The following is a 144,179-nucleotide window of genomic DNA, read 5'->3' as shown; positions in this document are numbered from 1 at the left end:
TAACTGCAACATCAGTTCTTTTCTGGGTCTCCAGCCTGATAGCCTTCAGACTTGACTGCAGGTTTTGGACCTGCCAGCCTACATAATCATATGGGCCAATTCCTTAAAATAAATCTCTCTCTATATATATACACATACTATTGGTTCTGTTTCTCTGGAGAACCCTGACTAATATAATATCAGATAAAGTAGATTTCAGAGCAAAGAAAATTTACATGCCCAGAGAAGGATATCATATAATGATAAAAGGGTCAATCCACCAAAAAGAGATAGCAATCCTAAATGTGTATGCACTAAATAACGGACTGCAATATATGTGAAGTAAAAACTTATAGAACTGAAAAGAGAAACATGCAAATTCATAATTTTATCTGGGGACTTCAATATGCCTTGTTCAACAATAGATAGAACAACCAGACAGAAAATCAACAATAATGTACCGTAACTGCATACTACCACGAAACAACAGAATCTAATCATCATTTATAGACTACTTCATCCAACAACAGAATACACAGTCTTTTTAAGTACCCAAAGACCATATCCTGGGCCATGAAACAAACCTCAACTAATTTAAAAGAATTGAAATCATACAGAATACATTTTATGACTACAATAAAATCATATTAGAAATTAGTAACAGAAAGATAACAGGAAAATCTCCAAAGGCTTGGAAACTAAACAACATACTTCTAAATAATCCATGAGTTTTGGACTCTTTATAAAGCATTGGCAGAATTAATAGAAACCAAGAGTGTATGATAAAGGACCCTGGGACTTGTGCCAGGAAGTAGTCATTACACCCACAAACTGGAAAGGAGTATGAACCTGACAGAAAAGGCCGCTCTATCAGGAGATGAGACCTTAAGAATAGAAATATTGTAATGGTCAGTACATGCCTCAGGAAAAAGAGCCAAAGAAATAAATACCCAGAACTCATTTGTTTTCTACCCTCTAATGTCCTATCCCTTGGTAAGCATTTACATCCCTCCACTCTGTGCCTATCCCTAGATTTCCATCCACATAACTAGCCTCCAGACTTCTTTGTCACCAATTTTCCTATCATATTCTTTCCTAGTGCCAGGCTATCAGTAAACTCATTCAGCCATTGGACACAAATCAATAAAGTCTAAACTCAGGACATATCTCCTCCTAACAAAATGAACAAGTAAGTGTACCTCCTAAAACTCTGCTCTGTGGCAGGATTTTGCTTCACTTCAGCCTCTCATGGATACCCCTGAATTGGACTATAATGCAATAGCCATAGACTTCCACCTGATGCCACCATACTTGCAAGCCCATCTATAAACCAGGAGTGTGTTGTTTCCTCCTCTATTAGCTGGTTATAGTGAACTCCCCATAAAGCCATAAGGTGAGCTCAATAACAGGCATTGAAGCAGTGGGAATCAATATCATCAGAGTGTGATCCAGTTGCTCATACACTCTACTTGTGCCTTTTGATCCTGTTTTGGTCTGTTCTCATACTTACTATTCAATTTAACAGAGGAACAGCACAACATATATCCAATATTCTGATTTGGTGGAATAGAACAGTTCATGACAAACATTTTGGGGCACATAATCACTTGCTGTCCTAGATTCAGGAGGTTAGTCTCTACCAAGACCAAATAGCAGGTCAGAAGCTATTTTTCGAATGGAGGATAGTTAGCAGGAAAAAGCATACTTTATTCCAAAACCTTAGGAGCCTGTAATTTTTCTGTGATGTATTCCAACAGCTCTACAATGCATATCTAACTGCACAGATATTTCTGATACCATTTTGTCTAATGGATCATAAGGCTCATGAGGTAAAACAGTTTGCACACTGGCCTGAATCACTGCAGAGCCTTCTTTTGCTCCAGGTCCCACTCAAAAACCTTATGGGCAATCCAGCAAACACAAGAGTGCAACTTGCCTAAATGCAGTGTAACATGCCTCCAAAATCAGTGCAACAAGTTGTCTCTCACTTTTTTTTGTTGTCTCTCACTTTTGAAAATATAACTTAATGTACCTCAGACCACTAATCCTCTACAGACTTCATCAGTATGGATAGTTCCTGAATATTTATATTTTATCTCCCAATGATTATCATGCATGTTTCATACTTAGCCATCTAAAAGGCTTCTACTTCCTGCCCACTACTTCCATTTATTATCTAATGTCAATACATATAATGGACCAGTGCAATGTTTTTCAGAAAATCAAGATGATGAGGGTTCTTCCAGACCTGACAATGCAGGAGACTTGATATAGGCCTGAACAAAAGAGTGAAAGGACTCTGTTTTCCTTGCTATACAAATGTCAGGTGCTTTTGATTTTTCATTCTGACAGAGATGGGGGAAAGCACTTGCTAGGTAGCCACATACTAATTTCCAGTGACTGTGCCAATTTTCCTAAAAAGACTACACAAGAAATCACAGACATGAATGTCATCACCACCTGATTAAGTGTATAATACTTGAATAATTTACCAAAACCCATCTGAATTTTCACTACTACAGACATGAAATAAATGGGCATGCATATGGTAAGAATAGTTGAAGAAAAAGGAGAAACAGAACAAGAACAAGAAAAAGAAGAACAAGAACAACAAGGTGGCAAAACATAGACATTTCAGTAATTTAAAAGTTGAATGATTTCATTTCCAGCAGCTCTGGACTAAAAGAAAAGTTAAAGAATGACCTTTGGGCAACAAGAAAATGATGTCACTTAGAAATCTGTATTTACACAAAAGAATGAAGTGCACCAGAAATTGTTACCAAATGGTTAAGCATATAAGATAAAAGCATGATAACAATAGGAAAAAAAGCTAGGAGGAGAAAAATGTAAGTATTCTATTGTAAGTTTTTTATACTATACATTAAATAGTATAATACACTTTAAGAAAGACTTTAATATATCAAAGATATACATGGTAAATGTTAAAGCAACAGCTATAATAAAAAAACAAAGGGTTATAGCTAATAAGTCAATGAATTATATTAATGGAATCATAAAAATACTCCATTAGTCCTAAAGGAGGAAGAAAAAGAGGGAAAAGCGATTATACAAAAGAACAGACTAAAAGAAAACAAATAGCAAAATAATAGACTCATATTTAGCTATTTCAGCAACCATTAAAAGTAAATGGTCTAGGGACTTCCCTGGTGGCACAGTGGTTGAGAATCTGCCTGCCAAGGCAGGGGACACGGGTTCGAGCCCTGGTCTGGGAAGATCCCACATGCCATGGAGCAACTAAGCCCATGTGCCACAGCTACTGAGCCTGCGCTCTAGAGCCCACGAGCCACAACTACTGAGCCCGCGCACCACAACTACTGAAGCCTGCGCGCCTAGAGCCTGTGCTCTGCAACAAGAGAAGCCATCACAATGAGAAGCCTGTGCACCACGAGTAAGAGTAGCCCCGCTCAAGGCAACTAGAGAAGCCCATGTGCAGCAATGAAGACCCAATGCAGTCAAAAATAAATAAATAAAAAAAAAAATTTTTTTTAAATGTAAATGGTCTAAATATCCACATGCAATGACAGAGATTGCCATATTGGATAAAAAGCAAGACCCAACTATATGTTGCATACTAGAAACACACTTTAAATGTAAAGGTAAATAGGTTAAAAGTAAAAAGGTGGAAAAGATATAACAAGCTAGAGTGGCTATATTAAGATCAGGTGAAGGTAGATTTCAGGGTGAAGAATATAACCAGGGATTTTTAAAGGTCATTTCATAAAGATAAATTGATTCGTTAATCAAGAGTACATAATCCTAAAGGTTTACACACCTAATGTCAGAACTTAAAATACATGAAGCAAAAACTGACAGAACTTTAAGGAGAAATAGACAAATCCCCAATGATAGTCAAAGATTTCAATAACCGACTCTCAATAATTGATAACTAGGCAGAAAATCAACAAAGATAAAATAGACTCAAATAGCACTATTGACCAACTTGACCAGATTTACACTTATGGAACCCTCCACTCAACAACAGCAGAATATATATTCATCTCAAGTGCATACAGAACATCTAACAAGATAAACCATATTCTAGGCTATTAAAAAGTCTCAATAAATTCAAAACTATTTAAGTCATACAAAGTATGTTTTCTGACCACAGTGGAATTTAACTGGAAGTCAGTAACAGAAAAGTCCTTAGAAACTCCCCAAATATTTTGAAATGAAGTAACACACTTCTAAGTAATCCAAGAATCATAGAAGAAATCAAAATTAAAATTAGAAAATGTTTTGAACTGAAAAAAATGAAACTATAATCTATCAGAATTTGCAGGATACAGTTAAAGCAGTACTTGAGGGGAAAGTTATGGTATTAAATACATAGATTAGAAAAGAATAGTCTCAAGTCAATGGCCTCATTTTCCATCTTAAGAAACTAGATAAAGAACACATTAGGGGCTTCTCTGGTTGCACGGTGGTTAAGAATCTGCCTGCCAATGCAGGGGACACAGGTTCAAGCCCTGGTCTGGGAAGATCCCACATGCCATGGAGCAACTAAGTCCATGCCCCACAACTACTGACACTGTACTCTGAGTTCTTCAGAACCATTTTTCTTTTTTTTAGATTCCATATATATGTGTTAACATATAGTATTTGTTTTTCTCTTTCTGACTTACTTTACTCTGTATGACAGACTCTAGGTCCACCCACCTCACTACAAATAACTCAATTTCGTTTCCTTTTATGGCTGAGTAATATTCCATTGTATATATGGGCCACATCTTCTTTATCCATTTGTCTGTCAATGGGTATTTATGTTGCTTCCATGACCTGGCTATTGTAAAGAGTGCTGCAATGAACATTGGGGTGTATGTGTCTTTTTGAATTATGGTTTTCTCAGGGTATATGCCCAGCAGTGAGATTGCTGGATCATATGGTAATTCTATTTTTAGTATTTTAAGGAACCTCCATACTGTTCTCCATAGTGGCTGTATCAATTGACATTCCCACAAACAGTGCAAGAAGGTTCCCTTTTCTCCACACCCTTTCCAACATTTGTTGTTTGAAGATTTTCTGATGATGCCCATTCTAACTGGTGTGAGGTGATACCTCATTGTAGTTTTGATTTGCATTTCTCTAATAATTAGTGATGTTGAGCAGCTTTTCATGTGCTTCTTGGCCATCTGTATGTCTTCCTTGGAGAAATGTCTATTTAGATCTTCTGCCCATTTTTGCATTGCATTGTTTGTTTCTTTATTATTGAGCTGCATGAGCTGTTTATATATTTTTGAGATTAATCCTTTGTCCGTTGATTTGTTTGCAAATATTTTCTCCCATTCTGAGGGTTGTGTTTTCTTCTTGTTTATGGTTTCCTTTGCTGTGCAAAAGTTTTGAAGTTTCATTAGGTCCCATTTGTTTATTTTTGTTTTTATTTCCATTACTCTAGGAGGAGGATCAAAAAAGATCTTGCTGTGCTTTATGTCAAAGAGTGTTCTTCCTATGTTTTCCTCTAAGAGTTTTAGAGTGTCTGGTCTTACGTTTGGGCCTTGAATGCATTTTGAGTTTATTATTGTGTATGGTGTTAGGGAGTGTTCTAATTTCATTCTTTTACATGTAGCTGTCCAGTTTTCCCAGCATCACTTATTGAAGAGACTGTCTTTTCTCCATTGTATATCTTTGCCTCCTTTGTCAAAGATTAGTTGACCATAGGTGTGTGGGTTTACCTCTCGGCTTTCTATCTTGTTCCATGGATCTATGTTTCTGTTTTTGTGCCAGTACCATATTGTCTTGATTACTGTAGCTTTGTAGTATAGTCTGAAGTCAGAGAGTCTGATTCCTCCAGCTCCGACTTTTTCCTTCAAGATTGCTTTGGCTATTCATGGTCTTTTGTGTCTCCATACAAATTTTAAGATGAATTGTTCTAGTTCCATAAAAAATGCCATTGGTAATTTGATAGGGATTGCATTGAATCTGTAGATTGCTTTGGGTAGTATAGTCATTTTCAGAATATTGATTCTTCCAATCCAAGAACATGGTATATCTCTCCATCTGTTGGTATCATCTTTAATTTCTTTCAACAGTGTCATAGTTTTCTGCATACAGGTTTTTTGTCTCTGTAGGTAGGTTTTTCCTAGGTATTTTCTTCTTTTTGTTGCAATGGTAAATGGGAGTGTTTCCATAATTTCTCTTTCAGATTTTTCATCAGTACTGTATAGGAATGCAAGAGATTTTTGTGCATTAATTTTTTATCCTGCAACTTTACCAGATTCATTGATTAGCTCTAGTAGCTTTCTGTTGGCATTTTTAGGATTCTCTATGTATCATATCATGTCATCTGCAAACAGTGACAGTTTTACTTCTTCTTTTCCAATCTGTATTCATTTTATTTCTTTTTCTTCTCTGATTGCCATGGTTAGGACTTCCAAAACTATGTTGAATAATAGTGGTGAGAGTGGACATCCTTGGCTCATTCCTGATCTTAGAGAAAAATGCTTTCAGTTTTTCACCATTGAGAATGATGTTTGCTGTGGGTTTGTCATATATGGCCTTTATCATGTTGAGGTAAGTTCCCTCTATGCCCACTTTCTGGAGAGTTTTTATCATAAATGGGTGTTGAATTTTGTCAAAAGCTTTTTCGGCATCTATTGAGATGATCCTATGGATTTTATTCTTCAATTTGTTAATATGGTGTATCACATTGATTGATTTGCATATATTGAAGATTCCTTGCATCCTTGGGATAAATCCCACAGATTGTGGTGTATGATCCTTTTAATGTGTTCTTGGATTCTGTCTGCTAGTATTTTGTTGAGGATTTTTGCATCTATATTCATCAGTGATATTGGTCTGTAATTTTGTTGTTGTTGTAGTATCTTTGCCTGGTTTTGGTGTTGGGGTGATGGGGGCCTCATAGATTGAGTTTGGGAGTGTTCCTTCCTCTGCAATTTTTTGGAAAAGTTTGAGAAGGATAAATGTTAGCTCTTCTCTAAATGTTTGATAGGATTCACCTGTGAATCCATCTGGTCCTGGACTTTTGCTTGTTAGAAGATTTTTAATCACAGTTCAATTTCATTATCTGTGATTAGTCTGGTGATATTTTCTGTTTCTTCCTGGTTCAGTCTTGGAAGGTTATATCTTTCTAAGAATTTGTCCATTTCTTCCAGGTTGTCCATTTTATTGGCATAGATTTGCTTGTAATAGTCTCTTATGATGCTGTGTATTTTTGCGGTGTCTGTTGTAACTTCTTTTTCATTTCTAATTTTACTGATTTGAGTCCTTTCCCTCTTTTTCTTGATGAGTCTGGCTAATGGTTTATCAATTTTGTTTATCTTGTCAAAGAACCAGCTTTTAGTTTTATTGATCCTTGCTATTGTTTTCTTTGTTTCTATTTCATTTATTTCTGCTCTGATCTTTATGATTTCTTTCCTTCTCCCAGCAGAATTTTTTGTGGATAAAAACAAGCTTACCTGAAATTCATTTAGAAAGGCAAAGGAAATAGAATAATTAGAATAATTTTGAAAATGAAGAATAAAGTTGAAGGAATCATACTACTTGATTTTAAGACTTACTATACAGCCACAGTAATCTAAACAGTGTGGTATTGACAAAGAAATAGACACATAGACCAATGTAACAGAATCGAGAACCCAGAAATAGACACACACAAGTACAGCCAAGTGATTTTTTACAAAGCTGCACAGGAAATTCAATGGAGAAAGGATAGTCTTTTCAACAAATATTATTGGAGCTATAAGACATCTGCATGCAAAAAAAAAGTGAACCTCAATGTAAACACCACACTTTATATAAAAATTAAATCAAAATGGGTCATAGATCTAAATGTAAAACCACAAACTTTTAGAACACATAGGAAAAAATTCTACATGACCTTAGGTTTGGCACCAAAAGTATGATCCAAAAAAAGATTTGCAAAATAGATTTGGACTTCAATAAAATTTCTAAATGTTTGTTTTCCAAATGACACTGTTAAGAAAATGAAAAACAAGCCATTTACTATGAAATAGTGTTTGAAAATCACATATCCAACAAAGAGCTTGTAGCCAGAATAAACACAGAACTCTCAAAACAGTAAGAAAACAAACAACTCAATTAAAATGTAAACAAGAGAGGTCAATCGGGGGAATTGGAAAGATGGTGGAAGAGTAAGATGCAGAGATCACCTTCCTCCCCACAGATACACCAGAAATACATCTACACGTGGAACAACTCCTACAGAACACCTACTGAACGCTGGCAGAAGACCTCAGACCTCCCAAAAGGCAAGAAACTCCCCCACATACCTGCGTAGAGCAAAAGAAAAAAGAATAAACAAAGACAAAAGAATAAGTATGGGACCCGCACAGGTGGGAGGGAACTGTGAAGGAGGAAAGGTTTCCACACACTACTAAGCCCCTTTGCGGGCAGAGACTGTGGGTGGCAGAGTGGGGGAGCTTCGGAGCCGCGGAGGAGAGCACAACAACAGGAATGCGGAGGGCAAAGTGGAGATTCCCGCACAGAGGATCGGTGACGACCGGCACTCACCAGCCCGAGAGGCTTGTATGCTCACTCGCTGGGGAGGGCGGGGCTAGGAGCTGAGGCTTGGGCTTCGGTTGAAGCGCAAGGAGAGGACTGGGATTGGCTGCATGAACACAGCCTGCAGGGGGTTAGTGAACCACTGCTAGCCGGGAGGGAGTCTGGGAAAAGTCTAGAGCTGCCAAAGAGACAAGAGACTTTTTCTTCCCTCTTTGTTTCCTGGTGCGCGAAGAGAGGGGATTAAGAGCACTGCTTAAAGGAGCTCCAGAGACGGGCGCGAGACGTGGCTAAAATCGCGGACCCCAGAGATGGGCATGAGAAGCTAAGGCTGCTGCTGCCGCCAACAGGAAGTCTGTGTGTGAGCACAGGGCACTATCCACACCTCCCCTCCCGGGGAACCTGTGCAGCCCGCCACTGCCAAGGTCCGGGGATCCAGGGACAACTTCCCGGGGAGAACACACAGTGCACCTCAGGTGGTCGCAAAGTCATGCCGGCCTCTGCCGCCACAGGCTCGCCCTGCATCCGCACCCCTCCCTGCCCCCAGTCTCAGTGAGCCAGCGTCCCCGAATCAGCTGCTCCTTTAACCCCGTCCTGTCAGAGCAAAGAACAGACGCCCTCCGACAACCTACATGCAGAGGCAGGGCGAAACCAAAATCTGAGCCCCCGGAGCTGTGCAAACAAAGAAGAGAAAGGGAAATCTCTCCCAGCAGCCTCAGAAGCAGTGGATTAAAGCTCCACAATCAACTTGATGTAACCTGCATCTGTGGAATACCTGAACAGACAACGAATCATCCCAAAATGAGGAGGTGTACTTTGAGAGCAAGATTTATGATGTTTTTCCCATTTTCCTCTTTTTGTGAGTGTGTATGTGTATACTTCTGTGTGAGATTTTGTCTGTATAGCTTTGTTTTCACCATTTGTCCTAGGGTTCTATTCATCCATTTTTTTCTTTTTAAATAATTTTTTTAATAATTATTTTTTATCTTGATTATTTTATCTTACATTATTTTATCTTCTTTCCTTCCTTCCTTCTTCCTTCCATCTTCCTTCCTTCCTTCCTTATTTTTTCTCTCTTTCTTTCTTACTTTCTTTCTTTCTTTCTACTTTTTCTCCCTTTTATTCTGAACCGTGTGGATGAAAGGCTCTTGGTGCTGCAGCCAGGAGTCAGTGCTATGCCTCTGAGGTGGGAGAGCCAACTTCAGGACACTGGACCACAAGAGACTTTCCAGCTCCACATACTATCAAACAGTGAAAAGTTCCCAGGGATCTCCATCTCAACACCAGCACCCAGCTTCACACAACGACCAGCAAGCTACAGTGCTGGATACCCTATGCCAAAGAATTAGCAAGACAGGAACACAACCACACCCATTAGCAGAGATGCTGCCTAAAATCATAATAAGTCCACAGGCACTCGAAAACACACCACCAAACGTGGACCTGCCCACCAGAAAGACAAGATCCAGCCTCATCCACCAGAATACAGGCACTAGTCCCCTCCACCAGGAAGCCTACAAAACCCACTGAACCAAAGTTAGCCACTGCAGACAGACACCAAAAACAACAGGAACTACGAACCTGTAGCCTGCAGAAAGGAGACCCCAAACACAGTAAGATAAGGAAAATGAGAAGACAGAAAAACACACAGCAGATGAAGGAACAAGATAAAAACCCCCCAGACCTAACAAATGAAGAGGAAATAGGCAGTCTACCTGAAAAAGAATTCAGAATAAGGATAGTAAAGATGATTCAAAATCTTGGAAATAGAATGGACAAAATGGAAGAAACATTTAACAAAGACCTAGAAGAACTAAAGATGAAACAAGCAATGATGAACAACACATGAAATTAAAAATACTCTACATGGGATCAATAGCAGAATAACTGAGGCAGAAGAATGCATAAGTGACCTGGAAGATAAAATAGTGAAAATAACTACTGCAGAGCAGAATAAAGAAAAATGAAAAGAACTGAGGATAGTCTCAGAGACCTCTGGGACATCATTAAATGCACCAACATTAGAATTATAGGGGTTCCAGAAGAAGAAGACAAAAAGAAAGGGACTCAGAAAATATTGGAAGAGATTATAGTTGAAAACTTCCCTAATATGGGAAAGGAAATAGTTAATCAAGTCCATGAAGCTCAGAGAGTCCCATACAGGATAAATCCAAGGAGAAATATGCCAAAACACATATTAATCAAACTGTCAAAATTAAATACAAAGACAATATATTAAAAGCAGCAAGGGAAAAACAACAAATAACACAGAAGTGAATCCCCATAAAGTTAACAGCTAATCTTTCAACAGAAACGCTGCAAGCGAGATGGGAGTATCAGGACATATTTAAAGTGGTGAAGGGAAAAACCTGGAACCAAGATTACTCTACCCAGCAAGGATCTCATTCAGATTTCATGGAGAAATTAAAAACTTTACAGACAAGCAAAAGCTGAGAGAGTTCAGCACCACCAAACCAGCTTTACCACAAATGCTAAAGGAACTTCTCTAAGCAAGAAACTTAAGAGAAGGAAAGCCCTAGAGTAACAAACCCAAAACAATCAAGAAAATGGGAATAAGAACATACATATCAATAATTACCTTAAATGTAAATGGATTAAATGCTCCCACCAACAGACACAGACTGGCTGAATGGATACAAAAACAAGACCCATATATATGCTGTCTACAGGAGACCCACTAGAGACCTAGAGAAACATACAGACTGAAAGTGAGGGGATGGAAAAAGATATTCCATGCAAATGGAAACCAAAAGAAAGCTGGAGTAGCAATTCTTATATCAGAGAAAATAGACTTTAAGATAAGGACTATTACAAGAGACAAAGAAGGACACTACATAATGATCAAGGGATCAATCCAAGAAGAAGATATAACAATTGTAAATATTTATGCATCCAACATAGGAGCACCTGAATACATAAGGCAAATACTAACAGCCATAAAAGGAGAACTCGACAGTAACACATTCATAGTAGGGGACTTTAACACCCCACTTTCACCAATGGACAGATCATCAAAAATGAAAATAAATAAGGAAACACAAGCTGTAAATGATACATTAAACAAGATGGACTTAATTGATATTTATAGGACATTCCATCCAAAAACAACAGAAGACACATTTTTCTCAAGTGCTCATGGAATATTCTCCAGGATAGATGATATCTTGGGTGAGAAATAAAGCCTTGGTAAATTTAAGAAAACTGAAATTGTATCAAGTATCTTTTCCAACCACAACGCTATGAGACTACATATCGATTACAGGAAAAGACCTGTAAAAAATACAAACACATGGAGGCTAAACAATACACTACTTAATAACGAAGTGATCACTGAAGAAATCAAAGAGGAAGTAAAAAAAATACCTAGAAACAAATGACAATTGAGACAAGACGACCCAAAACCAATGCGATGCAGCAAAAGCAGTTCTAAGAGGGAAGTTTATAGCAATACAATCCTACCTTAAGAAACAGGAAACATCGCAAATAAACAACCTAACCTTGCCCCTAAAGCAATTAGAAGAAGAAGAACAAAAAACCCCAAAGTTAGCAGTAGGAAAGAAATCATAAAGATCAGATCGGAAATAAATGAAAAAGACATGAGGGAAACAATAACAAAGATCAATAAAACTGAAAGCTGTTTATTTGAGAAGGTAAACAAAATTGATAAACCATCAGACAGACTCAACAAGAAAAAAAGGGAGAAGACTCAAATCAATAGAATTAGAAATGAAAAAGGAGAAGTTAAAACAGATACCACAGAAATAAAAAGCTTCCTAAGAGACTACTACAAGCAACTGTATGCCAATAAAGTGGACTACCTGGAAGAAATGGACAAATTCTTAGAAATGCGCAACCTGCCAAGACTGAATCAGGAAGAAATAGAAAATATGAACAGACCAATCACAAGCACTGAAATTGAAAGTGTGATTAAAAATCTTCCAACAAACAAAAGCCCAGGACCAGATGGCTTCACAGGTGAATTCTATCGAACATTTAGAGAAGAGCTAACACCTACACTTCTCAAACTCTTCCAAAATATAGCATAGGGAGGAACCCACCCAAGCTCATTCTATGAGGCCACCATCACCCTGATACCAAAACCAGACAAGGATGTCACAAAGAAAGAAAACTACAAGCCAATATCACTGATGAACATAGATGCAAAAATCCTCAACAAAATACTAGCAAACAGAATCCAACAGCACATTAAAAGGATCATAGACCATGATCAAGTGGGGTTTATTCCAGGAATGCAAGGATACTTCAATATACGCAAATCAATCAAAGTGATACACCATATTAAAAAATTGAAGGAGAAAAACCATATAATCATCTCAATAGATGCAGAGAAAGCTTTTGACAAAATTCAACACCCATTTATGATAAAAACCCTGCAGAAAGTAGGCATAGAGGGAACTTTCCTCAACATAATAAAGGCGATATATGGCAAGCACACAGCCAACATCGTTCTCAATGGTGAAAAACTGAAAGCATTTCCACTAAGACCAGGAGCAAGACAAGGTTGCCCACACTCACCACTCTTATTCAACATAGTTTTGGAAGTTTGAGCTACAGCAATCAGAGAAGAAAATGAATCCAAATCGGAAAAGAAGTAAAGCTGTCACTGTTTGCTGATGACATGATACTATACATAGAGAATCCTAAATATGCTACCAGAAAACTACTACAGCTAATCAATGAATTTGGTAAAGTAGCAGCATACAAAATTAAAGCACAGAAATCTCTGGCATTCCTATACACTAATGATGAAACATCTGAAAGAGAAATCAAGAACACACTCCCATTTACCGTTGCAACAAAAAGAATAAAATATCTAGGAATAAACCTACCTAAGGAGACAAAAGACCTGTATGCAGAAAATTATAAGACACTGATGAAAGAAATTAAAGGTGATACAAATAGATGGAGAGATATACCATGTTCTTGGAATGGAAGAATCAACAATGTGAAAATGACTCTACTACCCAAAGCCATCTACAGATTCAATGCAATCCCTATCAAACTACCACTGGCATTTTTCACAGAACTAGAACAAAAAATTTCACACTTTGTATGGAAACACAAAAGACCCCAAATAGCCAAAGCAATCTTGCAAATGAAAAATGGAGCTGGAGGAATCAGGCTTCCTGACTTCAGACTAAACTGCAAAGCTACAGTAATTCAAGACAGTATGGCACAAAACCAGAAATGGTACTGGCACAAAAACAGAAATATAGTTCAATGGAACAGGATAGAAAGCCCAGAGATAAACCCACGCACATATGGTCACCTTATCTTTGATAAAGGAGGCAGGAATATACAGTGGAGACAGGACAGCCTCTTTAATAAGTGGTGCTGGGAAAACTGGACAGGTACATGTAAAAGTATGAGATTAGATCACTCCCTAACACCATACACAAAAATAAGCTCAAAATGGATTAAAGACCTAAATGTAAGGCCAGAAACTATCGAACTGTTAGAGGAAAACATAGACAGAACACCCTATGACATGAATCACAGCAAGATCCTTTTTGACCCACCTCCTAGAGAAATGGAAATAAAAACAAAAATAAACAAATGGGACCTAATGAAACTTCAAAGCTTTTGTGCAGCAAAGGAAACCATAAACAAAACCAAAAGACAACCCTCAGAATGCGAGAAAATATTTGCTTATGAAGCAACTGACAAAGGATTAATCTCCAAATTTACAAGCAGCTCATGCAGCTCAATAACAAAGAAACAAACAACCCAATCCAAAAATGGGCAGAAGACCTAAATAGACATTTCTCCAAAGAAGATATACAGACTGCCAACAAACACATGAAAGAATGCTCAACATCATTAATCATTAGAGAAATGCAAATCAAAACTACAATGAGATATCATCTCACATCAGTCAGAATGACCATGCTCAAAAAATCTAGAAACAATAAATGCTGGAGAGGGTGTGGAGAAAAGGGAACACTCTTGCACTTCTGGTGGGAATGTGAATTGGTACAGCCACTATGCAGAACAGTATGGAAGTTCCTTAAGGACACTACAAATAGAACTTCCATATGACCCAGCAATCCCACTACCGGGTATATACCCTGAGAAAACCGTAATTCAAAAAGTCATGTACTAAAATGTTCATTGCAGCTCCATTTACAAGAGCCCGGAGATGGAAACAACCTAAGTGTCCATCATTGGATGAATAGATAAAGAAGATGTGGCACATATATACAATGGAATATTACTCAGCCATAAAATGAAACGAAATTGAGCTATTTGTAATGAGGTGGATGGACCTAGAGTCTGTCATACAGAGTGAAGTAAGTCAGAACAAGAAAGACAAATACTGTATGCTAACACATATATATGGAATTTAAGGGGAAAAATGTCATGAAGAACCTAGGGGTAAGACGGGAATAAAGACACAGACCTACTAGAGAATGGACTTGAGGATATGGGGAGGGGGAAGGGTAAGCTGTGACAAAGCGAGAGAGTGGCAGAGACATATATACACTACCAAACGTAAAATAGATAGCTAGTGGGAAGCAGCCGCATAGCACAGGGAGATCAGCTCGGTGCTTTGTGACCACCTAGATGGGTGGGAGGGAGGGAGACGCAAGAAGGAAGAGATATGGGAACACATGCACATTTATAACTGATTCATTTTGTTATAAAGCAGAAACTAACACACCATTGTAAAGCAATTATACTCCAATAAATAATTTTTAAAAACCCAGCAACATCATCACCATCAACAACAAATAAGAACAAAAAAAAAACCCTGAGAATGGGAGGGTGGCAGATCTAATTTCCAGGACTGTCAAGTTATATTATTTAAAATGTCCACACTTAAACACACAATTTTGAAACTTTCAAAGAAATAGGAAAGTATGGCTCATACACAGGGAAAAAATGAAGTAAATAGTAACTCTCCCTGAGGACACTTAAACTTGTACTTACTAGACAAAGTCTTTAAATCAGCTTTTATAAGTATGTTCAAAGAACTAAAGGAGACTATGTCTAAAAAGTAAAAGAATGATATCCCACCAAATAGAGAATATCAATAAAGATAATTTATTTTTTAAATAGAAATTATAATTTGAGGGACTTCTCCAGTGGCACAGTGGACAAGACTCTGTGCTCCCAATGCAAGGGGCCTGGGTTCAATCCCCATTCAGGGAAGTAGATCCCACATGCATGCCACAACTAAGGAGCCCACCTGCCACAACTAAGACCCAGTACAACTTAATTAATTAATATTTTTTAAAAAGAAATTATAAGTTGAAAAGTACAATAACCAAATTTAAATTTTCACTAGCCAAGAACCAGGCAAAGCAAGATGACTGGCCAGATGAAACGAGAACTGTCCCATATAAGTGATTCGAACTACCACAAAGGTGTAACTCTTTCTCTGAGTTCACCCGTGTCAGTCATGGGTGAACATGTACACTTTTTCTTCCTAATAAACACTTAAATTGTTTCACTAAAAAATAAAATAAAATAAAATTTCACTCTACAGTCTCAAAGGCAGATTTCAGCTGGCAGAAGAAAAATGTGAACTTGAAGATAGGTCTATTGATATAATCCAATCTCAATAAAAACAGGGGAAAAAAGAGTGAACAAAAATGAACGGAGCCTCAAAGAAATGTGGGACACAATCAAGGATACCAACATTTTGCCTTCTTACTAGCAATATTCTTACTCTAATAAAGAAGGGAAAAGGGGCAGAAAGAATATTTGAAAAATTTATGGCTGGAAAGTTGCAAATTTTGAATTAAATAAAAAGTATTACACAATCAAGATGCTCAAAATTCTCATCAGAGTCAAACTGCTGAAAGCAAAAATCTACCAACCAAGATTTTCATGTCCACAAAAATTCTTTTTGAAAAATGAAGAAGAAATTAAGACACTTCAAGACAAAAACGAGAGAATATATTGCTAGAATACCTAAACTACAAGAAATACTAAAGGAAGAAGTTGATCAGACTGAAATGAAAGGACACAACTCAAATCCACAAAAAAATATAAAAACCATGGGTAAAATAACTACATAAGTAAATATAAAAACTATATGTAGTTTTTACATTATATATATATATACATACACTATATAGGGAGTATAATATGAATTCATATATGTACAAAAACATTAAAAGGCAGTATCAATATATATTTAGTGTATACTCTTTTCTTCTCCTACCTGATTTATAAATGACTACTTTGCTCCAACTTCTGTAATGGCTACATAAGTAGCTCCATGGACTTTATACAAATCAAACAACCATAATTAATGAAAATTACTTCATAAAAACAGCCATTTAAAGTCCCTGGAGGGAACGGTGGTGGTGGTGGTGGCGGCGGCAGCAGCGGTGGCTTTGGGGCCGGTGAGCTTGGCTGCTACAGGTCCCACAGCAGCTCCCGTGAGGGACCCAGGCTGTGGGCGGAGGAGAAGGTGTGGGGCGGCGGTGCTTGGCAATAGTGGACATCACCGGAGCAGCCATCTTCCAGCAAGCACTGGTTTAATATTTGCTCATTCAGTGATTGCAGCAGCTTTATGGAACACAACTACTGAGAATAACAAGTATCTGAATTATGAATTTAGATGGCAGAGTAGAAGGACGTGATCTGACTCCCTCTTGTGAGAACATCAGAATCACAACTAGCTGCTGGACAGTTATCGACAGGAAGACACTGGAACTCACCAAAGAAGACACCACACATCCAAAGACAATGGAGATGGTAGGAGGGGAGCAATCACAATAAAATCAAATCCCATAACTGCTGGGTGGCTGATTCACAGACTGGAGAACACTTATACCACAGAAGTCCACCCACTGGAGTGAAGGTTTTGAGCCCCATGTCAGGCTTCCAAACCTGGGAGTCTGGCAATGGGAGGAGGAATTCCTAGAGAATCAGACTTAGAAGGCTGGCAGGATTTGACTGCAGGACGTTGACAGGACTGGGGGAAAGAGACACTCCACACTTGGAGGGCACACAGAAAGCAGTGTGCACATTGGGACCCAGGAGAAGGAGCAGTGACCCCAGGGGAGACTGAACCAGACCTACCTGCTAATGTTAGAGAGTCTCTTGCTGAGGTGGGGGGGGGCTGTGGCTCACGGAGGGCGCAAGGACAATGTCAGCCAAACTTTGGGGAAGTATTCCTCAGTGTGAGCCCTCCCAGAGTCAGTCATTAGCCCCGACAAAGAGCCTAGGTAGGCTGAAGCGTTGGGTTGCCTCAGTCAAACAACCAACAGGGAGGGAACACAGCCCCAACCATCAGCAGTCAAGTGGATTAAAGTTTTACTGACCTCTTCCCACTACAGCAACAGTCAGATCTACCCACCACCAGTCTGTCCCGTCAGGAAACTTACACAAGCCTCTTAGATAGCCTCATCCACCAGAGGGCAGAAGGCAGAGGCAAGAGGAACAACAATCCTGCAGCCTGTGGATCAAAAACCACATTCACAGAAATATAGACAAGATGAAAAGTCAGAGGGCTATGTACCAGATGAAGGAATAAGATAAAATCCCAGAAAAAAAAACTACATGAACTGGAGACAGGCAACCATACAGAAAAAGAATTCAGAATAATGATAGTGAAGATGACCCAGGACCTTGGAAAAAGAATGGAAGCAAAGATCGAGAAGATGCAAGAAATTCTTATCAAACACCTAACAAAATTAAAGAACAAACAAACAGAGATGAACAATACAATAACTGAAATGAAAACTACACTAGAAGGAATCAATAGCAGAATAACTGAGACAGAAGAACGGTTAAGTGACCTGGAAGACAGCATGGTGGAATTCACTAAAGTGGAACAGAATAAAGAAAAAAGAATGAAAAGAAATGAAGACAGACTAAGAGACCGCTGGGACAACATTAAACACAACAGCATTCGCATTATAGGGGTCCCAGAAGGAGAAGAGAAAGAGAAAGGACCCGAGAAAATATTTGAAGAGATTATAGTCGAAAAGTTCCCTAACATGGGAAAGCAAATAGCCACCCAAGTCCAGGAAGCACAGCAGGTAAAATACAGAATAAATCCAAGGAGATACACACCTAGACACATAGTAATCAAATTGGCAAAAATTAAAGACAAAGAAAAATTATTCAAAGCAGCAAGGGAAAAACGACAAATAACATAAAAGGGAACTCCCATATGGTTAACAGCTGATTTCTCAGCAGAAACACTACAAGCCAGAAGGGAGTGGCTTGATATACTTAAAGTGATGAAAGGGAAGAACCTACAACCAAGATTACTCTACCTGGCAAGGATTTCATTCAGATTCGAAGGACAAATCAAAAGCTTTACAGGCAAGCAAAAGCTAAGAGAATTCAGCACCACCAAACCAGGTGTACAACAAATGCTAAAGGAACTTCTCTAACTGGAAAACAGAAGAGAAGAAAAGGACCTATAAAAACAAACCCAAAACAATTAAGAAAATAGTCATAGGAACATACATATCGATAATTTCTTAAACGTGAATGGATTAAATGCTCCAACCAAAAGACATAGGCTTGCTGAATGGATACAAAAACAAGACCCATATATATACTGTCTACAAGAGACCCACTTCAGACCTAAGGATACATACAGATTGAAAGTGAGGGGATGGAAACATACAGACTGAAAGTGAGGGAATGGAAAAAGATTTTCCATGCAAATGGAAATCAAAAGAAAGCTGGAGTAGCAATACTCATATCAGATAAAATAGATTTTAAAATAAAGAATGTTACAAAAGACAAGAAAGGACACTATATAATGATCAAGGAATCAATCCAAGAGAAGATATAACAATTATAAATATATATTACCCCAACAGAGGAGCATCTCGATACATAAGGCAACTACTTACAGCTATAAAAGAGGAAACTGACAAAAAACAATACTAGTGGGACACTTTAACATCTCACTTACACCAATGGACAGGTCATCCAAAATGAAAATAAGTAAGGAAACAAAACCTTTAAATGACACAATAGACCAGATAGATTTAATTGATATTTACAGGACATTCCATCCAGAAACAGCAGATTACACCTTCTTGTCAAGTGTGCACAGAACATTCTCCAGGATATATCATATCTTGGGTCACAAATCAAGCCACAGTAAATTTAAGAAAATTGAAATCATATCAAGCATCTTTTCTGAACACAATGCTATGAGATTAGAAATCAATTACAGGGAAAAATGTAAAAAACACAAACACATGGAGGCTAAAAAATACGTTACTAAAAAACCAAGAGATCACTGAAGAAATCAAATAGGAAACCAAAAAATACCTAGAGAAAAATGACAATGAAAACAAGATGATCCAAATCCTATGGGATGCTGCAAAAGCAGTTCTAACAGGGAAGTATATAGCTATACAAGCCTACCCCAAGAAACAAGAAAAATCTCAAGTATACAATCTAACCTTACACCTAAAGGAACTAGAGAAAGAACAAACAAAATCCAAAGTTAGCACAAGTAAAGACATCATAAAGATCAGAGCAGAAATAAGTGAAATAGAAACAAAGAAAACAATACCAAAGATCAAAAAACTTAAAGATGGTTCTTTGAGAAGATAAACAAAATTGATAAACCATTAGCCAGACTCCTCAAGAAAAAGAGGGAGAAGACTCAAATCAATAAAATTAGAAATGAAAAAGGAGAAGTTACAAAAGACATGGAAGAAATACAAAACATCTTAAGAGATTACTACAAGCAACTCTATGCCAACAAAATGGACAACCTGGAAGAAATTGACAAATTCTTAGAAAGGTATAACCTTCCAAGACTGAACCAGGAATAAATAGAAAATATGAACAGAAAAATCACAAGTAATGAAATTCAAGCTGTGATAAAAATCTTCCAACAAACAAAAGTCCAGGACCAGATGGCTTCACACGTGAATTCTATCAAAAATTTAGAGAAGAGCTAACACCCATCCTTCTCAAACTCTTCCAAAAAATTGCAGAGGAAGGAACACTCCCAAACTCAATCTATGAGGCCCCCATCACCCCAACACCAAAACCAGGCAAAGATACTACAACAACAACAAAATTACAGACCAATATCACTGATGCATATAGATGCAAAAATCCTCAACAAAATACTAGCAAACAGAATCCAACAACACATCAAAAGCATCATACACCGGGCTTCCCTGGTTGTGCAGTGGTTGAGAGTCCGCTTGCCGATGCAGGGGATGCAGGTTCGTGCCCTGGTGCGGGAAGATCCCCCAAGCCGTGGAGCGGCTGGGCCCATGAGCCATGGCCGCTGAGCCTGCGCGTGCAGCGCCTGTACTCCACAATGGGAGAGGCCACAACAGTGAGAGGCCAGCATACCGAAAAAAAAAAAGCATCATACACCATGATCAAGTGGCATTTATCCCAGGGATGCAAGGATTCTTCAATATACGCAAATCAATCCATGTGATACACCATATTAACAAATTGAAGAATAAAATCCATATGATCATCTCAATAGATGCAGAAAAATCTTTTCACAAAATTCAACACCCATTTATGATAAAAATCTCTCCAGAAAATGGGCATAGAGGGAACCTACCTCAACCTAATAAAGGTCATATATGACAAACGCACAGCAAACATCATTCTCAATGGTGAAAAAAGGAAAGTATTTCCTCTAAGATCAGCAACTAGACAAGCATGTCCACTGTCACCACCATTATTCAACATACTTTTGAAAGTCCTAGTCATGGCAATCAGAGAACAAAAAGAAATAAAATGAATACAAATTGGAAAAGAAGAAATAAAACTGTCACTGTTTTCAGATGACATGATACTATACATAGAGAATCCTAAAAATGCCACCAGAAAACTACTATAGCTAAACAATGAATTTGGTAAAGTTGCAGGATACAAAATTAATGCACAGAGATCTCTGGCATTCCTATACACTAATGATGAAACATCTGAAAGAGAAATTAAAGAAACACTCCCATTTACCATTGCAACACAAAGAATACAATACCTAGGAATAAATCTACCTAGGGAGACAAAAGACCTGTATGGGGAAAACTATAAGACACTGATGAAAGAAGTTAAAGATGATACCAACAGATGGAGAGATATACCATGTTCTTGGATTGGAGAATCAATATCAATCAATATTGAAAATGACTATGCTACCCAAAGCAATCTACAGATTCAATGCAATCCCTATCAAATTACCAATGGCAATTTTTACAGACCTAGAACAAAAAATCCTAAAATTTGTATGGAGACAAAAAGAACCCGAATAGCCAAAGCAGTCTTGAGAGAAAAAAAATGAAGCGGGAGGAATCAGACTCCCTGACTTCAGACTATACTACAAAGCTACAGTAATCAAGACAATATGGTACTGGCACAAAAACAGAAATATAGATCAATGGAACAAGATAGAAAACCCAGAGATAAACCCACAGACCTATGGTCAACTAATCTACGAGAAAGGGGGCAAGGATATACAATGGATAAAGACAGTCTCTTCAATAAGTGGTGCTGGGAAAACTGGACAGCTACATGTAAAAGAATTAAATTAGAACATTCCCTAACACCATACACAAAAATAAACTCAAAATGGATTCAAGACCTAAAAGTAGGACTGGACACTATAAAACTCTTAGAGGCAAACATAGGAAGAACATGCTTTGACAAAAATCAGAGCAAGATCTTTTTTAATCCACCTCTTACAGTAATAGATAAAAAACCAAAAATAAACAAATAGGACCTAGTGAAACTTCAAAGATTTTGCACAGCAAAGGAAACCATAAACAAGAAGAAAACACAACCCTCAGCATGGGAGAAAATATTTGCAAATGAATCAACAAACAAAGGATTAATCTCCAAAATATATAAACAGCTCATGCAGCTCAATATGAAAAAAAACAAACAACCCAATCCAAAAATGGGCAGAAGACCTAAATAGACATTTCTCCAAAGAAGACATACAGATGCCCAACAAGCACATGAAAAGCTGCTCAACATCACTAATTATTAGAGAAATGCAAATCAAAACTACAATGAGGTATCACCTCACACCAGTTAGAATGGGTATCATCAGAAAATCTACAAATAACAAATGCTGGAGAGGGTGTGGAGAAAAGGGAACCTTCTTGCACTGCTGGTGAGAATGTATATTGATACAGCCACTATGGAGAACAGTATGGATGTTCCTTAAAAAACTAAAAATAGAATTACCATATGATCCACCAATCTCACTGCTCTGCATATACCCAGAGAAAGCCATAATTCAAAAAGACACATCCACCCCAATGTCCATTGCAGCACTATTTACAATAGCCAGGTCATGAAAGCAACCTAAATGCCCATTGACAGATGAATGGATAAAGAAGTTGTGATACATATATACAATGGAATATTACTCAACCATAAAACAGAACGAAATTGGGTGATTTGTTGCGACGTGGATGGATCTAGAGACTGTCATACAGAGTGAAGTAAGTCAGAAAGAGAGAAACAAATATAGTATATTAACGCATGTATGTGGAGCCTAGAAAAATGGCACAGATGAGCCGGTTTGCAGGGCAGAAGTCGAGACACAGATGTAGAGAACAAATATATGGACACCAAGGGGGGAAAGCCTCAGGGGAATGGGGATGGTGGTGCGATGAATTGGATAATCGCAATTGACATGTATACACTGATGGGTATAAAATTGATGACTAATAAAAACCTGCTGTATAAAAAAATAAATAAAATGAAATTCAAAGAAAGAAAAACTCCCTGGAGCATTGTTTGGCCTAAGATGACCCAGCAACTGAGCCTACCTAGCTCTTTGGTGGGGCTAATGGAGAACCTTGTGATGGCTCACGCCAAGGAATACAACCCAGAACTTCTGCTGCCAGTGTTCTTGTCCCCATGGTGAGCCACAGCCACGCCCTGCCTCAGCAGGAGACCATCCAACACTAGCAGCCATGTGGCTGACAGGGCCATGGGGCTCCGGCCATGTGTCACACCTGTGCCTTTGAAGTGGGAGACACAGGTTCAGTACATTAGTCCACCAGAGACCTCCCAGCTCCATGTAGTATCAAATGGTGAAAGCTCTGCCAGAGATTTCCATCTCAACACTAAAACCCAGCTGCACTCAATGACCAGTAAGCTACAGTGCTGGACACCCTATGCCACACAATTAGCAAGACAGGAACACAACCCCACCCATTAGCAGAGAGGCTGCCTAAAATCATAATAAGGCCACACACACACCAAAACACACCACTGGATGCAGTCCTGCCCACTAGAAAGAGAAGATACAGCCTCATTCAACAGAACACATGCACCAGTCCCCTCCACCAGGAAGCTTCCACAACCCCCTGAAACAACCGTAGCCACTGGGGGCAGACACCAAAAACAACGGGAATTACGAACGTGCAGACTGCAAGAAGGAGACCCCAAACACAGTAAGTTAACCAAAATGAGAAGACAGAAAAACACACAGCAGATGAAGGAGCAAGGTTAAAAACCCACCAGACCAAACAAATAAAGAGGAAATAGGCAGTCTACCTAAAAAAGAATTCATATTAATGATAGTAAAGATGGTCCAAAATCTTGGAAACAGAATGGAGAAAATACAAGAAACGTTTAACAAGGACCTAGAAGAACTAAAGAGGAAACAAGCATTGATGAACAATAAAATAAGTGAAATAAAAAATCTTCTAGAAGTAATCAATAGCAGAAAAATACAGGCAGAAAAACGGATACCTTACCTGGAAGATAAAATACTCTAAATTACTACCACAGATCAGAATAAAGAAAAAAGAATGAAAAGAATTTAGGACAGTCTCAGAGACATCTGGGACAACATTAAATGCACCAACATTAGACTTATAGAGGTCTCAGAAGGAGAAGAGAAAAAGGGACTGATAAAATATTTGAAGAGATTATAGTTGAAAACTTCCCTAATATGGGAAAGAAAATAGTCAATCAAGTCTAGGAATGGCAGAGAGTCCCATACAGGATAAATCCTCGGAGAAATATGCCAAGACACATCTTAATCAAACTATCAAAAGTTAAATACAAAGAAAAAATATTACATGTAGCAAGGGGGAAACAACAAATAACATACAGGGGGATCCCCATAAGGTTAACAGCTAATCTTTCAACAGAAACTCTGCAAGCCAGAAGGGAGTGGCAGGACATATTTAAAGTGATGAAGGAGAAAAACCTACAGCCAAGATTATTCTACCCAGCAAGGACCTCATTCATATTTGACAGAGAAATTAAAACCTTTACAGACAAGCATAAGCTAAGAGAATTCAGCACAACAAAACCAGCTTAACAACAAATGCTAAAGGAACTTCTCTAGGATGGACACACAAGAGAAGGAAAAGACTTACAATAACAAACCCAAAACAATTACGAAATGGTAATAGGAACATACATATGGATAATTACCTTAAATGTAAAAGGATTAAAATTCCAAGCAAATGATATAGACTGGTTGAATGGACGTAAAAAGAGACCCATATATATGCTGTCTAAAAGAGACTCACTTCTGACTTAGGACACATACAGACTGAAAGTGAGGGGATGCAAAAAGATATTCCATGCAAATGGAAATCAAAAGAAAGCTGGAGTAGCAATTCTCATATCAGACAAAATAGACTCTAAAATAAAGACTATTACAAGAACAAAGAAGGACACTACATAATAATCAAGAGATCAATCCAAGAAGAAGATATAACAATTGTAAATATTTATGCACCCAACATAGGAGTACCTCAATACATAAGGCAAATGCTAACAGCCATTAAAGGGGAAATCAACTTAACACAGAGTAGGGGACTTTAAAAACCTACTTTCACCAATGGACAGATCATGCAAAATGAAAATAAATAGGAAACCACAAGCTGTAAATGATACATTAAACAAGATGCACTTAATTGATATTTATAGAACTTTCCATCCAAAAGCAACAGAATACACTTTCTTCTCGAGTGCTCATGGAACATTGTCTAGGAGAGATCATACCGTGGGTCACAAGTCAAGTCTTGGTAAATTTAAGAAAATTGAAATCATATCAAGTATCTTTTCCGAACACAACACTATGAGACCAGATATCAATTACCACAAAAAGAAAAGCTGTGAAAACTACAAAGACATGGAGGCGAAAAAATAAAACACTAAATAACAAAGAGATCACTGAATAACTCCAAATCAAAAAAATACCTAGAAACAAATAATGATGAAAACAGGATGACCCAAATTCTATGGGATGCAGCAAAAGCAGTTCAAAGAGGGAAGTACATAGCAACACAATCCTACCTTAAGAAACAAGAAACATCTCAAATAAACAACCTAACCTTACACCTAAAGCAATTAAGCAAGGAAGAACAAAAAAAAAACCCCAAAGTTAGCAGAAAGAAAGAAATCATAAAGATCAGTTCAGAAATAAATGAAAAAGAAATGAAGGAAACAAGAGCAAAAATCAATAAAGCTAAAAGTTGGTTCTTTGAGAAGATAAAAAATTGACAAACCATTAGGCAGATTCATCAAAAAAAGGGAGAAGACTCAAATCAATAGAATTAGAAATGTAAAAGGAGAGTAACAACTGACACTGCAGATATACAAAGGATTAAGAGTGATGGTACAAGCAACTATATGCCAATAAAATGGAAAACCTGGAAGAAATGGACAAATTCTTAGAAAAGCACAACCTTCTCAGATTGAACCAGGAAGAAATAGAAAATAGAAACAGACCAATCACAAGCACTGAAATTGAGACTGTGATTAAAAATCTTCCAACAAACAAAAGCCCAAGACCAGATGGTTTCACAGGCAAATTCTATCAAACATTTAGAGAAGAGCTAACACCTATCCTTCTCAAACTCTTCCAAAATATAGCAGAAGGAAGAACACCCCCAAACTCATTCTACAAGGCCACTATCACCCTGATACTAAAACCAGACAAGGATGACAAAAAGAAAGAAAAATACAGGCCAATATCACTGAGGAACAAAGATGCAAAAATCCTCAACAAAATACTAGCAAACAGAATCCAACAGCACATTAAAAGCATCACACAACATGATCAAGAGGGGCTTATCCCAGGAATGCAAGAATTCTTCAATATACGCAAATCAATCAATGTGATACACCATTTTAACAAACTGAAAGAGGAAAACCATATGATCGTCTCAATAGATGCAGAAAAAGCTTTTGACAAAATTCAACACCTATTTGTGATAAAAACCCTCCAGACAGTAGGCATAGAGGGAACTTACCTCAACATAATTAAGGCCATATATGACAATCCCACAGCTAAGATCATTCCCAATGGTGAAAAACTGAAACCATTTCCTCTAAGATGAGGAACAACACAAGGTTGCCCACTCTCATCACTATTATTCAACACAGTTTTGGAAGTTTTAGCCACAGCAATCAGAGAAGAAAAAGAAATAAAAGGAATCCAAATTGGAAAAGAAGTAAAACTATCACTGTTTGCAGATGACATGATACTATACATAGAGGATCGTAAAGATGCTACCAGGAAACTACTAGGGCTATTCAATGAATTGGATAAAGCAGCAGAATACAAAATTAACGAACAGAAATCTCCATCACTCCCATACACTATTGATGAAAATTCTAAAAGACAAGTTAAGGAAACACTCCCATTTACCATTGCAACAAAAAGAATAAAATACCTAGGATTAAACCTACCTAAGGAGAAAAAGACCTGTATGCAGAAAACTATAAGACACTGATGAAAGCAATTAAAGATGATACAAACAGATGGAGAGATATACCATGTTCTTGGATTGGAAGAATCAACATTGTGAAAATGACTCTACTACCCAAAGCAACCTACAGATTCCATGCAATCCCTATCCAACTACCAATCGCATTTTTAACAGAATGAGAACAAAAAAATTCACAATTTTAATGGACACACAAAAGACCCCAAATAGCCAAAGCAATCTTGAGAAAGGAAAATCAGCTGGATGAATCAGGCTCCCGGACTTAGACTATACTACAAAGCTACAGTAATCAAGACAGTATGGTACTGGCACATAATCAGAAATATAGATAAATGGAATAGGATAGAAAGCCCAGAGAGAAACCCATGCACATATGGTCACCTTATCTTTGATAAAGGAGGCAAGAACATACAGTGGAGAAAAGACAGCCACTTCAATAAATGGTGCAGGGAAAACTGGACAGCTACATGTACAAGAATGAAGTTAGAACACTCCTTAACACCATACACAAAAATAAACTCAAAATGGTTTAAAGACCTAAATGTAAGGCCAGACACACTCTTAGATGAAAACCTAAACAGAACACTCTATGACATAAATCACAGCAAGGTCTTTTTTGACCCACCTCCTAGAGTAATGGAAATAAAAACAAAAATAAACAAATGGGACCTAATGAAACTTAAAAGCTTTTGCACAACAAAGGAAACCATAAACAAGATGAAAAGACAACCCTCAGAATGGGAGAAAATATTTGCAAATGAAGCAACTGACAAAAGATTAATCTCCAAAATTTATAAGCAGCTCATGCAGCTCAATAACAAAAAAAAAACAACCCAATCCAAAAATGGGCAGAATACCTAAATAGACATTTCTCCAAAGAAGATACACAGATTACCAACAAACACATGAAAGAATGCTCAACATCATTAATCATTAGAGAAATGCAAATCAAAACTAAAATGAGTTATCATCTCACACCAGTCAGAATGGCCATCATCACAAAATCTACAAACAATAAATGCTGGAGAGGGTGTGGAGTAAAAGGAACCCTCTTGCACTGTTGGTGGGCACATAAATTTATACAGCCACTATCGAGAAGAGTATGGAGGTTCCTTCGAAAACTAAAAATAGAACTACCATATGACCCAGCAATCCCACTACTGGGCATATACCTTTGAGAAAACTATAATTCAAAAAGTCATGGGGAGAGGAAACAAGATTGTGGCATAGAAGGATGTGCTCTCACTCCATCTTGCGAGAACACCAGAATCAACAGTAGCTGCTGGACAGTCATCGACAGGAAGACAATGGAACTCACCAGAAAAGATACTCCACATCCAAAACAACTGAGAAGACACAATGAGATGGTAGGAGGGGCGCAATCACAGTAAATCAAATCTCATAACTGCTGGGTGGGTGACTCACAGACTGGGGAACACGTAGACCACAGAAGTCGACCCACTGGAGGGAAGGTTCTGAGCCCCATGTCAGGCTTCCCAACCTGAGGGTCTGGCAACGGGAGGAGGAATTCCTAGAGAAACAGACTTGGAAGCCTAGTGGGAATTGATTGCAGGACTTTGATAGTACTGGGGGAAACAGAGACTCCACACGTGGAGGGCACACACAAAGTAGCGTGTGCATCAGAACGCAGGGGAAGGGACAATGACCGCAGGGGAGACTGAAGCAGATGTAGCTGCTAGTGTTGGAGGGTCTCCTGCAGAGGTGGGGGCTTGCTATAGCTCACTGTGGAGACAAACACACTGGCAGCAAAAATTCTGGGCAGTACTCCTTGGTGTGAGCCCACCCCCAGAGTCTCTCATTGGCCCCACCAAAGACCCCAGGTAGGCTGCAGTGTTGGGTTGCCTCAGGCCAAACAACCAACATGGAGGGAACCCAGCCCCATCCATCAACAGTAAAGCAGATTAGTTTTACTGAGATCTGCCCACCAGAACAACACCCATCAGGATGCTCTACCCACCACCACTCCCACCCATCAGGAAACTTACACAAGCCCCTTAGATAGCCTCACCCACCAGAGGGCAGACAGCAGAAACAAGAAGATCTACAATCCTGCAGCCTGTGGGGAAAAAAACCACATTCACAGAAAGATAGAAAAGATAAAAAGGGAGAGGGCTATGTACCAGAGGAAGGAACAAGATAAAACCCCAGAAAAACAATTAAATGAAGTGGAGATAGGCAACCTTCCAAGAAAAGAATTCAGAAAAGTGATAGTGAACATGATCCAGGACCTCGGAGAAAGAATGGAAGCAAAGATCGAGAAGATGCAAGAAATTCTTATCAAACACCTAACAAAATTAAAGAACAAACAAACAGAGATGAACAATACAATAACTGAAATGAAAACTACACCAGAAGGAAACACTAGCAGAATAACTGAGGAAGAAGAACGGATAAGTGACCTGAAAGACAGAATGGTGGAATTCACTGCTGTGGAAGAGAATAAAGAAAAAAGAAAGAAAAGAAATGAAGACAGCCTAAGAGACCTCTGGGACAACATTAAACGAAACATTTGCATTATAGGCATCCCAGAAGGAGAAGAGAGAAAGGACCTGAGAAAATATTTGAAGAGATTACAGTCTAACATGGGAAAGGAAATAGCCACCCAAGTCCAGGAAGCGCGGAGAGTCCCATACGGGATAAACCCAAGGAGAAGCACAGTAATCAAACTGACAAAAATTAAAGACAAAGAAAAATTATTGAAAGCAGCAAGGGAAAAACAACAAATAACATACAAGGGAACTCCCGTAAGGTTAACAGCTGATTTCTCAGCAGAAACTCTACAAGTCAGAAGGGAGTGGCATGATATAGTTAAAGTGATGAAAGGGAAGAACCTACAACCAAGATTACTCTACCTGGCAAGGATCTCATTCAGATTCGAAGGAGAAATCAAAAGCTTTACAGACAAGCAAAAGCTAAGAAAATTCAGCACCACCAAAGCAGATCTACAACAAATGCTAAAGCAACTTCTCTAAGTGGGAAACACAAGAGAAGAAAAGGACCTACAAAAACAAACCCAAAACAATTAAGAAAATGGTAATAGGAACATACATAACGATAATTACCCTAAACGTGAGTGGATTAAATGCTCCAACCAAAAGACACAGGCTTGCTGAATGGATACAAAAACAAGACCCATATATATGCTGTCTACAAGAGACTTACTTCAGACCAAGGTACACATTCAGACTGAAAGTGAGGGGATGGAAAAAGATACTCCATGCAAATGGAAATCAAAGAAACCTGGAATAGCTATACTCACATCAGATAAAATAGACTTTAAAATAAAGAATGTTACAAGAGACAAGGAAGGACACTACATAATGATCAAAGGATCAATCCAAGAAGAATATAACAATTATAAATATATGCACACCCAACATAGGAGCACCTCAATACATAAGGCAACTGCTAACAGCTATAAAAGAGGAAATTGACAGTAACACAATAATAGTGGGGTACTTTAACACCTCACTTACTCCAATGGACAGATCATCCAAAATGAAAATACATAAGGAAACAGAAGCTTTAAATGACACGATAGACCAGATAGATTTAATTGATATTTCTAGGACATTCCATCCAAAAACAGCAGATTACACTCTCTTCTCAAGTGCACACAGAACATTCTCCAGGATAGATCACGTCTTGGGTCACAAATCAAGCCTCAGTAAATTTAAGATATTGAAATCATATGAAGCACCTTTTCTGATGACAAAGCTATGTGATTAGAAATGAATTAAAGGGGAATTAATGAATTAAAGGGGAAAAATGAAAAAAACACATGAAGGATAAACAATACGTTACTAAATATCCAAATGATCACTGAAGAACTCAAAGAGGAAATCAAAAAACACCTAGAAAAAAATGACAATGAAAACATGATGATCCAAAACCTATGGGATGCAGCAAAAGCAGTTCTAAGAGGGAAGTTTATAGCTATACAAACCTACCTCAAGAAAAATCTCAAGTGCACAATCTAACCTTACACCTATAAGAACTAGAGAAAGAACAACAAACGAAACCCAAAGTTAGCAGAAGGAAAGAAATCATAAAGATCAGAGCAGAAATAAATGAAATAGAAACAAAGAAAACAATAGCAAAGATCAATAAAACTAAAAGCTGGTTCTTTGAGAAGACAAAAAAAAATTGATAAACCATTAGCCAGACACATTAAGAAAAAGAGGGAGAGGACTTAAATCAATAAAATTAGAAATGAAAAAGGTGAAGTTAACAACAGACACCACAGAAATACAAAACATCCTAAGAGACTACTACAAGCAACACTATGCCATTAAAATGGACAACCTGGAAGAAACGGAAAACTTCGTAAAAAGATATAACCTCCCAAGACTGAACCAGGAAGAAATTGAAAATATGAACAGACCAATAACAAGTAATGAGATTGAAACTGTGATTAAACATCTTCCAACAAACAAAAGTCCAGGACCAGATGGCTTCACAGGTGAATTCTATCAAACATTTAGAGAAGAGCTAACACCCATTCTTCTCAAAGTCTTCCAAAAAATTGAAGATGAAGGAACACTCCCAAACTCATTCTATGAGGCCACCATCACCCTGATACCAAAACCAGACAAAGATACTACAACAAAAGAAAATTACAGACCAATATTACTGATGAATATAGATGCAAAAATCCTCAACAAAACACTAGCAAACAGAATCCAACAACACATTAAAAGGATCATACACCATGATCAAGTGGGATTTATCCCAGGGATGCAAGGATTCTTCAATATATGCAAATTAATCAATGTGATACACCATATTAACAAATTGAAGAATATAAAACATATGATCATCTCATTAAGTGTAGAAGAGCTTTTGACAAAATTCAACACCCATTTATGTTAAAACCTCTCCGTAAAGTGGACATAGAGAGAACCTACATCCATATAATAAAGGCCATATATGACAAACCCACAGCAAACATCATTCTCAATGGTGAAAAACTAAAAGCATTTCCTCTAAGATCAGGAACAATGAGACAAGGATGTCCATGCTCACCACTATTATTCAACATAGTGTTGGAAGTCCTGGCCCTGGCAATCAGAGAACAAAAAGAAATAAAAAGATACAAATTGGAAAAGAAGTAAAATTCTCACTGCTTGCAGATGACATGATACTATATGTAGAGAATCCTTAAAATGCCACCAGAAAACTACTAGAGTTAATCAATGAATTTGGTAAAGTTGCAGGATACAAAATTAACGCACAGAAATCTCTTGCATTCCTATACACTAATGATGAAAAATCTGAAAGAGAAATTAAAGAAACACTCCCATTTACCACTGCAACAAAAATAAAACACCTAGGAATAAACCTACCTAGGGAGACAAAAGACCTGTATGCAGAAAACTATAAGACACTGATTAAGGAAGTTAAAGATGATACCAACAGATGGAGAGATATACTATGCTCTTGGATTGGAAGAATCAACATTGTGAAAATGACTATACTACCCATAGCAATCTACAGATTCAATGTAATCCCTATCAAATTACCAATGGCATTTTTTATGGAGCTACAACAAAAAATCTTAAAATTTGTATGGAGACACAAAAGAACCCGAATAGCCAAAGTAGTCTTGAGAGAAAAAATCGGAGCTGGAGGAATCAGACACCCTGACTTCAGACTATACTACAAAGCTACAGTAAACAAGACAATATGGTACCGGCACAAAAACAGAAACATAGATCAATGGAACAAGATAGAAAGCCCAGAGATAAACCCACACACCTATGGTCAACTAATCTATAAGAAAGGAGGCAAGGATATACAATAGAGAAAAGACAGTCTCTTCAATAAGTGGTGCTGGGAAACCTGGAGAGCTACATGTCAAAGAATGAAATTAGAACACTCCTTAACACCATACACAAAAATAAACTCAAAATAGATTTGAGACCTAAATTTAAGACTGGACATTATGAGACTCTTAGAAGAAAACATAGGAAGAACACTCTGACAAAAATCACAGCAAGATCTTTTCTGATCCACCTCCTAGAGTAATGGAAATAAAAACAAAAATAAACCAATGGGACCTAATGAAACTTCAAAGCTTTTGCACAGCAAAGGAAACCATAAACAAGATGAAAAGACAACCTTCAGAATGGGAGAAAATATTTGCAAATGAATCATTGGACAAAGGATTAATCTCCAAAATATGTAAACAATTCATGCCAATCAATATTAAACAAACAAACAACCCAATCCAAAAATGGGTAGAAGACCTAAATAGACATTTCTCCAAAGAAGACATACAGATGGCCAAGAAGCACATGAAAAGCTGCTCAACATCACTAATTATTAGAGAAATGCAAATCAAAACTACAATGAGGTATCCCCTCACACCAGTTAGAATGGGTATCATCAGAAAATCTACAAATAACAAATGCTGGAGAGGGTGTGGAGAAAAGGGAACCCTCTTGCACTGTTTGTGGGAATGTCAATTGATACACCCACTATGGAGAACAGTATGGATGTTCCTTAAAAAATTAAAAATAGAATTACTATACATCCCAGCAATCCCATTACTGGGCATATACCCTGCGAAAACCATAATTCACAAAGACACATACACCCCAATGTTCATTACAGCACTATTTACACTATCCAGGTCATGGAAGCAACCTAAATGCCCATCGACAGACGAATGGATAAAGAAGTTGTGGTACATATATACGATGGAATATTACACAGACATAAAAAGGAACGAAATTGAGTCATTTGTTGAGACGTGGATGGATCTAGAGTCTGTCATACAGAGTGAAGTAAGTCAGAAAGAGAAAAGCAAATATCGTATATTAACGCATGTATGTGGAACCTAGAAAAATGGTACAGATTAACCGGTTTGCATGGCAGAAACTGGGACACAGATGTAGAGAATAAACACATGGACACCAAGGGGGGAAGCCGCGGGGGGATGGGGATGGTGGTGTGATGAATTGGACGACTGGAATTGACATGTATACACTGATGTGTATAAAATTGATGACTAATAAGAACCTGTTGTATTAAAAAATAAATAATATAGAATTCAAAATTAAAAAAAAAAAGGCTTCCCTGGTGGCACAGTGGTTGAGAATCTGCCTGCCAATGCAGGGGACACTGGTTTGATCCCTTGTCTGGGACGATCCCAAATGCCACGGAGCAACTAGGCCCGTGAGCCACAACTACTGAGCCTGCGCGTCTGGAGCTTGTGCTCTGAAACACGAGAGGCCGTGACAGTGAGAGGCCCGCGCACCCGATGAAGAGTGGCCCCCACTTGCCACAACTAGAGAAAGCCCTCACACAGAAAGGAAGACCCAACACAGCCATAAATAAATAAATAAGCTTTCATTTTTAAAAAAATGAAAATAAAAAGTCATGGACCACTATGTTCATTGCAGCTCTATTTACAATACCCCGGACATGGAAGCAACCTAAGTGTCCATCGACAGATGAATGGATAAGGAAGATGTGACACATACATACAATAGAATATTACTCAGCCATAAAAAGAAACGAAATTGAGTTATTTGTAGTGAGATGGATGGACCTAGAGTATGTCATACAGAGTGAAGTAAGTCAGAAAGAGAAAAACAAATACCATATACTAACACACATATATGGAATCTAAAAAAAAAAGGTTATGAAAAACATAGAGGCAGGACAGGAATAAAAACAGACGTAGATAATGGACTTGAGGACACGGGGAGGGGGATGGGTAAGCTGGGACAAAGTGAGAGAGTGGCAATGACTTATATATACTACCAAATGTAAAATAGATAGCTAGTGGGAAGCAGCTGCATAGCACAGGGAGATCAGCTCAGTGCTTTGTGACCACCTAAGGGGTGGAATAGGGAAGGTGCGAGGGAAACACAGGAAGGAGGAGATATGGGGATATATGTATATGTATAGCTGATTCACTTTGTTATAAAGCAGAAACTAACACACAATTGTAAAGCAATTATGCTCCAATAAAGATGTTATTAAGTAAATAAATAAAGTCCCTGGAACTTATCTTAATGGCATACACCAAATTTGAAAAATAACATTTATTCTTGAAAATCTACCAAATCCCCCACAAGAACAATGAGAGTCTGTAACACTTCAACCATAACCTGATCCCTCCCTCATACCCCCAGCTTATCTTGACAGAAGCTCAACTCTAGAGGAATGTGGCCCAAGGACTGCTTCCTCTCCTCATAGCTCCTAATCAAGGGATGATATCTTACTGGAGGGGAAGTCTGTCAGCATTTCTCAATTGCTTCAACTATGAGTTATAGAGGCTAGAAATTCTGAGTGAGTTCCTTCCTCCAGCCAACTCCAAATCATAGGACAAAGGTTCTACCCCAGATACAGCACACCAATAATATGGGACTCAAAATGGCCTCACCTCAGCTTTCTCATTTAGTGCAGACCCAACACCGAGAGAGGCAATATAAGAAGGCCAGAGGCTACCATCCCAGCCAAGTGCTTGGAACAGTGGCTCAGAGCTTTTGCCCAGAGAAAGAAGCAGTCCCTAAAAATTGACTTTATTTGAAGCCTAAGGACATTCTCATAACAATAGATTTTGGTGATAGGGAATTAAGAGGAGGGTGATAGCTCTCTGTGAGCCACAAGTTAAATCATAGGTCACCTACATTACCAGAGAGAACAAAATAGAGAGATAAGAAGAGCCCTCCTTGGGGTCAGAACAAACCTCAAGTCTGACCTCAAAAAAACTACTTCTTCCTAAATATAATTGAATCAGACATCAGCAATTTATTCCGCAGGGCATTGTTGCAAAAAATAGAGCAATCAGCCTGAAATTAGTGAAAACTAATAACTGTAATATCAACAGAGGCACACAACGTAGAAATCAGGGAAAGATATAGTCAAAAAGAATCCTGCTAAAACCTCTGTCATCCCAAGGTGACTGTGCATGACCAAGGCTATATATACCCTCTGAGGAGTGACATAAGAGGCATCACACTGTTGAGGAAGAATATTTCACTAAAATAGTCTAGGCACATCACTAAACAAATAAACAAGCAAAAACAAAACAAAATAAAAATAAGCCCAAATAGAGAGGGGAGGGAATCAATATATAGAGTTGCTACAATATATTGCATAATATGACTGGTCTTCAACAAAAGTATGAGACATGCAAAGAAACAGAAAAGTGTGACCCATATAAGGAGGGAGGGGAAATAAGCAACAGAAGTGATTTGAGAGGACCCTGTTGCCAGAGTTAAAAACTTCAAAGCAATCATTATAAATGTTAAAAGAACTAAAGAAAACCATGCTTAAGGAAATAAAGCATGCTGTGATGACAATGTCTCACAAACGTAGAATATCAATAAATAGACAGAAGTTATTTTTAAAACAATCAAATAGAATTTCAAGAGATTAAAAAGTACAGTAACTGAAATAAAAAATTCACCACAGGGATCAATAATAGGTCTAAACTAACATTTTTTAAAAAGGCCCAGTTAGCTGGAAAACAGATTGATAGAGATTATGAAATTTGAAGAACAGAGAGGAAAAAGAATGAAGAAAAATGAACAGAGAAATATAGACATTAAGCACACCACCATATGCATAATGGGAGTACAAGAAGGAGAGAAGAGAGAGAAAGGAGCAGAAAAAAGTTTTACAGGAAACAGTGACTGAAAACTTCCCAAATTTTATGAGATGCATTCATCTATTAATCAAATAAATTCAACAAATCCAAGTAGGATTAACAAAGAAATTCACACCCAGGCATATCATATTAAAAATATTGAAAGACAAAGACTAAAAGAACACTTTAAAGAAGCAAGAAAAAAATAACTCATCACATACAAGGGAACCCCATTAAGATTAATAGTTGACGTCTCTTCAGAAAAAAATGTAAGCCCGCAGGCATTAGGATGACATATTTAAAGTGCTAAAAGAAAAAACTCTCAACCAAGAACATTGTATCCAGAAAAATTAATTTCAAAAATGAATGCAAAATAAAGGCATTCTCAGATAAACAAAAACTGAGATAACTTACTGCTAACAGACCTTCCTTAAAAAAAAAATACTAAGAGGAAGTTCTTCACGCTGAAAGTATGTGATCCCAGACAGTCATTCAAATTCACACAAAAAAAGAAAGATTATCAGTTATGCAATTATAAAAACAATATAAATTCATATTTCTTCCCCTTTCCCTTCTTAAGCTAATTTTAAAAGAAATTGTATAAAATCATATCTAGATAGATAGATGATAGATAGATAGATAATAAACAGATCATACATGTGTTCATATATACATGTATAGGTATATTTATATTGTAGGCCCATACATGTAAAAACTAAAATACACTTGACAATAAAAGCACAAAAGTGTGGGTAAGAGCAAAGCTGTATTGGCATAAGGAAATAACACCCGAAGGTAACTTAAATCCACAAGAATACATGGTAAATAATGTTAGTGTAGAGGAACAGTCACCAAGATGGAAGAGTTGGCAACCCCAGCCTCCATACCCTCACAAAGATCAACAACTAGACAGCTATCCATGAACAAAAACAGCTCTGAGAGAGCTCTGGAGTCCACTTAAAAAGTTTCAGCAGCACAGTGGAACAAAATAGTTGAGAATAACCACACAAACACGGAAGGAAGAACAGCTTCATTTTGCCTGCATCATCCCATCCCCCAAGCCAGCATTACTCAGTGCCAAGAGAGAACTCCCCAACTAGAAAGATTTTGCCTCATCCTCCCTGGCTAGAAAAGGAGGGTGGGTTGGAGACCAACTTCCCCAGCCTTTTGGGGCACTGCATGAAAGACCTATTTTGGTTCCCCCCTGCCCCCCCATTCAGAGACAAGCAAAGCTTAGACATATAGTGATGGCTAGGAACAAGGAAGAAAATCAGGGGCTACCAATACCAGCCATGCAGTGGGAATAACCAAATTTCCCAGTGACCTGCTCTGCAGAAGACCCAGCAGATTTCACTGCTGAGGAAACCAATGGCCAACACAGCCTCCACAGACCCCATGTAGATTTCACCATGTTTCATGCAAAAAGTATTTGTGTTGACAAATGCCAGCTGCTTGTGTCCCTCCATGCTCCCTTCCTACATGCCCATGCCATAGCCCAGAAACTGCACCAGCAACAATCCCAGGCCTCTTTAGCTGCGTGAGTGCAAAATGCCAGCCTAGCTCATGCAGTTAACCACCACAACAACATGTGCACTCAGGGCTAGTCCCTATAGCTATGCTTTTGCTCACCATTGGCCTGATGCCCATCACTGGCCTCCATTGCCACGGGCACACCCATTGTAAGATTCTGCAGCCATAGAGGTGCATGCCAAAGCCAAGGCCCCTAGAGATGCTATGGGTGCAGATATGACTGTATCCTGTCACTGGCCTCACCTAAGGATAGCCCCTCTAGCTGTGCACCTGCACATCCCCAGCACAACCCACATCACTGGATTCCATTGCCATGCACAAGTCCCTGAGAAGACTGTGCAGGCACTAGTGTGAACACCAACAACCAGAGTCTCCATAGCTGCTCATGGACCCAGATCTGACCCTATCATTGGTCTGGACCACTGAGCTCAACTGGAGCTAGCCTCTCCAACTGTGTACCTGCATGTCACCTGCCTGACCCGTGTCACCAGTCTCCACTGCCATTCACATGCCTGTGGGGAGACTACGCAACCACAGGAAGGCATGTCCAAGCCAAGACTTCCACGGGTACTTATAGGCTCAGATCCAGCCCTGTCTCCTGTCACTGGCCTACATCACTGGGCTCACCAACACCTAGCCCCTCCAGACTTAACACTTGCATGCCCCCAGCCTGACACCCAATACCAGCCTCCACTGCCATGTGCCTGTAGTGAGAACCAGCATCCACAGTATTACGTGCTGACAGCCAGGTCCCCTGTGACTGCCAATGTGCCTACAGTTGGCACTGGCCCTTGCTGATGCCCTAACCCCCTAACCACTATGTGTATTGTTGCAGCTAGTGCCTGCCACTACACAGGTACCTGCACCTGGCCCCTGCAGCTGAGTATGTACACACCACCAATTCCAGCCACTACCACTGCCTGCTCTGTTCCCTAGATGCTGGACCTGAAGGTGCCACTGAGGAACCCAACAGCCTGTGCAGACACTGTGGACCCCACAGCACTTGCCATGTACCACATGGTAGTTGGTGCTGTGGACCCCAGTAGCCTGAGCTGAAGAGATATCACACACACTCCCAGACCTGGTGCCACCACACACTCCTGCACTTGGTGATCTGCACCACTAGAACCAGGGTCACGGCACTTTCCAGCATACCTCCCCCCCAACACACATACAGGTAAAAGTCTTTCCTTACCAAAGTCAGTCCATGAAGTCCATAGAAGCGACTGCTTCTTCAAATGCACAGACACCTACAAAACACTACAGGGACCATGAAAATCAGAGAAATATGACTCCACCAAAGGAAACAATAAACTTCTAGTAACTGACCCCAAAGAAATGGAGATATAGGTATTTCCCAACAAAGAATTCAAAATAATTATTCTAAACATGCTCAGACACCTACAAGAGAACCCAAATGAACAATTTAATGAAATCAGGAAGAACAATACAAGAACAAATTGAGAAGTTCAACAAACAGATACAAATCATAAAAAAAGAACAAAACAAATTTTGTAGCTAAAGTATACAGTGACTAAAGTGAAGAATTCAATAGAGTTTCAACAGCAGACTGGACCAAGCAGAAGAAAGAATCAGTGATCTTGAAGACAAATCATTTGAAATTGTCAGAGGAGCAAAAAAATAAATAAATAAGTAAAAGAAAAGTAATGAAGGAAAGCCTTCAGAACTAATGGGATACCACTAAGAGAAATAATCTACACATCACTGTAGCCCCAGAAGGAAAAGGAAAGTAGGAAAGAAAAGAAAGCTTATTTAAGGAAATAATGTCAGAGAATTTTGCTGACCTGGGGAGAGATTTGGACATCCACATTCATGAAGCTAAGAGTCACCCCAAAATTTCAATCTAAAAGTATTATCTCCAAGACACATTAAAATAAAACTGTCTCAAAGACAAAGAGAGAATTTTAAATCAGCAAAAAACATTTTTTTCTTTCATACAATAGATACAGTGGACTTCTAAGCAGAAACCTTGCAGGGCAGGAGAGAATGGGTTGATATATTCAAAGTGATGGGGGAGGACTTCCCTGGTGGTACAATGGTTAAGAATCCACCTGCCAATGCAGGGGACATGGGTTCGAGCGCTGGTCTAGGAAGATCCCACATGCCACAGAGCAACTAAGCCTGTGCACCACAACTACTGAGCCTGTGCTCTAGAGCCTGAAAGCTGCAACTACTGAGCCCTCATGCTGCAACTACTGAAGTCCATGTGCCTTGAGCCCGTGCTCTGCAACAAGAGAAGCCACCATAATGAGAAGCTTGCACACTGCAATGAAGAGTACCCCCCACTCACTGCAACTAGAGAAAGCCTGCGCACAGCAACAAAGACCCAGTGCAGCCAAAAATTAATTAATTAATTTTTTAAAAAGTGACAGGAAAAACTACCAACCAAGAATACTTTACCCAGAAAAGTTGTTCATCAGAAGTAAAAGCAAGATAGGGACTCCCCTGGTGGTCCAGTGGGTAAGACTCCATGTTCCTAATGCAGGGGGCTTGGGTTTTATCCCTGGTCAGGGAACTAGATCCCACATGAATGTCACAACTAAGAGCTCGCATGCCACAACTAAAGATCTCACATGCTGAAACAAAGATTCCACATGCCACAACTTAGACCCAGCACAGCCTAAATAAATAAATAAATATTTTTTTAAAAAATAAAAAGTAAATGCAAGACAAAGACTTTGCAAAACAAACAAAAGCTGAGGGAGTTTATTCCCATTAGACCTGCCTTAAAAGAAATGCTGAAAGGTGTTCTTCAAGATGAAATGAAAGGACACTAACTAGTAACATGAAAATACACAATGCACTGGTAAAGTTAAATATGTAGTCAGATTCAGAATACTCTACTATTGTAATGTGGTGGAGTGTTAAACACTTAACTCTAATATAAACTTTAAAGAATAAAATTATTTTTTAAAGGCTATAGCTACAATAATTAGTTAAGGGAAACAATATAAAAAAAGATGTAAATTGTGACACAAAAACATAAAATAGGGAGGAGGGAGGTAGAAGATAGACATTTTCTATACAATCAAATTTAAGTGATTATCAGCTTAAAATAGACTGGTATATATCCATAAGATGTTTCAAGTAAGCATCAGGGTAACCACATACACACACACACACACACACACACACACACACACACACGTACAACCCTATGGTAGATACACGTAAGATAAAGAAAAGGGAATCAAAGTATACCATGACACAAACCATCAATTCACAAGGGAGGACAGACAACAAGAGGAAAAGAGAAAACAACAACAAAAAAGCAACCAGAAAATAATTAAAAGATGACAACAGTGCTTATCTAACACTAAATCACTTTAAATGTAAATAGACTAAATTCTCCAATCAAGAGGCAGAGAGTGGATGAATGGATTTAAAAAAATATCCAACTATACTGTGCCTACAAGAGACTCACTTCAGCTTCAAGGATACACACAAGCTCAAAGTTAAGAAATGGAAAAAGATATTCACGCAAATGGAAACTGAAACAGAGCAGTGGTAGCTGTACTTATAAGGACAAAATAGACTTTAAGTCAGAAACTGTAAGAAGAGACAAAGAAGGTCATTATATAATGATAAAGGGGTAAATTCATCAACAGGATATATCAATTGTAAAAATACATGCACCCAACATTAGAGCACCTGAATATGTTAATCAAATACTAACAAATGAGAAGGGAGTAATAAACAACAATACAATAATAGCAAGATACTTCAATACCACACTTTCAGCAATAGATAGATCATCCAGACAGAAAATAAGGAAACACTGTATCTGAACTATACTTTAGACCAAGTAGACCTAACTGATAAATACAGAAAATTCAATCCAACAGTAGAAGAATACACATTCTTCTCAAGCACACATGGAATAGTCTCCAGGATAATATATGTAGGTCACAAAATAAGTTTCAGTGATTTTTTAAATAATTTGTAATTATATCAAGTAGCTTTTCTAAACACAATGGTAAGAAACTAGAAATCAATTACAGGAGGAAACAAAATTTTTACAAATATGTGTGGAAATTGAACGACACACTCCTTATAAGAAAAGGATTAAAGATGAAATCAAAGGAAAATTTTAAAATAGCTTGAAACAAATGAAAATGGAACACAATATACCAAAACTTATGGAATGCAGCAAAAGTTGTGCTAAGAGTGAAATCTATAGTGATAAATGCAGACATTAAGAAAAAGGAAAGATCCTCACGCACCTATGGTCAGCTAATCTATGACAAAGGATGCAAGAATATGCAATGGAGAAAACACAGTCTCTTCAACCAGTGGTGCTGGGAAAACTAGACAGTTACATGTAAAAGAATGAAATTACAGGGCTTCCCTGGTGGCACAGTGGCTGAGAGTCCGCCTGCCGATGCAGGGGACATGGATTCGTGCCCTGGAATGGGAGGATCCCACATGCCGTGGAGTGGCTGGGCCTGTGGGCCATGGCTGCTGAGCCTTTGCGTCCAGAGTCTGTGCTCTGCAATGGGAGAGGCCACAACAGTGAGAGACCTGCATACCGCAAAAAAAAAAAAAAAAAAAAAAAAGAATGAAATTACAACACTACCTAACACCATACACAAAAATAAACTCAAAATGGATTAAAGGTACTTCCCTGGTGGCACAGTGGTTAAGACTCCACACTGCCAATGCAGAGAACCTGGGTTGGATCCACGGTCAGGGAAATAGATCCCACATGCATGCCACAACTAAGAATTTGCATTCCACAACTAAGGGGCATGCATGCCGCAACTAAGGAGCCTGTGAGCCACAACAAAGGAGCCTGCCTGACACAACTAAGAATCAGTGCAACTAAATAAATAAATAATAAATGGATTAAAGACCTAAACATAAGGCAGGACAGTATAAAACTCTTAGAGGAAAACTTAGGCAGAACACTCTTTGACCTAAATCACAGCAAGATCTTTTTAAATTTTTGTGTGTGTGTGTGGTACGTGGGCCTCTCACTGCTGTGGCCTCTCCCACTGTGGAGCACAGGCTCCGGACGCGCAGGCCCAGCGGCCATGGCTCATGGGCCCAGCCGCCCCGTGACATGCGGGATTCCCCTAGACTGGGGCACGAACCCAGGTCCCCTGCATCGGCAGGCGGACTCTCAACCACTGCGCCACCTGGGAAGCCCCAGCAAGATCTTTTTTGAACCACCTCTTAGAGTAATGAAAATAAAAGCAAAAATAAACAAATGGGACTTAGTTAAACTTCAACGCTTTTGCATAGCAAAGGAAACCATAAACAAAACAAGAAGCCAAACCTCCGAATGGGAAAAATATTTGCAAATGATGAGCAATAAGGGGTTAATATCCAAAGTGTATAAAAAGCTCATATAAATCAACATTAAAAAGTCAAACAACTTGATTAAAAAATGGGCAGAAGAACTCAATAGACATTTCTCAAAAGAAGAAATACAGATGGCCAACAGGCACATGAAAAGATGCTCAACATCACTAATTATTAGAGAAATGCAAATCAAAACTACAATAAGGTATCACCTCACACCAGTCTGAATGGCCATCACCAAAAAATCTACAAACAATAAATGCTGGAGAGAGTATGGAGAAAAGGAAACCATCCTACACTGTTGGTGGGAATGTAAATGGGTACAGCCACTATGGAGAACAGTATGGAGGTTCCTTAGAAAAACTATAAATAGAGTTACCATATGATCCACCAATCCCACTCCTGAGCATATATCCAGAGAAATCCATAATTCGAAAATACATATGCACCCCAATGTTCATTGCAACTTTATTTACAGTAGCCAAGACATGGAAGCAACCTAAATGTCCATCAACAGAGGAATGGATAAAGAAGATGTGGTACATATACACAATGGAATATTACTCAGCCATACAAAAGAACAAAATAATGCTATTTGGGGCAACATGGCTGGACCTAGAGATTGCCATACTGAGTGAAGTAAGTCAGACCGAGAAAGACAAATATCACATGATATCACTTATGTGTGGAATCTGAAAAAGGGTACAAATGAACTTATCTACAAAACAGAAATAGAGTTACAGATGTAGAAAACAGACTCATGGTTACCAGGGAGCAAGGGGGGGAAGGGATAAATTGGAAGATTTGGACTGACATATACACACTACTATATATAAAATAGGTAACTAATAAGGACGTACTTATAGCACAAGGAACTCTACTCAATGCTCTGTAATGGCCTATATGGGAAAATAATCTTTAAAAAGAGTGGATATATGTATAAATGACTCACTTTATACACCTGAAACTAACACAAGATTATAAATCAAATATAATCCAATAAAAACTTTGAAAAAAGAGAAAATGGTGCTACAAAATAAAATAAAATAGGCGAAGGACTTGAATAGACATTTCTCCAAAGGAAATATACAAATTACCAACAGGCACAAGAAAAGACACTCAATATAATTAGTCATTAGAGAAATGCAATCAAAAAAACACAATGAGATAGCACTTCATACTCACTAGGCAGGCTGTAATCTAAGAAACAGGAATTAGCAAATGTTGGGGAGGATGTGGAGGGGAAAACAGTTTGTCAGTTCCTCAAATATTTAAAACATAGAATTACCATATGACACAGTAATTCCACTCCTTGTTATTGAATATATACCAAAAGAATTGAAAACATGTATTTAAACAACTACTTGCACATAAATCTTTTTTTAACTTTTTATTTTATATTGGAGTATAGTTGATTAACAATGTTGTGATAGTTTCAGGTGTACAGCAAAGTGGTTCAATTATAAATATACATGTATCTATTCTTTTTCAAATTCTTTTCCCGTTTAGATTGTTACATATAATTGAGGACTATTCCCTGTGCTATACAGTAGGTTCTTGTTGGTTATCCATTTTAAATATACAAGTGTGTACATGTCAATCCCAAACTCCCTAACTATCCCTTCCCACCACCCTTCAACCCTGGTATTCATAAGTTCGTTCTCTAAATCTGTGAGTCTGTTTCTGTTTGGTAAATATGTTTCATTTGTATCATTTCTTTTTAGATTCCCTGTATAAGTGATATCATATGATATTTCTCTTTCTCTGTCTGACTTAATTCACTCAGTATGATAATCTCTTGGTCCGTGCATGTTGCTAAAAATAACATTATTTCATCCTTTTTAACGGCAGAGTAATATTTCCTTTTATATATGTACCAATTCTTCTTCATCCATTCCTCTGTCAATGGACATTTAGGTTGCTTCCATGTCTTGGCTATTATAAACAGTGCTCCAATGAACATTGGGGTGCATGTATCTTTTTGGACCATGTTTTTCTCCAGATATATGCCCAGGAGTGGGAATGCAGTATCATATGGTAGCTCTATTTTCAGATTTTTATGGAACCTCCATACTGTTCTGCATAGTGGCTGTATCAATTTACATTCCCACCAATAGTGTAGGAGGGTTCCTTTCTCTTCACATCCTCTCCAGCATTTACCATTTGTGGATTTTTTGATGATAGCCATTTTGACTACTGTGAGGTTATAGCTCATTGCAGTTTTGCATTTCTCTAATACTTAGCGATGTTGAACACCTTTTCATTTGCCACTTGGCCATCTATATATCTTCTTTAAAGAAGTGTCTATTTAGGACTTCTGCCCATTTTTTGATTGGGTGGTGTGTTTGGATGATATTAAGTCACATGAGCTGTTTGTAAATTTTGGAGACTAATCCCTTGTCAGTCACATCATATGCAAATATTTTCTCCCAATCTGTGGGTTTTCTTTTCATTTTGTTTATGGTTTCCTTTGCTGTGCAAAAGCTTTGGAGTTTAATTATATCCAATTTGTTTATTTTTGTTTTTATTTCCATTACTTTGGGAGGTGGATCAAAAAGATATTGCTGCAATTTATGTCAGACAGTGTTCCACTTAGGTTTTCCTCTAAGAGTTTTATAGTGTTCAGTCTCTCATTTAGGTCTTTAATCCATTTTGAGTTTATTTTTGTGAATGGTGTTAAAGAATGTTCTAATTTCATTTTTTACATGTAGCCTGTCCAGTTTTCCCAGCGTCATTTATTGAAGATATTGTATTTCCCTCATTATTTAGTCTCGCCTCCTTTGTCATAGATTAATTGACCATAGGTGTGTGGGTTTATTACTGGGCATTCTATCCTGTTCCATTGATCTACATTTCTGTCCTTGCTCCTGCAACATACTGTTTTGATGACAGTACCTTTGTAGTGTAGTCTGAAGTCAGGGAGCATGATTCCTCCAGCTCCGTTTTATTTCTCAAGAGTGCTTTGGCTACTTGGAGTCTTTTGTATCTCCACACAAATTTTAAGATTTTTTGTCCTAGTTCTATGAAAAATGCCATTGATAATTTGATAGGGATTGCATTGAATCTGTAGATTGCTTTGGGTAGTATAGTATTTTGACAATATTGATTCATCCAATCCAAGAACGTGGTATATCTTTCCATCTATTTGTGTCTTCTTCAATTTCTTTCATCCGTGTCTTATTGTTTTCAGATTACAGCTCTTTTGTCTCCTTAGATAGGCTTATTTCTGGGTGTTTTATTCTTTTTGATGCAATGGTAAATGGAATTGTTTGTTGGATTTCTCTTTTTGATCTTTTGTTGTTAGTGTATAGAAATGCAACAAGTTTCTGTGTTTTAATTTTGTAACCTGTGACTTTACCAAATTCATTGAAGAACTCTAGTAGTTTTCTGGCGCTGTCTTTAGGATCTTCTATGTACAGTATCATGTCATCTGCAAAGACTGACAGTTAAATTTCTTCTTTTCCAATTTGGATTCTTTTTATTTCTTTTTCTTCTTGATTGCTGTACCTAGGAATTCCAAAACTATGTTGAATAAAATTGGCAAGAGTGGACATCCTTGTCTTGTTCCTGATCTTAGAGGAATTGCTTTCAGTTTTCATCATTGAGTATGATATTAGCTGTAGGTTTGTCATATATGGCCTTTATTATGTTGAAGTATGTTCCCTCTATGCCCACTTGATGGAGAGTTTTTATCATAAATGGGTGCTGAATTTTCTCAAAAGCTTTTTCTGCATCTATTGAGATGATCATATGGTTTTTATTCTTCAATTTGTTCATGTGGTGTATCACAATGTTTGATTTGCAGATATTGAAAAATCCTTGCATCCCTGGGATAAATCCCACTAGATCATGGTCTATGATCCTTTTAATGTATTGTTACATTAATTCTTCTCCTGAGTTCTACGAGTGTCTTTATGATCATTACCTTGAACTCTTTGTTCGGTAGATTGCTTATCTCCACTTCACTTGGTTCTTCTGGGGTTTTATGTTGTTCCTTTGTTTGGAATATATTCCTCCATGGCCTCATTTAGCTTAATTCTCTGTTTTTATTTATATGTATTTGGTAGGTTTGTTATGTTCCTGATCTGGAGAAGTGGCCATATGTAGGAGACGTCCTATGGGGTCCAGCAGTACACACCCCTCTGGTCACCAGAGATATATGTTCTCTCTGTGTGGGCTGCCCTCTATGTGAATTGTGTTGGTCTTTCTGTTTTTGCATGCTGATATGCATGGCTGGTCCCATTCCAGTCCAACTGGTTACCTAATGTGGAGGCTGCTGGTCAGTGGTGGGCAGGACCATGTCCTGGCATGGCTGGCTGTATGACCCAGGGAGTCCTGGTGCTGGTGTTGGCCTGCTGGTAGGCTTAGCTGTGTCACCAGATGGCTGGCTGCAGAGTCCCGGGGTTCCTGGGACTAGCGTTGGCCCACTGGTCTACAGAGCCAGGTCCTGAGGTAGCTGGATGTGGGGCTAAGGATCCCAGAGCTAGTGTTGGCCTGCTGGTGGGTGGGGCTGGTTTCTTATATGGTTGGCTGTGGAGTCTGGGATGTCCCAGAGCTGGTGGCAGCCCGCTGATGGATGGGGTCAGGGCCCAGATAGTGTTGGGGCTGTTGCTGGCCTGCTGGTGGGTGGGCTGGGTCCTGTCACTGCTGGCTGTGGGGAGGCAGTTGTCCCTGGGCTGGTGTCCACCTGCTGCTGAGCAGTATTGGGGTCCATAGGGTCCCAGGTGCTGATACCCACCCACTCGTTGGTAAGGCCAGGTCCTGGAGCTAGTGTCAGCCCATCCATGGGTGGAGCCAGGTCCTGGGTTCTCTGGCTGCAGGGCTCAGGGATCCTGGAGTTGGTGGCAGCCTGCTGGTTGTCAGGGTCATGTTCCAAAGGCTGGCTACTAGTCCCAGGTGTTCCAGGGCTAGTGACAACCCACTGGTGTGTGGTGCTGGTTCATGGGCCCTCTGGTGGGCAGGGCTGGGCCCTGGAGTGGCTGGGGGTTTAGGGGGTCCTATGGCAGCTGGCCTGCTGGTGAGTGGGGCTGTGTCCCTGCCTGGCTAGCTGCTTGGTCTGGGGTATCCCAGGATTGGTTCTGACTATCAAGTGGGCAGGGCTGGCTCTCACCACTGATAAGCTAGAGGGAGGGTTCCAGAATGGTGCTTGCCAACACCAGTGTCCTCATGGTAGGATGAGCTCCCCAAAATGGCTCCTTCCAGCATCTATGCTTCCAGTGTGAGTCCCAGTTGCCTCCTGCCTCTCTGGGAGGCTCTCCAAGATCAACAAGTGGGTCTTACCCAGGCTACTTTCAAATTACTGCTTCTGCCCTGGATCTTGGAGAGTGTGAGATTTTATGTGTGCCCTTTAAGTGTGGAGTCTCTATTTCCCACAACCCTCTAGCTCTCCCAAAAGTAAGCCCCACTGGTTTTCAAAGTCAAATGTTCTGGGGGCTTGTCTTCCTGGTGCAGGACCCCTGGGCTGGGGAGCCTAATGTGGGGTTCAGACCACTCTTTCCTTGGGGAGAACCTCTGCAATTGTAATTATTCTCCCATTTGTGGGTCACCTACCCAGGGCGGGTATAGGTATTGACTCTATTGCATCTCTACCCCTCCCACCTGTCTCCCTGTGGTTCCTTCTTTATATCTTTAGTTGTGGAAGATGTTTTCTTCTAGTCTTCACATTGTTCTCATCGAAAGTTTGTATCTGAACAGTTGTAACTTTGGTGTGCCCATGGGAGGAAGTGAGCTCAGGGTCTTTCTACTCCACCATTTTGGCCACTCATTCCCAGAAAATATGTCTCTTGGTATTTACCCAAATGAGTTTAAAACTTATGTTTATGAAGAAAACATGCACTCAAATATTTATGGCAGCTTTATTCATAATTACCAAAACTTGAAAGCAACCAAGATGTTCTTCAGTAGGTGAATGGATAAAGTCTGGTACATCCATAGACTTGATTGCTATTCATCAATAAAAAGAAATGAGCTCTCAAGCCACAAAAACACAGAAAGAAACCTTAAATGCATATAACTAAGTGAAAGAAGCCAAACTGAAAAGGCTATATACCATATGTTTCCAAGTATATGACATTCTGGAACAGGCAAAACTAGAAGGAGACAGTAAAAAAGATCAGTAGTTGCAAAGAGTTGGCAGGGTGGGGGAAATAGGAGGGATGAATAGGTGGAGCACATGGGATACGGGAGGCAGTGAAACTATTTTGAATGATACTGTTATGGTTAAAATATATAACACAAAGAGTGAACCCTAATATAGTCTAAGGACTTTAGCTAATAATAATGTATCAGCATTGGATCATCAACTCCTTCTTGTGAGAGCACCAGAATCACAACTAAATGCTGAACAATCATCAACAGGAAGACACTGGAACTCACCAAAAAGATACCCCACATCCGAAGACAAAGGAGAAGCCACAGTGAGACGGTAGAAGGGGCATATTCACAATAAAATCAAATCCCATAACTTCTGGGGGGGTGACTCACAGACTGGAGAACACTTATACCACAGAAGGCCACGCACTGGAGTGAAGGTTCTGAGCCCCACATCAGGCTTCCCAACCTAGGGGTCCAGCAATGGGAGGAGGAACTCCTAGAGAATCAGACTTTGAAGGCTGGCAGGATTTGACTGAAGGACTTCGACATGACTGGGGGAAACAGAGACACCACTCTTGGAGGGCACACACAAAGTAGTGTGCACATCAGAACACAGGGGAAGGAGCAGTGATCCCATAGGAGACTGAACCAGACCTACCTGCTAGTTTTGGAGGGCCTCCTGCACAGGTGGGGGGTGGCTGTGGCTCACCGTGAGGACAAGGACAATGGCAGCAGAAGATCTGGGAAATACTCCTTGGCATGAGCCCTCCCAGAGTAGGCCATTAGCTGCAACAAAGAGCCCAGGTTTGCTCCATTCTTGGGTCACCTCGGACCAAACAGCCAACAGGGAGGGAACCCAGCCCCACCCATCAGCAGACAAGTGGATTAAAGTTTTACTGAGCTCGGCCCACCAGAGCAACAGCCAGCTCTACCCACCACCAGTCCCTCCCATCAGGAAACGTGCACAAACCTCTTAGATAGCCTCATGCACAAGAGAGCAGACAGCAGAATCAAGAAGAACTACAATTCTGCAGCCTGTGGAACAAAAACCACATTCACAGAAAGATAGACAAGATGAAAAGGCAGAGGGCTATGTACCAGATGAAGGAACAAGATAAAACCTCAGAAAAACACTTAAATGGGCCATTTCATGGACGACGGGTGTGGGAGAGCATCTGTGGGTGTCAGGCGCGAGGGGACAGGGAAGACCCAGCCGAGGGTGTGTGGATTTGAGCCTACGCATTTCTAACCCGAGATCTCGAAATGCATCGTGATTCCTGTCCGTTGGACTGTAAAGTTTATGTAGGTAATCTTGGAAACAATGGTAACAAGACTGAATTGGAATGAGTTTTTGGCTATTATGGACCACTCCGAAGTGTGTGGGTTGCTAGAAACCCTCCCGGCTTCGCTTTCGTTGAATTTGAAGATCCTCGAGATGCAGCCGATGCTGTCCGAGAGCTAGATGGGAGAACACTATGTGGCTGCCGAGTAAGAGTGGAACTGTCGAATGGTGAAAAGAGAAGTCGAAATCGTGGCCCACCTCCTTCTTGGGGTCGTCGCCCTCGAGATGATTATCGGAGGAGGAGTCCTCCACCTCGCCGCAGATCTCCAAGACGGAGAAGCTTCTCCCGCAGCCGGAGCAGGTCCCTTTCTAGAGAAGGAGAAGAGAGAGATCACTGTCCCGGGAGAGAAATCACAAGCCGTCCCCATCTTTCTCTAGGTCTCGTAGCCGATCTAGGTGAAATGAAAGGAAATAGAAGACCAGTTTGCAAGAGGAGTGGTGTACAGGAAATAACTTCATTTGACAGGAGTATGTACAGAAAATTCAAGTTTTGTTTGAGACTTCATAAGCTTGGTGCATTTTAAAAATATTTTAGCTGTTCACATTTGTTTGTCTCTCGGAACAGTGACACATAAAGATGTAATTCTCTATGGTTTGAAATGGATCATATGAGGCATGTAATATCAAGAACTGTTACTTTACAATGTTCCCTTAAGCAAAATTGAATTTGCTTTGAATTTTTAGTCTTGCAGAGACTGATAATAAACCTCTAACTCCTGCCCAGCTGAAGTGTGATGTTTAATATTACAGAAACAAAACTGGCAAAAATTGAAAAGACTCTGTAGCTGGGATATGGTATGCAGCTGTAGTTAAGCGGTCTTTAAAAGCTGCTGTGAACACAAGCCAGCAGGTAAAAATTAAAGCTGCACCCTTAAACTAGATTAGAGGTTTAAAAATTCCACTAGTCTTCACACTGGACAAGAGGTTGTCCAGTGGGTTTAGAATCTAAGAAGTTTCAAGAAAGTTAGTTTACCTTCTGTGATTGCTGAATATGGATGCATAGCTCTTTGTAATATATTTGGAAATTTGACACTATTCAAGATACCCATGTCCTGCCAGTTTAAGGGTACATTGTAGAGCTGAACTTTGAGTTACTGTGCAAGATTTTTTTTTCATGCTGTCATTTGTAATATGTTTTGTGAGAATCCTTGGGATTAAAGTTTTGGTTACAAAAAAAAAAAAAAAAACACCTAAATGAAGTGAAGAAAGAAACCTTCCAGAAAAAGAATTCACAATAATGGTAGTGAAGAACATCCAGGACCTCGGAAAAAGAATGGAGGAAAAGATCGAGAAGATGCAATGTTTAACAAAGACCTAGAAGAATTAAAGAACAAACAAACAGAGATGAACAATAACTGAAATGAAAATTATACTAGAAGGAATCAATAGCAGAATAACTGAGGCAGAAGAACGGATAAATGACCTGGAAGACAGAATTGTGGAATTAACTGCTGTGGAACAGAATAAAGAAAAAATAATGAAAAGAAATGAAGACAGCCGAAGAGACCTCTGGGAAAACATTAAATGCAACAACATTCAGGGGTCCCAGAGGGAGGAGAGAGAAAGGACCCAAGAAAATATTTGAAGAGATTATAGTTGAAAACTTCCCTAATATGAGAAAGCAAATAGCCACCCAAGTCCAGGAAGCATGGAGAGTCCCATACATGATAAACCCAAGGAGAAACATGCCGAGACACATAGTAATCAAACTGACAAAAATTAAAGACAAAGGAAAATTATTGAAAGCAGCAAGGGAAAAACGATAAATAACATACAAGGGAACACCCATAAGGTTAACAGCTGATTTCTCAGCAGAAATTCTACAAGCCAGAAGGGAGTGGCATGACATATTTAAAGTAATGAAAGGGAAGAACCTACAACAAAGATTATTTTACCCAGCAAGGATCTCATTCATATTCGATGGAGAAATCAAAACCTTTAAAGACAAGCAAAACCTAAGAGAATTCAGCACCATCAAACCAGCTGTACAACAAATGCTAAAGGAACTTCTCTAAGTGGGAAACATAAGAGGGGAAAAGGACCTACAAAAACAAACCCATAAGAATTAAGAAAATGGTAATAGGAACATACATATTGATTATTACCTTAAAGGTAAATGGAATAAATGTTCCAAACCAAAAGACACAGGATCCCTGAATGGATTGCAAAATAAGACCCATATATATGCTGTCTACAAGAGACCCACCTCAGACCTAGGGACACATACAGACTGAAAGTGAGGGGAAGGAAAAAGATATTCCATGCAAATGGAAATCAAAAGAAAGCTGGAGTAGCAATTCTCAAATCAGATAAAACAGACTTTAAAATAAAGAATGTTACAAGAGACATGTAAGGACACTACATAATGATCAAGGGATCAATCCAAGAAGAAGATATAACAGTTATAAATATATATGCACCCAAAACAGGAGCACCTCAATACAAAAGGCAACCGTTAACAGCTATAAAAGAGGGAATCGACAGTAACACAATAATAGTGGGGGACTGTAACACCTCACTTACACCAATGGACAGATCATCCAAACAGATAATTATTAAGGAAACACAAGCTTTAAATGACACAATAGACCAGATAGATTTAATTGATATTTAGAGAACATTCCATCCAAAAACAGCAGATTACACTTTCTTTTCAAGTGCACACAGAACATTCTCCAGGATAGATCACATCTTGGGTCGCAAATCAAGCCTCAGTAAATTTATAAATGCTGAAATTATATCAAGCATCTTTTCTGACAACAATGCTATGAGATTAGAAATCAATTACAGGGGAAAAAACGTCAAAAACACAAACATATGGAGGCTAAACAATACGTTACTAAATAAGCAAAAGTTCACTGAAGAAATCAAAGAGGAAATCAAAAAATACCTAGAGAAAAATGGCAACGAAAACACGATGGGATCCAACTCTATGCCACTAAAACAGACAACCTGGAAGAAATGGACACATTCTTAGAAAGGCATAACCTTCCAAGAATGAACCAGGAAGAAATAGAAAATATGAACAGGCCAATCATAAGCAATGAAATTGAAACTGTGACTAAACATCTTCCAACAAACAAAAGTCCAGGACCAGATGGCTTCACAGGTGAATTCTATCAAATATTTAGAGGAGAGCTAACACCCATCCTTGTCAAACTCTTCCAAAATTTGCAGAGTAAAGAAAACTCCCAAACTCATTCTATGAGGCCACCATCACCCTGATACCAAAACTAGACAAAGATACTACAAAAAAAGAAAATTAAAGACCAATATCACTGATGAATATAGATGCAAAAATCCTTAACAAAATACTAGCAAACAGAATCCAACAACACATTAAAAGGATCATACACCATGATCAGGTGGGATTTTTCCCAGGGATGCAAGGATTTTTCAATATAGGCAAATCAATCCATGTGATACACCACATCAACAAATTGAAGAATAAAAACCATATGATCATCTCAATAGATGCCGAAAAAGCTTTTGACAAAATTCAACACCCATTTATGATAAAAACTCTCCAGGAAGTGGGCATAGAGGGAACCTACCTCAACATAATAAAGGCCACATATGACAAACCCACAGCAAGCATCATTCTCAATGGTGAAAACCTGAAAGCATTTCCTCTAAGATCAGGAACAAGACAAGGATGTCCACTCTCACCAATATTATTCAACATAGTTTTGGAAGTCCTAGCCACAGCAATGAGAGAAGAAAAAGAAATAAAAGGAATGCAAATCAAAAAAGAAGAAGTAAAACTCTCACTGTTTGCAGATGACATGATAGTATACATAGAGAATCCTAAAGGTGCTACCAGAAAACTACTAGAGCTAATCTATAAATTTGGTAAATAGCAGGATACAAAATTGATGCACAGAAATTTCTTGAATTCCTATACACTAATGATAAAACATCTGAAAGAGAAATTAGGGAAACACTCCCATTTACCATTGCAACAGAAAGAATAAAATACCTAGTAATAAACCTACCTAGGGAGACAAAAGACCTGTATGCAGAAAACTATAAGACACTGATGAAAAAAATTAAAGATGATACCAACAGATGGAGAGATATACCATGTTCTTGGATTGGAAGAATCAATATTGTGAAAATGACTATAGTACCCAAAGCAATCTACAGATTCAATGCAATCCCTATCAAATTACCAATGGCAGAAGTAGAACAAAAAAGTCTTAAAATTTGTATGGAAACGCAAAGGACCCCGAATAACCAAAGCAGTCTTGAGGGGAAAAAATGGAGCTGGAGGAATCAAACTCACTGACTTCAGACTATATTACAAAGCTACAGTAATCAAGACAATATGGTACTGGCACAAAAAAAGAAATATAGATCAATGGAAACGGATAGAAAGCCCAAAGATAAACCCACGCACCTATGGTCAACTAATCTATGAGAAAGGAGGCAAGGATATACAATGTTGAAAAGACAGTCTCTTCAATAAATGGTGCTGGGAAAACTGGACAGCTACATGTAAAAGAATTAAATTAGAACATTCCCTAACACCATACACAAAAATAAACTCAAAATGGATTTGAGACCTAAATGTAAGATCGGACTCTATAAAACTCTTAGAGGAAAAACATAGGAAGAACACTCTTTGACATAAATCACAGCAAAATCTTTTTTGATCCACCTCTTAGAGTAATGGAAATCAAAACAAAAATAAACAAATGGGACCTAATGAAGCTTACAAGCTTTTGTACAGCAAAGGAAACCATAAAGAAGACGAAAAGACAATGCTCAGAATGGGAGAAAATATGTGCAAACAAATCAACGGACAAAGGATTAATCTCCAAAATATATAAACAGCACATGCAGCTCAATATTAAAAAAACAAACAACCCAATCCAAAAATGGGCAGAAAACCTAAATAGACTTTTCTCCAAAGAAGACATACAGATGGCCAAATAGCACATGAAAAGCTGCTCAGCATCACTAATTATTAGAGAAATGCAAATCAAAACTACAATGAGATATCACCTCACACCAGTTAGAATGGGCATTATCAGAAAATCTACAAACAACAAATGCTGGAGAGGGTGTGGAGAAAAGGGCAGCCTCTTGGACTGTTGGTGGGTATGTAATTTGATACAGCCAGTATGGAGCACAGTATGGAGGTTCCTGAAAATACTAAAAATAGAACTACCATGCAACCCAGCAATCCCACTACTGAGTATATACCCAGAGAAAACCATAATTCAAAAAGACACATGCACCCCAACGTTCATTGCAGCACTATTTACAATAGCCCAGACATGGAAGCAACCTAAATGCCCATCGACAGATAAATGGATAAAGAAGATGTGGTACATATATACAATGGAATATTACTCAGCCATAAAAAGGAATGAAATTGGGTCATTTGTAGAGACGCGGATGGATCTAGAGACTGTCATACAGAGTGAAGTAAGTCAGAAAGAGAAAAACAAATATCGTATATTAACGCATATATGTCAAACCTAGAAAAATGGTACAGATGAACCGGTTTGCATGGCAGAAATTGAGACACAGATGTAGAGAACAAACGTATGGACACCAAGGGGGGAAAGTGGCAGTGGGGGCAGTGGTGGTGTGTTGAATTGGGAGATTGGGATTGACATATATACACTAATATGTGTAAAATGGATAACTAATAAGAATCTGCTGTATAAAAAAAATAAATACAATTAAATTTAAAAATTGGCTCATCAATTCTAAGAAATATACCACACCAATACAAGATGTGAATAATAGGGGAAACTGGGGGGAGGAGGGCAGGAGTGAGGAGTAAATGTATATGAGAACTCTCTACACTTTCCACTCAATTTTCTGTAAACCTCGAACTGCTCTTTTATAACATCTAATAATTTTTAAATAAATATATAAATAAGTAGCAATATAAGCACATTATATAAAAATCTGGACATAATATATGGGGAAGAATTTAGAACTGGAATTGTTGACTTTGGAGGGAAAGATGGGTGTTGTGAAATGGCAGGATGGAAGCTGGGTTTTTTTATTATGAGGCTTCAATACTATAATAATTACTTAATATAAAATAATACTTTTATAAATAATTGATATTTTAAAGGACAAATGTAAAATCACAGAATAGCCATCACTTATCATTTCCTATTAAATTCCACTGCAATTTATTTAAATAGTCAACTTGGATTAAACACTCTGTGCTAACATCTACACATTTACAATTAATGGTGTTTATTCCCACAATATAGAGTATATAGAATCTCTCAGAAACCATCCAATGCAGCAAAGAAATATGAAAGGGATGGGGGGATTTGGCTGCCACTAACTGGAGTCCTCCTCTAATATTAGTACATCTTCAGTCCTGAATGGTCACGGACTTCAAAAAATAGTTTGGGAAATGCATGGACTCCCAACGAAGCTCACATGCAAGAAAACCACAAACCAATCTCACTTATAAATATTGGTAAAAAATAAATAAAACATTAACAAATAAAGTCCAGTAGTAAACTGAAAGACTGAAAAACACGGGGTCCATTCTAAGAGTGCAAGAATTATTCAATATTAGGAAGTATATACAATCCACTATGTAAATAGGCCAAGTGAGAAAACTCATATGGTCAACTCAATAGATTCCCAAAAGATGAACTTAACAAAATCAAACATGTATTCCTGATTTAGTTATCTATGAATGGATACTTCGTTGACAATTTTTATAATACACGTTTCTAACCAGAAGTCGATGTTATACTGAATAATTAAACGTAAAATTTTCCATTAAAGTTAGGAAAAGTGTGCACAGCCCCAGTATCACCCCTATAATTGTTCCCTAGAGCACTACACAACATAGTTAGACAAGAGAATTAAATGAGGCATAAACCTTGGATAACTAGGAGCAAAACAGTCTCTATATGTTAAAGACATAGCTGTATAACTTGAAAACCTGTGAGAATCTATGGAAAACCCACTAGAAACAATAAAAAGATTTAATGAAGTACTTGTAATGGCTTTCCCACAAGATCCAGTTCAAAAAGATAAGAGAGGGACTTCCCTGGAGGCGCAATAGTTAAGAATCCACCTGCCAATGCAGGGGACACGGGTTTGAGCCCTGGTCTGGGAAGATCCCACATGCCGTGGAGCAAGTAAGCCCATGTGCCACAACTAATGAGCCTGCACACCAGAGACTATGAGCCACAACTACTGAAGCCTGCATGCCACAGCTACTGAAGCCCAAGTGCCTAGAGCCCATGCTCTGCAACAAGAGGAGCCACCAAAATGAGAAGCCCATGAACCACAACGAAGAGTAGCCCCTGCTCGCTGCAACTAGAAAAAGCCCATGCACAGCAACAAAGACCCAATGCAGCCAAGATAATAAATAAATAAATAAATTTTATAAATAAAATGAAATACCAGCTGTCAAGACAAGAACACTCTTTTTTAAAAAAATAAGGTAAGAGAAAATATCCCCTTCACAATAGGAGCCAAGAATAAACCTGAGAGAATATAAAGAAAACTTTAAAATTCTACTAAGCAATAAAAAGACTTGAATAAATAGAAAGCCATACCTTATTCTGCAATAGGAAGACTCACTATTATAAAGACAACCTTTTTCTCTAAATTAACCTATAAGTTCAATAAATCCCTGTCAAAATATCAATAGGTTATTTTGAAATATTTCCTTGATGAAATGATGTTTAGGTTTACCTGTAAGAATAAATATGTGAGAATAGGAAGAAATTTTCTCAAAAAAGATAACAGAGAGGCCTTGCCCCACAGATATGAAAATATATTATGAAGTTACATTAATGAAAATGGAATGGCAGTGGAGCAAGCATAGACATTCAGATCAAAGGAACAGAACAGAAAGCACATATGAAAACTTCGTATATGTTAAAGGTGACATTTCAAATCAATGGGTCAAAAATTATTATTCAAGAGATGGTACTAAGACAGCTGACTTACCATTTGAAAGGAAAACTCTACTCCAAAACAACTTCAAGACAGATCAAAGATTTAACTATAAAGCTGAAACCACAAAAGTACTAACAGAAAGCACATATAAATCATTTTTATGTATAATCTTGGAGTGGAGAAGGTTTCTGTAAAGAATAGAATGAAATACAGAGGCCATTAAAAAATGATTGATAAACTAGACCATATAAGTTTAAACAAAATTTCTCCGTGCATATACCACAGGCAAAGTCAAAATACAACAAATGGGTGTTGGGAACATTTCTACAAATACACACATAATATTTATTTCAATATTACTTCTTATAATAAAAAAATTTAGGAGAAAATAATAGCTATTAAGAGGGGCCTGGTTAGGCTTAGCTCAAGATGGTGGAGTAGAATTGTGTGAGCTCACCTGCTTCTTACAAAAACAACAAAAATCACAACTAGCTGCTGAACAAACATAGACAAAAAAACGCTGGAACCTACCATAAAAGATACCCTACATCCAAAGACAAAGAAGAAGCCACAACAAGATGGTAGGAGGGGCACAATCACAATAAAATCAAATTCCATGCCCGCCAGGTGAGTGACCCACAAACTGGAAAACAACTATACCACATAAGTTATCCCATAGTAATGAAAGTTCTGAGCCCTGCAACAGGCTTCCCAGCCTGGGGGTGTGGCAATGGGAAGAGGAGTCCCCAGAAAATCAGGCTTTCAAGGCCAGCAGGGTTTGATCACAGGACTTCCACAGGACTGGGAGAAACAGAAACTCCACTCTTGGAGGGTGCACACAAAGTCTCATGCACATGAGGACCCAGGGGAAAAAAGCAGTGACCCCATAAGAGACTGAGCCAGAGCTACCTGCTAGTACTGGAGGGTATCCTGAAGAGGCAGTGGGCAGCTGTGGCTCACTGCGGGGACAAAGACACTGGCAGCAGCAGTTCTGGGAAGTACTCGTTGGCATGAGCCCTCCCACAGGCTGCCATTAGCCCAGCCAAACTACTTGTAGGCTCCAGTGCTGGGTCGCCTCAGGCCAAACAACCAACAGGCAGGAACACAGCCCCAGCCATCAGCAGACAAGTGGCTTAAAGTCTCTCTGAGCACAGTCCTGCCCACCAGAGGGACAAGACCCAGCTCCAGCTACCACTAGGCAGGAATAAGCCCCTCCCATCAGGAAACCTGCACAAATCTCTTAGACATCCTCATCCATCAGAGGGCAGACAGCAGAAGCAAGAAGAACTACAATCCTGCAGCCTGCAGAATGGAAACTGAAATCACAGAAAGTTAGTCAAAATGAGACATCAGAGGAAATATGTCCCAGATGAAGGAACAAGATGAAACCCCAGAAGAACAACGAAGTGAAGTGGAGATAGCCAACCTACCAGAAAAAGAATTCAGAATAATGATAATGAAGTTGATGCAGGATCTTGGAAAAAAGAATGGAGGCAAGGATCGAGAAGATTCAACAAATGTTTAAAAAAGACCTAGAAGAACTAGAGAACATACAAACAGAAATTAAAAATAGAATAACTGAAATTAAAAATACACTGGAAGGAATCAATAGCAGAATAACTAAGGCAGAAGAACAGATAAGTGACCTAGAAGACAGAATGGTGGAAATCACTGTGGCAGAACAGAATAAAGAAAAAAGAATGAAAAGAATTGAGGACAGTCTCAGAGACCTCTGGGACAACATTAAACACACCACCATTCACATTATAGGGTTCCAGAAGGAGAAGAGAAAAAGAAAGGGACTGAGAAAATATTTGAAGATTATAGTTGAAATCTTCCCTAATATGGGAAAGGAAATAGTCAATCAAGTCCAGGAAGCACAGAGAGTCCTATACAGAATAAATCCAAGGAGAAACACATCGAGACACATATTAATCAAACTATCAAAGATTAAATACAAAGAAAAAACATTAAAAGCAGCAAGGGAAAAGCAACAAATAACATATAAGGGAATCCATATAAGGTTAACAGCTGATCTTTCAGCAGAAACTCTGTAAGCCAGAAGGGAGTAGCAGGACATATTTAAAGTGATGAAAGGGGAAAACCTACAGCCAAGATTACCCAGCAAGGATCTCATTCAGACTCGAAGGAGAAATTTAAAACTTTACAGACAAGCAAAAGTTAAGAGAATTCAGCACCACTAACCCAGCTTAAAAACAAATGCTAAAGGAACTTCTCTAGGCAGGAAACACAAGAGAAGGAAAAGACCTACAAAAACAAACCTGAAACAATTAAGAAAATGGTAATAGGAACATAAATATTGATAATGTCCTTAAATGTAAATGGATTAAATGCTACAACCAAAACACATAGACTGACTGAATGGATACAAAAATAAGACCCATATATATGCTGTCTACAAGAGACCCACTTCAGACCTAGGGACACATACAGACTGAAAGTGAGGAGATGGAAAAAGATATTCCATGCAAATGGAAATCAAAAGAAAGCTGGAGTAGCAATTCTCATATTAGACAAAATAGACTTTCAAATAAAAACTTTCACAAGAGACAAAGAAGGACATTACATAATGATCAAGGAGGGATCAATCCAAGAAGAAGATATAACTATTGTAAATATGTATGCACCCAACATAGGAGCACATCAATATATAAGGCAAATACTAATAGCCATAAAGGGAGAAATCAACAGTAACACCATTATAGTGGGGGACTTTAACACCTCACTTTCATAAATGGACAGATCATCCAGACAGAAAATCAATAAGGAAACACAGGCTTCAAATGACACATTAGAGCAGATGGACTTAATTGAGATTTATATAGCATTCCATCCAAAAGCAGCAGAATACACATTCTTCTCAAGTGCACATGGAACATTCTCCAGGATTGAACACATGCTGGGCCACAAAGCAAGCCTTGGTAGATTTAAGAAAATTGAAATCATATCAAGGATCTTTTCTGAGATTAGAAATAAAATACAAGAAAAAAATGAAAAAACAAGAACACGTGTAGGCTAAACAGTATGCCACTAAACAACCAAAGCTTCACTGAAGAAATCAAAGAGAAAATCAAAAAATACCTAGAGACAAATGAAAACAAAAGCACAGTGATCCAAAACCTATCAGATGCAGCAAAAGCAGCTTTAACAGGGAAGTTTATAGCAATACAATATTACCTCAGGGAACAAGAAAAATCTCAAATTAACAATCTAACCTTATGCCTATAAGCAACTAGAGAAAGAAGAACAAACAAAACCTAAAGTTAGTAGAAAGAAAGAAATCATAAACATCAGAGCAGAAATAAATGAAATAGAGACAAAGAAAACAATAGCAAAGATCAATGAAACTGAAAGCTGGTTCTTTGAAAAGATAAACAAAATTGATAAACCTTTAGCCAGACTCATCAAGTAAAAAACAGGAGAGGACTCAAATCAATAAAATTAGAAATTAGAAAGAAGATGTTACAACAGACACCACAGAAATACAAAGGATCATAAGTGACTATTACAAGCAACTGTATGCCAATAAAATGGACAACCTAGAAGAAATGGACAAATTCTTAGAAAGATACAGTCTCCCAAGATTGAACCAGGAAGAAATAGAAAATATGAATAGACCGATCTCAAGTTCTGAAAGTGAAACTATGATTTTAAAACTCCCAAAAAACAAGTCCAGGACCAGATGGCTTCCCAGGTGAATTCTATCAAACCTTGAAAGAAGAGTTAATACTTATCCTTCTGAAAGTATTACAAAAAATTGCAAAGGAAGGAAAACTCCCAAACTCATTCTATGAGGTCGCCATCACCCAGATACCAAAAACAGACAAAGATACCACAAAAAAAGAAAACTACAGGCTAATATCACTGATGAACATAGACGCAAAAATCCTCAACAAAATATTAGCAATCTGAATCCAACAATACACTAAAAGGGTCAGACAACATGATCAAGTGGGATTTATTCCAGGGATGCAAGGATTTTTCAATATCTGCAAATCAGTCAGTATGATACACCACATCAACAAATTGGAGAATAAAAACCATATGATCACCTCAATAGATGCAGAAAAAGCTTTGACAAAATTCACCACCCATTTATGATAAAACCTCTCCAGAAAGTGGACATGGAACAATTTTCAACATAATAAAGGCAATATATGACAAACCTACAGCTAACATCACACTCAGGGGTGAAAAACTGAAAGCATTCCCTCTAAGATCAGGAACAAGACAAAGATGCCCACTCTCACCACTTTTATTCAACATAGTTTTGGAAGTCCTAGTCATGGGAATCAGAGAAGAAGAAGAAAAAATAAGAGGACTCCAAATTGGAAAAGCAGAAGTTAAACTGTAACTGTTTGCAGATGACATGATACTACTATACATAGAAAATCCTAAAGATGCTACCAGAAAACTACTAGAGCTCATCAATAAATTCAGTAAAGCTGCAGGTTACAAAATTAATACACAGAAATCTGTGGCATTTCTGTACACTAACAACAAAAGATCAGAAAGAGAAATCAAACAATTCCATTTACCATTACATCAAAAAGAATATAATACCTAGGAATAAACCTAAGGAGGCAAAATACCTGTACTCCAAAAACTATAAAACACTCATGAAAGAAATCAAAGATGACACAAACAGATAGAAAGATATACCATGTTCTTGGACTGGAAGAATCAATATTTTTAAAATGACTATACTACCCAAGGCAATCTACAGATTCAATGCAATCCCCAGCAAATTACCAATGGCATTTTTCACAGAACTAGAACAAAAAATCTTTTGTATGGAGACACAAAAGAACCCAAATAGCCAAAGCAATCTTGAGAAAGAAAAACAGAGCTGGAGGAATCAGGCTCCCTGATGTCAGGCATTACTACAGAGCTACAGTCATCAAAACAGTATGGTACTGGCACAAAAACATAAATATAGATCAATGGAACAAGACAGAAAGCCCAGAAATAAACCCATGCACCTACAGTCAATTATTCTATGACAAAGGAGACAAGACTATACAATGGAGGAAAGACAGTCTCTTCAGTAAATGGTGTTGGGAAAACTGGACAGCTACATGTAAAAAAATGAAATTAGAACATTCTTTAACATCATACACCAAAATAAATTCAAAGTGGATTAAAGACCTAAATGTAAGACTGGAGACTCTAAAACTCTTAGAGGAAAACATAGGCAGAACACTCTTTGACATAAATCACAACAATATCATTTTTGATCCATATCCCAGAGCAATGGAAATAAAAAGAAAAATAAACAAATTGGACCTAATTAAACTCAAAAGCTTTTGCACAGCAAAGGAAACCACAAGTCAAACAAAAAGACAACCCACAGAATGGGAGAAAATATTTGCAAGTGATACAACCGACAAGGGATTAGTCTCCAAAGTTTACAAACATCACATGTGGATCAATATCAAAAAACAAACTACCCTATCAAAAAATAGGCAGAAGACCTAAATAGACATTTCTCCAAAGAAGACATACAGATGGCCAATAAGCACATGAAATGATGCTCAACATCACTAATTATCAGAGAAATGCAAATCAAAACTACAATGAGGTATCACTTCACACCAGTCAGAATGGCCATCATCAAAAAATCTACAAACAATAAATGCTGGAGAGGGTGTAGAGAAAAAGGAACGCTCCTACACTATTGGTGGGACTGTAAATTGATACAGCCACCATGGAGGTTCATTAAAAATCTAAAATTAGAGCTACTGCATGATCCAGCAATCCCCCTCCTGGGCATATATCCAGAGGAAACAATAATTTGAAAATATACATGTACCCAAATGTTCATTGCAGCACTGTTTACAATAGCCATGACATGAAAGCAACCTAAACGTCCATTGACAGAGGAATGGATAAAGAAGATGTGGTACATATAGATAATGGAATATTACTCAGCCATTAAAAAGAATGAAATAATGCCATTTGCAGCAACATGGATGGACCTAGAGATTGTCATACTGAGTGAAGTAAGTTAAACAGAGAAAGAGAATCTCTTATATGCGGAACCTAGAAAAAATTATACCAATGAACTTATTTACCAAACAGAAACAGACTCACTGACTTAGAGAACAAACTTATGGTTAGCAGCGGGGGAAGGGTTGGGGCAGGGATAGTTAGGGAGTTTGGGATTGACATGTACACACTGCTATATTTAAAATGGATAACCAACAACGGCCTGCTGTATATCACAGGGAAATCTGTTCAATATTATGTATGGGAAAAGAATTTGAAAAAGAATAGATACATGTATATGTATAACTGAATCACTTTGCTGTACACCTGAAACTAATACAACATTGTTAATCTACTATACTCCAATATAAAATAAAAAGTTAAAAGAAAGAGGGGACTTAGTTAAATAAATTCTGTTATATCCATACAATTTACTACTATGAATTTGGGCTTTTTTAATGAAGTAGTTAAGTACTGACATGGAAAGGTGTTAAGGATAATTTGTTATGTGAAAAAGCAGGTTGCAGAACTTCCATTGCCATTAAAAAAGAATATATGCACATTTATTTTTATATAAGAGAGGTATATGTTTATATATGCACAGAAAATATCTGGGAAGATGTAGAACTGTTGAGTTACTGTTTCTGGGAATTGGTATTGGGGAAAAGAGGGTTGGATAAAGGTTTCTTTCTTTAGTTTATACATTCATTCATTCACTCATTCAACAAATACTGAGTGAACTTCTATTATATGGCAGCACTGTTTTAGGTTCTGGGACTACAGATGAGGCCTCTGCTCTGTGTTGAAGAAGAGACAGACGATAAGCAATGACATAAATGAATAGCACAATTTCAGACACAATATCAACACAATAAGGTCTGTGGAGAAAAAAATGAGGTGATATGATGGAGAGAAGTAGGGGGGAAGGGTTGGGTGGGCTATTTCACATTGCATGGCTGGGCAGGGCCTCTCTGAGGAAGTGACAACTGAGCTGAGACCTAAATGACAAGTAGGAGCCAGCCACCAGAAAATCAAGAAGAAAAGCATTCCAAGGAGAAGGAAGACTCGGTGCAAAGGCCCAAAGGCAAGAACAACCTTGATGTGTTCCAGAAATGGAGGCCAGTATAGCTGGAGCTTAGTAAATGTTGGGGAGAGTTGGAGAAGCTGACTGAGAATCAGACACATAATCTCTGTATTGATTATTTTTCTTTTATCTTTTTTTGTAACAAGTTTGTGGTAATTTTTAAAAATAACAATAACACCTTAACACTTTTAAAAGAGAATAAGAGAATCATATAGACTAGCTCCATCACCTACTGGCTAGGTTACCTTAGTCAAGTTAATCTCATTAAGCCTCAGTTTGTTCATTTGTAAAATGAGGAAAAATACACTCACCTCAGAGGGCCAAGCCTATGTAATGGGTTGTTTTGGTTAGGGCTCTTTTGGACACAAGGAAGAGAAACTCAGTCAAGCTAGATCAAGAATCAGAAATCCAAGATCAGGAAGTTGAGCACAGTTAGAGCTCATTAAGCCTGGACCTGTAGGAAAATTCTGGATGAGGCATGGGCCTCTGCTCTAGAGCTTTGCTATTAACATGACTCATCTACACTACATGTCTGCTTCTTTCTGCACATTTCCCCCATGCATCGTGCTCAACTCAGAAATGCAGCTGAGGGACTTCCCTGGTGGTGCAGTGGGTAAGACTCTGTGCTCCCAATGCAGGGGGCTCGGGTTCAATCCCTGGTTGGGGAACTAGATCCTGCATGCATGCCGCAACTAAGAGTTTGCATGGCACAACTAAGAAGTCCACATGCCACAACTAGGAGCCCACATGATGCAACTAAAAGATCCCACACACCACAACTAAAGAGCCCGCACACCACAGTGAAGATCCCGCATGCCACAACTAAGACCCGGTGCAGCCTAAATAAATAAATAAATATTAAAAAAAAAAAAAGAAATGCAGCTGACACTTGACTTGTTCCATAATGCCCACCCCCCCACCAGCAACCTGGTCTGCTAGACCTGCCCACTCAACAACTAACTGGCAACTCCCCTCTGCATCTCTTATTTCACTTTCCCAAAAGTGCAATCTTATTGGTCCACATCATCTTGTCAAGCGGGGCCATAAAACTCTCAGGTTGTCTGGCTGGGTTTGGATCAGATGCAATCAGCTGTACCTTAAGGGAAGGGAGGATACAGTACATAGTCAGGCCTGGCTTGCCCATTCAGCAGGAGCTGTAAGTAGAACAGATTCTCCCAGAACGGAGGTGTAAAGATGGCAGGCAAGAAGTGGCTTTTCTGATGCATGTGTGTAGCAGAGTGACTGCCATACAGTAGGTGTTCAAAAAATGGTCACAATTATTAACAGTAACATTATGCCACCTCTTACAGGAAGCCTTCTCAGAACTCTCAAGCTTCTCAAATTTTCCCCCAGAACAGAAATCCTACTGCAGGAATTGTCCAATTAAGAAATCATTGAAATTCCTTCATCTAGGGCAGACTTTTAAAGGCTCGTAGGTGTAATGCACTGGGAGGAGGGATATACAAATGAATCAGGCCCTTATCCTGGCCTCAAAGAGCTCCCAGGGTAGTGCAAGGGAAAAGGAAGGCTAAGCCATGAGAGATCCACAGATAGGAAACTCTGGGAGTTCAGAGAAGGGCAAATATTGCTGTTTATCCGTATGTATGCATGTCTCCTGGATACATCCCCTTAGATGTCCCAAAGGCACCTCATACTAAGTGTATTTAAAACTGATCTCATCTGCCCCCACCCCCAAACCTGTTCCTCTTCTCAGATTCCCTGTCTCGGTGAGGCAAGTTCATCCACACCTGTTGCCCAAGCTTGAAAGCTGAGCTGCACCCTCTCTCAATGTCAGCTGTTGTAGTTGCTAAAGTTGTCCCTGAGCCTTTAGTGTGTGTTTGTCTTGCCCCAAAGGGCAGAACTAATAATAAACTTGAGAGTTGCTTCAGGAGGGAGAATTTTAAACCAGCCTGGAGACAGACAATACCTGGAGTTCACTAGGGTTGATTTCGGATTTGGCCTCTGGCATCAATGGGTACAATCCCTTTCAGGAAAGTGGGTCAATAAGAGCCTAAAACATTCATGCCATTTTCCCACTAATTCTGCTCCTCAATATCCACCCAACCCTACTCCGAAACAAGAAAAGCTCTAAGCACAAAATTATTCCTAGCAAGGCTATTTTCTGATGGTCAAACAGAGAAGTAGTCTTAATATCCAACAAGAGGGGAAGGGTTAAGTGATTCGTGGCACAGTTGTCTGATGGAACATTCTATAACCATTACCGATGGATGATGGCTGTGGAGATTCTATAGCAACAGGGGAAAATTATTATGCTGTAACTAAGGACACAGGGTTATGTGTACACTCCGACTACAACAACGTAAAAGCTGCGTAGGCTCAGGGTCTGCTGGTGAACATTTAAAATGTCTCATCTACAGGGGGAAAAAAAGTCCTAAACTTAAGTAAACCATGAACATCTCTGAGGTTTTTCCTCTCTTTTTCCCCCTTTTCATTCAATCAGTCAACCATCTTAATTACGTGCCTTTTTTTTACCGGGCCTCCCATTAGGTGCTGGAGATTCAACGAATCACCCATGATTCTTTTTCTCAGGGACATTAGGGCAGAAGAAGAAAGAGATACAAAAATAAACCGTTTCAAAATATATAGGCCAGTCTGTGCGGAACCATTTGTGGATGTGTGCAGTCACAGTCACCCCCTGGCGGCCACCCGACTGTCTTCGGTGGCTCTAACCTCCTCCTGGGCAGTGGCTTCCACCCTCGGGAGTCCAGCCCCAGCCTAGCTGCCTCCAAGACTCCTTCCTCTCCCCCGTTCTGGGGATCTCGACCTCTTAGTAGGCGCTTCAGCCTGAAGTTGGCCCGGACTGATCCCACCCTGCTACTCTCACCCGAGCTCCTCCCTCGCCCAAAGCCTCTCTCCGCTGGGATCTACAATATGATGTCATTCTCACTGGTTCGCATGCGCTCCCACCACTGGCCAATTGGTGCGCCGCTGCCGCAGGTGGGGCCGAGCTTCAGGTTCCTGAGTTCTCTCCTTTCTTTATTCCAATGCTTTAAAAAGTGGCAACACCCTACTCGTAAGAAATGCAGGCAAACTCTTGGTTCTAAGAGCCGGATCCAAGAAAAGCTGTGAACCCTAAACTTCACTACTCCCTACTCTGCCTTTGTCGCACCCACTCCAGAGATAGATATCGCCCCTTTCTGACTCCTTCCACCTCCTTTCTCCAAGCGTGGGAATTGAAGCCCAGACCTGTGTGCGGCTCATTCTGAGATACTCTAACTGCGCCTGCGTCTGTTCGTAGCCGGCGGGGCTAGCGGGAGGCTGATGCAAGAAAGTCAGGGCGGGGCGCGTCAGATGAAATGGGAGCGGGATTGGAGAGGCCTGTTCCAGCCTTCCAAGTGGAAGTTGCCGTGGGGGCGGGGGGTGAGGGGGTGTTGGAGGGCTATTTGACAGTGTCTGTTAAAACTTTTAAGTGCGGGACTTTCATGGTGGTGTGGTGGTTAAGACTGCAGGCGGCCCGGGTTCCATCCCTGGTCTGGGAGCTAGATCCCACATGCATGCTGCAACTAAGAGTTCACACTAAGGAGCCGGTGAGCGGCAACTAAGGAGCCCCCTGCCGCAACTAAGACCAGACGCAACCAAATAAATATTTTTTTTTAAAAACTTTTAAATTCATGTATCCTATTGGCTCAGCAATCCCATTTCCATGTGTACACCCAAGAGTCCTAGAGCAGTGCAACAGAATCACCTAGTGGGCCTGCTAAAACGCAGGTTGTCAAGGTTCACCTGCTATCAGAGTTTCTGATTCAGTAGGTGTGGAATGGGGCCTGAGAATTTGCATTTCTAACAAGTTGTGAGTAATACTGATGCTAACTGATTCAGTGACCACACTTCAAGAACCTTTGCTCTAAAGGGAAAAATACTTTGCAAGGACCCATGCGTGAACAAGTATAAGCCTTACTCATTTGTTTGCAATAATGAAAATTGAAAGCGTCACTAGGGGGGTGATTTTATCAGTTAAAAATGGGCTATATCTTTATAAACTGACAGGGAAAGATACTGATGATGGTGGTGGTGGTGGTGATGGTGATGATTATAGTTAACATTTATTGAGTGCTTACACTGTCCTAGGCACTATGCTAAGGACTTTTATAGTCATTTAATTTTACAGCAACGCTCGATGATATGGACCATGTCTAACTCACCCTATATGTCCAGTCCAGAACAGGTTCTGGGACCAAGGATCTTGTCTGTAAATTTTTGTGGCTTCATATAGTCAGACTTACCCCCTGTCTGGTGGAGGAAACAAAAATACAAGCAAAGGAAGGCTGTAGGAGCCCAGAGGAATGGATCAGGCAGGGTTTCAGGAAGAGGTAGAACCTGAAATGTGGGTAAGTGTTTGCCAAAAGGGAGGAAAAGGCTGTCTCAGACAAAATGAGTGTGTGGCAAAACATCCCATTCCCAAACCATAGGACTTCAAAGGCCAAACAACATTTCAAAACATTATGAGGTGACAACAAATGCTGGTGAGGATGTAGAGCAACATGAACTCATGAACTGCTGGTAGGAATGCAAATTGGTACAGCCACTTTGGAAGACAGTTTGGTGGTTCATGCCAAACTAAATATACTCTTACTATATGATCCAGTGAACACATTCCTTGGTATTTACCCAACGGATTTGAAAACTCATGTCCACTGACAAAGATTCTTTGCTTGACCAAACTTTAGTCAGGCTTCCCTGAACCTTCTCCCCAGTAAGGCCCATCCATGTACTTACTTCCTTGTAGAATTCAGTTCTAGCTAGAATCCTACTAGGTCAGTTTAGTGAGAATTCCCCACCCTTGATATCTGATCAAACTGCTCACCCACACTATCCCCCAGGTGATACCTGATCACCTAGCCTATCGTCAGCAAGAATCCTGTTAGGTCAGTTCAGCCAGAATTCTCCCAGACTTCATGGCTCCTATTACTAATTTTCCATCCACCAATGCTCCCCCTCAACTTGCTCCTTAGCTATAAATCCCCAGTTTTTCTGGTTGTATTCAGAATTGAGCCCAGTTCTATACTGGAGTCTCTCTTCTGCTGTTGCAATAATTTATTGAATAAAGTCTATCTTCACCACTGTAACTTCTGTCCAACTTTGGTTCTCTTTAACAGTTTTTGGTGCCGCAACTCAGATCTGGATCAGAACCACCATCAGACCCTCAACTCGGACAACCAAACTTCCCATCTCCCACCAAAAATTTTGTCTCCAGTCTGCTTGCTCATTTGGGTGTCCACTGGTGAGTCTGACTCCAACCAAAACCCGGTGCTCCAGATAAATGTCCACTGAAACACGGTGAAGATAGACTTTGATTCTCAAGATTCTGAGTATATTCTAGAAGCCAGGTTAGAGTCCCAGACAAGCAGAGGCTAGTTAGAGTCCTAGGTTTCTCTGTTTGTAACAAGCTGGGTTAGAATCCCAGGCAAGCATCTGTTTCTAAGTTGCTGGGTTTCTCTTTCTGACCCACATTCTGGATAATTTCTTTGGATCTATCTTCTAGTTCACTAATTTACTGTTCATCAAGGTTTAATTTGCTGTTGATCTATCCACTGACTTTCTGTTTTCAATTGTTATATTTTTTCATATATAGTAGTCATATTTGGTTCTTTTTCAAATCTACTTGGTCATTTGTTATTATCTTCCATTCTCTGTACATATTTTCAATCTCCTGTTTTATTTCTTTGAAACTATTATAGTTTTATAATATTCTGTGTTTGAAAATTTTAATATCTTTATATGTCCTATGTTTTGTATGTAACCAATATCCTCAGACAACGGGCTGCCACCCTGCTCTTCTCCCTTCCTCAATCAGGCCCCAATCCCTACTGGGCTATGAACTCATTGTTTTTTTCTTTGCTGGGGCCCCAATGCCTGCTGAGCTGCCAACCCATTCTTCAGCCTTCTGTGCTTGTGCCCTGACCTCCAATAGGCCACTGTTTATCTCTCATTAATATTTCTTGAAAGAATGAATAAATAAATAAAGTGAATTACTGAATAAACAATATCCTCCTTGCTGCCTCTGCCACCCAAGTGCCAACTCCATTTCATTCTAGCTCTGCCAACAACTCCTCTCCATCTTTGCAGCCTAGTTTAGGTCCCATCACTTCCAACCTAGGTTACTGTCTACCCCCAACCTTTATACTTCCTAACCATTCTGTCTACAAAATCAAGTCCAAATGTTAGGTCTGATCATACCCCACTCCTCTGCTATAGAATATTCAGCAGCTCACCAAGGCCCACTAGAGAAAGATGGAGCCTTCAATCATTGCATTAAACCCTTCTGAAACTGGCACTCCTGTCATCCTCCTCTACTTTTCCTATGCTCGGTTTATAGTGGTTAACACATCAAAAATAGAAGTCATCAAAAGAAAACTCCCAAAATCTCTAACCACCTTTGCCCACCTACTCCCATCTGTGCCAATACAGTCTCCCTGTAACTGTGGATAGCAGGTCACTGCTCCTATCTAAGACCAATTCTTCCACTTGGGCACCTGATCCCACTGCATCTTGCTTCATCAGAGAGAGAATTACTGCAATTCTCCCATCTCTCCTTAAATCCAGCAATATATAAAAATAGCAAAGCTCTGCAACCAAGTTAGGTTTGTGTTGGGAATACAGAGCTGGGTCAATATTTGAAAATGCATCAATGCATAATCCTCCAAATTAACAGGCTTATGAGGAAAACCCACATAATCATATCGATTGATGCAGAAAATCAACTGAAAAAATTCAACACCATTCATGATTTTAAAAAAAAACTCAGCAAATAGGAGTAGAGGGGAATCTCCTCAACTTGATAAAGAGCAACTATGAAAAACCTACAGCCTACATCATACTTAACAGTGAAAGACTAGATGTTTTCCCCTAAGATTAGGAACAAGATAAGGATGTTCGATCTCACTACACTTCTTCAACATCTAACTGAAAGTCCTAACTAGTGCAATAAGGCAAGAAAAGTAAACAAAAGGCATGTATATTGGAAATAAAGAAATAACACTATACCTATCCACAGATGATATGATGGCTTATGTGAAAAAATATCACATGGAATCTACAAAAAAAAACTACTAAGACTGCTATGTGAGGGATACAGCAACATCAGCAAGATACAGGGCTAGGAGGTCGCAATGTTCATCACCCCCATAAACAACAAATAAATAACTACAAATCAACAAAAATAGGGATTGCATTGAATCTGTAGATCACTTTGGGTAGTATGGATATTTTAACAATTTTAATTCTTCCAACCCATGAACATGAGATATCTTTCCATTTATTTGTGTCCTTTCCAATTTCTTTCATCAATGTCTTATAGTTTTCAGTGGAAAGATCTTTCACTTCCTTGATTAAATTTTTTTTTTTTTTTAAGGTTCAGCTGTGAGAGCCTCTTCTTTTTTTTATTTATTTATTTTTTTTTTTTTTTAAACATCTTTATTGGGGTATAATTGCTTTACAATGGTGTGTTAGTTTCTGCTTTATAACAAAGTGAATCAGCTATACATATACATATGTTCCCATATGTCTTCCCTCTTGCGTCTCCCTCCCTCCCACTCTCCCCATCCCACCCTTCCAGGCTGTCACAAAGCACCGAGCTAATATCCCTGTGCCTTGCGGCTGCTTCCCCCCAGCTATCTACCTTACTACGTTTGTTAGTGTGTATATGTCCATGACTCTCTCTCGCCCTGTCAAAACTCACCCCTCCCCCTCCCCATACCCTCAAGTCCGTTCTCCAGTAGGTCTGCGTCTTTATTCCTATCTTACCCCTAGGTTCTTCATGACATTTTTTTCCCTTAAATTCCATATATATGTGTTAGCATACGGTATTTGTCCTTTTCTTTCTGACTTACTTCACTCTGTATGACAGACTCTAGGTCTATCCATCTCATTACAAATAGCTCAATTTCATTTCTTTTTAAGGCTGAGTAATATTCCATTGTGTATATGTGCCACATCTTCTTTATCCATTCATCCGATGATGGGCGCTTAGGTTGTTTCCATCTCCGGGCTATTGTAAATAGAGCTGCAATGAACATTTTGGTACATGACTCTTTTTGAATTTTGGTTTTCTCAGGGTATATGCCCAGTAGTGGGATTGCTGGGTCATATGGTAATTCTATTTGTAGTTTTTTAAGGAACCTCCATACTGTTCTCCATAGTGGCTGAACCATTTCACATTCCCACCAGCAGTGCAAGAGTGTCCCCTTTTCTCCACACCCTCTCCAGCATTTATTGTTTCTAGATTTTTTGATGATGGCCATTCTGACTGGTGTGAGATGATATCTCATTGTAGTTTTGATTTGCATTTCTCTAATGATTAATGATGTTGAGCATTCTTTCATGTGTTTGTTGGCATTCTGTATATCTTCTTTGGAGAAATGTCTATTTAGGTCTTCTGCCCATTTTTGGATGGGGTTGTTTGTTTTTTTGTTATTGAGCTGCATGAGCTGCTTGTAAATTTTGGAGATTAATCCTTTGTCAGTTGCTTCATTTGCAAATGTTTTCTCCCATTCTGAGGGTTGTCTTTTGGTCTTGGTTATGGTTTCCTTTGCTGTGCAAAAGCTTTGAAGTTTCATTAGGTCCCATTTGTTTATTTTTGTTTTTATTTCCATTATTCTAGGAGGTGGGTCAGAAAGGATCTTGCTGTGATTTATGTCATAGAGTGTTCTTCCTATGTTTTCTTCTAAGAGTTTGATAGTTTCTGGCCTTACATTTAGGTCTTTAATCCATTTTGAGCTTATTTTTGTGTATGGTGTTAGGGAGTGATCTAATCTCATACTTTTACATGTACCTGTCCAGTTTTCCCAGCACCATTTATTGAAGAGGCTGTCCTTTCTCCACTGTACATTCCTGCCCCTTTATCAAAGATAAGGTGTCCATATGTGCGTGGGTTTATCTCTGGGCTTTCTATCCTGTTCCACTGATCTATCTTTCTGTTTTTGTGCCAGTACCATACTGTCTTGATTACTGTTGCTTTGTAATATAGTCTGAAGTCAGGGAGCCTGATTCCTCCAGCTCCTTTTTTCGTTCTCAAGATTGCTTTCGCTATTCGGGGTCTTTTGTGTTTCCATACAAATTGCGAAATTTTTTGTTCTAGTTCTGTGAAAAATGCCAGTGGTAGTTTGATAGGGATTGCATTGAATCTGTAGATTGCTTTGGGTAGTAGAGTCATTTTCACAATGGTGATTCTTCCCATCCAAGAACATGGTATATCTCTCCATCTATTTGTATCATCTTTAATTTCTTTCATCAGTGTCTTATAATTTTCTGCATACAGGTCTTTCATCTCCTTAGGTAGGTTTATTCCTAGATATTTTATTCTTTTTGTTGCAATGGTAAATGGGAGTGTTTTCTTGATTTCACTTTCAGATTTTTCATCATTATTATATAGGAATGTCAGAGATTTCTGTGCATTAATTTTGTATCCTGCTACTTTACCAAATTCATTGATTAGCTCTAGTAGTTTTCTGGTAGCATCTTTAGGATTCTCTATGTATAGTATCATGTCATCTGCAAACAGTGACAGCTTTACTTCTTCTTTTCCGATTTGGATTCCTTTTATTTCCTTTTCTTCTCTGATTGCTGTGGCTAAAACTTCCAAAACTATGTTGAATAAGAGTGGTGAGAGTGGGCAACCTTGTCTTGTTCCTGATCTTAGTGGAAATGCTTTCAGTTTTTCACCATTGAGGATGATGTTTGCTGTGGGCTTGTCATATATGGCCTTTATTATGTTGAGGAAAGTTCCCTCTATGCCTACTTTCTGGAGGGTTTTTATCATAAATGGGTGTTGAATTTTGTCGAAAGCTTTCTCTGCATCTATTGAGATGATCATATGGTTTTTCTCCTTCAATTTGTTAATATGGTGTATCACATTGATAGATTTGCGTATATTGAAGAATCCTTGCATTCCTGGAATAAACCCCACTTGATCATGGTGTATGATCCTTTTAATGTGCTGTTGGATTCTGTTTGCTAGTATTTTGTTGAGGATTTTTGCATCTATGTTCATCAGTGATATTGGCCTGTAGTTTTCTTTCTTTGTGACATCCTTGTCTGGTTTTGGTATCAAGGTGATGGTGGCCTCGTAGAAGGAATTTGGGAGTGTTCCTCCCTCTGCTATATTTTGGAAGAGTTCGAGAAGGATAGGTGTCAGCTCTTCTCTAAACGTTTGATAGAATTCACCTGTGAAGCCATCTGGTCCTGGGCTTTTGTTTGTTGGAAGGTTTTTAATCACAGTTTCAATTTCAGTGCTTGTGATTGGTCTGTTCATATTTTCTATTTCTTCCTGATTCAGTCTTGGCAGTTTGTGCATTTCTAAGAATTTGTCCATTTCTTCCAGATTGTCCATTTTATTGGCATAGAGTTGCTTGTAGTAATCTCTCATGATTTTTTTTATTTCTGCAGTGTCAGTTGTTACTTCTCCTTTTTCATTTCTAATTCTATTGATTTGAGTCTTCTCCCTTTTTTTCTTGATGAGTCTGGCTAGCGGTTTATCTATTTTGTTTATCTTCTCAAAGAACCAGCTTTTAGTTTTATTGATCTTTGCTATCGTTTCCTTCATATCTTTTTCATTTCTTTCTGATCTGATTTTTAGGATTTCTTTCCTTCTGCTATCTTTGGGGTTTTTTTGTTCTTCTTTCTCTAATTGCTTGAGGTGCAAGGTTAGGTTGTTTGTTCGAGATGTTTCCTGCTTCTTAAGGTGGGCTTGTATTGCTATAAACTTCCCCCTTAGAACTGCTTTTGCTGTATCCCATAGGTTTTGGGTCGTTGTGTCTCCATTGTCATTTGTTTCTAGGTATTTTTTGATTTCCTCTTTGATTTCTTCAGTGATCACTTCATTATTAAGTAGTGTATTGTTTAGCCTCCATGTGTTTGTATTTTTTACAGATCTTTTCCTGTAATTGATATCTAGTCTCATGGCGTTGTGGTCAGAAAAGATACTTGATACAATTTCAGTTTTCTTAAATTTACCAAGGCTTGATTTGTGACCCAAGATATGATCTATCCTGGAGAATGTTCCATGAGCACTTGAGAAAAATGTGTATTCTGTTGTTTTTGGATGGAGTGTCCTATAAATATCAATTAAGTCCATCTTGTTTAATGTATCATTTAAAGCTTGTGTTTCCTTATTTATTTTCATTTTGGATGATCTGTCCATGGGTGAAAGTGGGGTGTTAAAGTCCCCTACTATGAATGTGTTACTGTTGATCTCCCCTTTTATGGTTGTTAGTATTTGCCTTATGTATTGAGGTGCTCCTATGTTGGGTGCATAAATATTTACAATTGTTATATCTTCTTCTTGGATCGATCCCTTGATCATTATGTAGTGTCCTTCTTTGTCCCTTTTAATAGTCCTTATTTTAAAGTCTATTTTGTCTGATATGAGAATTGCTACTCCAGCTTTCTTTTGGTTTCCATTTGCATGGAATATCTTTTTCCATCCCCTTACTTTCAGTCTGTATGTGTCTCTAGGTCTGAAGCGGGTGTCTCTTGTAGACAGCATATATACAGGTCTTGTTTTTGTACCCATTCAGCCAGTCTATGTCTTTTGGTTGGAGCATTTAATCTATTTACATTTAAGGTAATTATCAACATGTATGTTCTTATTACCATTTTCTTAATTTTGGGGGGTTTGTTATTGTAGGTCTTTTCCTTCTCTTGTGCTTCCTGCGTAGAGAAGTTCCTTTAGAATTTGTTGTAAAGCTGGTTTGGTGGTGGTGAATTCTCTTAGCTTTTCCTTGTCTGTAAAAGTTTTAATTTCTCCATTAACTCTGAATGGGATCCTTGCTGTGTAAAGTAATCTTGGTTGTATGCATTCCCCTTTCATCACTTTAAATATGTCCTGCCACTCCCTTCTGGCTTGCAGAGTTTCTTATGAAAGATCACCTGTTAACCTTATGGGGATTCCCTTGTATGTTATTTGTTGGTTTTCCCTTGTTGCTTTTAATATTTTTTCTATATATTTAATTTTTGTTAGTTTTATTAATATGTGTCTTGGCGTCTTTCTCCTTGGATTTATCTTGTATGGGACTCTGTTCTTCCTGGACTTGATTAACTATTTCCTTTCCCATATTAGGGAAGTTTTCAACTATAATCTCTTCAAATATTTTCTCAGTCCCTTTCTTTTTCTCTTCTTCTTCTGGAACCCCTATAATTCGAATGTTGGTGCGTTTCATGTTGTCCCAGAGGTCTCTGAGACTGTCCTCAGTTCTTTTCATTCTTTTTTCTTTATTCTGCTCTGCAGTAGTTATTTCCACTACTTTATCTTCCAGGTCACTTATCCGTTCTTCTGCCTCAGTTATTCTGCTATTGATCCTATCTAGAGTGGTTTTAATTTCATTTATTGCATTGTTCATCGTTGCTTGTTTCATCTTTAGTTCTTGTAGGTCCTTGTTAACTGTTTCTTGCATTCTGTCCATTCTACTTCCAAGATTTCGGATCATCCTTACTATCATTATTCTGAATTCTTTTTCAGGTAGATTGCCTATTTCCTCTTCATTTGTTAGGTCTGGTGGGTTTTTATCTTGCTCCTTCATCTGCTGTGTGTTTTTCTGTCTTCTCATTTTGCTTATCTTACTGTGTTTAGGGTCTCCTTTTTGCAGGCTGCACTTTCGTAGTTCCCGTTGTTTTTGATGTCTGTCTCCAGTGGCTAAGGTTGTTTCAGTGGGTTGTGTAGGCTTCCTGGTGGAGGGGACTAGTGCCTGTGTTGTGCTGGATGAGGCTGGATCTTGTCTCTCTAGTGGGCAGGTTCACGTCTGGTGGTGTGTTTTGGGGTGTCTGTGGCCTTATTATGATTTTAGGCAGCCTCTCTGCTAATGGGTGGGGTTGTGTTCCTGTTTTGCTAGTTGTTTGGCATAGGTTGTCCAGCACTGTGGCTTGCTGGTCGTTGAGTGAAGCTGGGTGCTGGTGTTAAGATGGAGGTCTCTGGGAGATTTCCACCGTTTAATATTATGTGGAGCTGGGAGGTCTCTTGTTGACCAGTGTCCTGAAGTTGGCTCTCCTACCTCAGAGGCAGAGCCCTGACTCCTGGCTGGAGCACCAAGAGCCTTTCATCCACACGGCTCAGAATAAAAGGGAGAAAAAGTAGAGAGAATTAGTAGAAGTATGAGTAAAGAAAGAAGGAAAGGAGGAAAGGAAGGAAGGAAGAAAGAAGCAAAGAAGGAAAGAAAGGAGGGAGGGAGGGAGGAAGGAAGGAAGGAGGGAAAGAAGGAAAAAGACAGAAAGATGATACAGTAAAAATAAAATAAAGTATAATATAGTTATTGAATTAAAAAATATTTAGAAAAAAAAAAGGGACGGATAGAACCTTAGGACAAATGTTGGAAGCAAAGCTATACAGAGAAAATCTTACACAGAAGCATACACATACACGTTCACAAAAAGAGGTAAAGGGGGAAAAATCATAAATCCTGCTCCCAGAGACCACCTCCTCAATTTGGGGTGATTCGTTGTCTAAAGGAGGGAAGGAAGGAAGGAAAGAAAGAAAGAACGAAGGTAAAGTATAATAAAGTTATTACAATTAAACTTAATTATTAAGAAAAAGAATTTTTTAAAATATCATGGACGGATAGAGCCCTAGGACAAATAGTGGAAGCAAGAGTATACAGACAAGATCTCACACAGAAGCATACACGTACACATTCACAAAAAGAGGAAAAGGGAAAAAATTCATAGATCTCGCTCCTAAATTCCCCCTCTTCAATTTGGGATCATTCCTTGTCTATTCAGGTATTCCACAGATGCAGGGTATATCAAGTTGATTGTGGAGCTTTAATCCGCTGCTTCTGTGGCTGCTGGGAGAGATTTCCCTTTCTCTTCTTTGTTCTCACAGCTCACAGGAGCTCAGCTTTGGATTTGGCCCTGCCTCTGCGTGTAGGTCGCTGGAGGGCGTCTGTTTTTTCGCTCAGACAGGACGGGGTTAAAGGAGCCGCTGATTCGGGGCCTCCGGCTCACTCAGGCCAGGGGTTGGGGGATGGGGGAAGGAGGGGCACTGCGTGCGGGGCCGGCCTGCGGCGGCAGAGGCAGCGTGACGTTGCGGCAGAGGCCGGCGTGACGTTGCACCAGCCTGAGGCCCGCCGTGCGCTGTCCCGGGGAAGTTGTCCCTGGATCCCGGGAACCTGGCAGTGGCGGGCTGCACAGGCTCCGCGGAAGAGGGGTGTGGAGAGTGACCTGTGCTCGTACACAGGCCCCTTGGTGGCGGCAGCAGCAGCCTTAGCGTCTCCCGCCCGTCTCTGGGGTCCGCGGTTTTAGCCGCGGCTCGCGCCCGTCTCTGGGGTTTGCGCTTTCAGCCGCGGCTCGCGCCCGTCTCGGGGGCTCGCGCCCTCAGCCGCGGCTCGCGCCCGTCTCTGGGGTTCGCGCTTTTAGCCGCGGCTCGCGCCCGTCTCTGGAGTTCCTTTAAGCAGCGCTCTTAAACCCCTCTCCTCGCGCACCAGGAAACAAAGGGGGAAGAAAAAGTCTCTTGCCTCTTCGGCCGGTGCAGGCTTTTCCCCGAACTCCCTCCCGGCTAGTCGTGGTGCACTAACCCCTTCAGGCTATGTTCAAGCCGCCAACCCCAGTCCTCTCCCTGAGCTCCGTCCAAAACCAAAACCCGAGCCTCAGCTCGCAGCCCCGCCCGCCCCGGCGGGTGAGCGGACAAGCCTCTCGGGTTGGTGAGTGCTGGTCGGCACCGATCGTCTGTGCAGGAATCTCCCCGCTTTGCCCTCCGCACCCGTCGCTGTGCACTACTCCGCGGTCCCGAAACTCCCCCCTCCGCCTCCCGCAGTCTCCGCCCGCGGAGGGGCTTCCTAGTGTGTGGAAACTTTTCCTCCTTCACAGCTCCCTCCCACTGGTGCAGGTGCCGTCCTTATTCTTTTGTCTCTGTTTTTTCTTTTGCCCTACCCAGGTACGTGGGGAGTTTCTTGCCTTTTGGGAGGTCTGAGGTCTTCTGCCAGCCTTCAGTAGGAGTTCTGTAGGAGTTGTTCCACGTGTGGATGTATTTCTGGTGTATCCGTGGGGAGGAAGGCGATCTCCGCGTCTTACTCTTCCGCCATCTTCAAGGTCCCCCCGAAAGCTCATTTCTTTTTATCATTGAATAATTTCCCACTGTCTGAATGTACCACAGTTTATTTATCCATTCGCTTACCAAAGGACATCTTGGTTGCTTCCAAGTTTGGATAATTATGAATAAAGCTGCTATAAACATCCATGTCCAGGTTTTTGTGTGGACAAAATTTTCAACTCCTTTTGGGTAAAATCCAAGGAATGTGATTGCTGGATTATATGGTAAGAGTATGTTTAGTTTTGTAAGAAACTGCCAATCTGTCTTCCAAAGTGGCTGTATAGTTTTGCATTTCCACTAGCAATGAATGAGAGTTACTGTTCCACATCTTCACCAGGATTTGGTGTTATCAGTGTTCCAGATTTTGGTCATCCTAATAGGTGGGAAGTGGTATCTCACTGTTGTTTTAATTTGCATTTTCCTGATGACATAGAATGTAAAGCATCATTTCACATGTTTATTCACTATCTGTGTATCTTCTTTGGTAAAGTATCTGTTAAGGTTTGGGACCCATTTTTAATCAGGTTGTATGTTTTCTTATAGGCGAGTTTTAAGAATTATTGGTATATTTAGGATAACAGTCCTTTATCAGTGGTGTTTTTGTAAATATTTTCTCTGTCTGTGGCTTGCCTCCTATTTTTCTTGGCATCTTTCGCAGAACAGAAGATTTTAATTTTAATAAAGTCTTGTTTATTACTTCTTTCATAGATCATTCCTTTAGTGTTTTATCTAAAAAGTCATCACCATACCAAGGTCATCTAGGTTTTCTACTATGTTATGTTCTAAGAGTTTTATGGGTTTACATTATACAATTCGGTCTATGATCCATGTTGAGTTGATTTTTTTGAACTGTGTAAGGTCTGTGTCTAGATTCATTTTTATGCATGTGGATATCCAGTTTTTCCAGTGCCATTTATTGAAGAGACTCTCTTTGCTCTATTTTATTGTATTTGCTCCTTTGTCAAAGATCAGTTGACTATATTTATGCAGGTCTATTTACGGGCTCTCTATTCTGTTCCACTGATCTATTTGTCAGTTCTTTCCCTAATATCTCACTCTTGATGACTGTAGCTTTATTGTAGTTCTTGGAGTCAGATGATGTCAATCCTATAATTTTGTTCTCTCCTTCAATATGTGTTGGCTATCCTGGGTCTTTTAACTCTCCATATAAACTTTTTTTTTCTTTGGCCAGTGGCTTGCAGGATCTTAGTTCCCCAACCAATATTTGAACCCCAACTCCTAACCACTGGGCCACCAGGGAGTTCCCTATAAACTTTTGAATCAGTTTGTCAATATCCATAAAAAAACGTGCTGGGGGCTTCCCTGGTGGCGCAGTGGTTGAGAGTCCGCCTGCCGATGCAGGGGACACGGGTTCGTGCCCCGGTCCGGGAGGATCCCACATGCCGCAGAGTGGCTGGGCCCATGAGCCATGGCCACTGGGCCTGCACGTCCAGAGCCTGTGCTCCACAATGGGAGAGGCCACAGCAGTGAGAGGCCCGTGTACTGGGGGAAAAAAAAAAGTGCTGGGATTTTGATTGGGATTGCATTGAATCTATAATCAATTTCAGAAGCACTGACATCTTGACAATATTAAATATTCCTACCCATGAACATGGACTCTCTCATCATTTATTTAGTTCTCTTTTGATTTCATTAATCAGCATTTTATAATTTTTCTCATATAGATCTTGTACATGTTTTGTTAGATTTATATCTAAATATTTAATTTTGGGGAAGCTAATGTAAATGATATTACATTTCTAATTTCAAATTCAACTTATTTGTTGCTGATATGTAGAAAAGAAATTGATTTTTGTACATTAAAATCTTATTCTGCAACCTTACTATAATCAATTATTAGTCCCAAGAGTTTTTTGTTGATTCTTTCAATTATCTACAAAGACTATCATGTAATCTGAAAACAGTTTTATTTCTTCCTTCCCAATCTGTATACATTTTGTTTCCTTTTCTTGTCTTATTGCATTAGCAAAGACTTTCAGAAATGGAATGGTGAGAGAGGAAATCTTTTCCCTGTACCTGATCATAGTGGGAAAGCTTCAAGTTTCTCACCATTAAGTAGGATGTTAGCGATAGATTTTTTCCTAGATAGCCCTTATCAAGTTGATAAAGTTCCCCTCTGTTCCTAATTTACTGAGAGTTTATCAGGAATGAGTGCTGGATTTTGTCAAATGTGTTTTCTGCATCTATTGATATGAACATGTGATTTTCTTTTTTAGTTTGTTGATGTGATGGATTTCATTTATCAATTTTCAAACGTTGAACCAGCCTTGCATACCTGGAATAATTTACACATGGTTGCAGTATATAATTCTTTTTATACATTGCCGGATTTGATTTGCTAGTATTTTATTGAGAATTTTTGCATCTGTTAAGCCAATCTTAAAAATAAAAGTTAAGATTCAAAATGGCAGCATAAAAAGAGCCTGAACTTACCTCCTCCCAAGGATACAATAAATATACAGCTATATAAGGATCATTCCACCTGAAAAGAATGTGAGAATTGACTTGAGATGTGGGGGCGAGCAGTCACAGCACTATCCCACCACCTTGCTGAAACTAGGGAATGTCTGTGGTTGCAGCACACACACACACACACACACACGCACGCGCACACACACACACACACACACACACACATACCCCGTTCCCTGGCGGGGGAAGGCGAGTATGACAAGTTGCAGTATTATTCCTCTCCCAGCCTAAAGCCAACTCAACACTTCCCTGTAACCAGGCTGGGTCTTGCAAATATGAGCAGTTGCAGCATTCTCCTACACCTGGCCTAAAGCTGACATGCACTCAGACAAGGCACTCTACTGCTGTGTTGCTGAAGCCTGCAACTGTATGCAGTCGTTTTCCCACTGCCTTTATGAAAAAAGGGAACAAGCCCTGCACCATACACTCTCCAGCTTCCTAGCCAAAGTTGTTGGGCATGTACAATTCACAAAAGGGATAGCACTTGATTGCCTGGCCCTGTTGACCAAGAGGGCTGGCATTCCAGAGCTCCACGGGACTGTAACAATCAGAAAGACAGTTCTCAGCAGGCCACCAACACCAGGGTACTGCACAGACAGCAGACTGAAACACAATCTCAGTCTTCCTGTGAAAAAGGCCTATTTACTTAGCCTGGAACTTCACCCTGAAGTAGAGGCTTCAGGTTTCCCACACATCTAGAGGTTAAGGAGGTGCTCCCGCGGTACATAAGCAGGGAGACACCATCCTTGCCCACCCTCTTGGCCTCACTAATGCTCAACAAGGCTCCCCAGAGTGCAACTTATACACTAGTCAGGAGCCCCAATGTTTGTAGCTGTTACCCAGAGGACACCTCCAGATCTCCTCATCTGGAAGCCAGCAGAGAATACAATTATGGCTCCACTGGAATGTATATATCTGTGTACTTTAAAAGTACTGCCTGAGGGTCTGGCTTCCAGTCAGACTGACACTGGTGTTAAATGAGATTCCTCCCCTTGGAACACTGAGGGGTCTCAGTACATCCTCAACATCAGGGGCATATCAAGAATAAATCAGGTGGTATAGACAACTGCAAAGATTTGTGAGACAACGAAGAGCTAGGACGAGGTTGAATGAGAAGGATCATCACCTACACAAGGTCACTCCTTCAAGAATCAGAGAGGTAGCAATATTGCCTAATACATGGAAATAAACATAGAAATCAAAGCAAAGTGAGGAAACAGAAAAATATGTTCAAAATGAAAGAATGAGACAAAACCCTCAGAAATAGATCTTAATGATATGGGAATAAGTAATATAATTTATAAAGAATAAAAATGGGCTTCCCTGGTGGCACAGTGGTTGAGAATACACCTGCCAATGCAGGGGACATGGGTTTGAACGCTGGTCCAGGAAGATCCCACATGCTGTGGAGTAACTAAGACCGTGAGCCACAACTACTGAGCCTGCATTCTAGAGCCCATGCACCACAACTACTGAAGCCTGCGCACCTAGAATCTATGTTCTGCAACAAGAGAAGCCACCACAATGAGAAACCCATGCACCACAAAGAGTAACCCCTGCTCGTGGCAACTAGAGAAAGCCTGTGCACAGCAATGAAGACCCAATGCAGCCAAAAATAAATAAATAATAATAATAATAAAGAAGTGGTGGCCCCTTAAAAAAAAGAATTCAGGGCTTCCCTGGTGGCGCAGTGGTTGGGTGTCCACCTGCTGATGCGGGGGACACGGGTTCATGCCCCGGTCTGGGGGGGTCCCGCATGCCGAGGAGCAGCTGGGCCTGTGGGCCATGGCCGCTGGGCCTACGCATCCGGGGCCTGTGCTCTGTGGCGGGAGGGGCCACGGCAGTGAGAAGCCCACTTACCGCAAAAAAAGAAAAAATTCAAAGTGATGGTCATAAAGATTCTCATTGAACTTGGAGAAGAATGGATGAACACAGTGAGAACTTCAAAAAAATTTATAAAATATAAAAAAGAACCAATCAGAGGTGAAAAACACATAACTGAAATGAAAAGTACACTAGAGGGAATCAATGGAAGGTTAGATAATGCAGAAGAACAGACCAATGATCTGGAAGACAGGGTAGTGGAAATCATCCAATCAGAACAGCAAAAAGAAAACAGAATTCTGTGGAATGAGGATAGTTTAAGGGAACTCTGGGCAACCTCAGGCATACTAACATTTGCATTATAGGGACCTCCAGAAGGAAAAGAAAGAAAGGGGCAGAAAACTTCTTTGTAGAAATAATGGCTGAAAACTTCCCTAACCTGGGGAAAGAAACAGACATCCAAGTATGGACAGTCCTAAACAAAATGAACCCAAAGAGATCCACACCAAGACACATTACAATTAAAATGCCAAAAGTTAAAAATAAAGAGAATTTTTAAAGCAACAAGTGTAAAACAACTAGTTACATATAAGTGAATCCCCTTAAGATTATCAGTGAATTTTTCAGCAGAAACTTTGCAGGCCAGGAAGAAGTGGCATGATACATTCAAAGTGCTGAAAGGACAAAACTTACACCAAGACTACTCTATTCAGCAAGGTTATCATTCAGAATTGAAGGAGAAATAGTTTGCCAGACAGGCAAAAACTAAACGAATTCATCACCACTAAACCAGCCTTACAAGAAATGATAAAGGGACTTCTTTAAGCAGAATGGAAGAGTCCATAAATAGAAATAAGAAAATATGGAAAAGAAAAAATCTTCTTGGTAAAAGCCAATATATAACAAAGCCACTTATAAAGCTAGCATGAAAGGTAAAAAACAAAAGTAGTAATATCAACTAAAAGTACAATAAGTAGTTGAGGGATACACAAAATAAAAAGATGTAAAATAGTCTGTCAAAAATATTAAAAGGGGGAGTAAGTTAAAATATAGTGCTTTTAGAATGCATTTGAATTTAAGCAACTATCAACTTGAAATAATCTGCTTTATATACAGATTGTTAGATATGAACCTCATGGTAACCAAAAACAAAAAATTTATAATAGATACACACAAAAAGAGAAAGGAATCCAAATATAACACTAAAGAAAATCATCAAACCACAAAGGAAGAGAACAAGAGAAATAGAAAAGAACAGAGAAGAACTGCAAAAAAAACAACCAGAAAACAATGAACAAAACGGCAAAAAGTATATACCTCTCAAAAATTAACTTAAATGTAAATGGACTAAATTATCCAACCAAAAGACATGAAGTGGCTAAATGGATTAAAAAACAAGACCCATCTATATGCTGCCTACAAGAGACTTACTTCAGATGTAAGGACACACACAGATTGAAAGTTAAAGGATGTAAAAAGATCTTCCATGTAAATGGAAACCAAAAGAAAGCTGGAGTAGCTATACTTATATCAGAGAAAATAGACTTTAAGACAAAGACTGCAATAATATACAAATTAGGTCATTAGATAATGATAAAGGAGTCAATCCAACAGGAGGATACACAGGCATACCTCATTTTATTGCCCTTTGTTTATTGTGCTTTACAGACATTGCATTTTTTACAAATCAAAGTTTCGTGACAACCCTGCATTGTCTGATGATGGTCAGCATTTTTTAGTACTTTTTCAAAGATATAATGCTGTTGCACACAGTAGACTACAGTGTAGTGTAAACATGACATTTATATGCACTGGAAAACCAAAAAAATTCATGTGACTCACTTTATTGCAATATTCACTTTATTGAAGTGATCTGGAACCAAGCTCACAGTATTTCCAAGGTATGCCTATAATAATTTTAGATATTTATGCACCCAACACAGGAGCACCTATATACAAAGAAATATTAATAGACCTAAAGGGAGAATAAAAAGCAATACATAATTGTAGAGGGCTTTAATACCCCACTTTTATCAATGGATATATCATCCAGACAGAAAATCAACAAGGAAACATTGACCTTAAATGACAAGATGAATTTAACAAAATATACACAACATTCCATCCAAAAGAAACAGAATACACATTCTTCTCAAGAACACATGGAGGGGCTTCCCTGGTGGTGCAGTGGTTGAGAGTCCGCCTGCCGATGCAGGGGACACGTGTTCGTGCCCCGGTCTGGGAAGGTCCCACATGCCGCGGAGCGGCTGGGCCCATGAGCCGTGGCCATTGGGCCTGCGCGTCTGGAGCCTGTGCTCCGCAACGGGAGAGGCCACAGCAGTGAGAGCCCTGCGTACCACAAAAAAAAAAAAAAAAAAAAAAGAACACATGGAACATTCTCCAGGATACACCATATGTTAGTGCACAAAACCAGTCTTAATAAATTTAAGGGACTTCCCTGGTGGCATAGTGGTTAAGAATCCACCTGCCAATGCAGGGGCATGGGTTTGATCCCTGGTCCAGGAAGATCCCACATGCTGCGGAGAACCTAAGCCCATGTGCCACAACTGCTGAGCCTGCGCATCACAACTACTGAAGCCTGCATGCTCTAGAGCCCGCGTGCCACAACTACTGAGCCCACGTGCCTAGAGCCCATGCTCTGCAACAAGAGAAGCCACTGCAGTGAGAAGCCTGCGCACCGAAACAAAGAGTAGCCCCCTCTCGCCACAACTAGAGAAAGCCCATACGCAGCAATGAAGACCCCACGTAGCCCAAAAAAATAAATAAAATAACTTAAAAAAATAAATTTAAGAAAATTGAAATCATATCAAGCATCTTTTTGGACTATAGAAATCAATTAGAAGAAGAAAAGTGGAAAATTCACAAATAAGTGGAGATTAAACATGTTACTGAAAAACCAATGAATAAAAGAAAAATTCAATAGAGAAATAAAAAATGCCTTGAGTCAATGAAAATGGAAATACAACATACCAAAACATATGGGCTACAGCAAAAGGAGTTGCAAGAGGGAAATTCATAGAGATAAATGCCTACATCATAAAATAATAAAAAGCTCAAATAAACAACCTAACTTTATACCTCAAGGAACTAGAAAAAAGAAGAACAAATGAAGCCCAAGGTCAGTAGAAGGAAGGAAATAATAAAGATCAGAGTGGAAATAAATGAAATAGAGACTAAAAGGATAATCAAAAAAAATCAATAAAATTAAGAGCTCATTCCTTGAAAAGATAAATAAAATTGACAAAATGTTAGCTGCATTCACCAAGAAAAAAAGAGCAAGTCTCAAATAAAATCAGAAATTATAGAGAAGATGTTACAATTGATACCACAGAAATACAAAGGATAATAAGAGACTACTATGAAGAATTATATACCAACAAATTGGACAAGCTATAGGAAACTGATAAATTCCTAGAAACATACAACCTACCAAGACTCATTTAGGAAGAAACAGAAAATATAAATAGACCAACCACTCCCAAAACATTAAAAGCCCTGGATTAGATGGCTTCAATGGTGAATTCTACCAAACATTTAAATAATAAATACCAATACTTCTCAAACTCTTCTAAAATATAGGAAATGGAGGGGGCAACACATCTAAATGCATTGTTTGAGACCAACATTACCTTAATCTCAAAATTAGACAAGGACACCAAGAAAAGAAAATTACAGTCCAACATTCCTGAGGGACATAGAATCAAAAATCCTCAACAAAATATTTGCAAACAAAATTCAGCAACACAATAAAAGAATTGTAACCATAATCAAGTGGAATTTTTCCAGAGATCAATAATGGTTCAACATCCACAAATCAAACAGTATGCCATACCACAGTAACAAAATGAGTGACAAAAATCATATGATCATCTCAAAAGACATTTGACAAATTTCAACATACATTTATGATAAAAACTCTCTCTCAACAAGGTGAATATAGAGGGAATATATCACAACATAATAAAGACCATAGAAGACAAGCCCATGGCTAACTTCATGCTCAGTGGTGAAAAACTGAAAGCATTTCCTCTAAGGTCAGAAACAAGACAAAGATGCCCACTCTCTTCACTTTTATTCAACATAATATTGGAGGTCCTAACCACAGCAGTCAGACAAGGAAAATAAATAAATGGAATCAATATTGAAAATGAATAAGTAGAATTGTCACTGTTTGCAGATGAAATGATACTACATATGGAAAATCCTAAAGACACCACCTAAAAGGGGTGGGATGAACTGGGAGATTGGGATTGACACATATACACTAATATGTATAAAATAGATAACTAATAAGAACCTGCTGTATAGCACAGGGAACTCTACTCAGTGCTCTGTGGTGACCTAAATGAGAAAGAAATCCCCAAAAAGGAGATATATGTATACATATAGCTGATTCACTTCATTGTACAGCAGAAACTAACACAACATTGTAAAGCAACTATACCCCAAAAAAAAAACACCTAAAAGTTATCAGAAATAATAAATGAATTCAGTAATGTTGCAGGATACACAATTAATACACAGAAGTCAGTTGCCTTTCTATACAATAATAATGAATTATCAGAAAGAGAAATTAAAAAAACAAGCCTATTTACAACTGAATCAAAAAGAATTAAATACCTAGGAATAAACCTAACCAAGAAAGTAAAAGACTCATACTTGGAAAATGAATGGGTATTGATGAAAGAAATTGAAGATGACACAAACGGATGGAAAGATATACCATGTTCATGGATTGGAAGAATTAATATTGTTAGGCAGAACACTCTATGACATAAATCACAGCAAGATCCTTTTTGACCCACCTCCTAGAGAAATGGAAATAAAAACAAAAATAAACAAATGGGACCTAATGAAACTTCAAAGCTTTTGCACAGCAAAGGAAACCATAAACAAGACGAAAAGACAACCCTCAGAATGGGAGAAAAGATTTGCAAATGAAGCAACTGAAAAAGGATTAAGCTCCAAAATTTACAAGGAGCTCATGCAGCTCAAGCAGCTCAGTATCAAAAAAAAAACAAACAACCCAATCCAAAAATGGGCAGAAGACCTAAATAGACATTTCTCTAAAGAAGATATACAGATTTCCAACAAACACATGAAAGAATGCTCAACACCATTAATCATTAGAGAAATGCAAATCAAAACTAAAATGAGATATCATCTCACACCAGTCAGAATGGCCATCATCAAAAAATCTAGAAACAATAAATGCTGGAGAGGGTGTGGAGAAAAGGGAACACTCTTGCACTGTTGGTGGGAATGTAAATTGATACAGCCACTATGGAGAACAGTATGGAGGTTCCTTAAAACACTAAAAATAGAATTACTATACGACCCAGCAATCCCACTACTAGGCATATACCCTGAGAAAACCATAATACAAAAAGAGTCATGTACCAAAATGTTCATTGCAGCTCTATTTACAATAGCCAGGACATGGAAGCAACCTAAATGTCCATCAACAGATGAATGGATAAAGACGTGGCACATATATACAATGGAATATTACTCAGCCATAAAAAGAAACGAAATTGAGTTATTTGTAGTGAGGTGGATGGACCTAGAGTTTGTCACACAGAGTGAAGTAAGTCAGAAAGAGAAAGACAAATACCATATGCTAACACATATATATTGAATCCAAAAGAAACAAAGGTCATGAAGAACCTAGGGGCAAGATGGGAATAAAGATGCAGACCTACTAGAGAATGGACTTGAGGATATGGGGAGGGGGTAGGGTAAGCTGGGACAAAGTGAGAGAGTGGCATGGACATATATACACTACCAAACGTAAAATAGATAGCTAGTGGGAAGCAGCCACATAGCACAGGGAGATCAGCTTGGTGCTTTGTGACCACCTAGAGGGGTGGTATGGGGAGGGTGGGAGGGAGGGAGATGCAAGAGGGAAGAGATATGGGGATATATGTATATGTATAACTGATTCACTTTGTTATAAAACAGAAACTAACACACCATTGTAAAGCAATTATACTCCAATAAAGATGTTAAAAAAATAAAATAAAGATAATACACCTAACTTTCAGAGGTGAAGAAAGGATTAAATAAGATAATTCATTAAACAGTTTTAGTTTTGTGACTACAAAATAAATAATCCATTAAAAAAACTTTCTGTTATAAATAAAGTGGCAGAGCCTGGGGGTTGGCGGGGGGGAAGAATTAATATTGTTAAAATGACCATACTACCCAAGATGATCTACAGATTTGATGCAATCCTTATCAAAGTACCAATGAAATATTTCACTGAACTGGAACAAAGGATCCTACAGTTTGTATGGCATCACACACAAACTAAAACCCAAGTAGCCAAAACAGTCTGAGAAAGAAGAAAATGCTGGAGGTATCACGCTCCCTGATTTCAAACTATACTAAAAAGCTACACTAATCAAAACAGTATGGTACTGGCACAAAAACAGACACATATATCAATGGAACAGAATAGGGAGCCCAGAAATAAACCCACATTTATATGGTTAATTAATCTATGACAAAGGAGGCACAAATATGCAATATGAGAAAGACAGCTTCTTCAATAAATGATGTTGGAAAAACTATACAGCCATATGCCAAAAAAAAAAATCAAACTGGACTACTTTTTCATACCATGTATAAAAGTAAACTCAAAATGGATTAAAGACTTAAATGTAACCCCTGAAACCATAAAATTCATAGAAGAATCACAGGCAATACATTCTCTGACATTAATCTTAGCAACATGTTTTTGGATAGGTCTCCTCAGGCAAGGGAAACAATATGGGACTACATCAAAATAAAAAGCTTTTGCACGGTGAAGGAAACTATCAACAAAATGAAAAGGAAATGAGAGATTTTGCAAATGATATATCCAACAAGAGGTTAATATGCAAAATATGAAAAGAACTCATACAACTCAACATCAAAAAAACAACAACCCAAGTAAAAAATGGGCATAGGGGGCTTCCCTGGTGGCGCAGTGGTTGAGAATCTGCCTGCTAATGCAGGGGACACGGGTTTGAGCCCTGGTCTGGGAGGATCCCACATGCCATGGAGCAACTAGGCCCGTGAGCCACAACTACTGAGCCTGTGCGTCTGGAGCCTGTGCTCCGCAACAAGAGAGGCCGCGATAGTGAGAGGCCCGCACACCACGATGAAGAGTGGCCTCCGCTTGCCACAACTAGAGAAAGCCCTCGCACAGAAACTAAGACCCAACACAGCAAAAATAAATTAATTTTTAAAAAATGGGCATAAGGCTCTTTGTGTGCCTAGTGCAGCCATGGCTCATGGTCCCAAGAAGAACCTGAAGTATGTAGCAGCTCCAAAGCATTGAATGCTGGATAAACTGACTGGTGTGTTTGCTCCTCATCCATCTACCAGTGCCCACAACCTAAGGGAATGTCGCCCCCTAATCACCTTCCTAAGGAACAGACTTAAGTATGCCCTAACAGGAGATGAAACGCATGCAGCGTTTCATTTGGATTGATGGCAAGGTCCGCACTAATATAACCTACTGCTGGTTTTATGGATGTCATCAGCATTGACAAGACTGGAGAGAATTTTCATCTGATCTATGGCACCAAGAGTCGCTTTGCTGTTCATTGTATTACACTTGAGGAGGCCAAGTATAAGCTGTGTAAAGTGAGAAAGATCTTTGTGGGGACAAAAGGAATCCCTCATCGGGTGACCCATGATGCTCCCACCATTCACTACCCTGAGTCCCTCATCAAGGTGAATGACACCATTCAAATTGATTTGGAGACTGTCAAGATTACTGATTTCATCAAATTTGACACTGGTAACCTGTGCATGGTGACTGGAGGTGCTAACCTGGGAAGAATTGGTGTAATCACTAACCGGGTGAGACATCCTGGTTCTTTTGATGTAGTTCGTGTGAAAGATGCCAGTGGCAACAGCTTTGCCACCCGGCTCTCCAACATTTTCGTCATTGGCAAAGGCAACAAACCATGGATCTCTCTTCCTCATAGAAAGGGTATCCGCCTTACCATCGCTGAGGAGAGAAACAAGAGACTGGCGGCCAAACACAGCAGTGAATAAAATGAACTCTAAGTGACATGATTGGAAAAGTCTTTGTACTTAAAGATAAAACCACATTAAAAAATGGGCATAGGACCTAAGTTGATATTTTTCCAAAGAAGACATACATATGGCCAACAGACACATGAGAAGATGCTCAACATCACTAATCATCAGAGAAATGCAAATCAAAATCACAATGAGATACCACCTCACACATGTCAAAATGGCTATTACCAAAATGACAACAAAATACAAGTGTTGGTGAAGATGTGGAGAAAAGTGAACACTCCAGCACTGTTGGTAGAAATACAAATTGGTGCAGCCAGTGTGGAAAACAGTATGGAAGTTCCTTGAAATTTAAAAATAGAACTGTCATATAATTCAGCAATTCCACTTCAGGGTATTTACCCAAAGAAAACAAAAATACTAATTCAAAAAGTTATGTGCACTTCATGTTTATTGCAGCATTATTTACAATAGCCAAGATAGTAAAGCAACCTAGGTGTCCATCAGTGGACAAATGGATAAAGAAGATATGGTATCTCAATAATTTAAAAAAAATTTTAATACATTGAATTGGATGGAAATGAAAATAAATCATATCGGGCTTCCCTGGTGGTGCAGTGGTTGAGAGTCCGCCTGCCAATGCAGGGGACGCGGGTACATGCCCCGGTCCAGGAAGATCCCACGTGCCGCGGAGCAGCTGGGCCTGTGAGCCATGGCCGCTGAGCCTGCGCGTCCGGAGCCTGTGCTTCACAACGGAAGAGGCCACAACAGTGAGAGGCCCGCGTATCGCAAAAAAAATAAAATAAATCATATCAAAATTTGAAGAATAAAGCTAACGCAGTGCTAACATGGCTGTTTCCACATTTGTAATCAACCAGTGTAATCCATCACATCAACAGACTAAACAAGAAACATCAAATAATCATATCAATTGATACGGAAAAGCTTTTGATAAAAATTCAACATCCATTCATGATAAAAAATAATGCTCAGAATAATAGTGATAGACAGAAATTTTCTTAATTTGACATAGAGAATATAAAAAAGAAACTATAATGTTACACAAAATGGTGAAAGACAATGTTTTCCCCTAAGATATGGAATAAAGCAAGAATTCCACTTTCACCACTTCAACATTATACTGGAAGTTCTCACCAGTACAATGGGCAAGAAAACAAATAAAAATCATATATACTGAAAATATAGAAATAAAACTGTCTAAATTTGCAGAAGGCAAAGTAATCTACATAGAAAATCCCAAGATATTCACAAATACAAAACCTAGTACAAATAAGTGAGTTCAGCAAGGTAACAGTATACAAGAAAAACATACAGAAATCAAACATATTTCTATATGCTAGCAATGAACATGTGGAACCTAAAATTAAAAACATAATCCCTATTACAATTGTTCAAAAAATTAAATAGATGTTAACCTAACAAAACACACACAATACTTGTATGCTGAAAACTACAAAACACTGAAGAAAGAAATCAAAGACTTAATTATGTGGGGACATACCATGTTTAAGCTTTAGAAAGCCTATTATAGTAAAAATGTCAATTATCTCCAATTAATACACAGGGTGAATGGAATTCCTATCAAAATCCCAATGCCCAGAAAGATTTTTTAAATATTGAAAAGAAAATTTAAATTTTTATATGAAAAGCTGGGAAATGAGATATCCACAGAGTCCTTGAAAAGCTCCAAAGTATTCCTGGGAATCAGAGTGCCACATACATATGCAGGTCTGTGTTTATGACTAAGGTTGTGTGTACACTGGGGAAATACCTGGGAAAGACCTAGGCTCTCACCTCTGCCCGTTAATGAGGCTCTGTACTAGTAGGAAGTTAAGGTTAAGACAGAGTTGTAAACTGCCTGATGAGCTGATAAAAGCATGTCCCCAGTAAAGACACAGAGCCCCTCAGAAAAGACAATAAGTGTTACTATTTCCAGACATTTAAAGAATCTCTGTTGGGGGCTTCCCTGCTGGCACAGTGGTTAAGAATCTGCCTGCCAATGCAGGGGACATGGGTTCGAGCCCTGATCCAGGAAAATCCCACATGCCGCAGAGCAACTAAGTCCATGGGCCACAACTACTGAGCCTGCCCTCTAGAGCCCATGAGTCACAACTACTGAAGCTCGCATGCCTAGAGCCCATGCTCCACAACAAGAGAAGCCACCACAGTGAGAAGCCGAGGCACCGCAATGAAGAGTAGCCCCCACTCGCTGCAACTAGAGAAAGCCCGCGAGCAGCAACAAAGACCTAACTCAGCCAAAAATAAATAAATAAATTTATTTTTTTAAAAAACAGGAATCTCTTTTGGTCATTAGCTAACCACTTTGCTCACCAAGCAGAGACTTCAGTGGTCACAGATGACAAAGAATACAGGCTTTACAAAATTAATTCAGAAAAGACACTAAATTAAAAAAAAACAACAAAACACAGGAAAATGAAAGAATCTGACTTCCAGAGTTGCCACATTTTATATATACATACATATACACACACATATATGTTACTGAGGTAACATTGATTTATAACATTATATAAGTTTCATGTGTACAACATTATATTTCTAATTCTGTATAGCCTACATGCTCACCACCAAAAATTTATTTTCCATCCAGCACCATACAGTTGAACCCCCTTACCCATTTTGCACTACCCCCCCGATACCACCCCCTCTGATAACCACTACTCTGTTTTCTGTATCTATGTATTTGTTTTTGTGTGGTTTGGTTTGTTCATTTATATACACATTATATTATTGCAAATGTCCAGTTTTCAACAACAACAAAAAAATGAGGCATGCCAAAAACCAAGAAACTATGGTTCATATACAGGAAAAAAGCAATCAGTTGAAACTGTTCCTAGGGAAGCCCAGAGGGTAGACATAAAGATAAATATATTAAATCAACTGTCTTAAATATGTTCAAAGAGCTTAAGGAAGTTATGTGAATAATGTCTAAATACATAAAGAATATCAATAAAGAGATAAAAATTAAACAAAGGAACAAAATTAAAATTCTGGAGCTGTAACGTTAAATACTGAAATACAAAATTCACTAGAGGGATTCAATAGTAGATTTTGGCAGGAACAAAAAAGAATCATCAAAAAAAGATCAATTAGAGTATCCAATCTGAAGAGCAGAAAGAAAAAAGTATGAAGAAAAACGATCCAGAACTAGGAGACCTGTGGGACAGTAATAAACATATCGACATGTGCATAATGGAAGTTTAAGCAAAAGAGGAGGGAAATGGAGAAAAAGAATATTTGAAAAAATAATAGGGGCTTCCCTGGTGGCACAGTGGTTAAGAATCCACCTGCCAATGCAGGACATAGGTTTGAGCCCTGGTCCAGGAAGATCCCACATGCCGCGGAGCAACTAAGCCCATGCGCCACAACTACTGAGCCTACACTCTACAGCCCATGAGCCACAACTACTGAGCCCACATGCTACAACTACTGAAGCCCATGCGCTTAGACCCTGTGCTCCACAACAAGAGAAGCCACTGCAATGAGAAGCCCACGCACTGCAATGAAGAGTAGCCTCCACTTGCCGCAACTAGAGAAAGCCCACACAGAAACGAAGATCCAACACAGCCAAAAATAAATTAAATAAATAAGTTTTTTTAAAAATAGCTAAAACTTCACAAATTTAATCAAATACATGAATCCATACATCCAAGAACCTCAAGGAACTCCAATGAGTTAAACTCAGAGAGATCCACACCAAGACACATTATAATCACATCACTAAAAGGTAAAGACAAGAAGAAAATCTTGAAAGCAATAGGAGATAAATGACTCATCATATATAAGGGGTTCTCAGTAAAAATTAACAGCCGATTTCTTATCAGATACAAAGGTGATTACATGTTTAAAGTGCTGAGGGCCTGCACTGGAACCCACATTGAGCTCTGTGCCCCCTAGCCTGCCAGGGCGTCCCTGCGCCCAGTTGTCACTGAGGCAGTGTGCCCCACATTCTTTGCTGCCCCGGCTGGCCAGCTCAGGTGTTGCCTGGCTCCCCTTGGCTCGCCCACTCCCTCCTGCACACCTGAGGCACCGCTGTCCCATGGCCAAGAATGGTGAAAGTCTCAGCCCCCCAAGCTCCCAGGACAGCGCCACCGCTGCCAAAGGTGCCGGCCCCCCTTCCACCGCTGCCTCCACAGAACCCAACATCACAAAAGTCACCCTGAAGACCCTGAAGAAGAAGGAGTACTTCACAGTGTCCAAGAATAGCTCCACCCCCACAGTTCAAGGAAGAAATCTCTAAATGTTTCAAATCACATACCAACCAATTTGTGTTGATGTTTGCTGGAAACGTTTTAAAAGATCAAGATACTTTAAGTCAGCATGGAATTCACGATGGACTTATTGTTCACCTCGTCATCAAAGCACAAAACAGACCTCAGGATCATTCAGCTCAGCAAAAACACACCAGTGGAAGCAGTGCTACCACATCATCGGCTCCTAATAGTAACTCCACATTTGGTTCTGCTGCTAGCAACCTTTTTGGTTTAGGTGGCCTTAGAGGACTTGCAGGTCTGAGTAGCTTGGGTTTGAATAGTATCAACTTCTTTGAACTACAAAGCCAGGTGCAGCAGCACTTGTGTCCAGTCCTGAAATAATGGTCCAGATCATGGAGAATCCCTCTGTCCAGAGCATGCTTTCAAATCCTGACCTGATGAGGCAGTTAATTATGGCCAATCCACAAATGCAGCAGTTGATACAGAGAAATCCAGAAATTAATTATATGCTGAATAATCCAGATATTATGAGACAAACATTGGAACTTGCCAAGAATCCAGCAATGATGCAGGAAATAATGAGAAACCAGGACCGAGCCTTAACCAACCTAGGAAGCATCCCAGAGGATACTACAATGCTTTATGGTGCATGTACCCAGATATTCAGGAACTAATGCTGAGTGCTGCACAAGAACAGTTTGGTGGTAATCCATTTGCTTCCTTAGTGAACAATATATCCTCAGGTGAAGGTAGTTAACCTTCCCGTACAGAATATAGAGATCGATTACCCAAAACGTGGGCTCCACAGGCTTCTCAGAATTCATCAGCTTCTGAGGGAGGCACTCAGAAGTGCCTGGGAGGCACTAGTGGTAGTGCTGTCAGTGGCACTGCTGGGCAGAGTTCTGTGCCAAATTTGGGGCCTGGAGTAAGAGCTAGTATGTTCAACACACCAGGAATGCAGAGCTTGTTGCAACAAATAACTGAAAACTCACAACTTATGCAAAATATGTTGTCTGTCCCCTACATGAGAAGCATCATGCAGTCACTAAGCCAGAACCCTGACCTTGCTGCACAGATGCAGACTGCTGATAAGTTATTGGCAATGTCAAACCCTAGAGCAACGCAGGCCTTGTTACAGATTCAGCAGGGTTTATGTCTGTAACAATAGGAAACATCAATGAAATTAAAAGCTGGTTCTTTGAAAAGGTAAACAAAATTTATAAACCTTTAGCCAGACTCATCAAGAGAAAAAAAGAGGGAGGGCTCAAATCAAAATTAGAAATGAAAAAGGAGAAATTACAACAGACAACACAGAAATACAAAGGATCATAAGAGACTACTATAAGCAACTATATGCCAATAAAATGGACAACCTAGAATAAATGGACAAATTCTTAGAAAGGTACAATCTCCCAAGACTGAACCAGGAAGAAGTAGAAAATATGAACAGACCAATCACAAGTACTGAAATTGAAACTGATTTTAAAACTCCCAACAAACAAAAGTCCAGGACCAGATGGCTTCACAGGCAAATTGTATCAAATATTTTGAGAAGAGTTAACACCTATCTTCTGGAACTATTCCAAAAAAACTGCAGAGGAATACTCTCAAGCTCATTCTATGAGGTCGCCATCACCCTGATACCAAAACCAGACAAAGATACCACAGAAAAAGAAAATTACAGGCCAATATCACTAACGAACATAGACATAAAAATCCTCATCAAAATACTAGCAAACCGAATTCAACAATACATTAAAAAGATCAGACAACATGATCAAGTGGGATTTATCCCAGGGATGCAAGGATTTTTCAATATATGCAAATCAATCAGTGTGATACACCATATTAAAAAACCAAATACTAAAAACCATATATGATCATCTCAATAGATACAGAAAAAGATTTTGACAATATTCAACACCCATTTATGATAAAAACTCTGCAGAAAGTGGGCATAGAGAGAACACACCTCAACATAATAAAGGCCATATATGACAAAACTACAGCTAACATCATTCTCAATAGTGAAAAGCTGAAACCATTTCCACTAAGATGAGGAACAAGACAAGGATGTCCACTCTCACCACTTTTATTCAACATAGTTTTGGAAGTTCTAGTGATGGTAATCAGAGAAGAAAAAGAAATAAAAGGAATTCAAATTGGAAAAGAAGAAGTAAAACTGTCACTGCTTGCAGATGACATGATACTATACATAGAAAATCCTAAAGATGCTATCAGAAAACTACAAGAGCTCATCAATGAATTTGGTAAAGTTGCAGGATACAAAATTAATACACAGAAATCTCTTGCATTTCTATACAATAACAGCAAAAGATCAGAAACAGAACTTAAAGAAATGATCCCATTTACCATTGCATCAAAAAGAATAAAATACCTAGGAATAAACCTACCTAAGGAGACAGAAGACCTGTACTCTGAAAACTATAAGAAGCTGATAAAAGAAATCGAAGATGACACAAACAGATGGAAAGATTGTGTTCTTGGATTGGAAGAATCAATATTGTCAAAATGACTATATTACCCAAAGCAATCTACAGATTCAATGCAATCCCTATCAAATTACCAATGGCATTTTTCACAGAACTAGATCAAAAAATCTTAAAATTTGTATGGAGACACAAAAGATCCCATATAGCCAAAGCAATCTTGATCTGGAGGAATCCTGCTCCCTGACCTCAGACTATACTACAAAGTTACAGTCATCAAAAGAGTATGGTATTGGCACAAAAATAGAAATATAGATCAATGGAACAGGATAGAAAGCCCAAAGATAAACCCACACACCTATGGTCACCTAATCTAGGACAAAGGAGGCAAAAATATACAATGGAGAAAAGACAGCCTCTTCAATAAGTGGTGCTGGGAAAACTGGACAGCTACATGTAAAAGAATGAAATTAGAACACCACACACAAAAATAAACTCAAAATGAATTAAGGACTTAAGTCTAAGACCAGATACTATAAAACTCCTAGAGGAAAAAATAGGCTGGACACTCTTTGACATAAATTGCAGCAATATTTTTTTGGAATCATCTCCTAGAGTAATGGAAACAAAAACGAAAATAAACAAATGAGACCTAATTAAATTTAAAAGCTTTTGCACAGCAAAGGAAACCATAAACAAAGCAAAAAGACAACATATGGGATGGGAGAAAATATTTGAAAACAATGCAACCAGCAAGGGATTAATCTTTAAAATATACAAACAGTTCATACAGCTTAATATCAAAAAAACAAGCAAACAATCCAATCAAAAAATGGGCAGAAAACCTAAATAGACATTTCTCAAAAAAAGACACACAGATAGCCAAGAAGCACATGAAAAGATGCTCAACATTGCTAATTATTAGAGAAAAGCAAATCAAAACCACAATGAGGTATCACCTCACACCAGTCAAAATGGCCATCATCAAAAAGTCTACAAACAATAAATGCTGGAGAGGGTGTGGGGAAAAGGGAACCCTCCTACACTGTCGGTGGGAATGTAAATTGGTGCAGCCACTATGGAGGACAGTATGGAGGTTCCTTAAAAAACTAAAAATAGAGCTACCATATGATCCAGCAATCCCACTCCAGGGCATATCCCCAGAGAAAACCATAATTTGAAAAGATACACGCACCCCAATATTCATTGCAGCACTATTCACAATAGTCAAAACATGGAAGCAACCTAAATGTCCCTCGACAGACGAATGGATAATGAAGATGTGGTATATATATACAGTGGAATATTACTTAGCTATTAAAAAAGAATGAAATAATGCCATTTGCAGCAACATGGATGGACCTAGAGATTATCATACTAAGTGAAGTCAGACAGAGAAAGACAAATATTATGATATCACTTGTATATGGAATCTTAAAAAATTATACAGATTAACTTATTTACAAAACAGAAACAGACTCACAGACTTAGGAAACAAACTCATGGTTACCAAAGGGGAAAGGTGGGGAGAAGGGATCAATTAGGAATTTGGGATTGACAGATACACACTACTGTATATAAAAGAGATAACCAACAAGGACCTACTGTATAGCACAGGGATCTCTGCTCAGTGTTCTGTAATAACATAAATGGGAAAAGAATCTGAAAAAGAATAGATATATGTATATGCATAACTGAATCACTTTGCTGTACACCTGAAACTAACACCACATTGTAAGTCAACTATACTCCGATATAAAATGAAAATTGAAAGAAAATACAATGAGATATCACCTCACATCTGTCAGATGGCTATCATCAAAAAGAACACAAATAACAAATGTTGGTGAGGATGTGGAGAAAAGAGAACCCTCATACACTGTTGGTGGGGATGTAAATTGGTACAGCCACTGTGGAAAACAGTATAGAGGTTTCTCAAAAAAACTAAAAATAGAACTACCAAATGATCCAGCAATTCTACTCCTGGGCATTTACCCAAAAAATATGAAAGCATTCATTCAAAATCATACATGCACCCCAATGTTCATAGCAGTATTATTTACAATTGCCAAGATATGGAAGCAATCTAAGTGTCCATCAGCAGATGAAAGGATAAAGGTGTGGTATATATATGCAATGGAATACTGCTCAGCCATAAAAAAAGAAATTTTGCCATTTGCATGGATGGACTTGGAGGGTATTATGCTAAGTGAAATAAGTCAGACAGAGAAAGACAAATACTGTATGATAACATTTATATGTGGAATCTAAAAAATAATAAAAAGAAACTTGTGAATATAACAAAAAAGAAACAGACTCACAGATATAGAGAACAAATTAGTGGTTACCACTGGGAGAGGGAAGAGGAGAGGGGCAAAAGAAGGGTGGGGGATTAAGAGGTACAAAGTACTATGTATAAAATAAATAAGCTACAAGGATATATAGTACAACACAGGGAATATAGCCAATATTTTATAATAACTATAAATAGAATATAAGCTTTAAAAATTGTGAATCACTATGCTGTACACCTGAAAATTATATAATAATATAAATCAACTACACCTTAATTTTTTAAATTTCTTATGCAAAAGTAAAAAAAAAAAGATGTACAATCCTAATTTCCAGAACCTTTGAACGTGTTACTTTACATGGTTAAAGGGACTTCCCAGATGTCCTTAAGGATTTTGAGATATGGAGATTATCCTGGATTATGCTAGTGCATTCAGTGTAATCACAAGAGTCCTTATAAGTGGAAGGCAGGAGGATTAGTGAGATATAGAAGATACTACATTGCTTCTTTGAAGATAGGGGAAGGGGACATGACCTTAGTAATCTAAGCAGCCTTTAGAAGCTCAAAATAGCAAGGAAGTGGATTTTCCCCTAGAATCTCTGGAGGGAGTGTGACCCTGCCAACACTTTTATTTTGGCCCAGTGAAAGTCACGACCAACTGGGATTTATTCACATGATTAAAGGTTTGATTTGACATTAGAAAGCCAATCAACGTAATTCACCATAAAAACAAACTGAAAAAGAAAAACAATGTGATTATCTCAATCAATGTATAAAAACAATTGAGAAAATCCAAAATCCATTCCTGAAAAAAACCAAAACAACAAAAAACTTTGTATCTCATACTGGTAAAGGGAAATACAAAAAAATCTACAGCTAACATACTTAATGGTTAAAGACAGAATGCTTACCCCTATGATCAGGAAAAAGCCAGGGATCCCCAAACACACCATTCTTATTCAATGTAGTACTGGAAGTTCCAGCCACCACAATAAGGCAAGAAAAGAAAATAGAGGTATGCATATTAGAAATGAAGAAGTAGCACAGCAAAGGAAACCATAAACAAAATGAAAAGACAACCCACAGAACAGGAGAAAATATTTGCAAACTATGCTACTGACAAGTGATTAATTTCCAAAATATACAAACAGCTCATACAGCTTAATATCAAGAAAACAAATGATCAAGTCAAAAAATAGGCAGAAGATCTAAGTAGACAGTTCTCCAGAGAAGACATACAGATGAGCAAAAAACACATGAAAAGATGCTCGACATCACTAATTATTAGAGAAATGCAAGTCAAAACTACAATGAGGTATCCCCTCACACCAGTCAGAATGGCCATCTTCAAAAAGTCTACAAACAATAAATGCTGGAGAGAGTGTGGAGAAAAGGGAACCCTCCTATACTCTTGGTGGGAATGTAAATTGGTACAGCCACTATGGAGAACATTATGGAGGTTCCTTAAAAATCTAAAAATAGAGTTACCGTATGATCCTGCAATCCCACTCCTGGGCATATATCAAGAGGAAAACATGGTTCGAAAGGATTCACGCACCCAATGTTCATTGCAGTGCTGTTTACAATAGCCAAGATGTGGAAGCAACCTAATGTCCATCGACAGAGGAATGAATAAAGAAGATGTGGTACATATCTATAATGGAATATTACTCAGCCATAAAAAAGAATGAAATAATGCCATTTGCGGCAACATGGATGGACCTAGAGATTATCATACTAAGTGTGGTAAGTCAGACAAAGACAAATATCATATGGTATTGCTTATACGTGGAATCTAAAAAATAAATGATACAAATGAACTTATTTACAAAACAGAAACAAACTCACACACTTAGAGAATGAACTTATGGTTACCAGAGGGGAAGGGTGGGTAGGGGATGATTGGGAGTTTGGGATTGACATGTACACAATGATATATTTAAAACAGACTACCAACAAGGACCTACTGTATAGCACAGTGAACGTTGCTCAATATTCTGTAATAACCTAAATGGGAAAAGAATTTGAAAAACAATAGATACATGTATATGTCTAACTGAATCACTTTGCTTTACACCTGAAACTAACACAACAGTTTTAATCAACTATGCTCCAATATAAAATAAAAAAATTTTTAAATACAAATTTTTAAAAAATGGGCAGAAGATCTAAGTAGACATTTCTCCAAAGAAGACATACAGATGGGCAAAAAGCACTTGAAAAGATGCTCAACATCACTAATTATTAGAGAAAAGCAAATCAAAACCAGATTGAGGTATCACCTCACACCAGTCAGAATAGCCATCATCAAAAAGTCTACAAACAATAAATGCTGGAGAGGGTGGAGAAAAAGGAACCCTCCTACACTCTTGGCGGGAACGTAAATTGGTACAGCCACTATGGAGAATAGTATGGAGGTTCCTTAAAAGATTAAAAATAGAGTTACCATATGATTCTGCAATCCCACTCCTGGGCATATATCTGGTGAAAATTCTAACTCGAAAAGATACATGCACCCCTATGTAGCACTATTTACAATAAGCAAGACGTAGAAGTAATGTAAATGTGCATCAACAGATGAATGGATAAAGAAGATGTGGTATATATATACAATGGAATATTACTCCACCATTAAAATAATAAAATAGGGACTTCCCTGGTGGCGCAGTGGTTAAGAATCCGCCTGCCAATGCAGGGGACACGGGTTCAATGCCTGGTCCGGGAAGATCCCACATACCACAGAGCAACTAAGCCTGTGTGCCACAACTACTGAGCCTGTGCTCTAGAGCCCATGAGCCACAACTACTGAGCCCGTGTGCCACAACTACTGAAGCCCACGCACCTAAAGCCCATGCTCCACAACAAGAGAAGCCACCACAATGAGAAGCCGGACACTGCAATGAAGAGTAGCCCCCACTCACCACAACTAGAGAAAGCCCATGCACAGCAACGAAGACCCAACGCAGCCAAAAAAATAAATTAAATAAATAAATTTTTTAAAAAAGAATAATGCCATTTGCAGCAACATGGATGGACCTAGAGATTATTATATTAATAATTATAGATTATTATATTAAGTGAAGTAAGTCAGTCAAAGACAAATATCATGTGATATCAGTTATCTGTGGAATCTAAAGAAATCATACAAACTTATTTATAAAACAGAAATAGACGTAGGAAACAAACTTATGGTTACCAGAGGGGATAGCGGGGCAGGGGAGATAAATTAGGAGTTTGGGATTAACATATACACAGTACTATATAAAATAGGTAAACAAGGACCTACTGTATAGCACAGGGAACTATATTGAATACCTGTAATAACCCACGATGGAACAGAATCTGAAAAAGAATATATATATATATATGTATGTATAACTGAATCACTTTGCTGTACACCTAAACTAACACAACATTTAAATTTTAAAAAAAAGAAGGGCTTCCCTGGTGGCACAGTGGTTGAGAGTCTGCCTGCCGATGCAGGGGACACGGGTTCATGCCCCGGTCTGGGAAGATCCCACATGCCGCGGAGCGGCTGGGCCCATGAGCCATGGCCGCTGAGCCTGCACGTCCAGAGCCTGTGCTCCACAACAGGAGAGGCCACAACAGTGAGAGGCCCGCGTACCACCAAAAAAAAAAAAAAAAAAAGAAAACCTTAAAAAAAACTTGAAGATAGGAACAAATTTAAAAAGAGAAAAAGAAAAAGTAAAACAATCTTTACTCACAGAGAACATGATTATCTATGTAGAAAGTATAATGAAATCTAGAAAAAAGCTACTAGAACTAAGTAGGTTTAGCAAGGTTTCAGGATATAATATCTATATACAGAAACCAATTGTTTATGTATATACAATTTTGGCCGTGCCGTGAGGCATGTGGTATCTTAGTTCCCCAACCAGGGATTGAACCCGTGTCCTCTCTGCATTGGGAGTGCACAGTCTTAACCAATGGACCGCCAGGGAAGTCCCACAATTGTATCTTTATATACTAACAGTGAATGACTGGAAATTCACTGCTACAATTGTATTTTTATATACTAGCCGTGAATGGCTGGGAATTGAAAATTTTTAAATACCATTTATAATAGCATCCAAAAATATGAAATAAGTGGGGATAAATCTGAAAAAATGTGATAGACCTGTACACTGAAAACTATAAAAAATATTGCTGAGAAAAATTAAAGGCCAAAATAAATGGAGGAATACATCTTGCTCATGAGCCAAAGACTCAATATTGTTAAGAGGTCAATTCTTCCCCCACTTTAATCTATAGATTCAATGCAATCCCAACCAAATCCCAGCAGACTCTTTTGTAGAAATAGACAAGCTGATTCTAAAATTCATGTGGAAATTCAAAAGACCCCCAAAGAGCCAAAACAATCCTGAAAAACAAAATTGAAGGCCTAAGACTATCTGATCTCCCAAATTATTATACAGCTACAGTAATCAAAACAGTGTAATACTGGCATAAAGGTAGACAAATACATCAATGGAACATAACAGAGGGTCCAGAAATAAACCCACGCATATATAGACAATTGATTTTTGACAAAAGTACAAAAGCAATGCAATGGAGAAAGGATAGCCTTCTCAACACACACTGCTAGAACAACTGGGTAACTATATGCTAAAAAAAAAAAAAAAAAGAACGTGGTGCCATATACAAAAATTAACCCCAAATGGCTCATGGACCTCAATGTAAAGCCTAAAACTATAAAACTCATAAAAGGGAACACAGGAGAAAACCTTTGTAATCTTGTGTTAGACGAAGATTCCTTAGATATGACACCAAAAGCATATTCCATAGAAGAATAAAATAATAAATTAAACTTCATCAAAGGGAAGGGGGGATGGGATGAACTGGGAGCTTGGGATTCACATATATACACTACTATGTATAAAATAGGTAACTAATGAGAACCTACTGTATAGCACAGGGGACTCTATTCAATGCTCTGCGGTGAACTAAATGGGAAGGAAATCTAAAAAAGAGTGGATATATGTATACATATAACTGATTCACTTTGCTGTACCTCAGAAACTAACACAACATTGTAAAGCAACTATATGCCAATAAAGAATTTTTTTAAGCTTCATCAAAATTTTAAATGTCTTCTCTTCAAAAGACACTGTTTAGATAAAGAATAGAGTTGAGAAAACTGGATATCCACATGCAAAAGAATGAAGTTGGACCCTTTCCTTATACCATACATAAAAACTCAAAATAGATCAAAGATCGAAATGTAAGAGCAAAAACTACAAAACTCTTAGAAATAAACATAGGCAGAAAGCTTCATGACATTGGATTTGGCAATGATTTTTTGTGTATGACACCAAAAGTACAGGCAACAAAAGAAAAAACTGAACTATATCCAAATTTAAAACTATGCATTGAAGGATACAATCAACAGAATGAAAAGGCAATCCAGGAGACGGGAGTAAATATTTGCAAATCATATCTGATAAGGAGTTAATATGCAGAATATATAAAGAACTTCTACAACTCAACAATAAAAAAAATTTTTAATGGGTGAAGAAGATATACAGATGACCAATAAGCACAAGAAAAGATGCTCAACATCACTAATCATTAGGGAAATGCAAATCAAAATCACATATCACTTCACACCCTTTAGGATGATGAAAGAAAAAGAAGGAAGGGAGGGAAGGAGGGAGGAAAGGAAGGGAAAGAAAGAGAAAGGAAGAAAAGAAAAAGTGTTGGTGAGGATGCGGGGAAACTGGAATCCTAGAGCACTCTTGTTGGGAACATAAGATGGTGCAGTCTCTACAGAAAATAGTATGGCAGTTCCTCAAAAAATTAAAAATGAGTTACCATATGATCCAGCAATACCCTAAAGAATTAAAAGCAGGGACTCAAATAGATATTTGTTTACCCATACTTAAAGCAGCATTATTCACAATAGCCAAAAGGTAAAAGCAACCCAAGTGTCCATCAATGGGTAAATGGATAAACAAAATATGGTGTACACTACAATGGAATATTATTTAGCCTTAAAAAGGAAATTCTGCCACATGCTACAACATGTATGAACCTTGAAGACATTATGCTAAGTGAAATAAGCTAGTCACAGAAGGAGAGATACTGTATGATTCCACTTATATGAGGTACCAAGAGTAATCAAATTCAGAGGCAGAAAGTAGAATGGTGGTTGTCAGGGGCTGGGGGGAGGATGAATTAGTGTTTAGATGGTAGACTTTCAGTTATGCAAGATGAAAGGAGTTCTGAAGATGGATTGTGGTGATGGTTGCACAAATGTGAATAAATTTAATGCCACTCTATACTTAAAAATGGTTAAGATGGTAAATTTTATGTATTTTACCACAATATTTTTTTTAATTTTAAATGTTTTAAAAGCTTTTTCAGGGGACTTTCCTGATAGTCCAGTGGTTAAGACTCTGGGCTTCCACTGCAGGGGGCACGGGTTCAATCCCTGGTTGGGGAGCTAAGATCCTGCATGCTGTATGGCCATAAATGAAAAGCTTTTTCAGAATGAAAAAAGACACTTTTTAAAGAATGAAAAGACAAGCCACAGACTGGAGAAAAAATGTTACAAAACATACATATATCTGATAAACAATTTTTATCCAATTAGAATTCTCAAAACTCAACAATAAAATGAGCAACCCAATACAAAATGTGCAAGAGAGTTGAACATTTTACCAAAGAAGATATTTGGATGGCACATGAAAATACTCTCAAATCATTAGTCAGTAGAAAAATGCAAATCAAAACTACAATGAGATACCACTACATCCTACTAGATTAGCTAATGTCAAAAAACTGACAATGCCAGCTGCTGGAAAAGGTGTGGAGAATTTTCACACACTGATGGGAATGCCAAATGGTAGAGCTACTTTGAGAAAGTTTAGCAGTTTCTGAGCCTGTTAACCATATACTTACCATATATCCCAGCAAACCAACTCTAAGTATTTAAAGAAATGAAAACCCAAAAAAATCCATGCAAATGTTTACAGCAGGTTTATTTGTAATCACCCAAACCTGGAAACAACCCAATGTCCCTTCAACCGGGGAATGGATAAACTAATGGTGGTACATCCAGACAATGGAGTGTAACTCAGATAAGGAACTACTGATAAACCCAATAATGTAGATGAATCTCAAATGTGCTTAGTGAAAGAAGCCAGTCTCAAAAGGCTACATATTGTATAATTCCATCTATATGACATTCTCCAAAAGATAAAACTATAGGGACAAAGAACAAATCAGGGTTGCCAGGAGTTAAGAGGTAGGGAGGTTTTTACTATAAAGTAGCAGGGATGAATTTGACGGAGGAGAGCAGAGGGTAATGGAACTGTTCTATACCTTGATTGTGTTGGTTACACAACTCTATGCATTTGTCAAAGCTTATAGAACTGTACACCAGAGGTTATCTTATTCTAAGTACACCAGAGGTTAGTTTATTCTATACCTATAGGCATAAAATAAGCCTACATGCTGTATGATTCTTTTTACATGACATTCACACGAAGGCAAAACTATAGGGACAGAAAAAAGATCGGGGGCTCCCGGAATCTGAGGGTGGGGGTAGGGGTTGACTACAAAGAGTTCCAAGAGTTTTGGGGGTGATGTAAACTATACCTTGATAGTGATGGTAGTTCACTACTGTATACATTTGTCCAAACTCACAGAACTTACACTATAAAGGGTGAACTTTATTGTATATAAATTATACTTTAAAAAAAAAAAAGCAAGAGGGAAAAGACTCGAAAAATAGCATTGTAAAAAACTTGTGATAGGGCTTCCCTGGTGGCACAGTGGTTAAGAATCCGCCTGCCAATGCAGGGGACACGGGTTCGAGCCCTGGTCCAGGAAGATCCCACATGCCGCGGAGCAACTAAGCCTGTGCGCCGCAACTACTGAGCCTGTGCTCTAGAGCCCGTGGGCCACAACTACTGAGCCCGCATGCCACAACTACTGAAGCCCGTGCACCTGCAGCCTGTGCTCTGCAACAAGAGAAGCCACTGCAAGGAGAAGCCCACACACCACAACGAAGAGTAGCCCCCGCTCACCGCAACTAGAGAAAGCCCACACGCAGCAACAAAGACCCAACTCAGCCATAAATAAATAAATAAATAAATGATTTGTTTAAAAAAAGCAGAAAAAAAAACTTGTGATATGCTGTAGAAAATCTGGAATCCCAAATTCTTATCCTGACATGACTACTTTAGTTCTTCTGTTTGACTTGGGCCAAATTTTGTTCCCATGATGTTTCTTACTCAACAAGATACCTCTTATTCCTAGTATTTAGTTACCAGTATCTCTTAGGAGTATTAGAAAATATTTTTAAAGTTAAATTATGAATTGTCATATGGTTATAAAATGGCGTTAGCTGTCCTGGTATGCAATTTTTCATTGTAGCACTATTATCTATCAGGAGATTTTGATAGGATAGTGTAAAGTAAGTTGGACCCCATTAAAGAGTATTTGGAGTGGCATTTTATCAAGGCCCTATTTTTTAAAGCCAAAAAAAGAGAGAATGTATTTAAAAGACTTGATAACAGAGGCTGGCACACCGTAGGTACTTAATGTTAAGGAGGCAGTACAATGCAGAGGAAAGGGACTGAATAATGTTTTTATCACACCTGGGTTCCAATCCTGGCACCACTTAATATGTTGTTTTGGGTACTTCCTGACAACTTTGAACCTACTTATCTTTCATATGGGGAGACTAACCTCTTACTGGCAGAGCTGTATTGAAGGCTAAAGGAGGTAACAGGTTTTCAGGGTCTGGTACAGTTTGTGCTCAAGCAGTATGTAATCCTCTCCTCTGGCTGCCCCAGAATGCAGAAGTGGTCTGCACTTCCCTGCTAACCATCCTGCAACCAAGGGCCTATCAGGCCATCACACGGTTCCAGTCTCAGGATTTGAATAGGGTGACAGCAAGAGAGGCAAGGCTAAGATGTGGCTGTGGATCCATAGATGATGTGGAAGTTTGGAGTGGGGGGCAAAGCCTGCAATCTAACACCCATTCCCTTCAAACATGTCCAGTCTCAGGTAGACTGCTAGGAACTGAAGTCCTATGCATAACCCAAACAACCCCTGGTAAAGTAAGATACTGTGTTTCTGTTGCCATCATTTACCCTAGTCCCTTTCTGAGGGGCCCTGACACTGCCTGGGTCTTTTTCTGATGGAGTATGCTCCCCCAGAAGAGGTGGCTAATATTTTTATGGGGTATAATGTCTTCTAGACACCAGAAAAGGAGTTTGCTGGTATACCCCTCATATAGCAGCTCTTGAGGATGCAGCCTATGAATAAATGATACCAGAACTCTTTTGAATCATGGAATTCAAATGCTGGTGCTGGGTGAGACATGGTCACACAATGACGGGTCCCAGCCAGAGTGCTTCAGTTCAAGCGATTCCAACTCACAGTCTGCCCAGAAATGCCCCTCAGCAGCAACCTACCAAGAGGTACCTTACTTCCCCTTTGTGTGAACAGGCAGTGCTTAGCACACCTCAGCACCAGCCAGGCTTGTGTGTTGTCTTCTTTCCTCTATTCTATCCCTAAACCCTTCCAGAGACTCAGAAGGCTCATCACTGTTCCCCCTACTCCTGCTGCCACCCAAGCGAGGATCTGTGGGCTTGGGTGGGAGGAAGATGTGTGACCTGCAGCCCATTGCAGGGATGTCTTGCTGCTGAGCTTTGTCGTAGACTGGTAAAGAAATCATCACCCCCACCACCACCGAGGAAGCCCCAGATCTACGAGCAGCCTAGCCTCCAGTTGCATGTTTAGCTCTCCAAGAGGGTTTTGTGAGGGGTCGGCCCTCCAACCAGCCCAACCTATAAGGTGGGGGATAAATTGTTAGCATAAGGGATCTGCTGATAATTTTTTTTTAATTTCTCTTGAAAACAGAGTACAGATTAAATAAGGGTATTGGGTTTGTCAGTTTCAGACACTTGGGACTTTTTTTCCCTGGAGAATGGAGGGAAGGGGGGTTGGGGGAAGGGGCTCTTTTAATTTCAGGGAGAAGCAAACCATTTCATCTGTTATTTCCACTGGAACTGATGCTTGGAGTAGGGGAAGGAGGTGAGATCAGTGGATCAGTCACCAGCACTGTCATCAGCATTGCCAGAGAGGTCAAGGGCGGACATCATGGAATCAGACAGCTTGCTGGCGAGTTTATCTGCAGATGGAGAAAAATGGGCAGTCACTTGGTGGCTGGCTTGCCAATAGGAGGCCTGCAGGAGCTAGCCTACATTTACCTTGGTCTGCACCAAACTCCCAAACTGGCTCCCTAACCGCCCCCTCCCCACCCAACACTAAACAAAACAACTGGTGAGCTAATGGCAGCCACTGCTCAGCCTCACAGGAAGACCCATTTGTCTACCTATGAAATGATCACCCCAAAATAGCTTGTATCTCAGAGTGTCAGAGTACTGAGCTTCAAGTATTTTTCTCTTCCTAGTATCAAAACAGCTGTTTTCTTTTACTGTGTTGAACTTATTAGCACTCTGCCATGACCCTCAAAGCTCTCACGGCAAAGGAGCAGGATGGCAGTAGGGGCTTTGAGCCTGAATGCTCACCTCCATCCTCCAGCCACACCCTATTGTTCCTCAGGATTCCCCTCAGACATCACCTCCTTCTGGAAGCCTTCTCTTATCACCCCTACCCCACCACGACCTCCAGGCTGGGTTAGGTTCCCGCACTGTGCTTTCTATGTCTTCACAGTGATCACTTTGTGTTGCCAATGTCTGTTTTCTCGTCTCCTCCCCACTCCCCAATAAGACCAGCAGTTCAAGGGCAATTCATCTCTGTACTCCCAGGACTCAGCGTGGAATCAGGCCAAGAGCGAATGGTTATGAACATAGTCTAGTTCAAAGAACAGGGCTCATGGGATCAGTCAAATCTAGGTTTGCATTTTGGCCCCATCAAATACCTTGAGTGTGTCACTTAATGTCTCTGGGCCCCAGTTTCCTCACTTACCAAATGAGAATAAGACTTTTGCAATGAGTTAGTGAAAATTAGTATAGCATGAAGACCTAAATGGACCAGCCATACAGCAGACCACCATCGAAATGAAGGGAGACGTTCTTTTGTGAATTGATGGGTAAATATCTATAATATATATTGAGTGGAAAAATGATGTGGCAAAACTATATGTTCAGGAGACTAGCCTCTGTCTACAAAAAGAGAACAAAGAATATACAGATATTTGCCTGTGTACCTATCTCAGGAATGAGATACAAGAAATTAACTGGTTGCCTCTGGAGGGATGCCTGGAAGACTGCGGGATTGGAAGGAGACATTTTATTGTATATTCTTTTGTACCCTTTGGATTTTGAGTATATCGCCTATTGATAAAGTAAACATATATAGCCTGAAAGCTTCTTAACACATAGAAAGCAGGTGACAAATAAATGGTGGGTATTTGATACATAAAACTAGGCCAATGGTTCTCCAAGTGTGGTTCCCAGAGGAGCAACATCACCACTAACTGGCAACCAGTTAGAAACACAAATTCTCAGCGCCCTGCCACCCACCCACCCAAGGTCCAACTACTCAATTAGAAACTCTGGGGGTGGGTCCCAGAAACCTGTGTTTTAATAAGCCCTCCAGGCAATTCTAATACAAGATAAAGTTTGAGAACCACTGTGCTAGCAGGTAAGCCTCCTAACCCCTCCCTGCCCCCTAACCCTGGCCTGGGGCTGGACACATGGAGATGCTCATTCAGGAGCCCCTAATTAAGGCCTCAGGTAGGTTCTTTTTGGAGCACAGGGGGGTGGTCAGGTGCCCCTACCTGTACGCTTCTGGAGCTTCTTCTTATTCTTCAGGGCAGATGCCAGAGCCTGGCCCTGCTGCAGGGGGTCTGTCGCCATGATCCTCTGTAGCATCGGGCGGCGGTCCACTGGGCAGACATCCACTGAGCTGTTGTTCCTGGGATGAAGGTCCACATTGCGCTTAGCCCACCCCACCTGATGACGGTTTGGATTGGTGCAATACCCAGTGAGATCTCCAATCTGGGGAAAGAAAGGACAACAGTGAGGTCTGGGTCCCCAGAGTACCTCCAAAGACTTCTGCAGAGGAGGCAGGGATAGGCTTGCATAAGAACAGGAGCCTTGGAGCCACACAGAACTAATAAGCTTTAAGTCTGGCTCCACCACAGACTAGCAGGTGCTTAGTTATCCTTTCAGCCACAATTTGCTCATCTGTCAAATAAGGGTGGACAGTAGGTAGCTTGCATGGCTTTTACAAGAATAAAATGAAAAAGCAGAATTACTTGTCAGTGACAATTTGTATTCAATGATTCTTTGTTCAAGTGACCCTTCAAAGTCTTACTCAATTTAACAAATATATTCTGACACCTATTTTGTGCCTAGCTCTGTATGGGGAAATGTTGGAGAAATGGCTCGGATGCAGTCCCACCTTCGGGAAGCAACCAGGCTAAAGAGGAAAAAACCCAACCACACCTCAAGTTAGAATGTAGTAAGTGCCCACCAAAGAAATGCAGCATAAGTGACAGAGGCTGAGGGGATGGTGGTGGTCAACATACTTCTGCTGATGGAAGGGTCATTCCTGACTGAACACTGGAAAAGCAGAGAGCATACCTGGGCACCCAAAAGGGTGTCTATTTGGCTGTAATAGAATGTACATGTGGTCAGTAAAAGGTAATATTGACAGGAAGCTCACTATGTGCCACATACCTTTCTAAGTATACACATATATGTGTGTTATACATATACATACATATGTATATGTATACATGTACTCACACACACCTGTGTATTAACTCATTTAATCCTTGCAACAATGTCGTTGACAAACAAGGCACGTAAGGTCACACAGCTAGTAAGCAGTAGAATAAATGAGAACCCAAGCAGTCAGGATTCTGTATGCATGACTACCTGCTACACTACAGTGGGTAAAAGGCAAGGCTACCACACTGTACAACTATGGGGTTGCGGGGGTGGGAGGGGGCACCATTTACAACATAGCACTCCTAAATGGACCTGTGCAATTGAGTGGCCCTACTCAGGGCCCTGAACCTGAGCCTAGAATTTGCAGTATGGAGTAGGGAACTACTGCTGGTCCTTGAAGGAAAAATGGTATGTTCTGGGGCTTATGGGCTCAGTGAGAAATATCAGGGGATGGCCTTAAACTCACAACTTTAAACTGATTTTCCTATAAGCACTGGGGGGACTTTCGAAACTATGTGAAGATGGGAATGGCGTGATTCCTACCACTGCCCCAATGCAGGCCTCATCATCTCTTACAGAGCTCAGGCAACAGTTTCCTTCCTGGACTTCTTACCTCCACTCTGGCTCCTTTCTTTCCAACTTGATTTTTACCCCAGCCACTGGAGTGATAGTTCTAATACATAAACTTGACCATGTTGCTTCCCTGCTTAAGAAACCCTTCCAGATATTATATAGCCATCAAAAATGAAGGACAGAGGATTTCCCTGGTGGTCCAGTGGTTGAGAATCCGCCTTCCAATGCAGGGGACGTGGGTTCAATCCCTGGTCAGGGAACTGAGATCTCACATGCCGCGGGGCAACTAAGCCCACGTGCCACAACTACTGAGCCCCCACATGCCACAACTAGAGAGAAGCCCTCGTGCTGCAACGAAGAACCCACATACCACAGTGAGGATCCCGTGTGCCACAACTAAGACCTGATGCAGCCAAATAAATAATTTTCTTTTTTAAAAATGAAGGACTGTTCTTTAAGTAATCATGTGGAACAATCTACAAGATGAATTTGTAAGTGAAATAAGCAATGTGCAGAACAATAAAAACAGCATACGACTATTTGAATTGAAATAGATCTGTTGGGACTTCCCTGGTGGCTCAGTGTTTAAGAATCCGCCTGCCAATGCAGGGGGCATGGGTTCAAGCCCTGGTCCGGGAAGATCCCACATGCCGCGGAGCAACTAAGCCTGTGTGCCACAACTACTGAGCCTGCGCTCTACAGCCTGCAAGCCACAACTACTGAAGCCTGCACACTTAGAGCCCGTGCTCCACAACAAGAGAAGCCACTACAGTGAGAAGCCCATGTACCGCAACGAAGAGTAGCCCTCACTCACCACAACTAGAGAAAGCCCACGCACAGCAATGAAGACCCAACACAGACATAAATTAATAAATAAATAAAATTTTTTAAAAAAGCATTGAAATAGATCTGTTATCTGCTTTTATATATATGTGTGTATAAAGATGGAGTAGCTCTGAAAGGACACTCAGGAGGGGGCAGGGTGGCTGGGAGAGAGAAGCAGGAGAGAGATTTACTTTTACTTTTACTGTATACCCTTTACCTTTCCTTTTTTTTTTTTTTTTTTTTGGCCACTCCACACAGCTTGTGGTGGGATCTTAGCTCCCCGACCAGAGATTGAACCCAGGCCCTCAGCAGTGAAAGCATGGAGTCCTAACCACTGGACCGCCAGGGAATATCCTACCTTTTCAATTTTATACCATGTACCTAATCAAAAAATATCTTAAATAAACAAAATGGGAAAAAATATTTAAACCCTTTGCCTCCCCTCCCCCACAAAACATAAACAACTTTCAGTGTTTACCTATTACCCATGGTTTAAAGTCAAACTCAAGGCCTTCAATGATCTGACACCAGATTCATCTTTCCCCACCTCTACCCTCACTCCAGCCACCTCAGACCACTAGTGATTTCTGCAAAATAACACGCTCTCACCCTTTTGGGTCTTGGCACGTGCACAGGCTGAGCCCCTGACCACAGGTTGCTGCCCGCCTTGCCCAGAGAATTCCTCAACCTTCAAGACGTGGCACAAGCATCAAGGCCTCCTGGAATACTTCCCTGACCCACAAGTAGTATAGGTTAGTTAGGGCCCTTAGATCCATGCTTTCCCAACCTCTGCCCCCAACCCCAGCCTGTGTGTCTCCCATCACAGTGTAGATATCTGTGGTTGAAACCACTAAACTGTGACTTCTTGAAGGGCAGCGATGGGGGACTGGCAGATGTAGAGGCTGAAAAAGCCTCCAGAGATCATAGCAGAGCATATCTACTTGATCCTGGGGAGCCATGAAAGGGCAGGTGACCTTTGGGACCTGACATATGGAACAAATGTCCAGGTGGGAGACAACTGGAAGGTTAGGCTAGGGTTACAGGAATGGTAGGAATAGAAAGAGGCCAAGAGCATCTCTTAAGATTTAGGAAGGAGAAGCCACAGACTTGGTGACTGACTGTATATAGGATCCAGGATACTAGTTAGAAGGAAGGAAGAATCAGGGTTGCCCAGGTTTGTAACTTAAAGAAGCAGGTGGATAGACAGGGATCCTGTTCTCTAGACTAGAGCTGGGCTGGGAAAGCTACTTGAGAAAGCATGCCTCCTCCTTGGACCTGCCCTTGCTTGGCAAAGGATGCACCCTGCCTAGCACCCAGGGAGCCCACAGGGTATGAATGAACAACCCGCATCTCCCCAATATTATAGGCGGACCTTGTGGGAGCCAGGTGGAAGGGACTGACCATTTCCCAGAGCCCGGGGTAGAGGAGAGTGTTGCCATGAAGAAAGAGAACAGGTACCTTATACACCGTGGTTTTATTTTCCATGGCATCTGCTATTTTCACCATAGGAGAATGGAGCCACTTGATCTCCATTTCGAGAGGGTCCATGTCACCCAACAGCTCATCAGGTTCTCCAGTGGCCAAGCCTTTAACACAATAAATACCACTGTAAGGGCCCTGGCTCCTCCCTGCTACTAGCCCCCTGGTCAGGCCTCAGTGGAAAGGATATGTGGACGCTGCCCAGGGGAGTCAGGAGGGAAGGCTCTTTTATTCCTGCTGGGAGGCCACATGACAAAGGATTCAAGATGTGGGTTTTGCAGTAGGGTACTCGCCTGCTGGGAGCTGGTCTTGGAGCCTCAGCTTCCTCATCTGGAAAATGAGAATGCCACAAGCCCTATAACAAAGGGCTGCTGTGAATTACAGCAGAGGGTACCTGAAATGCACTGGCCTGAGACACTGCTCTGTAAATGGCAGCGACTGGGATTCCCTCCCCAGGACCGGGCCTCTCTCCCTCTCTCTGGTGCCTTGCCTAGAGCTGGCCTCCACTGCAAACCACAAATGTGTCCATTGCCCTGGGCCTCTAATACCTAATCACTCTTCAAGATTCAACACTAGGGCAACTAGGAAATTCTCACTATTAACCACTCCCTCTTCTCAATTTCCGGGACCTCAATCTTTTGCCAAAGTACATTCTCACTGCCAGAGCCCTGCTTGCCCTCACACACAGCCAGAGTCAAGCATCATCATAAAAATGTGAGCATTAATTCCTCCCAACTACCCACTTAATAGAAAAGCAAAGTTCAGAAAAAGGGCTGACTTGCCCAAAGCCACATGGGGGTAGGCAAGCCTCTTGTCCTCATTTGTAATCTAAGCACACTAAAAGGCCCAGAGAAGGAAAGCTACTGGCCCTCAAGAGAAACAGGGTAACTAGAAGCCAGGCCAGCCAAGGCTTTCTCCACTACCCCAGAGTGTCCACAGACAGGCCCAGAGATCACTGGGGACCTTTCTTGGGTGGGATAGAGAAGAAAGGAGCCATCAACCAGAGCTGCAGATGGTAGAGTATCTGAAGAGAACAAACTTCCTACAGGAGTTTCTGAAAGTCATACCTCTATACCTCAACAAATAACCATCTTAATAACAGCTAATATTTACCAAGCATGTACTATATGCCAGGCAGTGTTTTTACATATCAAATAAGTCTTCACAACTATCTTATCAGGTGGGTGCTATTGTCCCCATTTTACAGATGACATCATTGGACATGGAGAGCTTAAGAACTCTCCACACAGGTGTGTACAGGACCACACAACTAACAAAACTCAAATTTTAATCCAGGCAGTCCATTCTTTTTTTTTTTTTTTTTTTTTTTTTTTGCTGTACACGGGCCTCTCACTGCTGTGGCCTCTCCCGTTGCGGAGCACAGGCTCCGGACGCTCAGGCCAAGCGGCCATGGCTCACGGGCCCAGCCGCTCTGCGGCATGTGGGATCTTCCCAGACCGGGGCACGAACCCGTGTCCCCTGCATCGGCAGGCGGACTCTCAACCACTGCGCCACCAGGGAAGCCCAGGCAGTCCATTCTTTTAACCACTTAGATACTGAGTTGGGAGAATCTTCAAAACAAGGCAAGAGAGCTAGTTTGAATGCCACGTCTGCCTGTCAATGACCATGCACCATTTAGCAAATATCACCTTTCTGTGTCTCAGATGCTCACCTGCCAATGTGGATAAAAGTAAAAATCTAGAAATGGACATGCAATGGCTGTGACAAAACCTGGACCAAAATGAGAGAAGGGGTTTTTGAGAGGAGTATCTCAGTCCACTCCAGGCCTCAAGAAATGGGGAAAGGAACCTCACACTTCGTAAATACCTCACCATGTTCCAGGTACTTTGCTGATTTTTTTCCTATCTACCAAGAGCCCACAACCAGCTGCCTCCCTACCCCACCCCACCCCCATATTCCCATGACCCAGATTACAATTCTCCACCTTGTGGGAAAAGACATTAAGGTTAAAGCTAGTTAAACAGTTTTCCCCAAGTCAGAGCAGGGGGAGGTCAAATGTAGGACCTGTTGTCAGGTCTGTGTGGCTCTACTAGGGCAGGACCAGGTGCCAGGCAGGCCAAGCTACTCGCCCTTACTTACATTCCATGGTGTCCTCATTGGCCTGCTCAGTATCCTCAATGTCGAAGACCTCAGTCATCTCCTTAATGATCTCAGCACTGAGATGGGCAGGCAGAGTGTGGGTGGAGGGTGGGAGTGTATAGAAGCTGATCTTCCCGCTGAATTGGGAGGTGGGAAGAAATTGGTGATCTCATTAAGACAACAAATGACCAATCAAAGAGAGAATGAGTTCTCAGGTCAGAAACAGTGAGGGTCAACTAGAAAACCCAGACAGTTGCTTCTGAACAAGAGGTTGAGCTGCTGGATAATCCCTGGGCATAAGTTGCCAAGCAGGATGTGACCTGGTGCCTTGGACTTCCCTACCCAAGAAGTTAGGCTGCCCCGCCGCTGCAGTGAACACAGATGATCCCCTTCATGGAGCCTGACTCCCAGCAGGCTTCACCCTTACGCCTAGCCCCCTCCTCACCTCACCCAGTCAGCCAGGACAGCTTTGGCTGCCTGCTCCTGACTGTATATGCCCCCCTTCTTCTTCTTCCCCAAGCGGTGGGCCACTGCAGTCAGAAAGTGCTCAGTGGTCTGGAACCCAGAGACACCGTAATAGCTGGAAATCTGGTGAAGAGAGGAAGAAGAGAAATCATGAGGAAGAACGAGGGGCCCTTGGAGCAGGGTAGGGCATAAGCAAGAGGCCCGCGTACCTCCTCCAGGTTGCAGCGCTGAAGAATGGTCTCCACTGGGGTCACAGGATCCGCCAGCTTCTGCACATGAATGCAGTTGCACAGGATGGTGCCCACCTCCGAGTTGGGTCCTGGGACAATGCCCGGGGCATCCAGCAGCCTGATGAATTTGTCCAGGTAGACCTCCTGCATGAACCTGGGGTGGGAGAGGGGAGATATGAGGACACAGGACGGTGATAAGCCCAGATGTGCCTGGCATCTTCTAGGCTCCAAGCACCCAGTTGAGAGAAGGGGTGGGACAGATGGCACACAGGTGAAGGCGGAGAGATATGGGGTCTGATTCTAGTCTAGCCTCCACCACCGGGGACTGAGCTGCAGGACCACAGGCAAGCTTCTGACTCTCTGAGCCTGTTGCTTCACCGAGGAAGTGAAGCTGCTTATTCAGAGCCCAATCTTGCATGGTGTCAGGGAGGCTTCAAGGAGCTAAGTGGGGGAAACACCCAGCTGGGTGCCTGACCCACAGCCAGGGTGTGCCAGGTAAATGAGGGCTATTAGTGAGACTCCCATGCCCAGGGAAGAATCAAAGGCTGGTCCAAGATAAGGGACAGGGGCTGAAGGCGTGGGAATTGGGGGAATGGTAGGGTGAAGGATCTGTGAAGTGGGGGAGCAGGCAGGTGCTTACTTGGTGACCCCAGGAACGGCTCCCACACTGCACGCACGGCTGCGCTTCAGGCTATTGATCAGGCTGCTCTTCCCAACATTGGGAAGGCCTACAAAGGAGCAGACGGCTCAGGGCAGGAAGGGTCCTCAAGAATATCTGGGACAGCCTGTGTGTGGGAGGCCCAGGCAGGGGCAGTGTGACCAGGCCATGGGGGAGCCAAAAACAGAGCCTGGCCTCCTGCCTTCCCATCCAAGGCCCTGACCAACCCCCTCCATGGTCTTTCTACCCCTCTCCTCCATATGTGAGCAACCTGGCTAGACGTGTCCCTCTCTCTAGATGTGGCACTCACCTCCTACCTACAAACAGCCTGGGAAAGATGCTCAATGCAAGGCCTCTGTGACAAAATCCAGTGGAGGGTGGACACTGGGAAATGTTGTAAGACAGAATCATCCATCCTGGTATATAATTCACCTGGCAGGGAGTGGGGGGAGCTCATCTCCAGATGTCAGTCTCTGAGCAGCTTTCTGCCTGTGGTGCGTGTTTTTCTGTTTGGGCATCTGTGAGCACGTCTCAGCCTATGGATGTCCTTGTCTATTTCTTCCTCACTGGGTCTCTCATTCCCACCATTCTCTTTCTCTGTGTGCTAGAACTTACACATGTACTGCTCCCTCACAGATGTGCCTGTGTATATATCCCTCATGTATAGAAGTCTCGTATATCTTCTGTCTCTTGGTTGTTCTCATTCTAAATACCACTGCTTTTCCTATTCCTGTCTTTCTCACTCCATCTTTTTCTCTATCATATCTTTCTTTGTCTGTGTATCTCTGTGTATCTAAGCACCTCTTTCTCTGCCGGTTTGTCTCACTGTATCTCATTCTGGCCATTGTCCTTTCTCTCTAATTCTCCCCACCCCGCCAATTCTACCTCTTTGTAATTCCCTCTATGTCAACTCCTCTCAGCTCTTTCTGTACATGTTCCTTTTCTTCATGAGCTTGTCTCTCTACATGTATGTCCTTCCGTACGTGTTCCACTGTGTCTCTTTTTCTCTGTGCCTCCCTAATGTCCTCTGTATCTCTATTTGTCTATATATACATATATATCCGTCTCATCATAGACGTGTATCTGTCTCTGTGACTCTGGGGTGTGACTATGTCTGAGGGTCGAGTGTATCCGGGCACGTGTCTCTCCGTGGCTCTGTTTCATTGGGGAGGGGAAGCGGAGTTGGGTGAGTGTATGGGAAGAGCTTGGTCTGCATGTATTTTGCCTCTGGGTCTGTACATGTCTCCATACACGTGGATGTGTACATGTGTTTGTGGATCTGTATGTGTGCATAGGTCTGGGGGTGCATTCCTCTGTGTCTGCATCTTTGTTCCTGCCTCTATGTGTATCTCCCTCTGAATCTCTCTCTATCCCTGTGTTTGACTCACTCATTCTTTCCTTGGGTATGCATGTCTGCCTCTCTACTTACATGGGAGGGTCTCTAGCCCTCTTATGTCTCTCTGCAAGTCTCTGTGCACACTTCTTTGTGATCATATCTCCCTCTCTCTGCATGCCTCTGTCATTCACATCTGTCTTCCCTTTCCACTCCCCACCAATCCCACCATTTGGCTTCGCAAATCTTCTGTGTTTATTCAGGTATGCAAATCTATACCTTTTTCTCAGTGTCCACCTTCACTTCCTCTCCCTGCGGGTCTATCTCTGCCTCTCTCAATTTCCCTGTTCCCTTCCCACCAGCCTTCCCTCAGTACCCTGGGTTCCAGGTTTGAGCCTCAGCTCTGCCTTGTCTCACCCAGGGCTGAGCCCTACAAGTCCCTTTCCCTCCTCTGAGCCCCAGTGTTCTTATCTATGAAAGGGAGGTGTTCACCCCTCCCTCCCACAGCTCTGGTAGAATGAGATGGCGCCAACTCCAAGCCCAGCCCCGCACTTTTGGTCCATGGTTCTAACACTCAAACCATGGTGGTGATCCTAAGTATGCCTTCCCACGTCCACCTATCCAAATTACAAATCACAAGACCCTTCCTGAACAGTTCCTCTCCTCCCCCCACAAAAGTAACATGAAGTTCCCAGAATCCTTTGCCCCAATGAAGCCCCTGCACAAGGAAGAAGCCTGGGTCCCATGACCTCCCCCAAGGCCTTACCCACAACGCCCACACGGATATGGGTGCGCACTTCACCCAGGCGGCAATAGTTCCCCAGAACCCTCATGAGATTTTCAGCTCCAAAGCAGGCTTTGCTTTTCAGCAGTGACTCAGAGGCTTGATCCACTGGCACACTGCAGCGATTCTGGAAAATGAGGGGTATTATAGAAGAGGCATCAGGTGGGAGATGTGGTCTCAGCTCAGATTTCCAACTTTCAGGGCCACCTCCCTGTGATCACTGAGACCCCCCAGCCTGAAGCAGAGGGCTTCTCACATAGGCCCTGAATACCTGCCATTTCCCTGCTTCCACAAGGCCTATTTTTCCACTGTCTTTGCACTTCCAGTCTTCTCTGTCCCTGCCTGTCTCTTGCCTCCCTCAGCAGGGGCAGGATAGCATCCTTGCCTCTAGGCAGGCCAGGTTTGAGTTCAGCTCTGCCTCTCACAGGCGTGTGCCTGGCAAATTCTGATTTCATTCTCTGGGCCTCAGTGAACCTCGCCTACACAGTGCAGACGTTTGCCTCCCTGTCTGTGGAGAGAAGAGATGGTGCCTGGCCCACATAAAGTCTACCTTCCCTTGATTCCTCACACAGGTCAAGGTCATTTCGGCCTCCATCTCCTTACTCCTGATGCTACCTCCTCTGCCTACAATGCCCTTTCGGCTCTTCTTCTGTCCTTACTTACGTACCACAGTACTTCAAAATAGGAATTGACTTAAATATCTATTAATAAGAAACAGATTAAGGAGCTATATCCTTGAAGTGGAACACAAATGAAAGAAAACTGTTAAAAAAGGATGCTTACCACATTTTTGCCATGAAAAAGGCCAAAAAATTATAAAGGAGATATCATGTTTCTCCGAGATGAACAAAGATTTAAATGTTTAATGATATCAAATGTTGGCAAGGGTGTAGGGAAATAAGCCCTCTCACACATCCCATTAGTGGGAAGATAAATTGGTACAGCCAGTGAGGGGTGGGGGTGGAGGAGGTGGGGTGCTGGGGAGCAATTTGTCAGTGACTAGGAAAATGTAAAATGCAAAAAGCCTATGACCCAGCCACTCTACCTCTCAGTGCCCAACCTACACAAACACTTGCCCACTAGCCAAGACGTGTAAGAGTACATATTGTAGTACTGGTTGTAATGATAAAAAAAATTGGAAACTAATTTTATTTAGCATCAAAAAGGTAGAACTCTATAGAAAGATCTTCAAGAAAAAAAAATGCAGGATGACATATGATACTCGTAAACACTATTTTCTCTTTATAAACACATCCACATATAATATAAAGCACAGAAAAATATCTGGAAGGATACACACCAAACTAACAATGGTGGTTACTTCTGGGTATGGATAAAAGAGATTGGAATTAGAGGTATCAGCGTAAGGATATTCAAGCTTCCATCTATACAGTTGACCCTTGAACAACACGGGTTTGAACAGCACAGGTCCATTTATACGCAAATTTTTCACTAGTAAATACTATAGTACTACATGATTTGCAGTTGGTTGAATCTGCAGATACAGAACTGCAGATATGAAGGGCCAACTATAAGTTATACACAGATTTTCCATTGTGCAGAAGGTGGATGTCCCTAACCCCTGTTTAGTTCAAGGGTCAACTGTAATTGTTTTTATTTTTTCTACTTTATTTTTTTAAATAAATAAGTTTTATACCTGGTGCAAAATTGAAAAAACAAGTGTCCCCCAGGACCCAGTTTCTCTCCATCAAAGCAACAAATGTTTCTGTATACTTTAATATCTTACACGGAAAACACATTTCTATGTTAATAATATAATTAGAAAACAGTGTAGCCCCAGGCTACCCTGAAAGAGGCTAGATGTCCCTGGCCCCAGCTTACCAGGTTTTTGACCTGATGCTGGGTGCTGGCCTTGAAAGCCACAATTGGCAGCTCATTCCGAAGGTATTCCAGCCACTTCTCCACAACCTCCTTGGGGACCAGGTCTGGGGAAAATAGGAACAGAGAGGACTGGAAAGGAGAACATCACCTCGATGGCTCACTCCAAAGATGCAGCCACCCACATCCAAGACTTGGCCCACCTCCTGCCAACAGATATCTCCCTAGCACTGACAGTCCCTGTCCAGTCCCCAGGTTAGAGTTAGAAAGGACAGTCTAGTCTAGGGGACCAGTTGGCCCTCCCTGAGGAGGCCTCTGTTTCCTCAAAGAGAATGGGTAAACAGCTGTATGGTCCTAGATGCCTTCCTTCCAGACCAGGGGGCCCAGGGTACCAGAGGCCTCCCAAAGACAGTGCTTCCCACCCCTCCCTGGATCATTCTAGGTTGGGCCAAATGTCAAGAATAACCTTGACAAAAATGGCTACCATTTATGAAGAACTGAACATGTATGTACCAAGCACTTTATCATTAATTCTCCAACAATCCTGTGAGATTGGGACAATCACAGCCCATTTTACACCTAGAGAAACAGAAGCTCTCAGGTGACATGACTTGTCCAAGATCCCAGAGAAAACAGACAGCAAAACTGGGATGAGACCCAGACCTGAGTGACTCGTGAGCCGATGTGCTCTTCTGCCCCAGTGTCCGGGTTCCAGCTTGGGAGAAAAGAGGAACTCTCCAGGGTTGGCCAGTCACAGATAAAGCTCAAAATGGCAAAAACAGGGGACTGAAAGGCAGACAGGCTTTAACTCCATTCCCAACTTCTGCTGTACTGTGTGTGTGGTGTGTGTGTGTTTAGACAAGTGACTTCACCTCTCATATCCCTGGCTTTAAAAACTCGAACAAGAATTCCTACCTTGCACAACTGTTATGGATACCACTGAGTTGCTGGGTGTCAGGGTCTGGTCCAAGCTAGTTTTTCAACAAGTCCTGGTCCCTGCCTTGCCTTACCCAAAACTGCCCAATACCCACCAATCTTGTTCAAGACCAGGACCAGCTTCTTGTTGCCTTCTGCCCGCAGGACAGTCTCCTCCATTTGGAAGCAGCGGCAGCCCAATGGGTCCCTGGCATCCAGGACTTCTAGAATCACATCAGAGTATTCCACCACCTGCAGGTCAGGGAATGAGGGATGAAGGCAGGGAAAGAACTGGGTAGCAATCAACAGGCCCATGAAAGAAGAGGTCTCCATCTTAGGAAAAACAGAAGCAGAGAGGAGACAGGACTGGATTGATGCCCTCCCTAAAGGGCCTTAAGAAATGCGCCCCTGGGACTTCCCTGGTGGTGCAGTGGTTAAGAATCTGCTTGCCAATGCAGGGGACACGGGTTCAAGCCCTGGTCCAGGAAGATCCCACATGCCGCGGAGCAACTAAGCCTGAGCACCACAACTACTGAGCCTGCACTCTAGAGCCCACAAGCCACAACTACTGAGCCCGTGTGCCACAACTACTGAAGCCCACATGCCTAGAGCCTGTGCTCTGCAATAAGAGAAGCCACCACAATGAGAAGCCCACGCACTGCAACCAAGAGCAGTCCCCGCTCGCTACAACTAGAGAAAGCCCATGCACAGCAACAAAGACCCAACGCAGTCAAAAAATAAATAAATGAATAAAAATTTTTTAAAAAAAGAAATGGGCCTCCATACCTTACGGAACTCCTTGTAATAAGCCTTCCTTGTGGCCTCATCATCCAACTGAGGAAACATATTTAATTCCTCCAAAACTTCCTCCTAAAGGGAAAAAAAGACAATGGTCCAGGGGAGGAAAGAGAGTGAGAGCTGTCTTTGGCAACCATGGGAGGCTGGGAGAGCCATGTGAGTCCCAACCCACCAAAGGACAGCTTGTATCAGCCAACAAAGCCAGGAACTAGAAGAAGAAAGGATAGACCCACATGGTCCATGTGTGTGCCTATCTGTAAGTGTGTGTTCGAGCACCAGCTAGAGGCCTGGGATTGCACCTGAGTGTATAAGGGAGGAATGTAAGAGGGAGGTATAAGTGAGAAAAACAATCTATGGGAAATGTGGGATGGAGGAAGCAAAATGTGTACTTTATATTAGAAAAGGAACTTTAAGTTGGAAAGTATATATTCTGTGAGATGAGACTATATGCCAGAAAGGCAGTAAGAAGTCCTAGAAAGAAGACTCTTCTCTTAACTTTCCCCTCACGTTCTCACTCCTTCCCTCCCCCTGTCCCCTAGTCCAATGCCTCCCCACTCCCAGACCCCAGTCTTTGGGTTCCAGCTTGGGAGAAAGGACCTAACCAGGGTTGTCCAGTCACAGATAAGGCTCTTCACCTCCCTCTCACCCTCCCTCCATGTCCCTACTGTTTCCCGTCCTCTCTGAACTGATTCTCTACTCCCCCTCCAACAATCTCACACCCTTCCTCTTTCCTTTTCACAGATCAATGGCAAAAGATGCTTTTGAGCAAACCTACACCAGTCCTACCCAGGGGCAAAGACTGCTCTCTTACCTTGCGCTCAAACTCCTCCTGGCGTCGCAGGACATCCTGACAATAGCTTTCAATGGTCCTGCGTCGGTGTCTCTCTTGCTCCCGGGCAGCCTGCTGCTTCTCCCTCATCTCCTCAACCTAACAAGTGAACGCACACCAGGGCTGTAGCTGACTAGGTCTGCAGTCTAAGGTAGGGATGGAAGACCAAGAGTAACAGGGAGCAGGTGACAGAGGGAGAAAACAGTGTGACATGGCACAGGTGGGAGGAGCAGGGATACAGGAAGGGAGAAGATATGACAGCAAGAGATAAGGGGTTTGAGAGAAAGAAAAAGACAAAGAGATGAAGGAAGGGAAAGTATGGCAGACACTAATACCAGGAAGGTATGTGAAGCTGAGAGAGAATGTGTTCTAAGTAGCGGGAAGCACTTAAGACCAGAGAGGAAAAGAAAACAAGGTCCTGGGATGCTCCATCATTTACAGAGCAGCAAAAGAGACAGCAGAAAAGAAAGGACATCCAGGAGAGTGAGATGACAGGAAAGCCAAAGTGAGAGTGTTTCAAAAAAAAAATCATGGTCTCAAATGCTGAGAATTTGAATAACATGAGGGAAGAAAGTTATCCATGAGTCTGATGTCAGAGAACATGCTGGTGAGGCTGGCAGGGGTCATTCCAGTGGAGCAATGAGAACATAAACCAGACAGCCATGGACTGGGAGGTGAGCAAATGGAGACACTAAATCAAGTATCAAGGCAACCGCCCTCTCTTCCCCTTTCCACAAACAGCCTCAACAACCCTAACAGTTCTGGCCTTTGCCTTTCAACATTTCTGTAGACCTGGCAGTCAAGCCAGGCCCTCTCTCTCCAAGGGAAAGGGCTTACCCTCTTCTTCTTCAATTCAGCCTCCCGATTGGCATGATCATTGAAGTGAACAAACTGGGGAGCGGAGGTCACTTTGGTGGCTGCTTTCTTCCCATTCTGCTTTGCAGGCTGGTCACCACACAACAGGGAAAAAATGAACAGACTTAATGAACTCATGGAAATCACCCTTCCCAGCGGGTGTTAAAGCTGCTCAGAAGTGTAGTTGTTGGGGGAAAGAGGAGAGAAGCAAACAAAAAGGGCTCTGTCCCCAGAGGTCTGCCCATCTGACTAGAAAAAGACCCTTCTTCCCCTAGCCAGGCAGGGACGTGCAGCCCTTGGAACAACAGTAACAGCATCACCTAGGCACTTGTTAGAAATACCAATTATCAGATGCCAAGACAGACCTACCAAATCAGAAACGCAAGGGTAGAGCCCAGCAATCTGTGTTTTAACCAGCCCTCCGGGTGATTCTGGAGGGCTAGTTAAAGTTTGAGAACCGCTGCTCTGACCCAAGTCCTACTTGTCCACAACTTTCCCAGCAGGACCAGGAGATCCAGGAGCTGGGACCAAAGACTGTTTGAACTCCCCTCCTCTCCATGAGCAATAGGGACTTGGGAATTAGACAGACTCAAGTCCTAGCTGTGCTACCTTGAACCTAAGAACTTTCTCACTGAGGCTCAGTTTCTTCACCTAAAAAATAGGATGATGACAATCCCTAACCAAGGTAAACCAAGCACAAAGCAGTACATGGCTTGTGGTGGGAACTTAATAAATGCTGCTGCTTCTCTGCTGAAGCCACCCAGAGAGGGAGGGAAAGCCAGATCTACTGATTCCAATGCAGTGCTCTGTTTGGAGTCACCCAATATCTACCTGGTTTTGTGGGCCTCTTCTAGGGTGGGTAACCTGTTCCTGACCTTGTCACCAACAATGGGTATACCTTACCTGAGCATGGAAGCAACTTACCTTCTTGCAGCCTTTGGAACTTTTACCTGGCTTTTTATTTTCTAAAGAAAGAAAAAAAAGCCATCATCCACCTACCCAACATTTGTTGAACCTTAATGGAGGTCAGGCCACACTGGGAACCTAAGGAAGCCTCAGACACCATGTCTGTCTAGGCGCACAAGACAGACACGGAGCTGGCAGCAACAGTGTCAGAGGAGGTACTGGATATAAATGTTCGGGGTATTCAGTGCAAACTGGAACAATTCTTAAGGGAATCCTGTGAAGAGAGCAACTTGAAGGTGCGCTTCTGACTCCTTTCTCTCTTCCAACTTCTAGCTGGGGCAGCTCAACAATTTTGGCACCAGGCTGAGGTGGGGGGCTGGTAGCATGGGAAAGTGATCTGAGGGTTAGGGTTAGAGTTAGGGACCCTGGTTGGTCCCTGGTTAGGGACTCTGAGGAGTCCCAGCCAGCTAAGCCAGAGTAGATGCCCTCAGCACATGGGGAGAGAACTGTCCCTTCCTGCTGACCCTGCTCATGTCACTGCCTCCAAAGGGAATTGCGCTACACAGCTAAACTGCAACCTCCCTTTGATTTAAGGAGGAGAGAGTTCACCTTCTACAATCATGCCTTAACAAAGCCCAGCAACTTAAGGGGCCTCTTCCCACTTCAATGAGGAGTCCCGTCTGTCATCTCCTTCACAGCTGGCCTCTCAGAAAGAATGGCTTCCCTTAATTCTCACCATTTGCAAGGGGGCTAAAGGAATTCTTACGGGAGAGGTTCTGGAAGGTCAGGATATATGCTACAAACAAATATAGGAGCAGCTTGAGATTATCAGAGAACAGGCTCCCCAATCACACTAGGTGGTTCACGCCAAAGCAGAGTTAATGTAGGAAACAGAGGAGTTAAATACTACTGCAGGACTTCCCTGGTGGCACAGTGGTTAAGAATCTGCCTGCCAACGCAGGGGACACAGGTTCGAGCCCTGGTCTGGGAAGATCCCACATGCTGCAGAGCAACTGAGGCCGTGTGCCACAACTACTAAGCCTGTGCCCTAGAGCCCATGCTCTGCAACGAGAAGCCACTGCAATGAGAAGCCCGGACACCACAACGAAGAGTAGCCCCCACTTGCTGCAACCAGAGAGTAGCCCCCACTTGCTGCAACCAGAGAAAAGCCCACGCGAGGCAACAAAGACGCAACACAGCCAAAAAAAAATTTTTTTTAATAAATTAATTAAATAAATAAATACTACTGCAAGTTCTTAAAGAGATTCAAGAAGATACTTCAAATGAACTGTGTGAGAAAAAGATTCCCAAAATTTGATATTGAATAAAAATTCAATTGATGTAGTGAAAAACAGAACAGACATCACTAATAACCAAATTAATAAGCTAGAAGGCCAAGGGAAGAGCTTGCTTAAAACGGGACAAAAATCCAAAGAAAAGTAAAAACAGGGGCTTCCCTGGTGGTGCAGTGGTTGGGAGTCCTCCTGCTGGTGTGGGGTACTCGGGTTCGGGCCCTGGTCCGGGAGGATCCCACATGCCCCGGAGTGGCTGAGCCCGCGAGCCACAACTGCTGGGCCCACGCACCACAACTTAAAAAAAAAAAAAATGTAAAAACAGAAAATGGAGAATGGACTCAGGAGAGCTAGTATCTAAATTAACAGGAGTTCCAGAAAGAGAAAAGATACAAATGGAGAAGCAATTATTTTTTAAAATAATAGATGAAAGTTTCCCAAGTTGAAAACAGGACTGAGGCTTCAGACTAGAAAGGCACATGGAGCATCAAGATTAACAAAAAAGACATATGCCCTAGGCATACACTGATGAAATTTCTGAACTCCAAGGATAAAGAGAAAATCTTGTAAACTTCCAAATAGAAGGCATTCCCAACAAATGTTGAGAGAAGCAGACAGCCTTCTCAAATCCACAATTCTGAACACTTAAGACAGAAGAATAACCATTACAAAGTACTGAGACAAGGGACCGTGTTCCAAGCTAAATTCCTATAACTGATCAATATTTCACTCTTACATGAAGGTAAAAGACAGACATGTGCAAAGATTACCACCTGTGTTCCCTTTCTGGTAAAACTACTTGAGGAAGTATACCAGCAAAAATAAGTATAAAATCATGCTAAAGGTCTCACTTTAGAAGAGTAGGGCAAAAATAGTTATTTAACTTTAGTAAAGTGATAGAAAAATTTAGTTATGTTTGATATAAATATGAATGCAATTACCAACGTAATTTTAAGTCCTGGTGGAGGATTTTTTTACCTTGTTAAACTTTTTAAAAGTAATAAGGGAATAAGAAGAAACAAACAAAAAATATAAAATAAGATGGTAAAAATCAGACCAAACATATTAGTTATCATAATGAATGTGAATGGGCCGAATTTCCCCATAACAAAAAAAAAATCAGATCCCAAGTCTCCTTTTCTTCCAAAGTACTCATGTTGCAATGAAAAGAATGTGAGGTTTGGAAGGAACCAGGTCTGGCCATTTTACTCAACAGTTTCCATCGGCCTAACTTCCCTGGAAAATGAGGGCCTGCACTGGATACAGGCATACGATGAAAGAAAATACATCACTTAAAGTGGCGAAAAACATCTGCTTCAGAGAGGAGAAGGAGTGGGGAGGAGAAGCGAGGAAGAGGGTAGGGGTGCAGTCACCACTCACAACACTGCAACACCCAGGAGCCGCTGTTACTGTTTTTTAATAGCTTCAGAGAGAAAACAGCTACCATTTTTTAGCCAGCCATACCTAGGTTCCTGTTCTGGCTCAATAACTACCTAGCTATATGACCTTGAAAAATTTCCTTAAATCTCTCTGACCACCAATATCTCCATCCACCAACTCTCATATCAATACTCAAAGGTGGATCTCTCCATTCATCCATCATCTCCCATACTCTCACCCCACTACATCCCTGCATCCCCAGCCTGGCAGTGACTCTGCCCCCATCCTCCATCTACCCCCTGCATCCGACTTCCCACTATGCCCCCTGAAACTCCCACTTAGGAGATCAGCACTCCCCTAATTCTTCCATCTTTTCTTGGGAACAATTCCTCAACCTCCTGCCTTAATAGAGACTCAGCTCTCCCCTGAGGACACTGCTTCACCTGCAGGCTTGAAAGGTGGCTATTAGTTTATATTAACATGAATACCTTGGAGCCAGTAGGTGCAGGAGGTATCTTGCAGACTCACCACTGCCAAACCAATTTCTCCCTCTTGTTAAAAAAGAGGGGGGAGGGGGGAATCCCGCTTTTTTTTGAGACTGCTGCTATGCCTGTCACCTATGAGTCACTTTTCCTCTTTTACTGAAGCACCTAGTTCATAGCTTTTTTTTTCTTAATTATATTTTTTTAATTTTTGGCTGCATTGGGTCTTCGCTGCTGCACATGGGCTTTCTCTAGTTGCGGCGAGAGGAGGCTACTCTTCTCTGTGGTGCACAGGCTTCTCATCGCGGTGGCTCCTCTTGTTGCAGAATACGGGCTCTAGGTGCACAGGCTTCAGTAGTTGCAGCATGTGGGCTCAGCAGTTGGGGCACGCAGGCCCTAGAGTGCACAGGCTTCGGTAGTTGTGGCACGCAGGCTCTAGAGTGCAGGCTCAGTAGTTGTGGTGCACGGGCTTAGTTGTTCCGCAGCATGTGGGAATCTTCCCGGACCAGGGATTGAACCCGTGTCCCCTGCACTGGCAGGCAGATTCTTAACCACTGCGCCACCAGGGAAGTCCATAGCTTTACTATCAACTGAACTCCTGCCATCATCAACCTGGGCAACTTTGGTGATCACTGGGCCCCTTCCAACGCTCAGGTTTCCCACTTCCTTGACATCCCCATTCCATGTAGCCACCTGCCCACGCATTGCTATGGTGACATCTATGATCATCATCTATAACTGCTTGTACTTCAGAAAGCAATCTCAGACACCCCTCTCAACTATCTTCAAGCACATTTGTTCAACCTCCTAGAGACTTCCAAAACACTGGCGCCACTCGGTTCTTTATTCAACGGCCACCCTATTTCCCTCCCTGTGCAGCTTACATTCCAGTCTGTCATTACGATGGATTACATACCTGTGCCACCAATCATTGATGGTTGTAAGTCTTTTAAATGATAAAACATACCCTCCTTTTTAATAGCCATTCAAAAATGTACAACAGTTGAAACTGTATGTGAACACTCTTTCTAGGGCTTCTCAATAACCTTCCCAGATTTAATCATTATCATTACCATTTGGGTCCAAGGTATCTCTAGCCCAGGGTGCAGGGAGCTGCACCATGAAGCACCTCCCCCATCTTCCGCTGCAATCATCCTAGTTAGTCTGATCAAGACTTCAGTTGCAATTTAACAGTGAAAGTCTTTGTTTTGTGTGCACATGTAAAGTTTTTCTATTTAATTTAATGTTCACCATTTTCCCACTAATGCAGATATGTATGATTGTTCTTTAACAGGTAATACAGTCAGATGGTTCCAAAGTAAAACCATGTCAGATGTAGAAAACAAACTTATGGTCACCAGTGGGGAAAGGGGGGGAGATAAACTGGGAGATTGGGACTGACATATACACACTACTATATATAAAATAGATAACTAATAACGACCTACTGTATAGCATAGAGAACTCTACTCAATACTCTGTAATGGCCTATGTTGGAAAAGAATCTAAAAAAGAGTGGATATATGTATAAGTATAACTGATTTACTTTGCTGTACACCTGAAAGTAACACGACATTGTAAATCAACTATACTCCAATAAAAATTATGAAAAATAAAACCATGTATTCTGAGAGATCTCCCTCCCACACTTGTCCCTAGCCACTGCAGTCCCCTCACCACAAGAAACCACTTTATTAGTTTGTGATGCATCATTCAGCTTCTTTATGCAAATACAAACATATATTCTTATTTCCCTCCATTTTCTCCCAGGGAAGGTAACATACTATGTACTCCTGTCAGCAACTTGCTTTTTTCACTTAACAAACCCTGGAGATCTTTCCATCTAATAGTTTTTCCATATAATAGTCTTTCCATATACTACTTCCTCATTTTTTTAAACTGCCAGGGTTCCTTTGTATGCATACACTCTATTTCACCAGGTAATTATTGTTTTTCATCACTATTAATAATTCTATTACCAATAAAAATTAGTTAAAAAATAATAATTCTATTATCTTGTATTTGATATTCTTAAATAGAGTATAATTTTGTTCACTTTTCTTGTGTTACGTGAAAAAATGATTATTTGCTTTTGGTATTAACATAACCAAAGTCTGATTCTTGATGAAATTTTTATGATTATATAAAGTAAGTGAATTTTTTTTTCACCAAGCCCTACATAGGCAGGGCCACAATTCACACAGAATACAAGGCCACTGGGTTGCACAATTCTCATCCAGTCTATCCAGTGTGCTATCCAAATGTTATCATTTTCTGCTTGGGCCATAGCAGGATAAAGGCAGGGAAGCACAGAACCAGACCTGTCCTACTGCCTTTGCCTTCCCTCTTATAAGGAAGAGTCCATGTATCACATTTGTCTTCTCCCTCTAGGCTGTAAGCATCATGGTGGGAGGAGGGGGGGATTGAGTTAGCACTACTAATTGAGACATTCTAGTGCCTGGCATACAGTAAGTGCCAAATAGCTATGCCTGGTCATGCTGGGCCCTTGGGACACAAAGATGAACCAGATGTCAGTGAGAAGTTAACAGTGTTGTGAAAGAGACAGACCCAATCATAGAGTCAACAGCCCTGGTTCCTGTGGGTACACAGACAAGTAGAAACCAAGGGAGGAGGTTAACAGGAGGGATTCCCAGAGGAAATGATGTATAAGTTGAAATCTGAAAAACAAGCAAGAGTTATCCCATTAAAGGATGAGAAGGAAAGGGAAAGAGTCCTGAAGGCAGAAAGAACAGCAATTTATCCACACTGTCTGTTTCATAGGTAAGAAAAATCCAAAGCTCAAGAGAGATCAGACAATAATTCAGTGGTAGACAGTGTATGCATCCTCTGAGGGGCTAAACTCCAAAGAGAAATGAAGGCTGAATCTTTAAAGCTAATACTTACAGAGCACTTACTATGTGCCAGGCACTGTTCTACCTATTTTAATTCATTAAATCCTCACAAAAACACTGGTAGGCAAATACTATTACGTTATTAAGTAGGAACTATTTTTACCTCTTCCCCCACTAGACTGAAGGTAAGTAACTTGCCCAAGGCCATACAAGTAATAAGTGGAACAGCTGAGATTCAAACTCAGGCTGGCTCCAGAGTCCATGCTCTTAACCACTACTACAATCTATGATACCAACTTAAAGGTACAACTTATAAAGAAAAATGCTAGGCTGTGTTGGGGTTATAGGCAGTGTAATATGGTATTTACTGCTATTCACCTGCAGTCTCTTTGTCAAGTCACTTAACCTTGCTGAGCCTCAGTTTCCTTATTTGTAAAATGGGTATGGGGGATAAGGGGAGCTGTACCTCAAAAGGAAGTTGGGAAGACAACAATAATACCATACGTAAAAGACAGACTGGGGCTTCCCTGGTGGCGCAGTGGTTGAGAGTCCACCTGCCGATGCAGGGGGCACGGGTTCGTGCCCCGGTCCGGGAAGATCCCACATGCTGTGGAGCGGCTGGGCCCGTGAGCCATGGCCGCTGAGCCTGCGCGTCCGGAGCCTGTGCTCCGCAACGGGAGAGGCCACAACAGTGAGAGGCCCGCGTACCGCAAAAAGAAAGAAAAAAAAAATTGTCCGGACGCACAGGCTCAGCGGCCATGGCTCACGGGCCCAGCCGCTCCACAGCATGTGGGATCTTCCCGGACCGGGGCACGAACCCGTGCCCCCTGCATCGACAGGCGGACTCTCAACCACTGCGCCACCAGGGAAGCCCCATTCTGGGCAATTTTTAAAAATACTATGAATATTCATTAAAGCTTAGGATTGGGAAGAAGTGGTAAAAGAAACTCACTGTGTCTAAGTTTCACCATGATGAATAGCTTGAAAGCAGGTAGATTCAAATCTGCAGGCTTTTTTTTTCCTGTTGGAATGAGAGAAGAACCAATTTGAAGACAGAGAGAGGAACCACAATGCTATAAGCCCCTTCTGAGCCCCCTGAAGGCAAAATAAAATGTTAAAGAACATAATAAGGAAGCCCTAACAATTAGAGGAATCTGAGAGAAGGGGTTATACTGGAGCTGGCACCTGGTATGGCTGAGTATAATTAATTATAATAATATTACAGGGAAGGTAGTGTCACACTACCCAAAGGGAAATTAGGTCTAAACCTCTCTTCCTGGGTGGAGTCAGTGCCTCAATGCATCAGATATAGGATACCCCAGGTAAGGGACTAGCACTAAACCTCTCTAAGGGGAGAGTGGTATGCAAGGACAATCTGTTTCTACAAAGGGTATTAACTGCACCTCTTTTCCCCAAATAGGGGGTTCTCATTTACCCTGGAAGTGGGAGGAAAAGACATATCCCAGGAATCTACCCTGGGGAAAAGGGACCTCAGAATAGGGCTTTTTATCTGTATGTCTATGTGGACTGAGGTCAGTGCAAAATCTTGGGGGAGGGGGGAAAAATGTGCACCTGTATGTATGGCTGGGGTCTGTTCCTTGGTGACAGGGGGGAGGAGGGCAGGATGCCTTTTGTCACTCTACTCCAGGATACAGAGGAACTAGATAAACCGGCACAGTGGCTGTGTGCATCTCCGCTGCATGGGAGAGGAGCACAAGTCTGTACATCTGTAAGTTGTGCAGGGACCGGGGCTGGGGGGTACTTTGAATCACTTTATCCTAGGGAGGGCCATAAGATGGGACTGATATACCAATCTCCACTACAAGGTGACATTAGTGCCATGCTAACAAAGGGGGGAATTATGCAGCTTTGCGTGAATGGGGTCTGCACCTTGCCTGCAGTGGGTTACTCTAGCCCCTTCCATGGGAGATGGGATGGGGCACGATCTGTTTATCTCATGTACGGGTTGAAGTCAGCAGCGTGTTAATATTGAAGGAAAAGGACCTCTGGTTCTCTGCACGGGGGAGGGGGGAATGCAGCTATACATTCAATGGAACAGCCCTTACAGTAGGTGGGGGGGGGGGGGTTCCTGTGGGTTTTTTTCCTGGATAGGGAGAAAAAGATCTGAGCTCCTCTACCACGGATAAGGGGGCAGCCCATATGCACGCACTATGGGGTGATCAGTGATGTCACTGCTTCTCAACATTGGAGGGCACCTCTCTGCTCCCTTGGGGTCTCTCCTTTCCTACAGTTGGTGATTCTAAATCCTTGGGGAAGGGGGGAGAGGAGGGATGATCTGTGTCTACCTAAAAAAGAGAATAAATCTGAGCCCTTCTTCCCCGGGGACCCCAGGAGAGGCAGTTCTGACTGTCTCTTCGTGGGTTAAGGTCTGCTGTTGTTTGCTGCAGGGCATTTTTGGTGGGTCAAACCTTTACAAATTCAGTATGCCAGCACCTGGGGAGGAGATGGTGAGATCTGATTTTCCATAATGGGGACTCACTCTAGCCTAGAAGGGGTAAATCTGCGTGCTTCTCTGTGGGATGAGACTTGTACCTCCAAACACATAGGGAGGGGTTGTCTACCGCTTCAGCAGGAGCGGGGGCGGGACATCGGTCAATTAGTTACACGGGGGCGAGGTAGGGAGGTCTCTAGGTCTTGACGCTAAGGGAAGGAGGCTCACTCCTCTGTATATTAAAATTTCGGAGCTCCTCTATTCTGGTGGTCAGGCGGGGGTGGGGGTAAATACATCAAAGCCTCTGCCTAAGGGAAAAGGTGCGCGCTGAGGCGGATCTGTGTGCCTTAGCGCCAGTAGAAATCTGCGCCGTTCAGCCTCGTGAGGAAGGAGATGTGTCTCTTTACGGGTGGGGTCGATGTCGCCACACCTTCGGGGTGTCCACGCCTGTCTACACCGGGAAAATACGGAATGGAACCTCACTACCCTAAAAGGAGGAGGGCACTCGACGCTTCTCCACACAAGTGGGGTCTGTAACTCTCCATACAGTGTGTCCAGGGGTCTATACCTGTCCAGATGAGGTGCGTCCGTGCCCCTCTACCCCGCAAGAATGTGTTTGGGCGCATGTCCACAGGCGAGCAATCCCTGCCTCTCATCCGGGCCCTTCTACCCTGGAAGGAACCCGACTCTTCACCTCTCTATTCCAGGGCAGAGGGCGCCACGGGTTTCACCTGAAATAGTTGATCCTTTCCGCGCGGCCGGCTGGGTGACCACTCACCACGAAAAAAGAGAGTCGTGTCTTACCTCCACTTCCGGCGGAGATCTGAGAAGAGAAGACAGTACAACACCGTCAGCCCACAGACTGCGCTCGCAGCATTAGACTTCGACTTCCGGATCCCAGCCTCGCTGTGAGCGTACCCGGGGGCGGGGCTTAGGATTGACGGCTCGCTCCCTCCCGTCCCTTCCCCGGGGCCGCGCTGGCCCCGCCTCCCGGACGCTCCGTAAGTAAGGAAATAGCCGAGTAGGGGAGGCGGCGAGGTGGGGAGGCGGGGAGGCGGCGAGGCGGGGAGCGGGGGAGGCGGGAAGGCGGCAGCGGTTCGTTGGCTGGTTTGGGCATATAACCTACTTGTAAGACAAGTTCTTGTCTGCGGGCTTCTGCCTGGCCCTAAATATGTGTGTTCTCGAATCTTAGTGACCAAGTGATCGCCAAGGCCGCATCAGACAAGGGTGGGGCGGTCGGTGCCTTTGTCTACAACGGAAGATGGCGACGGGCAGGGTGTGAGAAAATGGCCGCCAGGGTCACATGTTTTGCTGAGTATACCCACCTGAAATGACTAGGTTAGCTGCTCCCAGCAACCGTCCCGGCTTGCGGGGTCCCAGAGGAACCCTGAGGGAGTCACTCAGAGCTCTTTCTGCTGCAGCGCAGATCCACGGCCAGGCCTACAGACCGAAGAACTGGAAGCCTCTCCCACCCATTTGCCTTCTTCCCCTCCTCCTCCCTCCCTCCCTCAGGCCCCAGAGCAGAGTCTGCTGGAGGGAATGGATTTACCTCTGGAGTGGGGGCAAGTAAGAGTTTCTTCAGAAGCCATCTCAGGGAGCTCCTGACCTGGCTGGAGAATGAGGTCTCCCCCTTAAAAAAATAATTATTAGTCTGAAAATGTCTTCTTCCTGATAACTTAGTTCCTGCCACTCCTCTTCCTCTAGCCTAAACTTTGGGGTGAGGCCGAGCCCCTCTACCCCAAGGATATCAACCTCTAGCATATCCAGGCAGAAAATGACTCCCTCTGCCTACTCCTACCTCTTACGTATGAAGGACTCACTGCCCCTACATCCATGGAAGGCTTCTAAACTCTTACCCTAGAGAAACACAACTCCTCTGGACCCCAAACCAGCCCTAGCCACCTTCACCTTCGCCCCTGCATTAGCAAATTCTTCCTTTTACTTTAAGACCTAACTCTTGTGGCTTCTATGAACTTTCCCAGCTGAGAGAGAAACTCAGAGCACCTTGTTGCATTGATCACTTAGTATTATAATCATTTATGTGGCTGTATCTCCTCACAGGAGAGTGAACTCCCTGAGACTAGGGGCCATATATCTTCGCGCCCTCAGCAGGACCCAGCACAAGACTGGTACAAGGCACGCTTCAGCAAATGTTTGTTAAATGGGTAAGTTTACGGGCCTACACCACAAATCAATGGGAAATGGACATTTTAGTAGATAGTGCTGGGAAATTTGGCTCACCATAACGAGAAAAATAAAACTGGATCCCTATTTATTTCCACATGAGAGGGTGGAGAATATCTTTGTGACCTAGGACTGTGGAAGGACTTTTTAAACAAAGTCCCAAGTGCACAAACCATGAGGAAAAAATTTGTGATGAAGTCTTTGATAGGAATGAAAATTGGTATTACTACTTTGGAAAACAATTAAGAATAGTTAAACAATCAGAATAGTTAAAGATGGCCCTGGGACCCAGCAATTCTGTTAGAGATATGTGTATATATGTGTGTGTGTGTGTGTGTGTATATATATATATATATATATATATATATATATATATATGTATATGTATGTGTATATATATATATATGTACGTGTATATATATATATGTACGTATATATATATATATGTACGTGTATATATATATATGTATGTTAAGTCCTAGAGAAATTCTTAAACATATGCACAAGGAGGCATGTGCAAGAATATTCATTGCAAAATAAAGATAAAAATAAAACAATCAAGAAAAGAATATTCATCACAGAACTGTTAGTAATAGATAAAAACATCTCAACAATCTAAAAGTTCACCAAAAGGAGAATAAATAAATAGTGCTGTAGCCACACAACAGACTACTATATACAACAGTAAAAAAAAAATGAACCAGAATTGGGTATATCAATCCAGATAAATTTCAGAAACATACTGCTGTGATAAAATGCAAGCTGTGGAAGGATACATGATGTGTGAGACCATTTATATAGATTTTTTAAAACTAGAAAACAATGCACTATGTTGTTTATCAATTGCATAGATATGTAAACAATATTTTTTAAACAAAGGAATTAAACACCAAATGCAGAATGGTGATTACCTCTGGGGAACAAAATGAGAGAGAAATACACAGGGGACTTTGTCTAATATTTTATCTGGGTAATAGGTACATGGGTGTGTGCTATATTATTCTTCATACTTATTTGTATGCCTGAAGTATTTCATAATTTTTTAGAAAGACTATGAGGATCTATAACAAAATTAATGGTGTCTAAATCTAGGTCAGTGGTTCTCAAACCTAGGCTGCAGCAGAATCACTTGGGAGAGCTTGTTAAAATACCAGATGCTGGGCCCCACACCCAGAATTGTGTTTTAGTTAAGTCTGTATTGCATTTCTAACAAGTTCTCAGGTGGTGGTGGTGGTGGTGGTGCTGGTGGTGGTGGTGATGATGGTGATGAAGAAGAAGAAGAAGAAGAAAATGATGATGACGATGAAGCTGCTGCTGCTGCTAGTCCAGGTACCACATTTTGAGAACTGCTGACAGAGAAAATGAAATTATCAATGAATTTAGTTTTCTTCATTGTGCTTTTTTTTGTTTTCCATGTATTCAATGAGTGAGTGTTACTTTAGGGAGAGGTCTTTGTTGTTTTTTAAATTCTCTTTCATCTCTACTTCCCACTCACATTTCCTTCATGTAGGCAAGCATCTTAAAGTGTTTTATGCATATCTTTTTGTTTATATGTGTTCTTGCAAAATATGTATTGTTGTTTTACATGCATGTATTTCCCCAAAATTTTCATTTTTCCATTTTTCAAAATTCAGAACAGTTGAAAAAATAGTACAATGAAAGCCCATACACTCTTAATATTTTGCCAAATTTGTTCTACTTCTCTTTATATGTATATGTGTACATCTTCTTGCAGGCAGTATAACAGCTCACCCCTAAAAACTTCAGCACTCATCTACTAGAATAAGGACATTCTCCTGCATAACCACAATACTGTTATCACACCTAAGAAAACTTACTAATTCAATAATACCATCAAAGATACCCTATATACAAATTTTCCAATTGAGCCCAAAATGTTCTTAGACCTGCTCTGATTTTTTGATCCCAGTATCTAATTAAGGTTTGTGTATTACGTTTGGTTGTTTTAGCACTTTAACCTCTTTTAATCTAAAATAGTACCACTAGACTTTTTGTGTGTTTGAGATTACACCGATACTTTTCAAGAGTCCAGGCCGGTTTCTTATAGAATATCCCACAGAATATCTGGATTCATCTGCTTTTTCCACATGAAAGGTTAAATTATTAATTGTATAAACTTATTAATTATATAATTGTATATAATTATATATAATTATATATGTAATTATTATATACATTATTTATCTAATTTTATATAATTTTATATATTAAATATATATAATTATATAAATAATTATTATATTATTATATATTATATATTATATATATAATATTATAATTATATAAATTCTTAATTATATAAATTATATAAACCATTATTCAGGTTAAATAATTTCAGCAATAATAGGACATAGAGGATACTGCTTACTTCATATTGTATCTCCTCAGGAGGCACTTAATACCAGGTTGGCCCACGGTGGAGAATATTTTGTGTCTGTGCATTTTTTTTTTATATCTTTATTGGATTGCTTTACAATGGTGTGTTAGTTTCTGCTTTATAACAAAGTGAATCAGTTGTACATATACATATGTTCCCATATCTCTTCCCTCTTGCATCTCCCTCCCTCGCCCCCTCCCTATCCCACCTCTCTAGGTGGTCACAAAGCACCGAGCTGATCTCCCTGTGCTATGCGGCTGCTTCCCACTAGCTATCTATTTTACGTTTGGTAGTGTATATATGTCCATGCCACTCTCTCGCTTTGTCACAGCTTACCCTTCCCCCTCCCCATATCCTCAAGTCCATTCTCTAGTAGGTCTGTGGCTTTATTCCTGTCTTACCCCTAGGTTCTCCATGACTTTTTTTCTTAAATTCCATATATATGTGTTAGCATGTGGTATTTGTCTTTCTCTTTCTGACTTACTTCACTCTGTATGACAGACTCTAGGTCCATACACCTCATTACAAATAGCTCAGTTTCGTTTCTTTTTATGGCTGAGTGATATTCCATTGTATATATGTGCCACATCTTTATCCATTCATCCAATGATGGACACTTAGGTTGTTTCCATGTCCTGGCTATTGTAAATAGAGCTGCAATGAACATTTTGGTACATGACTCTTTCTGAATTTTGGTTTTCTCAGGGTATATGCCCAGTAGTGGGATTGCTGGGTCATATGGTAGTTCTATTTGTAGTTTTTTAAGGAACCTCCATACTGTTCTCCATAGGGGCTGTACCAATTCACATTCCCACCAGCAGTGCAAGAGTGTTCTCTTTTCTCCACACCCTCTCCAGCATTTATTGTTTCTAGATTTTTTTGATGATGGCCATTCTGACTGATGTGAGATGATATTTCATTGTAGCTTTGATTTGCATTTCTCTAATGATTAATGATTGTTGAGCATTCTTTCATGTGTTTATTGGCAGTCTGTATGTCTTCTTTGGAGAAATGCCTATTTAGGTCTTCTGCCCATTTTTGGATTGGGTTGTTTGTTTTTTTGTTATTGAGCTGCATGAGCTCCTTGTAAATTTTGGAGATTAATCCTTTGTCAGTTGCTTCCTTTGCAAATATTTTCTCCCATTCTGAGGGTTGTCTTTTGGTTTTGTTTATGGCTTCCTTTGCTGTGCAAAAGCTTTGAAGTTTCATTAGGTCCCATTTGTTTATTTTTGTTTTTATTTCCATTTCTCTAGGAGGTGGATCAAAAAGGATCTTGCTGTGATTCATGTCACAGAGTGTTCGGCCTATGTTTTCCTCTAAGTTTGATAGTTTCTGGCCTTACATTTAGGTCTTTA

The 144,179-nt window shown here is 40.5% G+C and overlaps 1 protein-coding gene and 3 pseudogenes across 2 annotated transcripts; 3 read left to right on the top strand and 1 right to left on the bottom strand.

Annotated features, from left to right (window-relative positions):
• Positions 1 to 51,033: 51,033 nt before the first annotated feature.
• LOC136142939 (serine/arginine-rich splicing factor 3 pseudogene) lies at positions 51,034 to 51,527 on the top strand (annotated as a pseudogene).
• Positions 51,528 to 92,752: 41,225 nt separating this feature from the next.
• LOC136142111 (small ribosomal subunit protein eS4-like) lies at positions 92,753 to 93,531 on the top strand (annotated as a pseudogene).
• A 4,069-nt stretch (positions 93,532 to 97,600) lies between these two features.
• Positions 97,601 to 98,937, top strand: LOC136142110 (ubiquilin-1 pseudogene; annotated as a pseudogene).
• A 13,439-nt stretch (positions 98,938 to 112,376) lies between these two features.
• Positions 112,377 to 136,803, bottom strand: GNL3L (G protein nucleolar 3 like). Of its 2 annotated transcripts, none has more exons than XM_065901096.1 (15): positions 136,743 to 136,803; positions 129,803 to 129,843; positions 128,861 to 128,968; positions 128,006 to 128,122; positions 127,183 to 127,266; positions 126,513 to 126,648; positions 125,485 to 125,588; positions 123,625 to 123,769; positions 121,508 to 121,595; positions 120,847 to 121,021; positions 120,618 to 120,760; positions 120,173 to 120,309; positions 118,052 to 118,179; positions 114,298 to 114,517; positions 112,377 to 112,683 (listed from the first exon to the last, which is right to left on the bottom strand). In XM_065901096.1, exons 1-15 carry the CDS (start codon positions 136,759 to 136,761, stop codon positions 112,601 to 112,603), a joined length of 1,728 nt encoding a protein of 575 aa, XP_065757168.1. In that variant the 5' UTR covers positions 136,762 to 136,803; the 3' UTR covers positions 112,377 to 112,600. The 2 variants fall into 2 exon arrangements, with proteins under 2 accessions (XP_065757168.1, XP_065757167.1); XM_065901095.1 differs by having other exon boundaries at positions 112,601 to 112,683; positions 129,782 to 129,843; positions 136,743 to 136,761.
• Between the last annotated feature and the right edge of the window lie 7,376 nt (positions 136,804 to 144,179).

This window comes from Phocoena phocoena, chromosome X (genome assembly GCF_963924675.1).
Source record: "Phocoena phocoena chromosome X, mPhoPho1.1, whole genome shotgun sequence".
In the NCBI taxonomy this organism is placed as follows: Eukaryota; Metazoa; Chordata; class Mammalia; order Artiodactyla; family Phocoenidae; genus Phocoena; species Phocoena phocoena.
The sequence above is the reverse complement of the archived record's forward strand: the minus strand, read 5'-3'. Positions and strand labels throughout refer to the sequence as shown.

Excerpts from the sequence above, each read along its gene's own strand:
- GNL3L (XM_065901095.1), bottom strand. Across the intron at positions 123,770-125,484 it reads AGCATCAGGTCAAAAACCTG|AATCGCTGCAGTGTGCCAGT; the intron begins GTAAGCTGGGGC and ends CTCATTTTCCAG. Across the intron at positions 118,180-120,172 it reads CAATGAGGACACCATGGAAT|GCTTGGCCACTGGAGAACCT; the intron begins GTAAGTAAGGGC and ends ATTGTGTTAAAG.